General features: G+C 30.5%; 8 protein-coding genes across 9 annotated transcripts; 2 read left to right on the top strand and 6 right to left on the bottom strand.

The window, feature by feature from the left end:
* Positions 1 to 214: 214 nt before the first annotated feature.
* Positions 215 to 26,250, bottom strand: LOC118064510 (uncharacterized). Of its 2 annotated transcripts, XM_035079177.1 has the most exons (11): positions 26,127 to 26,250; positions 7,108 to 7,324; positions 6,712 to 7,016; positions 6,225 to 6,296; positions 5,060 to 5,283; positions 4,651 to 4,748; positions 4,207 to 4,518; positions 3,705 to 4,091; positions 3,026 to 3,545; positions 2,774 to 2,930; positions 215 to 2,554 (listed from the first exon to the last, which is right to left on the bottom strand). In XM_035079177.1, the coding sequence occupies exons 2-11, from the start codon at positions 7,219 to 7,221 to the stop codon at positions 922 to 924; spliced, it is 3,822 nt and encodes a 1,273-aa protein (XP_034935068.1). In that variant the 5' UTR covers positions 7,222 to 7,324; positions 26,127 to 26,250; the 3' UTR covers positions 215 to 921. The 2 variants fall into 2 exon arrangements, with proteins under 2 accessions (XP_034935068.1, XP_034935076.1); XM_035079185.1 differs by lacking the exon at positions 6,225 to 6,296.
* A 227-nt stretch (positions 26,251 to 26,477) lies between these two features.
* LOC118064626 (diphthine methyltransferase) lies at positions 26,478 to 27,743 on the bottom strand. Its single transcript, XM_035079344.1, has 3 exons — positions 27,126 to 27,743; positions 26,926 to 27,061; positions 26,478 to 26,844 (listed from the first exon to the last, which is right to left on the bottom strand). Exons 1-3 carry the CDS (start codon positions 27,730 to 27,732, stop codon positions 26,478 to 26,480), a joined length of 1,110 nt encoding a protein of 369 aa, XP_034935235.1. The 5' UTR covers positions 27,733 to 27,743.
* A 92-nt stretch (positions 27,744 to 27,835) lies between these two features.
* On the bottom strand, positions 27,836 to 29,663 carry LOC118064530 (cyclin-dependent kinase 2-associated protein 1-like). The gene is made up of 2 exons (XM_035079210.1): positions 29,527 to 29,663; positions 27,836 to 29,333 (listed from the first exon to the last, which is right to left on the bottom strand). Exon 2 carries the CDS (start codon positions 29,323 to 29,325, stop codon positions 29,032 to 29,034), a length of 294 nt encoding a protein of 97 aa, XP_034935101.1. The 5' UTR covers positions 29,326 to 29,333; positions 29,527 to 29,663; the 3' UTR covers positions 27,836 to 29,031.
* Positions 29,664 to 30,572: 909 nt separating this feature from the next.
* Vang (Strabismus domain-containing protein Vang) lies at positions 30,573 to 34,151 on the bottom strand. The gene is made up of 3 exons (XM_035079878.1): positions 33,611 to 34,151; positions 32,534 to 33,128; positions 30,573 to 32,459 (listed from the first exon to the last, which is right to left on the bottom strand). Exons 1-3 carry the CDS (start codon positions 33,742 to 33,744, stop codon positions 31,461 to 31,463), a joined length of 1,728 nt encoding a protein of 575 aa, XP_034935769.1. The 5' UTR covers positions 33,745 to 34,151; the 3' UTR covers positions 30,573 to 31,460.
* Positions 34,152 to 34,378: 227 nt separating this feature from the next.
* On the top strand, positions 34,379 to 36,808 carry LOC118064940 (lysosomal Pro-X carboxypeptidase-like). The gene is made up of 6 exons (XM_035079902.1): positions 34,379 to 34,645; positions 34,815 to 34,955; positions 35,020 to 35,300; positions 35,364 to 35,521; positions 35,633 to 35,805; positions 35,888 to 36,808. Exons 1-6 carry the CDS (start codon positions 34,493 to 34,495, stop codon positions 36,461 to 36,463), a joined length of 1,482 nt encoding a protein of 493 aa, XP_034935793.1. The 5' UTR covers positions 34,379 to 34,492; the 3' UTR covers positions 36,464 to 36,808.
* On the top strand, positions 36,535 to 39,964 carry TAF1C-like (TATA box-binding protein-associated factor RNA polymerase I subunit C-like). The gene is made up of 11 exons (XM_035079889.1): positions 36,535 to 37,129; positions 37,237 to 37,338; positions 37,394 to 37,524; positions 37,590 to 37,680; positions 37,754 to 37,870; positions 37,980 to 38,178; positions 38,246 to 38,381; positions 38,452 to 38,672; positions 38,759 to 39,018; positions 39,089 to 39,262; positions 39,350 to 39,964. The coding sequence occupies exons 1-11, from the start codon at positions 36,874 to 36,876 to the stop codon at positions 39,838 to 39,840; spliced, it is 2,178 nt and encodes a 725-aa protein (XP_034935780.1). The 5' UTR covers positions 36,535 to 36,873; the 3' UTR covers positions 39,841 to 39,964.
* Positions 39,965 to 42,722: 2,758 nt separating this feature from the next.
* Positions 42,723 to 45,383, bottom strand: LOC118064618 (ankyrin-1-like). The gene has a single exon (XM_035079331.1). The coding sequence runs from the start codon at positions 45,381 to 45,383 to the stop codon at positions 42,723 to 42,725; it is 2,661 nt and encodes an 886-aa protein (XP_034935222.1).
* Positions 45,384 to 48,756: 3,373 nt separating this feature from the next.
* Positions 48,757 to 50,848, bottom strand: LOC118064524 (mitochondrial import inner membrane translocase subunit TIM50-C-like). Its single transcript, XM_035079197.1, has 8 exons — positions 50,667 to 50,848; positions 50,207 to 50,550; positions 49,966 to 50,085; positions 49,772 to 49,879; positions 49,562 to 49,693; positions 49,326 to 49,449; positions 49,149 to 49,252; positions 48,757 to 49,079 (listed from the first exon to the last, which is right to left on the bottom strand). Exons 1-8 carry the CDS (start codon positions 50,806 to 50,808, stop codon positions 48,984 to 48,986), a joined length of 1,170 nt encoding a protein of 389 aa, XP_034935088.1. The 5' UTR covers positions 50,809 to 50,848; the 3' UTR covers positions 48,757 to 48,983.
* Positions 50,849 to 121,896: the final 71,048 nt, after the last annotated feature.

Below are 121,896 nucleotides of genomic sequence, written 5' to 3'. Positions count from 1 at the left end.
AGTGTCGATTTTCAAGACACACGTGCAAAAAATGGCCCAACGTTTTAATTGTCAAATCATTTAATAACATTCTCTATCCAGTATTTTATGAAAGTTTTCGGCGGAAAATTTACGAATGATTTTAAGAATTGATTAATTTATATTTTTTAGTACTTTAGCTATCTTTTTTTGTAAAGTATAACATTTAAAAATGATTTCAATGTTCTTTTTCTAATTCATTGTAATTATTATTTGAAGTATGATTTTGATTCTCTGCTAGTAATTTGTTTCCCAACATCTATGAGCATTTAAATATCATTCATCTTCATGTCAACTAAAAATTCCTAGTTTTGTGTGCGTTATCTATATATAATTGAAATGCGTCATTGTTTTTTTTTAACTTTAATTCGTTACTTAGTTGTGAAGAAAAATCGTCAATTGATTGAAAAATCACTATAAGAAAGACAATATTTGCAATTAAAAAATATAAAACAATAGAATTCACAAGAAATTTATAGTTATGAACGTAATTGTTTCATTAAAAAAATTTTTACTTCATTTATATTTATGTTATTGTTCTTTTTTATCATATTAAATACTTTCTACTTTCTAGTCCATACAGAAAAAATTATGGCAAGTGAAGTATTAAATAAATGAATTTTTTTACTAAATAAGTAAATAATAGCTATTAAAAAAATATTTCAATTACATCAAATATCCTCTTATCTCTTTTTTAAAACTTGTCAATGATTTACATTTTGTTTCTGTTTTTAAAGAGTCGTGGTCATATCGTATTTCTCTAATTAATCTAGATAATATCATGAATCTAAATAAATATTTTAACGATAAGAAATAAAAAAAATGCTTAAAGTTTGTATTACATAAAATCCAGAACTTTAACTAATTTACAATGTCAAATACTTGAGGAAGTAGAGTGATGATTCAGACCGTCGTGCCATATGTGCTGAACATCGCCCTAGTGGTATCAGTGTCTAAAGTAACATCTTCAGGAGATGCAAGATCAACCTTTATTGATCCGGAGTTATTTCTTCGTCTTGCCATACCACCACCCCAATTAGAAAGAGTCCAGTGGTATGTTTCTCCTTCTTTTTCTTCATTTACTACCTCTTCGGTATCGTTGTCTTTATCTAGGCCTGTTTCTATTGACACTGACGATTGAGAAGCTACTGAATCGAAGCTAGAATCAGCTCCACCACGATAACGACTTACACACTCAGTTGCCATTTCTCCTGGAGATTCTTCGATAGCTCTTAAAATATTTTGACACAACTCAGAGTCAAGAGGAATTGGATCTTCTGAATCTCGATTGTGAATTGTCACAGCAATATGTGCTGGATGAGGAATGGGAAGAGGAATCACCAATTTCTCTGCACTGTAAGGACGCATTTCTCGTTTCCAAGGTTGCCAACGACTTTCACTGGTTGAAGAACCCGAATTAGTTTTACGTCGAGTTCTCGGTGACGTCAAAAGACTAGAGTCGCATCGTTTCTCCGATTTTCTACTGTTACTAGTTTGTTTAGCTCTAGGATTAAAAGCAGACACTTCAAGATAAGGACTGTGTACTAGAATGTTTCCTCTTGGGGCATAAATGGCTCCTAATAAATCAGGTCCATTAACTCCTCCAAGTTCAGTGTTATGGAGCATTTCGCTGTACCTGCTTAAATCTACGCCTGGATGAGGTTCCAGCTTAAATTTAGTATCTGTATCGTCTAATGGTTGTAGAAAATCTAGACTGAATATGTCTGCATACATCAGACCGGCTAATCCCGCCCAGTCCCCGACTCCTAGTCCTTTATTTTCCCAAAAATCGTCTTCACTTCCATTAATCCTTGCAAAAACGTGTGAAGGATATAAACGCTCTAACATTAATGCTGCCTGCTGAATAGCTATTTTTAAATCATAAGTTGTAAGCTTTATTTTACTTCTTACAGCAACTCCAAGACCTGTTTGAAGATCTTTTCGACGTCGATCTAATTTTTCGTGGAGCACTGCCACTAGATCTCTTGCTTCCTTTTCTAAAGACTTGTAAGGATCACGTGTTTTTGCTAAACTTGTAGCAAAAGGACTAAAGCAAGCCTCAACGAATTGAGTGAAATCTCTTTGTGGTTGTGTTATCAGCCGTTCAGTTTCTTGTTGAAATGCTAAGAGTTCATCAAGTTCAAGTTTTGCTTCAAATGCTGCCAATGCTTGTTCCGGCCTTATCTGATAGTAATAATCTGATGCTAAGCCTGGACCTGCTATTCTTTTAACGACAAAGCTGTCACTAGCTGGAACTCTACCTCGACTTTTTATCACTAAGTGGAACATTGCCGTATCCCACATGACCCTTATCCAATAGCGTATCACAGCCACAGTGAGTATCAAAAACGAGATGATAGGACATATAAAGACGGCTACAATCAGTGCAGCTATTGGCTGTAAGCAACCTTGAATCCCTACGTTCCACACTAAAGCTTCCATTACTACGAAGTATCGATTTCGACTTGGCTCTGGACTGTCTAGGTCCATTATCAAACCCATAAATGCGTGGAGGATGAGAGTTAATATCGGCATCCTAAAAAAAGCAATTATTTATAATTAAATGGTTTACGTAGTAAAATTTGTTGTTTTCTTGTAAATGTCTGTAGTTAGCTATCAAAGTATTTCGTATAAATATTTTAATAAGCTATAAAAGTTTGATTTATGTATACTGATAAAAATTGAATTTTATTAAAGTTCTATTCTGTATTGTGTATTATGTTAACAAAGTAATAAAAACTAGAAAACAACAGACCATAAAAAAGCGGAGAACGCAATCAGGAGTGAACTGACACTGGCAACAATGCAGATTATGGGAAAAAGGAAGAGAATCCCTAGAGTTCCCAAGAGACCCTTAACTCCATAGTTCCATAGTCTGTTTATATGCCTCGTCATACCCTTGCCGATAAATCCTGTAAAAAAATAAATTAATCAAATAAGGAGTCATAAAATAAATTCATAATGGACAAGAGAGAAGGAAATAAAATACCGGTTGATTTATACATACCGGTATCAGGCTCAGTCTCAAAATGTGTCCGACTTTTGCTGATGTGTCGCCAAAGTGCTATTAATCGAGAACAAAGTGTCGGTGTTTGTGACGATTTTCGCGGGAAAAGAGTTCCGTTAAGTTGGCTGAGTTCCAGGTCTGGTGTAAACGGTTCTACAAGTAGTAGAGCTCGTAAAGATACACGACTACACCACGGCACAGCAACTCCGAACAAGAACATAGCATTCCACGTCCAACACCACGTGCGTGCAATATAATTTATCCAACGCCACATTGGCCATCTCGTCGTCGTCGTATGAATGATTTCCCGTTCCACAAGAAAAACTGGTTGGCTCGGGTCAGCCCGTGGAGTCGTTATAGATGTTGGTGTATTACTTAAAACTGTGGGAATTATTTCCGAAGTTCCTTGGAAATTACGTCGGACAATCCAATTCCGTGGCAGCCAAATTTGCGTTGGCCATTGAAAACTCCGTGTTGGAGTCTTGACTTTTCGAAGTTCTTTCAACAGAACAGGCTCTCTCTATAATTTTTTAATGAAATCATGAAAATACACCGTTTAATAATTATTTAACTAATTTGATAATTGTTTGTTTACGTAGCAAGATTTTTACTATTGTTAATTAAAAGTAAGTAAATTGATCAATCTTGTTAGTTATCTCAATATCATTAAAATACCCACCTCTCGCATAAATGTCAAATCCCGATTAAGGAAATAAACAGTTTGCTGTAAATTTTGTAAACTACAAAGAGACAGTGCTTCTTGATGTGCACTCCATTCACACTCCTCAATAAAATTCGCCTCCGCCTCTCTCATTCTATCACGCATCCATGGTCCTATTCTTGAAAGTACCGGATGTTCACTTTCCATTCGTTGACGAAGAGACTCTTTCATTTGTGACAACTTTCGCTGGACATTCTCTACAGCTCGATGCATCAAAACTACTGATTGTGCTTGCTGGACCAAAAGTTGTGCTATTCCATCTCCTAATGCCAAAATGTCTGGATGAGAGAGTATACTGGAATATACTCGTTGCAAATATTCGCGCATCACTGCTTCGTTTACTTGCTGAAATGAAAAATATTTTATTCCTTCTTAATTGTCGTTCGTCAGTAAATCAATTGATTTAAACTTCAAACTGTCACTGGTGTGCAAATAAATCAATTAACTGTATTTAATATACCTGTTCTATTTCTTCATCAGATTTTTTTTGCGCTCTTAATTCAGAAATTAGTCTTTCTCGAAAATGAAGAAACCATCCTCGAGTTTCTCTCTCTAAAATTGTAACTAATGTTGGCAGAGCCTTCCTAATGATGTCTCTGCTAAATAATCGTAGATCTACGGCTGAACCAGCAGGAGTGCCAAAGACAAAGGGCACAGATACTGGAAGCAATTGCGACGATTCTCTTTCTACTTCGAATTTCTCCATCGTCGCTCGTCTCAGTTGCTTGCGCACAAAACCACATAGTAATTCCAGTGAATCTTCGTATTCCGGCTGTCAACAATACACATATGTGTTTAAAACGATCATAAGCCACATTATACATAATTTAATAATTAAACTACGTAGAATACTCTGTACTTTTTTTAATGCGCATATTTAATAAAAATGAGTTTAGTCACATACCCTACAGACTAATTCAGCAACCAAATAACGACATCTTTCCTCTCTGATTTTCCCATCTAGATTTTGTGCTTGCAGAGACGGTATTCCAATGATTATATCTAGAAAATGTACAACCAAATTTTATTAAGATTTTATGTATTTACTCAACATGATATTTTATTTAATTAAAATAGAATTTAAAAAACTTTCTCATCTATTTTCTTCTAAATAAATATTTAACATTGAAATGTAATATTATGTTGAGAGGTTCTACAAAATTAATTAAAAGTACATGAAATCTTCGATATTATACAATATAATTAAAACTTTTCAACATTTTTAATGAACTTTTAAATCCTAATTAACTGGTATTACAGGTCAAGTTACATTCAATTGTTTTTTCAAATCATAGAAATGTCAATATACTTACCAAGAAGTCTAAGAAATCCAGTCAAAAGTGCCTTGAAAGCTTGTGAAATACTGAAGCAATGTGAAATAAGTCTTGCTCTAGCAGTAACCACAAGAAATCTTGTTGCTAAGGCTAGATCTTTCAACAATGTTTCCCTTCTTCTATCTCTTCCTCGCTGTAGCAACCCACTAAGTCGCCACCGGTGTGTTTGACCGGCAAAGTTTATCGAGTCCACCTCAAACTCCCTGTAAAATTTGTTCATTAAAGTTGTATTTATATAATTATGTTACTTTACTCATAACACAGGTGACATCAGGTGATTTATAAACAAGTTACGTGATGATTAGACTGTAAAGAAACAGCGAATTTAGATAATATGAGTATGTGAATAGAAAAATTATGAAACTCACTGTCGTATGTTTTTTCATTTAATACTTTTTATCATCTTTATGATAATTGATTATTTAGAAAGAAGCTATAATTACTAGTACATTATTATCTTATGTACAGCTATGATTATTCAATTAACTCAATAGGGCTAATATTTGATTTATTAGTTTAGAAATTAATTAGGTATTTAATTAAAGCTGATAAAAAGTAATACTTTCTACAAACCATTTAAAATACATCACCATTGTTCTAATATGAATAAAAAATAACTGAATGTAACTATGCTTATAAAGCTCTATGAAAAAATATATATATATATATAAATAAAAATCGATTGTTTACGTAAAAGTAAATGTATGTTTAATGTGTTTTTATATACTTTAATTATGTATAAGTGAAACGCGTGAGTACACAATCGTGATGCTATTTTCAGATTAATATAAAACCAACACCATTTTCTCAAAGATTTTTACGTGAACGTAAAATTGTAGCTATTGTATTTACATTCAAGTCATGCTAACAGTATTAAATTGTGTGAAAATTACATACAGACCAAATAAAAGCATAATTCAATAAGTAGTCATAAATAAATTTATTATTTATTGAAAATGGTAAAAGTAATATCGTAATACCATTGGATATTGGAAATAAACTTATAAACAATATTATAAAATATTTTTAGATTGTCTTGAAAATGTTTTATGTACAAAGTTATGTCTTTTTTTTTTTTTATTATTGATAGTCAATACAGTGAACATATCAACAACGTGGAGTGTCGGGATTGTAAATAACGTACCCGCATCTCCGAATGCTCTCCAACTGAGTGGCATTCAGCTTCTTCGGCTTTCCATACTTATCCTTGTGTAAGCTTTACAAAAATTGTTAACAATAAAATGATAGATAAAAAATATATCAAAAGTAATAATTATTTTTTTTTTAATTTTCCATTTATTTTTTTAATTTCTCCTTGTCACAATAAATTTTGAAGAATTTTATTAAAACTTTGGAAAACATAAAGCCTGTAAAATTTATAATATCAGTGGACTAATTTTTTTTTTTTTCAAAATGAAAGGGCATGTTTTATTGTAATAAAATATTAAAAATACTATTTCTAAATTATTCTATCTCTAAATTTAATTATCCAAAGCGTAAAGTGTCATCACTATATATCTCTAGCAAATGCGATAATTCTACTTAGTATAAGTATTTTATTTATAATAATGATAAGTAAAAATGGAAGAAAAATAATAATATAATTGAGTGAATAAACGATAGAGCCTCACCCTCTTTCTCTTATGCTTTCGAGTTGCTTATTAGTAAGCCGTCGTGGTTCACCTTTTATGTCAACTGCAACGGCATCTAGCTCATCGAAACTCGGTGGCACAAATAAGTCTCTCAAGTGATGCTTCTTCCGGGCCAACGTATCCTCACCATCTGTGCATGAAGACAAAGGTGGAGGCAAAACAATTGGAAATGTTCGCCAATGATACAGAAATTGCTGAGCAACTTCTTTGATGTTGTGTACCAATGCCTCCACCTCTGTGGGTGCTCCTCGGAGATGACTTGTATCAAACTCCACTGGTTCTTTCTATAAAAAGATTATTTTTCAATTAAACAACCATTCAAATAATCACTTATAAATCTATATAATATCTTTTGATAAATTAATATAAACCCACCTCCGGTTGAAGTCCATCGCCAATGTGATGATACGGCTGAGGAGGAGGGTAGGCCTGATGGTTAGGCCCGGAATTGGCAGAATTAGCAGACGTTGAATTTAAATTGTGGGGCATCTCGCGCGGAAATAAAGTGCGCGGGGGCTGAGGTCAGCTGCCCCGAACTCCCACAATCTCTTCATACACCATACTGCTTGTTGCCACCATTTATCATTACTTTCTGTAAACAAAAAACCAGCAAAATGAGTATCATATTAATGTTCAACACTTTATTACTATTTAACAAGTGCCACGGAATAATCCGAATAGAAAAGATTCTACTCAATATGAAATGATATATGACATCATAGACTGTATGGGACGTAGGTTACTTTAACAGTCATTCTGAAACAACTAGCTATCGATTGATGATCTGCTGTAGAATTGATCGTTTATTCTGTTTAGCACTTATCTTAACAACTTGTTGTTTACATCTGTTCAGTAATTAAATTTTATCTATTGTTTTTTATGCAAATTTTTTAGAACCAAGTTTCAAACAATAGAACACATTCATGTAATGTCTGAATATCAACCAGAAAGTATCAAGAAATGGGTGAAAGTATTTCATAAGTATTGATGATTAAAAATGTGTAAATAATGTAAGGGTATTTTGCACCTGACTTTAACAGAAATACGCAGTGTTTAATTTCACTTCCTGGGAGACATGAAAAGCCCAAGATCCGATTACAAACCCTAGGATGCCTGGCCTGAATTTACAAAAGCTTGTACTAAAAGTACATCGTTAGATACTCAAAGGTGAGTAATAGATGAGATTTTTAAAAAATGGGTCACACTATGTTAAAAGAAATGTGATATTTAGAGAAATTAATTGTTTCACGTTTTACAATGAACCTTTCGTTCTAGGTGAATGCAGGAAATAGCTGATGTATTAATAGATGTACAATCTTATTTTTGCTCATAGTAAAAGCGAGTGTGAAGTATAGGCCATCTGTATTTCTAGAATTAAAATTTCATTTTATTTGATTGGAAAGAATACATAATTACAAAAAAAGAAAGAGCTGTGTTGAATTTTTTATGGCATTTTCATCAGATCCAAAATAATCTGAGGATTTAATTACTATCGATAATAACGAAAGTTATCCTAGGATTAATCTTGAGGTCAAAGGAAACTGTGTAAATATTAACATTTATCGACAAAAGCATTTGAGAGAGACACGAGGGTGTACTCAAAGTGTCAGGATAATTACTCATAGGGGTTTAAAGTACACGTGGTATCTTTAACGGTCTAGTTAGTCGTGATCCTAATATATATGGATACATATGAAGCTATTACAACCTGTCATATCAAACGTTCGGGACATTAACATAGAATCTACGGTGCATTAAGTATGCAGTGAGAAGACAAATATGAGATTTATACATCCTGCTACCATTTAAATACTATGACTGGCATTTAAAAATTAATTTTAACAATTCTTGCGGTTGGTTTAAGAGCATCTGCTTGGGAAATAATGTTTTCCTTTATGAATTATTTTTAAGACTTGAGCTATAAAGATACTGTATGTATGCAGCACCAGTTATCATCATTATGCCAATAAAATTTCTAACATCTATAAATATATCAGGAAAAAAGGTACATTGATACTTCGATGTTTAATAATATATCATAAAAAATTATAACCAAAATTAATTTTTCCAGCTTTTCTATCATTTATGTGATTTATTGATAAACTCATTAGTGTACTTTCTAACCCACTGATGATTGTGAAGGAATAATTAAACTATGAAAGTAATGCCTAAATGTAATCATCAGCTGCCAAGAACAGCTTACAACAAAAATTCAATAATTGATGGAGTTTTATTTTATGAAGAATGAAATAAATAAAACAAGCAAAATGTACAGAATAAATAATTCAATCACGAAGAAAGAATACAGTTTTTTTTTATTTTTTATTATTATCTGCAAATAATTCTAATACGTAGATAACGAAATAAATATAGAAAACAATAGGACGAGTGACCTGTGTTCATATGGAAGGAAATCAATAAAAGCAAGCATTATGAATTTGTTGTCAATTCATATAAATCATTAAATAAATATTTTTTTATATTATTATAATAACATGACATTTTATTATTCTATTATTCATTCGTAGCCGGTAACACACGTGAATGAATTGAAAATAAATGAAGAAATAATCTGGATAAATTGATTAATAATAATTTCTTGTTGAATAAAATAAGTTATTATTATTATTATTGTTCTTATTGAGCTCGACTATATTTCAATTTAGTTTAATTAAATTTGAAGGTAAATGAAGTTACTTCGTTAGTTTAAATGAATGAGTTTAAATTATTTATTCTGAAAAGTTTCAATGAATTAACCAACAATTTGTTAATATTTATACACGATACGATCAAGTAAAAGAGTCATCGTAAATTACTTGGCAGATAACTAAAGCGAGTATGTAGAGTTTATACAAATAGGATAGCAATTGATTTTATTCTACCTAGCAATTTTGTTTCCAATAACATTTGTATTTTGTCTTCATGTAAAATTTTTCTATTTCCTCTGTTCCTAAATAAACCTGTTTATTTATTTATTCATGAAAGAAAAATTTTCTTTTTTGTTTATTTATTTATTTCACCTAAAATTTAAGCTCAGTTTGAAGTTTTAAATCATTTTTAGTGCTTTTTTTTAGAGAAGTAAAGAATAGACGACTGATTTCATTAATTAATCGATCGCCATTAATGAAGTTCAAGATGTTTTGTAGAGGTTTTTTTTGGACACAAATGTGGTAGTGGATCGATTCTTCTATTGTTCTGATGCTATTGCTGATGATCCACTTTAATTTTTGACTCAAGACTTTTTGTCTTAGTTACTATCATTCTTTTAAACGATCGTTACTCTAGGTACATGATGAAGAGAATTTAGTAATATGGGGTGTGGCTTTTTACCACGTATGTGACGCATTTTCTGTAATTTTTCTATTTTTCTCTACGAAACGTAACTGTATTAATCGATTGTTTGCGTGCTCAGGTTAATAGTGGTAATTATGCCGACGCAAACAGCTTATTCGGAGCACAAAGTTTGCAATGAGGCCAGTTTAATTATGTATATTAATTTTTCTTATCTTTCGTTTCTCTAATGAATTTTTTTTAATTTCAGTAATTTTTTTTTTATCTCAATAAAAATCGATAACAATTTTTCAAATTAATGTAACATAATTTTTTATAGAGACTTTATTACTTTATTATTTTCTTTTTAAATGCTTTAATGGTGAAAATTCTGATGTCAAAGTTTCGATTAATTGAGTTTTAAAAGCGGTTGTCAGACATTGGATCGACTTTTGACCCACTTGAAAGCATTCATTTGTACTTAGGGTCGGTCTCAAAAACTCACTATTACATTTTCACAAGACGCAACTCCAACTCCAGGTCGTGTATAAAAGCTTTTTAAAACTAGGTTCTATCGATGAGTTCAGTGAAAAACAAATAAACTTTTAGATTTTAATGTGTTTTTGAAAAAAAAAGTTATCTATTTCAAATAGTTCCTGTGGTGAATAAAAGTTCAATCATTTACTTTTTTATTCAATTTCCTAGATGTTTAAATACCAAAAAATTATTTAAATAGTATTATTATTTAGTACGTTTGAACTTTTGTCTTTACTTCTAAAAACATTCCATTTGAAAAACCATCAAACTTTTTCCAACATTTTATCATAACTACTTATAAATTATTCACAAAAAAAAAGTATTAAACTTTTAGACAGAATTTGCAGATGTTGGAAGACTTTATAGCTATCATAAATAAAGAATAAATTTCAAGTCGAGGCCTCATGAAAATTTTTTTGGATTTAAAATAGAAAAAGCCGTAAAAAAGACTACTGAAACTTACAAGATGATTTTTTTTTATTAAAAAAATATATGTTTATTTTAAAATGAGGTCAATCAAAGATAACTTCTAGTAGTAGTAGTCTAAAAAAAACAATAAACGTTTGCACGATAAATAATTTTTTTGATTTAAATAACATTGAAGCTGATAAAAATGTGATGTAAATGTAAAATTTTGAATAAACATATTTTTCATTGTTTAGTCTTTCTATCATAAATCTCCCTAAATTATACAATGAATATTTATAAAAAAAAAATTCGATAAATTACAGTTCAAAGCACGAAATTACAAAAAAATCTGTTCACGAGCTTTCAGTCTTTGAAAAAATCAATTTAAAAGTAATTCAATGACAGGAAAAATCGAAAGAAATTTTTTTTATTATCTTTTGATGTTTGATCGATTGTTATTTCATTTTTTCTAGATTCTTTTAAAATAATGAAATAAATAAAAGTACAATAGATCACGAATCCTTGGTGAATTGATTTCGCAACATGTATTACATCCGATCTACCATCAGGTCAACTTTCTCAACTAGTGTTACATATTATGAAAAGAGAGGCCAACGACCTTTGCTAAACGAAGAAGAAATGATAGCAAAAGAAGACGGAGATTAGTGATTCTCAGTGTGCCAAGACCAGACTAGTATATTGCAATTACTTCAACTACTACTATAGAACAATTTTCATGTTACAATCCTACAACTACAACTCCCATGGCGACAATCAACTGACTCAGGTTTCATGCACGTGTATCATCATCAGGTAGCAGTACAAGTATGAATGAAAAGCTTTCAAAACTTGATTCAACACATCCAAGCAACCCTATCCACCAAGATCAACATCCTTTATGTCTTTATTCTTTATATATTCATTATGATCTTATGATAAATTTGTCCTACGTGTATAAATGAAAGTTCAATTTATAACTGACCCCTACTTTATTCACTCATGTATTTCAGTCTGAACTTTAAACATCCTTCTCGTCCTATCTACTCGACAATTTCCGGTTGATGAAGAGATTCTGTAATTGTCGAAGAGGGTAAAGAAAATTAAATCGAAAGGAAAATTGAAAAAAAATTGATTGCTGGACCAGTAAGATAGAAAAAAGAAGAATAAAATGAATACAAATTACTTAAAACAATAAATAAAGAAGCGAATAAGATTGTGGAAAATAATTTATTTATTTCAATGGAAGATTGTAGAGTATTTGAATATTATTGAATACAAGTAATCAAATATTTTCCACTTAATGGTTTTAATACTCATTCTATTTAAACGCTTGAGTGACGTTCACTCGGAAATTGCACTCTTGATAGTTTTTTTTCCTGCTGCACAATTAATTGAGTGAACTTTAGTTTGTTCTAAACTGAATTGGTACCATAAATATTATTTTTTTCGGATAATTTATTCTGATAAAAATTACCTGAACTGCTTTTCTACTTTTAGTTCATTTATTGTTCATTGGTCCATTTGAAATGGAAGTTAAGATGACTAAAAAAAAAATCAGTTTTACTTCAGGGAAAATAACATTCATTAACGATCAACTAAAAATAGTTTTTGACCTTCAAGTGATTTACAATTACTGCTCAATTGGTAATTGATATGTCAATATATTGCGAACATATTGGCTATTACATAATTTCATCAATCAATCCATCTACTGCTTTGACTGTTAATATCATTTTCATTGATGACTAAGGGTGTTGTGTGTGACCAAATAATGCCATTTAACAAGCTCTTAGCTTAAGATCCTGAGACCTGTAATTTCCAGAGGGTTGGCCACCGTCAAAGGCTACTCCAATGTCTTTGAACGTTGTTATGTGTATGTTTTTGCCACACACACATTTGTGCCTACATACAGTACACATTGTACGACCTTCAGTGTAAAGTTTTAACGAAACTTGAAATGACAAAGCTGAATTCTCCAGGCTTGAATGTTGTTGTCACATCAGTAAAGAAAGTTCAAGTGACGAGTAATCACCATGGAAACTTGGACCTTATGTTTTTGCATATTGATGTACTTGTATAGCTATGAACTTCATATATAAATTCATCTTTTCTAACTCTATCACTCTCACTCTCACAAGAGACTATCATGAGAGAGAGATTGGAATAGAAGGAAGACAAGAGTTATGATAGAATATATTTCAGATAACTTAATGCTTTACTTGTAGATGAGAAAAGGAAATGAAAATTCAATTCAATCTCATTCAAGACTCAAGTAATTCAATTGCATTAGAATGTATACTACTAATATATTATGTCTTAAAATGATTGTTTAAATGATTATCATTGATATCATTCAATTTCAGTTGAACTATTTATGGATCCAATCAAATAATTCATATTAGTTTGTTATTTTTTATCATGGAACAAAAAGAGTAGCCTGCATTCTTGCTAGAAAAAAAAAATAAAACTTTATAACATTTTTTTTTTGTATGCCAGTGATTGTTTTTGTGTCAATAAAGTAGAAGACATTTCTCATGAAATATTTTTCATTTCTACACTCGTAGCTTTATCATTCGTGTCATATTTGCTACCTGGATTTGCGATTACAACGACCAGTAGTATTTATCGATGACAGAAGTCCCATTGAATTCAATCGATGAACTATCAAAGGGTAGGGTGTGGAAATTACCCTGAGCCATTGGTCTGTATGGGCGTGTTTGACCAACCTATCTTCATATATGTCTCTCTAGCTCTCCTTCTCTATCTATCTTTTCTATCAATCTCTTCTCTTCGTCCCTCTTTGTTTATTTATTGCACACATGCATACGTCTATGTTTTTGGTGACATTTGTTATAGCAAACAATGTCTCTTGTCCATAAACTACCCACATTCATAAATATACATTTTGCACGAATGAATATTACAATCGTATAAAAAAAGATTACAGTGATAATGGAGGATTAATGATGGGTTTGAATGACAGATAGAATTGGTTGAATTACTATTTGAATTTTGACTGATTAAATTCAATAATTTTAAATAATTTCTTTCGAGTGGTATAAATTATTCATGAAAATTATTATTGATTACAATTACTAAGCTTATTTACTTGAAGCCTTTTTGAATTTAAATAGTATTAACATTAATACCCATAGTAACATGAACTCTAGGTAATTATAATAATATTTACTTTTAAAATATGTAATTGTGTGTTAACTTTGGTGATGAAAAGTTTTTTCATAGAAGTTAAATAATATTTGTTTGCTTCTTTATATTTGGATAAACAATAAATTTGACTATTTTTACATTTAAAAGTAAATTGAAAAAACTTTTAGGATTTTATTCGTAAAAAATCATTTGAATCAAAGTGAAACTTACTTTAGCATTTGAAAAAAACATTTTTATTCAGAATAGAAAGGACTATTGTGCATGATTATTCCTTTTGAAACAAAAAGAAGCAAGGATCAGAGTGGAGAAATAACACAAATGGAATGGTCAAAAGAAAAAAAAAATAAAAGTGAAGTGACTTCAAAGGTTGTTTAGAATTTAATGGGGACGATTTCTTCTTCTATTAGACGTAATGTGTTATGTAAAAATGAAAGAAACATTTATTATCCAACATTACTTAGAAATCGTTTATTATAAAACAAATTAATGATGCAATTAAAACAAAATAACAGTAGTAAACAAATAAAACAGGCGAAATAAAATCACATAAAAATAAAATACATCACTAACAGGATATTGGATGCTTGAAAAAATCCACTAGAATGATACATGAAAATCTAAAATCTAAAGGGCACAGAGAGCACAGAAGAGAAAATAGGGTCATGGAGATTGTGAAGGAATCCAAAGCAAGTTCGCAAAAAACGAGAGATAAAGAATGAAAAGAGGATAAGAAAAAAAATAAATATGAGAGCAATCTCGATGGAAGGAGTAGAGAAACTTATCCAGTATTTTTCAGAGTCTCTTACAGAATGGATACTTTCGTGTATCGAATACGTGATCGTATCTATAATACTTTTTTACTGTCAGTTATATGTTTTCTACATTTAGATCCTTTGTAGAAGACTTCCTACTTTATGCCATGCTTAAAATATTAACTTCTCATTAAAACACGTCGGTAGAAATATATATGGATACCAAATTAATAAGAAAAAGCTCTCAAGGCAATCAAATTCAGGAAGAGACTTGCATAAAGAATTGGCTAAAAATAACACGTTCATGTCCATTATTTTTATTATATCTATAAAAAGAAAAAAGAAAAAGAAGAAAAATATTTAGTAGATATAGACAGTTATTTCAATTGGACTTTGACAAACAGAAACATTATTATCAAATGGAAGTATTTTTAGGAAATAAATAATACCTGTGATAGCTATATTTATTACTTAATAATTAGGATGAATAGTTCAGTGTACTTTGGAACCTTTGTTTTCCTCATAGGAAGTTCAATGAATGAATTTTAATCTTGTATTATTCTGCTACTTACAAAGTTTGTCAGAAACATCATGGGCACCTTTTGATTCTAAGAAAGTAGCTAAATAAAAATGTAGAATAAGTTTTGTGTAGTTGAATTACTAAACTTTTTAATTAAAATTACAATAGTAACGATTGGAGGCCAGCCTAAAAAGTTACTGACGTGATGAAAATTTTACTAGATTATTTAAAACTACAATTAATTATTCTTTTATGTTGGTATTATAAGATTATTTTTTCTAAACTTTTTAGGAAATATTTATCAATAGTTTACTCAAGTAGGTCAAGGAAAGAAGCAATCTAATAAAACCTCTCTCTCTCTCAGGTGTACTCCAGGAAAAGTTATTGGTTATTCCAAAATAATTTTCAATTATTTTGATATTTTTTTGTGGATATTAAACATTGGTTTTGTTGATGGTAATTCTGATGAAGATCAAATGGAAATGAACTTATAAATGAATTATTAAAATACTTAAGATAATGAAAGATTTGTCAATGATTTTCCAAGTAGGTCAACAGATACCAGGACCTCGTAATCCAGGACATGCGCGATAGGAAATGATGCACAGCAACTGGAACGGGGTAACTATGTAGGAATACAAGAAGAAATGATAAAACCAATTTTGATTGATGCCAATGAATTCCATTCAAATAACAATTTTGATTATATACGACTTTCTCTCTATCAACAATTGAAATTTCACTTGAATTAGTTTGAAAATTTAAAATATTTGATTCTGGTATTCGCGATCTCTGCAGGAAATAATATGATTACTGAGGTGAACCAACTAATTCCAATTGATAACAGAGGTACTCAGAGCTTTTCTGGTGGTCTGATCTAGGTCAACCACACTAAAGATGATGGTGGTCTGTATTCGTTTTCTGTTCAAACACCACGTGTTATTTTCGATTCAGCAGACTGTAATATCGCGTGATTAAAAATCTACAAGGCACTTCTTTATTCTTTTTAAATTTCAAAAAACTATAAGCCGCTTGAAAATAGTAGGTCGATATATTTTTTCCGAATTGATGGTTTTAATATTTTTCCAATGAACACAAACAGAATCAATTTTCCAATTTCCGAAAATCGGTCATTCTATTATAGAAATTTTCTATTCTAGAATACTTCTATAGACTCAAAAGATATATTCTGGTGTAAAAAAAGTACTAAAAGAAGTAAATTTTGCTTTTGAAATTGACTGTATAAATCTGATGTACCAGGTGGATTTATAAATGGTATGTGACTTAAGTGTAAAACCACTGTAAAGGACAATAAATATCCATTTCAACAATGCTCATCATTGTAAAAATTCTTCCTATTCAATCCTTTACTTTGAGAAGGAGGGAAAATGATGAAAGATAATTTTTTTCCACGACAAAGTAAAGAAGGGTGTATGAAGAGCATGCGTCAAGGAAAGTGCCATATGACGTAGACATTCCATAAAGGGTCTGAAATTCCAGTGGCTTCGCATCTTTCTTTGTTTCAAACCCTCGTTATACCATCTACCACATAAACCACACCAACAAAACTAGTATTATACAAATGTCTGCTGTCAAACACATATTTTAACACATTCTCATTCCCTCGTCATCAGTATGATTGTAAACTTGTAACACCAATGAAAACTGTAGGCGGTTAAACGATCAGGAAAATTACCTGGAGACTTTTTTTCTCATCTCCTCCCTTATTCACCTTTAGATATTGATAGTGGCACTTGATATGAGTCACTAGCCATAATAAAATTATTGGAAATTTCATTTTTTTTTTTTTTTTTCATTTAATTTTCTCCTCTATTCCATTAACTATTACTTAAATTTTTAATGAAGAAAAAAATCAATTTCCTCAAGGGGAAATTAATATAATCATATTTTTGTAATATCACTAAGTTATATTTTATAAAAAAAAAAAAATAGGCTTCCCGTAGTTTCTACCAAGTATTTTATATTCGATTTAAACCCCTTTCCGAAGCTACGAGAAGTGCAAGAACGTGACTAAGCAGAAGATTGTCGACTTTCTTCTGTCTCGACACAACTCTACTATCATCACTCAATTTAATCGCGTTCTACCATGAAGACATGTACGGTTCCTACAAGTCTTCTTCGTGTCCATAAAATTATAATATATAGAAGAGAAAATTTTAAAGTTTAAAAATTTTTATCAATACTTTTCTTTATCTATTTAATAAATATTCCATGAAGTATGTGTATTTAACCATGTCTAGTCTTTGTTTTTTTTTTTCTACTTTTATAGAAGCAATTTATGAATATGGTAATAATATTGAATATATATGAAAAAGATTTATTGCAAATACAAAAAAAGTGATTCTTAAAAAATAAAATTTAAATTTACAATTATGTAATTATAAAAAAATAAATATCATAATATTCTATAAAATAAGTTCTTAACATTGTATAATTATTTAAGTGAAATTAAAAAATTACTGGAAAATATTTTTGACCTTGGAATGATATGTCAAGATAGAGAGATAAAAGGAGACAAGAAAATTGCAAAAGTGGAGTAAATCTGACCATGACGATTTGACATGTTGAAAAAGGCATAACACCCTTTCCAATGTGCAAACCGACAGCTTATTTCTAAAGTTGAACGATCAGTCAAGAAGAATTATATGTACTCCAAAAGGCAACAAACATTCAATATTTTTACATTGTGATCACGTAAATGTCAAGGCAATTTTTCGAACTTTGAAATTTACCTAAATGTTACTTGCAATAAAATTAGAGCATTTAGAAGTTTAATATGACAAAAAACAATTCATCTTATTTCAGGCCAACTAATTAAAAAAATTTTACCTCAAGCTTGGATTAATTACCTCAGAAATACGAATGAATACAAAAAAGAGGAATTTTACAAAAGAAATTTTAATAACCGTAAGGCTTTTATGATTTATCTGTCAGTTTACCAGGTTGAAGTTTGATAGAAAATTGACAGTAGAACAGGAATAAATAATAGAAATTTTGATAGAAGCTTCAACTATGATGACATAAAGTTGATGGTGCACAGCTGGTTTGAATACATAATCATATTATGGTTTGATGATAACACTTATTCATGAGAAGCTTGAAAATTGAAGTAACTTTTATTTTTAAACAATTTTATATGCTTTTACAACTGTTATAAATAATGATGCTTAATTAACCATGTTAAATCAGTGTTATGAATTTAAAATTCAAATCACAGAAAGTGAATTATTTAAAATGTCATTACTACAAAGTATTTTAACTACAGTTATTAAAAGTCCATTTCAAAAATTAAACTGGAAAATTTCTATTGATGTTGGAATAATTATGAATTATTATTATTTTTTTTTCTATTATGATTATAGTAAAAATAAAAGAAAAACTAACAATGAACCAGGTCAGATGAGATAATTTCAATAAAGTATAATTCTCTTCCTTTTCTTCCTCTCTCTGACATTTCTAAAAGAGTTCACATTATTTGGCAGCCTCCCAAAGAAAACTTATGACGTCAACGAACGAATAACGATAGACTATACATACAGACACACACACACACACATATGTGTACATGGCCAAGCATGTATGTATATAGTTGAAAGAACCTGAGTGCTAGAGAAATGTAAAAAAATACTAAAAGTGCATTTTTCATCCTCTATCTATCAATTTTTTTTGCTTTTACTCTATCTCTAGTATCCAACTCTTCAACGTCAACTTCAAACTTCTTTTTCTCTATTACTTTTTTCTATACTTATCGACTCACCATGATGCTTCACAAAACAATTCAATTGGCTTCTTTTGCAAAATCTTTAACGTCATTGTCAATTACACTATGATGAAAGATAATCTGAAATAATTTCAGTTAATTAAAAAATTTATTTCGATTAGTTTCAAAAGCTTGGCTCATTAAAAAGGAAAGTCTAATTAATTTTATGATGATAACTATCAGAATAATTATTGATTACATGTTGACTTTTTAGTGGTAAATAAAATCTTGTTGATGACAAGAACTAATTGAAATATTCTAAACGTTAATGAAGCTTAGAAAAAAATATTCAAGTATGTATTATATTGGTATCAATGACGAAAGAAGTGGCCTATTCAGTTAACTCTTTTGTTCAGCTCAACACATCGTTAATCTCCAAACAGGAGTATACTTATATTAGTCGAATCAACAACAGTAGCCATTCTCGTTAGTTGATCGTAGTGGTGTCATTCAAGTATCAAACTCATGTCACGTACATTCCCGTGACCATAGCCAGCAGTCACTTGTAGCCACACGTGGCTACCATAAAAGCTTGGCTAAGCTTCACGTGCTTCAACGCATTTGGTTAATGCACTGAATATTATTCCACAGACTCTTTGATGAAAATGGACATTTTATGAGAGTAAGTTATGATTAAGAAATGCATGCATAACAAAATTGATAATTCAACGGTTGCATTTTATTATTATTTTTATCGACAGCATCTTTTCAACTGTACTTGGCAGATGTGAATAATCTTTTTTAAATAAATATGAGAAAATGTTTTATGATAAACTGCGGCTGGTATTGATTTGTCATAAGCACTATGTCATTGTATTTATTATGGAAATAAATAATAATCTGAATGTATTGAAATTTATTTAAGATATATCGACTGTAATGATGATAAATATTTTTTAGACAATTATTAATTAATGTGATAAAATTCATACCAATTAGTATGGGGAATTGAATACTGCAGATCAAATTAGTGCAGCTAACATCCAAGTTCTAGTCGATCTTTTAGTCATGCGAACTTGTTGAATACGCGAGAAAATCAGTCAAAGTAGTAACGAAAGCGTAATTATATGGTCTTTCGTCTGTAAGTTCTAGTTTCCGTAATATAATTTCTAATTAAGATTAAAACTCTCACGAGATATCATACCGGCAATGTTATTTAACATCTAGGAGTGAAAAGTTTCGAATTGTGGTGCAAGTTGGAGCTTTTAGTTAAAAACTAAAATTAAAAAGTGATTGATATTTTGTACCCCTTGAGATGCAAATAAAAAATAGAAACAGTGATAATACTGTTCTCCTTTATTGTATTTATTCTGTTTGTATTGCGAAGTATACTTCAAGCCGAGTGGGAATAATTTTTCTCTCTTAATAGAAAATATAGTCAATGCGGAATCTGCATGAGAGACCCGGGTCAATGCAAAATGTTGGAAGAATTCACGGTGCAGCCAGTAAAGTAGGTCAGACTGGTCTTGTTGTTAGCAATTTCTATCAATTAACACGAATGCAACAACGTGAATTAAAAACTGAAATCCGTCTCTTTTATAATCTGCTTCACTAAACATTTAAGAAATTCATTTCAATTTTTATTCCACTTTCTTATTTTAATATTTCTTCTTTTATTTAAATTTATTTCTCAGTTTTATGTATTTCTTCATTTATTGAAGAATACTCATTCAATTGCTCTAATAGAAAAAAACATAAATTGAATATTTTTAAACTTTTTTCCCCCATTTTAAATAAGTATATTTAAATTGATGAAATAATAGAGAATTTACAGGAAATATTCATGAGAAATTTCTAGATTTAAAAAAAAATTCTTGAAGTAAATTTATATGATAATTTTACGTTGGTGTTTATTTATTTACTACTAATGATTAAGCATTAAATACAGCAAAATAAAATTCTTAGAGAGTATTTTTTTATATAAAAGTATAATTAGAATTCATTAACAATTAAATATCCATGGGATTGTTCATATATATATATGTGGGAAAGAACCAATTATTTTTTCTACTTATTTTCTTCTTTTTTTTCTTATTCTTATAGAATACAATAAATAAATTATTAGAATTAACGGAACAAGTAAGAATAATTAAGTCATTTGTTAAAAACTCTTCCTAATGTATAATTATTATTTTTAATTAAATAAATATTTCAATGTAACTAGTATTTTTATTGTCTCTTTTGTGAAAGTTTTTTTTATCGATTGATTCCATAATTTTACAGTTAAGCAATTTTTTTCAATTAAATTAATTGAATATAAAGTTGGTATTAACATTAATCAAATAAAAAAAAAAAGTGACAAATTTTTATTAATAAAAAGTTCTATCAATTGGTCGGCTGACCTAAAACTTTTTTTTATTTTTTTTTTTGTGGTTTCATTCCATTTATTCTGTCTGATGGTCAAAATATCTCATTTCCGGTAGCGACATTGGATGTGAACTCAACTGAGTTGATAAGAAAATATACTCTTTTCACGAATTATAGAAAAAAAGAATTATTTTCTCTCAAAGTTTTTTCATACCACGTTAGAAAAATTCAAAAATGAGAATTAATTGCTTTTGATAAATAATTTGAGAAAAAAGTGACACAAAAGGGTGGAATTTAAAATTTGAAACATTCATAGCATTCGAATGAAAACGAATAATAGTATCTAGAACTAAAATAAAAAAAAAAAAAAACTTTGATGAAACTCTATTTTTACAGCTTTAAGTTAATTAAATTCCGAAATGGCTTTTATTGATTAAAATATTTTAAAAATATAATGCATACACAATTTATCATTCTATGCATTTTTAGTAGATCTGAGCTTTCGTTGATAAAAAAAAATATACTATAAAAGGAGACGTGAGAGAAGCCAGAAACATCTTTCATAAAAGCTGTTCACTGACTAACCATGCAAAAATATAACAGTGAGATTGATTTTACTCCTAAGCTAGAAATAAAGTTCTGAAATTAACGAACTCCATAGGAATAAAAATAATTGAAATAGAAGGAAATAAAATATGGGAAGTATTCCAACTTTTAGATGAACCAATATTTTTTTTTTTCTTTTATTTTACGTAAAAACGTATTATTATAAATCGATAAAAGTAAAGATTTTCTTTGCATCATAAAATAACGATAAAAAAGGATGAGTTTTTTGTTGAGCCAACTTTCAGTGTATCTCTTGAGAAAATTCGCATTATGTGTTCCTGACATCACACATGTTCTTGTGCTACCACATGCGTTATCGTAGCTGTGAAGTATCTTATACAATATGCGAATCCAAAAAATGAAAAAAAAAAATATATCTAAAAAAAAAAGATATGTATATATTATGTAGAAGTATCATACATCATATATGAGTGTTCAACATATGATACTAAGCTTTAGGATGCCATTCAGGATTTTCAAATATTATAGATTTTGCACATGCTCAACATCTTTTTATTATTAAGAAGCCTAAATTAGAATATCTATTGGAAATCGAAAATATTCCGATTTTTGTGAGATAACATTTTATTATCAACTAAAAATAATAAACAATGAATAAGTCATCGTTTAGTAATATTTATTTTAAGATACACTGATCTAAAATAATTAAAGATAATATGGAGCAGTTTAATCATTGTATTAAAGACTTTCAAAAATAGTGGAGCACAGAAAAGGTATACAATAATTAGTCATGCTCCAGATTTATTGAGCACCGAATTATTAGTTGTGGAGGGCGAAAATGTCAGTTTATAAACTATGCATCGAACGACCTATTTACATTCTATTACAGGTATTTCTATACATGCATAATATTATCAGTATGTACTCTTCGATATCAAAAAGTATCTTGTATGTATTGTTAAAGTAAACAAAATTTTTTCTACTTAAATATTAAATATACCTATATTTAGTAAAAGACTAACTTTCTTTGTCGATATCATTGAACGATAGAAGAATTAGAAAAGAAGTTATTTAACAAGTTTACTTTATATAGTATAGATAGTTTAAGAATTAAAATCCACGTCAATTGCAATGCAAACTTTCAGCTATTATGAGCATGCTCTATCATACTTTAATACCTTTTTTCCACAACCCTTCCATCCCTCGAATCCTTTTGATGTAAATTTTAATTTATACAACTAAAAAAAATTAGGTAGCTTTGAAAGCTTTTATGTAACATTTTATTCTTTTAATAATTCTATAGAAGACTACTAAACAAATATATGTTTAGGATTTATTAAAAAAAAAAAAAAATTTTTGGAGCATAAAGTGAGTTATTCTATTTTTTTTTTTTTTTTTGCTAGCAAATATATGAGCACCAAGTGAATATTGTGTATCATTAAATGTCATTCAATATGTCATTAAATGTTACATTGAAATCTAAACTGATATCTACAATCATATCACAAAACTGGCACAAACTCTGTTAAGAGATCGATTGACCTGATGACTAAACTGATTTGGTTTAGTCGTCTAGTATAGTGTTCTATTTTATTAAAAGCTAAAGCTACAAGTTTATTTTTAGCATTGTATTACTTGATAGTGATTACAAGAACAAGTAGTAATACCGAAATTATGAAGAATCTCGTTCATTCATCATTTCCTTCATAATTCTTATGATTAATTCATTCAATAAAATGACCTTCGTCTCACGTTAGAGTCGAACAAATGAATTATGCAATAGATTTCTTCAATTTTGTAATGTAAAATTGCCGATAGCTTAAGTTAGTATTTATTTCATGTATAATTCCATGATTTTATACTCATCATCATTAATATAAATAATAACTGAAAAATTTCCCATCAAATTTTATTTGTAAGAACAACAGAAATTTTATTCACGGTTGGAAAATGCAAGTAATTGGCGAATGCAATTTTAAAAGTGTAAATAGAGAAGTCTCATTTAAACATAACCAACTATCAGGTGTTGTTAACTTCAAGACTGATTAAAACTCACAGGATAATCAATTCAAGGGATAAAAGTACCGAGTGAAGTTATAAGTGAGATATAAGAAAATAATAAGACAAAGTATGAAGCAGGTGGCCGCAAAAAATGTGACGAGAAGTGTGGCAACTATAAATTGTTGCCGTTTTTTTACTTTGTTCATCTTATACATTTTCTTTTATTTGTTTCGCTTGGTAGAGAGAATACCTTGAGTGGATTTGTAGAAATCAACTTGTGTGTGTTTTAACGTTGAGTCTCTCGTTTATATCTTTCTGCATTATTTAAACATTTTTTCTCTTTATTTTCACATTGGTTAATTCAAAGTTTTATAAAATACTATTTTATAAAGCAAATTGAAAAAATATCAAGATAAATCAATATATTATTATAAATTAATTACAAAAAAAATTGATGCATATGTAATTAAAGATGTCTACAGATACTGTATGATACCTTTAAATAAGTTAAACAACCCAAAGGCATTTTGAGGTGTAGAGGAGGTAATATAAGATGTTTTTAAAAAAAGTGAAGACACCGAAGATCAAGAGACATAAAATAAGACGCCTTATAAACTCAACAAATCTTCCTGGATCAGGAATTCCTGTGGTTCCTAACTATTTAAGCAGTTCACGAGATCTTACTGTCTACATCAGTAGGAAGAATTTGTGGAATGGCGTTAAAAAGGATTAATAGCATTGGAAAATGAGTTCAAAAATTTTATCAAATATTTCTGTGAATGTTTGAGTAATTGAATTTTTGAATGAACATATGAAAACATTTATAAAAACTCTTTAATGAAATAATACAAATTTATGGCTTTATTTGAGATAAATAAAGTCTCATTGGTTGAGTTTAAGATTAGAGATCTAATTCATTGAAAAAGCAGAGAACAAACTCATAGGTATACATGCATGGGTGTATATATAGAGATATATAACTCGATTGGAATGCTACTGATGAGAGATGACGTCGTTCAACTCAAATTCAATAGTTTTTTGAAACTAAACTAAAATAGAAAATGCGGTAAAAAAAATTGGAGGATTTCGTCATTATATTGTAGAGAAACTGATAAATAAATCAGCTCAATGGCAAGTTCGACGCCCTTCAATATTAATCCCTGTAGCAGTTAATGAGCTTCGAATAACTAGAATGCTGAAGGATATGAAGCGTCTAGATCAGGAAAAGTCAATTAAGACCACTAGATCTTGATGAATTATAAAAGATGCTTTTTTAAATTACTAGAAATTTTTATTTAACCTGTTATGGAATTCTTGAAAATGATCAAGGTACAATGAAAATTCTATTTTTATTCTATTTCTCTCTACTTTCTAATCAAAATAATAACATTATGAATAAATTCTTTCTTCTCTATAATTAATTCTAGACGAAAGATTAGAAAAAAGTTTTTGTTGGTGTTGTGATTATTAATTATATTATAGTTTATCAATTTTCTCTTCAACATAATTATTAAATAATTAATGTTATTAAGGGGAAGATGAAAGACAGCTTATTAATAATATCTATTGATGAACGTTTTTAACTCCAAGTAGACAATATTTTAGTATTCACATATTTTTTCATGAGAATTAATCCATTTACTATTTTGTAACTTTGGAGTTACAATTTTTAATTTGACTTTCACTTGCTCTTCAACATTATTTATTATATCAATTGAAATGAGGGAACGAGTGGCGTTTTTGGAGCCGCGATACGATCAATTTGTTTAATTCGATCACATTATCAAGATCTTGGCAATAACCTTGGCCTTAGCAGAGCAATCGACCGTTTTTCTCAACTAGCGAAACTTGGCAGGTGCATCAGTAAGGGCAAACCGCTTGTCCCCACTGACAAACCTTATTCAATTGTTTTCTGGGTCATTCCAGTGTCAAGACGACTGCTAGATACAGCTGATTTTTACGGCAATTATGATAGATTACATTTAATTTATTCTACATGAGGTTATTGTCCTTCATACTTGATAACGTGAGGTTAATGTCGCATTTTATCTGTCATATTAACCATAATAACCATGCTACTTACCCTAATGTATCACTGACAGTCACAGCACTCACTATCGAACACTACTCACGAGCACTCAGTTCAGACCACGCCAAAACAGCTCCTCAACAACGACTGATTTTTATCGAACTCTCCGCGACAGCACCACGACGTCGCAGCTACCGCCATTTTATACCGTGGATTAATGCGCTATCTGAAGTGAAAGTAAACAAGCTTTGCTATCAATTAAGATTTGAAATTACGCGGTAAAGACAGATCAAATTTAGGAAATAAATTTATAAGATAAAAAATTCATTCTTACGATTTATATGAGTTATCAAATATTTTGATATTAATTATTCTTATATTAAACGTAATTAATATAATTTAATATTATTCTTCAAAATTAATAACAGATAATTTAAGTGTGTGATCGTAAAATGAACAAGTGGTAACAAGAACTGGTTTTTGATATTCTTCAAATTGTAGTTTCTTGATTATTTGATCACTAGGAAAGTAACACCAATCACATCCATATGCAATACTTTTATGTTCATTATACTCTTCAATTATTTTAGGATTTTCTTGATTTTGACAATCAATAAGTCGAAATCCTCCGTACATACAAGCTGCTAATAAATATCGATGAGGATTATAGAATGGATCCCACTTTAAACGCCATACACCACCTCCTAAAGTTATTTCTGAAACTGGTCGACGGAAGTTTCTTGTATCCCAAAGTCTTAATTTTTCATCATAACTATAAATGTTTTAATAAAAAATTAATCATCTAATACTATCTAATTAATTATCTAAAGATAACAATTTGATAGCTACATACCTTCCTGATGCTAGACAAAATTCTTGAGAAGAGTTAGAATGTAAACTTGTCACTCCAGCTTCATGAACTTGATTACATTTCATTAACGTCATTTCTTCTCTAATATCAAATCTTTTGAATTTACAATCATCTCCACCTTATTGAGAAAAAAAAATCAATAAATAAAAAAGTAAAATAAAATTACGTCAATTTATTTTTACCTGAATAAATGATATTTGAGTCCCAAGAGTCGAAAGCAGTAATCCAAGCTTCAAACTCATGAGCTTTTTGAGATCCTATGAAATTTAATTGACCTTGAATTAAATGAAAAATAGACACAAATCCTTTAGAATCACTAACAGAAATTTTCTCCTCCTTTACTCCTTCTCTTGGACTTTTTCCAGTATCCCAGTCCAAAGATAATGCCAAGATTTCACCCTCAACTTCTCTAACTTTTCTTTCTGTTAATAATTCAACTTTTAAATCATCATCAGTATGTAGTTTGTAGATTTGTAAGAATCCTACGGAATTTACGATGCCGAATAAAATGTTTTCTTGGCATCTTACGTGTGCCCATTTAATATCTAATACTCCTGAAACTTCAAGTTCTTGTAACAATTTTAATTTTCCTACTTTTATAACTTGGAATAAAAATATTTTTCCAAGACGAATCTGAGGCTTTGTGTCAATAACGGTTTCCGATTTTTCATTTTCAGGTGATAATTGATACGTGCCACAGATAAAAATATCTTGAAAACCTTCAATCGGACACCATTCAACAGAATCTGCTGAAAATTGAGTATCAAATGTCTCCAAAGTGATGAACATATTTAATTTTAGTCTGAAACAAAAAAAAAGGGATAAAAAATTCTCACAAGTTTATTAAAGACTCACGTAATTTGTTTATAAATATTTTTTATTAAGTGATTTTGGTACATTGAATATATTTAACTTTATCATTATTTAAATTATGAGCAATAGTATATTTTAACGGCACATTGGAACAGGCAATTGAAATGATACAGATATTATTATTTTTGGTCATAACAAACACATAACTGTGTTTCGATTCATCGATATTATTACTATTTGGTCATGGTAGTTCTTTGATATTTCACAATTTACTTCTAATTTCATAATTACATTTTAATTCTTCAATTCATTCATCAATTATTCAATTATTATAATATAAAACCATTCGATCAATTAATCTCATAAGATATTATTCACAATACTGCTATGAGGGCTACAAAGTAATCCTGAGCTTAATGTGCTTAAACACGTAGGAACAATAGAGTATATTTTTTTTTCGTGTTAACGAGGTAATTATTACATAAAAATATTTTTAATTATTATTTTTGGCAATGATAAAATGATGAATTATTGTTAGAAAATATTATCGTAATATTGATAGTAAAATAGATTATGAACATCGCCATGATTTTCTATTCTCATTATTCTCTAATGTTAGTTTCTGTAGACGAAGATAAAAAGTTATCGGTAATTATAAACATTATTTGTACTATTTATGCTGATAATAATAATTAGTAAAATGTTTAAGGCATTTTCTTATTTAGTATAAATTAAAATAAATTATCGCTGATTAAAAATCTTAGTCTAACTTATTTTCAATTATGTCTTATCATTAATGACATATATAAAAATATTAAGTCGTTATTTGGCGAAACTCGATCTCTTTTCGTACACAAAGTTCGTTAAAAATGAGATCAAATGTACTTTAAATAAAGCAAACACACAAAAAAGAAATCATTCAAAAATTCAATTACTTAAAAATCACTAGAATATTCAGATCTCCAGTAAAAATATTATTCAATACCACTAATCTCAATCAAACTATTATGCATACAAAACTAATTCCATTTCCAAAAAAAAAAATTAAACAATACATATAACTTTTTTCATCATTCATTCAACTTTGGCACCTGGAATAGTTTTTTTATTTAAAACTGTAAAATAATAAATCGATTGACTCTGAGGAAATCAATCTTTAAAATTTTTATCGAGTTCATATGATTCATGATCATCGTTGACTAATCAGTTAAATGTTAATTTGACATCTTTTTTAGAATCAATCAATCGATTATAACTTAAGTCTTCAAATGGTAATTATTGACGAGCACTTCTTTCAGTCTCTACGAGACATTCTCTGACTAGAATTCTTGCATGAACGATCCCACGTTTGATGCGTTCTGCTGAACTCCTACTTCCAGCATATGTAGGGCGAATATCTCTTCCAAGTTCTTCAAGAACATTGAGTAGTTGTACATATTTTGATTGTCCAGGTACAGAAGTAACTGTCACTTGAGCGACTGAAGCCTGAATATTTCTTGGATTCGGTACAGTTATTGGAGGCTCCACTATTTTTGGTACATTTCCAGTTTTTGTTTGCTCTCCCTCCATTGTTTACGCTATATAATTTTTAATAAAAATATTATCTCTAATACTTACAGTAAACTATATTTATTATTTATTTGCAATCCTTGTTTACTTCTTTATGAGTTTTTATTTACATCACGGCTTATAGATAATTTTTCATGATGAAATTGATTTTAAATAATCTATAATTACTTTATTTAGATTTATAAATTAAAATTATCTTACCTTTATGTGAACAATTATTGTTTTTAGTGATAATAATGACTAAAAAGATGATTAAACAAAATGTTAAACCAACAGAAATTTAACAGGATATTGAGGTTATGTTGAAGTTTGTATTTTTTTAAGGATATTTTCAATATTGTAAAAATGCCTTTGACTGACATCTTATTGGGGACGGATGTCACGCTCCCTATTTTCATGTGACAATTTCGTCCAGTAATGCCAGATGGCAATACGATACTTTGTCCTAGCGGGAATTTTATATACATAATAAAATTTTACAAATATTTTTTACTAAATAGATTTAATTTTCTAAGGATATTCAATAAATACGAATTATTTACATATAAAATTCGACTTTTATTCCACAATTAAATTATCTTTCATCCATTTATAATTTTTAGAAATGTGACTGTACAAACAGTTTAGCACGCCTATTATATTATTGTATTGCAATATGAGATTTAATTTTAATCTCATCAATTCTATCAATAATTTGCACCTATTCTTAACATTTCATCTTTGTTGCATTTAAATAAATTACTGTGTCATGAATTAGTGATATTATCTGTCATCATTTTCGTTAAAATTAAAGCTGACATCGATGAGCCATCATAGAGTTACATTGTCACGTTACTTTCACACATAAATAATCAACATAGAGTATAAATTGGCATAAAAAATTACATACTTATTCATATTACTAATTAATCTGATAAATGATATAAAAAGTAGTACAAAATTCTTAGTCAATAATAAATTAATGTAAAAATTTAATGAGTATCAATATTTAAAGAGAATCACTTCACTTTTTTTTATTATTTTAAAAAAGTAATAAAAAAAATTAACTACTATTTTCAAGATATTTCCTTTATAAGGTCAATTCATTATTCAAGTTATTCAACGATCTATCTTATTATTATGTTTCATCTAGAAATTGGCTTAATTCAAAAATAATAAAGACAATCAACTGTAGATGATATGTAGTTATAAACATAAAGTTATCTAAAGTTTATCAATGATTCTTATAAATTAGAATATTACTAAACTTGATATAGATCAATTAAATATATATGACAAATATTTGATACAACTGAATCTCATAATTCATTCATATTTCCAAAAATCACACTTTGGCAAGTTACAAATATAAGCGCTCTTTTGTGCTTGCAAATGCATCAAGATAATATTTTTAATGAAAAATCATTAAAAATTACCATTCAATTATTGTGAAAAATGCTTCATATATTGTTTATAGTAATGTCAATAGAAACAGTCTATCGTATTTTTTATTATTATCTTTGTGCCTGGCCTACAAATTGATTGAAGCGTCAATTAAATTATTTGAAAGCTATGACTAAATGGTTGTTTAAAAAATATCTTTTTTATGCCTTGATTTTCTCAAATGCAGAATTATAGCTACGTAATCTGATTGTACGTATAGAAAAGGCAGAGTACGGTATTTAGATATGATGTATAAACTACATCATATTATCAATTATTTGACCTCGCACACTTAAGTACTTGAATTAATAATTTTTCAAATCTATTATTAAAATCTTTTTTTTTTCACCTGAAAAAGTAAACTGTCCATTATTTTTCTTATGTATAAAAATACATACATAAAATTTATATTTTATCAATTCATAGCAACTCATAAAATTGACATTAATTATCTTATAAATTCTTTATCAATTTATAAAATACATAATCTCATAAAATTTTCGAATGTTGATTGTTAAATCTCTAAAATTATACATTAAAAAAAAATTTAATGGACAGTATATCCTATTTTATGGATATCTTTCGCAGTTGAATGCATAGTAATACTATTCTAAACCTGTTAACAGCAGGGGTTCTTCGTTATGACTTTTGTTTCTAAGTTTTTTTTCTATCTGACTCAACACTTGATCAAGATAATATCTATTAAACAGCTGTTAAACAGACGTTTCAGAGTTGAGTCTCAAAAGAAACTTATTCGATTTAGGATGTGCTAATTGTTCAGTAAGACTAAAGTGTGGTAGCCTGTAAACCGTGCACAATAAAGCTACTTCTCCTTGACGAAGTTGAAACTCACATCCTGATGATAAAGGCCTTGACGGTAATTCACCTTCACAAACGAGAGCCCAATTATGCGAATTTCTTTGCCTCTCTTTTTCGTTAGAAAGTACTGGAGTAGCAGTAAAAAATGGTTCCAAGAAGGCTTTAGGTGCTGCATCTTGAGCTAAACATCGTGCCAAACGACCTAAAATCGATTCCACTGAATGTCGAGGTTGCTGCCTGGTTACTCGTAAATATTTTTGTAAGGCCCGTGCCATTGATGGAAAGACTGCTTGAGCTGCTTCCATTGGGTCCATGGGACCAGGATTTGGTGCCAATTCTGCTTCAGAATGAAGTCTTTTGATGTGAGCAAATGCTTCTTCTGCTGCTGTAATTAATCGAGCTCTTCGTTTTCTTACTCGTCTTTCATACTCGTGTTCTTCATAAAATCTTTCATTGTGACTTGAATCTCTTCGACGAGCTTGAGCAGCTAGCATAGCTCGATCACCTCCAGATCTCTGTTGTTGAGTGATACTTGTATTTACTCCACCATCCACATCATAAAATTTAAAACTTGATTGTTTTCGACCTGATTTTGAAACCGGTAACCGGTCTAAATATGGATTATAAATAGGAAATTCTGTATAATATTTTTCTAAAACCCACACAGCAGCTCTTTGTATAGACAAATGACCAATAGCATATGAACGAGACTCGCCATCAGGTGATCGTACAACTTTTATGTAAAACATTGGCTGTAGATGACGAATTTCAATGAGTAGGATTGCTACGTAGTGGATAAAAAGAAGCGTGTCTGCGAACGTGCCAGCATAATTTACAAGACTTTTGTACTCTGTTATTTCTCCATTTGCTGCTGTTTTTGCACTTTCAGTGACCTATCAACAATTTCAAAAATTAGTTAAGTATTATGAAAAGAAAGAAAATTATTTAAACAGAAAAAGCATCTTACCTGTACAACATAAAATAGCCAATAAGTACAGATGCAAAGTAATGTTAAAACAAGTACTCCAGCTCTAAAGAAAAATATTCGAGGTAATGTAGCACCTCGTGGGCGTAAAAAAACAGCCCAACTTCCAATCGCCAATAATACCAGTTTGAATGCTAGTCCTAACAATTGTCCTTTACATTCTGCATTGCATGATAATAACTGTAATCTCTGTTGCATTGTTAGTACCGTTGAAGAATCGGGAAAAAATCCTAATTTGGGTAGAACTACCATCGCTATAGGACTTAAAAAGGCACCTATTCCCAGAGCCATTGCTATAATTGGTCCAAGATATCGATTGCATGTGAAATTAAAAGCTCCGTCTGTTTCACTAGGCCAGTGACTAACATCCTCTGTTGATTCTGATCTATCTGATGTATTTCCCGTAACAGCTGTTGTATTTTCACCCCAGTTTTCATCCTGAGGTAAAATTTCTACTTGTATCACTTCCGGGCCAACGTTATCCACACTGTTGCCTCGTACGTTCACTGTTGTTTGAAATGGAGCCATCTCTGTTATATCCAGATTAGGTCGGTCTTTTCTTTGACTTCTATTATTTCTGTAAGAAATCATGAATATATTATTATACACTAAATTTAAAAGTTTCAGCTTTTATTTTATTAAATTGTGAGTTCATATTGATAGAATTTTTAAAAAGTTTAAAAGTCAATTGCTATTTTAAATATCAGAATAATATCTTCTAAAATAAATAATCAATAACAAGAATTTTAATAAAGAAAGTAATGAATTTTGAATTTAGAAATCCAATTAGTAATACCAGTGATTTTTAATATAAAATTTAAATTAAAAGAAAATTATATATCTTTAAAATTGATAAAGACCGGTTTCGATATTAGTTAATTGAAAAGTTAATGTTTTGCTTGTCTATTAATTGAAAAACTATTAAAGAATAATCTTTTATATGTCATAAAGTTATTTTGAAATGATAAAATGATAATGTTCAGGTTGCAAAAGTTTTTTGTACAAATTTATTGCAAATAATTATGAGTTTATTGACGTGAATATGTGAATAATAATCACCTGGAGCTTCGGTGGGAATGTTGTCGATGATGTTGAGATTTGTTGGTGTGTGAACGATGATGTTTAGAAGAACTCCGGCTGTGGTGGCTATGGCTATGCTCACTAGCCCCCGACTTTATACTCTCTGTCTCCATACCACAGCATAGGGATAGGCCTTCGCCTTTATATCACCCCATATATTCATTCCCTAAACCTTTCTATCACCCTCTGTCTAAGTACACAGTCAAGTTAACGAGATCGTTCTCATACAAGTTTCATAATTGATTTCTATTATGTACAATTTAGTCAACTGTATCAGATCAAGCGTCCTGATACATTCTTATCAACTTCTCCGTTACTTTGAACATTTTTCACATTCCTGAGAAATATATCTTATACTGAAGTACTTGATGATGATTCGAAAATTACTCTAAAAACATTAAACAATCCACAAACAATTCGCAAAATAGACGCCGACACGCCTAACTTTTATGACCCTCACCCTCTATGCTTTCCTGTTTCGATTTACGGCATTCTTCTTATAATTTGTCGGGGAGACTAAAAAAACACGAAGCCTAGGGGATTCTTGGGACTATTGATCTCATTTTCATTCGGCTACTGAAACATGAAGCTCATTAAAAACTACTTCAGGTAGCTACGATTCAGCTTGGATCCTGTAGATGTCAGGAGAGGTAGTCATTTAAATTTAAAAAATTTCCTCAAGGGCAAAAAAAATAGATCTTTGAATCTTCATTTTTAAAATCAATTTGTGTCTGATCGTATTGCAAATAACAATAATAGATAAAAAGAAATAAAGAGAAAATAGACGAAAAATAATAATAATAATAATTTTTATCAGTAATTTTTAATGTGAACACTTTAGTAAACGTGTGTCTACGAAGCATGAATATTTTAAAGTTTTTGATATTTAATTTATTAATCATTTTTCAATGTGCTATTGAAGCATGTTCAATTGAATTAGAAAATAACACTGATGAAGAAATTGTTATCGATGGATTGAAATACAATTATGTCATTCGAAAATTTAAAGTACCTGTGAGTAAATTTAAGTTAAATACTTTCTCTAGGAGATCATGTTTCTCACCTTGCTTTATAATTAGTATTAAAAGAATTAAGCAAGATGAAATTATTTATATTCAATTTCATACATATACTCATTATTACAATGTGATATTAAAAGATTGGTTGGATCTTTTTTTTTTAGATAAATCATTTTAGCTTTGTAGATGATCGTAAATTTGAAATACGTTATCTTGTTAATAATACATGGCAAAAAGAAATAAATGCACCAATTTTTTTTCATCTTGGCAATGAAGGAAAAATTGAAATCTTTGCAAAAATTTCAGTATGTATCTAACTGCTTACTTTATCTCAGATTAATGCTTGATTAACATAAGTTTTAAATTTAGGGATTTTTGTGGGATATTGCACCAATATTTGGTGCCTTGATCATTTTTGCTGAACATCGTTATTATGGAGAATCTTTACCTTTTGGAAATAAAACATTTTCTAGTGTTAAAAATCTTGAGTATTTGAATACACAACAAGCTCTGTTGGATTATGTAAATCTCATAGAATTCCTTCGAACTGATAACAAATTGAAACATAGTCCAGTGATTGTTTTTGGTGGTTCTTATGCTGGTCAATTAGCTGCTTGGATGCGTCTTAAATATCCTCATATAGTACAAGGGTTTGTAGAAATACACTATTTTCAATTGTTATTAATTTCATCAAAGTGCTTTTATTTTTATAGAGCTATTGCAGCATCAGCTCCAATTTTGCAATTTTCTAATATCACAGACTGCCACTTGTTTACGCGCATTGTAACATCAGACTTTCGAAATACTAATCCTATTTGTTCAAAAGCCATTCGTCAATCTTGGGATGCCATAACGAATCTAACATCTACAGGTACTATAAATAATACAAATATATTAATTAAAAAATGGACAAACTTAAAGAATTTTTTAGTGAGTAGTTACTTGTTATTTTCAATTATTTTGTATATATTTTTACTTGTAGCAAGTGGCAAGCGATGGTTATTTATAATGTGGAATCTATGTAAACCACTTAGAAGTAAATCTGATGTACAAAAACTCAAAGATTGGCTAAGTAATATTTATATTACTTTAGCTATGGCTAATTATCCTTATCCAATTGATTTTCCTGCACCACTTCCAGCTTTTTCGATCAAGGTTAAAATATTTTCTGGATAAAATAATAATTATAGCATTAATATGATGATTGATATTAAACTAAATCAATAATTATTTTCAGCACTTTTGTAAACACTTTACTAAGAATGACTTACCTCATGAAAAACTTTTAATGATCTTGAAGAAAGGAATCGACGTTTATGCTAATTTCACTGGTCAAAATCCTTGCATAGATATAGAAAGTGGAATTCCTGAATTAGGAACAATTGGATGGGATTATCAAACTTGTACTGAATTGGTAATGCCTATATGTAGTGATGGCATTAATGATATGTTTGAACCACAATCTTGGAATTTAAAAGAGATTGCTGAATATTGTAAAAAAAATTATAAAGTTGTACCTAATGATCAAATTATTTGTAAACAATATGGATGTACGGATTTTGAAACAGCAACAAATATAGTATTTAGTAATGGATTAATGGATCCATGGTCTGCTGGTGGAGTTCTAAAAGATTTAACACGTTCAGCTATAGCAGTGGTTATTCCTAACGCTGCTCATGGTCTTGACTTGAGAGGTGCTAATTCTGCAGATCCTCATGGAGTTATCAGAGCTCGTGATATCCATCGAAATTTAATTAAAAAATGGATTAATGATTACGATGAATTAGTAAACCAAAAATATGAATCAAATTAATACATTCGTATTAAGACAATTGTTTAAATGTTAGGATAGTCTGTTGAAAAATATATTATCTACTAAAATTTCTTGTTAAAATATTATAAAGTAAGATTAACAACAACAACATTGTAATTTAAGTCTACAATACTTTGTAATTAACAATTTTCTTGTAATTAAATTTCGAAGGAAACTTACTTTGCGCTAAAAAATGGCGGATTGCGACAGTCGTTCACATGAAAAGATGACTTAAATGCACATGGTTTCCAAATGTGTAACTTAAGGTTTTTGTTTATGTTCATGTTGTGAGGATTTAAAAGAGTGTATTTGATTAATAAAAAAAATACTATGCAATTATAAAAAGTGTTAAATATTCGGTTTTGATTGGTATAAGTTTGATTTGTTGACTGTATGTAAGTAATATCAACATGCCTCCACGTCGAGCAGCCAAACCTAGAAGATCAGGATTTCCAAACAAAAAAAAAGAACTTAATTTACAAGAAAGATCAGCTGAAAATACTTTGTTCTATTATCCTCATTATTGTATTCCTGGAATAAATTTTAATAAAACACCTAGGGTGGAAAAATGGGATTTAGGAAATGTAATGGATATGTATAAAAGCTATCCTTACAGTTCTGATTTGCCAAAACCTTTATTACCACCTTCTAAGAACACTAAATGTCGTACGTAAAAATGTTATTTATCGTTTTTATTTGTATTAAAATTCAATTATTATATTTATTAAGATTTTACAAAAATCATTATCGTGATGGAAAAAATTTTTGTTCAGTTTTAACGATGAGTGATCCTGTGACAGATATTCTTTTCACTAAAAGTATTATCCAGGATGATATTGATAGAATATTGGACAATTATCAGAAACATCAAACTGGTAAGCAAATCTAAAAATATTTATTTTCATTCATTAATTCTTCCATCTTTTTCAGATCATCAGTTTATGATGAAGAAAGATCTACAGTGGACTACTGAAGGCGACAAAAAAGAAACTATCTTACCTCGATATCTTGCTGATTTATCAGATATTATACAAATGGATCCTGATCCACTCTTCCAAGGGGTATTTTAATGATTTTACTAATGAATAAAGAATAAAAACAATCAAAATCTTTCTATATATTACAGGAATATAATTGGTATTACACGGGCGGATCATTAACTGGACTTACATTGAACAACCAATTTATTTTGATTTTTCCATATATGAATGAACTTGGTATATGCATTAAAAGTGTTGAATGAAAATTATTTGAATTAGAAGTCATTATTAAATTTCATTTAACTTTCAGTGACAATGCCTCTAAGTTATGGAAATAATTTTATATGGAAACCTGATTATAAAAATGCTTCAAAATTGTCTTTGGACAATACAGTTTATGAGCTTAGATACAAAACATCATCTACCTGTACGTAAATAGTTTATACTCTGACTAAAAATTTAATAATTTATTTTCTTTTACAGATTTATACCAAAAAATATCGTAATAATAAAATATGCTTTGATTGAAATTTCAGGTCAAATTTTAGCCAGATTAAAAAATGAATGTACATTGCTTAGTCTTTCCGAAAATAATGGAAAATTACAATTAATACCATTCGATACTAAATCGTCAACCATTCCGTTCATCAGTGCTGATTTACCTCCAAATGATTCTAATCAATATTGTACTTTAGATGCTAATCAAACAATGGAAGTATGCGATATAACAACAGGGTATTTTAAATTTTTATAATTTGTTTTTATTTCTTTACACTTTTATTATTTCAACGTTTTTCAACAGGAAAGTTATAAGTAAAGGAGATATAAAATTGAATCAAAAATTAGATGATAATTGGGGAAGTGTAAAGTATAATTTATTGAATCCAGACTTACTTATTTACACTAACAGATGTTGTTTATATTACTTTGATACTAGAGTAAGATTAAATTTTTGTAAATTTATTCTACAACTTTTATCAGTTGAAAAATGATGTGAATTTTTTATAGGCAGAAATGGATGGACCAGTACTATCAATGTGCCCAAAATCATACCTAGAACATTGTGAACGTATTTCTCTACAGCTATTTAGTACTCGAGAATCTCGGCTTTATCTTGGAACATCTCATAGTATTTTGCTATGTGATGACCGGACACCTACTGAGTGTGTTCATCAAAAATGGACTCATCAATTAAAAAGTACTCCCCTTCAAGGATCTGTCGCTGATTAGTAATTATCTTAATTATTAGTAAAATTTACTACATAATTGTTGTATGAAAAATATTATTAATATTTATTTAAAATAATTTTAATAGTGGAGATCAGGAAATAGTTTTGATGTCTGGCCAAGTTTGTACAGATAAGTCAGTTATCATAAATAGTTGGAATGATTATCCTCATTCTTATTATCTACCTAAAGTGCCACCAAGTATTTCAGATACTTTGAAAAAATGTCAGAGTTTAGGCAAGTGCTTAGACCCTCTTTTAACCCCTCGATTTCAACTTAGTACAGCTGGTGTTCACCTAAAAGTGACGGAAGATAACAATGCGTTCATTTTCTCTCAAAATTCAATCGGTAACTAATTAATTAATTATGTCCATTTTTATTGAGCAGGTTTTAATAATATATTTTGTTTTATTAACAGGGGATATATTTTATCAATGTATTACTCATGATAAAAATTCTGAAAGGATGCCTTTTTATAATAGTCAGGCACAATATGCTTTAAATTGTTGGGAACGTCAAATTTTACTTCAAGATGATCCTTTATTACCTTTTGTACTTTGTGATCGAGTAAATATGGAAGATGCTCTAAATAGTAAGCAATTTTATTTAAAAATATAATTTATAATTCTTGAAAAAAAAATATTTTTATTAATGTTGGGCTAATCATCCATTTTCATAGCTTTTTCAAACGCAGAACTTAAATACTCAATAAAGCCTAAAGAAGAAAGTTATGTTCCCGAGTATTGGAGGCAACCGCTGGAAAAATTAAAATCTTATGTTGATTTATTAGCGCCAGAATTATTAGCAGTATGGGAAATGAAAGATGAACTTGAAGATGGAACATCTTCAAATCAACATGAAAAAGTTTTAAATTGGCTAGAAATGGCTGATGAAGAAGAAATACCAGAATCTCAACCAATATTTGATGATGACGATGAAGACTCTTTTCCATTTACACCTATAGAGTCTCAAGAGTTAGTGAGTGTTTCTCAACAACATTTTGAACGAAATGTTCCTATTGAAATTCCGAATGAAAATAAAGCCGAGTCAATTCAGGAAGTAACACAAAATGATTTTAATCCTGAAGATTTATATCTACCAGCTGTTAAAGTAAAAACGAAAACAAAAACAGTTCAGAGGAAGAGTGGGTTCATCGATGGATTTCAATAATAATTCAACGTTATATAATTCAATGAATGTCGTTTTATTCCGTTTTCGAATGTAATTTTACGAAATTAACACTTATTTTTCGAAAATAAATCACGATTTAGAAAATTTTTAAATAATAATAATATATTTTTAACATTGATTACTACTAATCATACAATGATCATTATTATAACGTAAATAATAATAATATTAGTATTATTTGTCATATTATCGTTTAATATTATACTAAAAATATATTAATAATCTCTCTAATATATTTAAGTTCTCTTAAATTTAACAACAAAATGAAATCCAAATTTCAATTGAATCGAGAAATTCTTTCCTTTCCATTGTTAATTTAAATGTTTATTGGCTATTAATGAAATAATTGAAAAATCAAGTTGGTAGAAAAAAATGACTTATTAATTGTAGTTTATGATAATAACTCAATAACAGTATCATTTGTGAAGATTTACATGATCATCCGTTTTAATGGTAATATCATCAGTTTTAGTATTTGGGATTATTTTATCAATTTTTCTCTTTGTATGAACTGCGCTATTTCGGTAACTTTTGGAGTAAAATAGTATACAATAAGGTACTTCAGAAAAATTTACTAAAATGAGTTATTTTTATGCTGATAGAATTTAATAAATAAAAAAAAAATCTCGTATTAGATAATTTCTTAAAGAACTTAAACTACTGTGTATCAGTGAATATTTTTCAGTTTTCACTGATTAAGTTTAAGAGAGTAGCAGTAAAATTAGACTAGTTTAAGGCGCCTCGAGCGGAAAAATATAGATATATAAAAGTATATGGAGCTTGCGCACTAGTTTTAGGCAAATAAATAGATATAATAAGAAAATATCTATAGGAAAAGATTCGCGCAACAACAATTTATGGAATGAAACGAGATGAGGACGATTGATTGAAGAATAAGCAAAATATCCGAAATTAAAAATCTACAGCGATTTGACAGATTGTTTTTTATATTTCTAACTCTTACTCGTTTACATATGGCCGACCAAAATCTGTAAAAACTGTAAACGCTCGTACATCCTTAAAGAAGTTAAACTACAGAGCGAGTAGTTATTCTGTTATAAATAAATGTTAGGGCAGTCTGTCTTACTCTTTCAGGATTCTATATTATTCTTATAGTATCGGCTACAATGTTACGCTACGTTGTACTGAAAACTACCGACCTATAGAGTAGAGCTGAACTTATACAATAATGTTTTAAATGTTCGTTCCCCACTACACAATGTTTTGTTCTGAGTCTGCGCAGTGGTTTAATTTTGTATTGTATGCTTGCGCGAAGTCTGCCTGACGAACACCTGGAGTGTTCTTCTCTCTGTTCGACTAGCTGGGAATCATTATTGACAGGAACTTATTCTAACTGAGTATACTTAGAATAATATTATGAGTGGCTTGTCCTCGAAAAAACACATGTTTCGTTAGGGTCTAAGTAATTTTGAAGGAAACGTGACTTTAGAGTAACTTTGATGGTGATTCCTATAAAAGTCGATGTACACAATTTTAATTACTAGAATCTCGAACAATGGCTTAAGCTGTTTCAAAATTATTAACATTCTTCATTGATATATATTTTACCGACTAACTGCCCTATTGATTAACTGACTATTCAACTGCTAGAATAGCAGCTAATGTAACGATTTGAAAATAACATTTATCAAAAGTAAAAATAAGTGCTAAAGACTATGAACTAGCTACTACTAGTCACTATAAGCAAAATCTAGAAAGTAGCGGAAATATACCCTTTACACGCGACTTTCTAGATCTTGCCTAGATCCATAGAAAACTACAATATATCATTAATTTAAAGCTGTTTTTTAATAATAAATATACGAATACGATTAAATTGCAAAATATCGTACGTTTATATAATAGTCCATTTTAATAATAATCACAGTATTCAAATTGAGTGGCACTATTTTCAGAAATTTTATTAAAATAAAATAATTGTAATTAGAGTCATATTTTTGTATTAGAAAAATTAGCATATGTGTATGTTATTTGATTAAAAAAAAACATCGATTTCCTTACGTTCATATGTTAATATATGTATCTAATGCTAACGAAAGTTATAAAATTACTACCCCAGAAATAGTTAATAAATATATATGCGTTAAAATTTAAATCAATTTGGAGATTTATAGTGAGTTTCACCACGTTTAATTGTAAGTAAGTAAGCTTGCACGCAGACGATTTTTCTGACTTTCGCTGGGGAGGAAATCGGTCGCTTTCGGAACTCAGAACCGGGACGAAACTATAAGTTTCGGGAGGGTTATGACAAAAGAATATTTTGTTTTTAAGAATTGAAAATTAGATTTTCAAAATGAAATTACTTACTATTTAGAGCATCATCCATATTTACTGGATCACAAAGTACAAAAGGTAATAAAGGATCATTTTGAAGTAAAATTTGACGTTCCCAACAATTTAAAGCATATTGTGCCTGACTATTATAAAAGAGTATCCTTTCAGAAATCAAAACCATTATTTATTTATATTTCTATTAATATTTTATAAGTGTAAAAACTTATTTATAGACATTTTGATTGTTTTCTATGTTTACAGTCCAATTATCTAAAGTTATCGTATTTCGATTCAAATTTTTTTTTAGTTTATGTATTAATTATTATATGCCTTGAATGATTCAAATGCAATATATATAAAAATTTAAGTTAAACAAATTTTCAGATAAAATTAACCATTACAATCTGTGGTCGTGAGGAAAAAGTAGAAAAGGCTGGTTGATCGATTGTAAAAAATTATTTATTAAAAGTATTTATAAATATCACAATGTTATTAAAGAAGTGTTTCTTATATTTACAATTGGAGCTACTTAATCTTACGTAATATTTTATAGATGAGACTGCTCGTCATCCAAGAGCATCCTGAAATGACTTGCCAAAGCATTTTAACTCACTAATACTTAAAGAAGCAAATATGCAGTCCAGAATTTCATTAGGTAATTGTTGATTAATATTAAACCTAAAATACTCTATGGCCTGATTTATCAAGTCATTTCGTGTGTATTGAATTATTGTTTCTCGGAATCGATTTTGAACAATGTTTATATATAATTGGAAATCTTTATTCAAGTATTTCTCATTTAGTTGTTGCTGGATTCCTTCATCAGTAACAAATTGACAAAGAAAAGAGATATTTTTTTCCAACACATTATATAACGTAATTTCATTATTAAGAATTTTTTTCTTTTTCATCCGTTCAATCTCAGCTGTCAAACTTGGTTTGGTTAAACAAATATCCTCCTCATGCTGATGTAGTATATTCAAATTATGATCATGTATTTTCAATCCAGCGACTTTCAATTTAACTACTTCAAATTTTAAAATGTCTCTTATATACCGAGAACAGCTCTCATCAAGAGACCACATCTTTACGGCTTTCTCGAACGGCGTTTGATTTTCTTTATCGAGAAGATTAATGTCAGCATTACATTCTATAAGACATTCAGTCGTTTTCACAGATTGCCGTTCAACAGCAATGTGAAGAGCAGTTGAATTATTTTTATCAGAATGATTTACGTTGGCATAATGATTGAAAAGACATCGAATTGCATCGCAATTGCCACGATTAGAAGCTACCATGAGTGGAGTCCAACCTTTTTTGTTCACAGCTTCGATATTTGCATAATGTTGTATCAGTAGTTCTATAAGCGTAACAGTCATATCATTCTTTCTATCGCAAACAAAGTGGAGAGATGTAAAACCATCATTATCAATAGCAAAAATATTAGCATGATTATCCAAGAAGAATTTAGCTGTTACGTAATTAGAATTATAACAAGCCATCAAAAACGGAGTTCGACCGTTATAACTTCTAGCTTCAATATTTGCATGATTTTGTAGCAGAAATTGTGCTATACTTAAAGCTATGTCATCACTATTACAGAAACAAATCCAGTGAAGAGGTGTATAACCCATCCGATCATTAGCATTGGGCTTAGCGAGATTTTCCAGAAGACATTTAACTGCTACATCATTATTATGTATGCAAGCTATAAAAAGTGGAGTCCAACCACATTCATTTTCAGCCGCTTCAATATTTGCGTTGTGTTTCAATAGTAGTTCGATTATTGTTACAGTCACGTCACTTTTCGATGTGCAAGCTCGATGAAGAGGAGTGAACATTTCATCGTCGATAGCATTTGGATTTTCGCCGTTTTCCAGCAAAATTTTAACAAGTTCTAGATCATTATTTTTGCATGCAAAGTGCAAAGGTGTTCTTGAACAGTTAGAAACGTAGTAATGCAAAATTTTGAATTTTCGATATTCTTCAAAATCTAGAAGTGGTTTAATCGCATTATGATGATTATTATTACAAGCTACCATAAATGGAGTCCAAACTGTTGAATCTACAGTTTCAATATTTGCACGATGTTCCAAAAGATATTTTATTGCAACGTGATTGTCGTCATTGAAAGCTATCATGAGTGGAGTCTTACCCTCTCGATCTACAGCTTCGATATTTGCATGATGATCCACTAGACATTTTATTGCATCATTATTTCTATTTCTACAAGCTGCAATAAGTGGAGTTGTTCCTTGTTCATCTACAGCTTCGATATTAGCATGATGATCCAATAGACATTTTATTGCATTATTATTCCCATTTCTACTCGCTGCAATAAGTGGAGTTGTTCCTTGTTCATCTACAGCTTCGATATTGGCATGATGATCTAATAGACATTTTATTGTATCATAATTGCATTCCCAACAAGCCAACATAAGTGGAGTTGTTCCTAGTTCATCGACAGCTTCGACATTGGCATGATGATCTAAGAGACATTTTACGGCATCGTGATTGGCACTCGTGCACGCTATCATGAGTGGAGTCTTATTCATATTGTCCACAGCTTCAATATTCGCATGGTGTTGTAGTAATAGTTCTATAAGCGGAACAGTCATATTTTTCGTTGAACTGTTGAAGGTATTTGCCGTGGAAACTAAGTGAAGAGATGTAGAACGATTATTATCAACAGCAAAAGGATCAGCATGATTATCTAATAAGTATTTAGCTGCTATGTAATTACAATTGTAACAAGCCAACAAAAGTGGAGTTCGGCTAATCAAACCTCTAGCTTCAATATTGGCATGATATTGTAACAATAATTGTATTAAACTTATACATGTGCCATTCCGGTTAACAAAGGCTGTCGATTGAAGAGGTGTATAACCCAGCAAATCCATGGTATTAGGGTTAGCATGATTTTCTAAAAGACATTTAACTGCTACATCATTTCCTTCGCGACAAGCTGTAAAAAGTGGAGTCCAACGACATTCATTCTCAGCCGCTTCAATATTTGCGTTGTGTTTCAATAGTAGTTCGATTATTGTTACAGTCACGTCACTTTTCGATGTGCAAGCTCGATGAAGAGGAGTGAACATTTCATCGTCGATAGCATTTGGATTTTCACCATTTTCCAGCAAAATTTTAACAAGTTCTAGATTTTGATTTTTGCAAGCTAAGTGCAAAGACATGCTTGAACAATTATCAATATGGATAATGGTTGCCATATCTGAAATTAGGATTCTCGGCAACTAAAAAAAAAAAATGTCATATTTAATATTTTGATATCTTTTTTTGATAAAAATAGTACATTTTTTACTTATGCTAAGAAGGAAAATTAGACTAGTTTAAATCACATATAAAGTCACCTCCTGAGCCGAAGACGGAGGTGGTAAACACGTAGAATAAAATAGTCTGATTGTCTTTTCTAGGGCTTGATATAATTTTTCAACATATCTGTGCAGTAAGTTCGACCTTTCTTAAATGAAAGAGTAAGCTTTTTACGCCGGTATGATGAAAAAAATCTTTGCTACAATAATAATTATAAAGTTGTGGATACTAACCTGACTTTTCTTATGGTATATTGGATATTTAAAATGTAGAACCTCATATACTTCACCACACTGTTTTTATATACTGCAATTGAATTTAATTATTTCACTAAATAATTTTGTGCTTATTAATTTCTGTTTTATGTAAATTTTTCATTGAGTTATTTTAAAACTACAGTAGACTGTTTAATGTAATATAGAACAATGGTTTCAACTTGTAATCACAGACGTTCAAAGAAGATTGAAAAAGTCAAACTACTGAGCGAGTAGTTACACTGTTATAAATAAATGTTAGGGCAGTCTGTCTTACTCTTTCAGGATTCTATATTATTTTTATAGTATCGGCTACAATGTTACGCTACGTTGTACTGAGAACTACCGACCTATAGAGCTGAACTTATACAATAATGTTTCAAATGTTCGTTCCCCACTACACAATGTTTTGTTCTGAGTCTGCGCAGTGGTTTAATTTTGTATTGTATGCTTGCCCGAAGAAATCTGCCTGACAAACACCTGGTGCAGAGAAGAGGGGCTGGTATAAAAGTCCAATCCCGGGTTAAAAATCTGGACGAAATTTCGGCTAACAGGTATACAATTGTTTACATAAAAGTTTGGCTAATACGTGTAAAAGGTCCGTCTTTAAGCGCCTATTAAGATTAGACCTCTGCATCCGTCTATCCTCTCTGTCTGGAGTGTTCTTTTCTCTGTTCGACTAACTGGAAATTACTGTTGACAGAAGCTTATTCTAGGTATTATTCTAGCATATTCTAAGCATACTTAGAAGAAGCATTCTAGCATATTCTAAGTATACTTAGAAGAATATTATGAGTGGCTTGCAGATGTTAAAGAAAGATTACAAGGAATGTTTTGTCCTCAAAAAAATATATGTTTCGTTACTATCTAAGAAATTCTGAAGAAAACGTGACTTTAGAGTAACTTTAATGGTGATTCCTATAAAAGCCAATGTACAAGAATCAATTTCAATCACTAGAATCTCGAACAATGGCTTAAGCTGTTTCAAAATTCTTTGTTTTTTTATAGTGATGTGATATTCCAATAAGGTTTTGACATTTGACATCTTGCCAGTAACTTTCCACTAAAATTTACAATTCACTTAAATTTACTGCAAATTTGTAGCACAATTGTTGACGACGAATCGAAGAAATTTTTTCGACGGCTCAGAAAGTGTGTGCAAATTCCTGTAACTCTGGAATGACCGGTAGCCACTTTTTTTCATTTTTAATCATCAAGAAAAGTGTAATAAAGATTCGGTGTAGGATAAAAAATCGTATCTCTTATAGTATCAACGCTTATAAGCATTAATTTAGATCAACTCAAAATATTTACAAAACTCAAATTGGAAATTACTTTCCAAAAACTGAACGATATCCTATACGATTAAATTCTATCCGAGTTACAGAATTTCACACAAGCAATTTGAAAAAGCGAATGTCATTACAGAATAGTCCATTTAATATTAAGAAAGCTGGAGCATCAAGTTTATCTTTGTCTGACGATTAGTCAACAAGTTTTTGCACGTGAGATACAAATTTGTAGTGGTGTCAGTTGTTTACTGTTAATTTTCGATGAATTCAACGATATCTGTAGCTATCTAAACTCTCGATAATGAATAGTTGACGCTCTTTTGAAAAGAGTTTTAGTGTTTTCCTTCGGGTTAATCCGGTCAAGAATGTCCGTTTCTCGGTTTAAAAGGTAAATTTTCGCTAATTTATAGGAACGGACATTCTTTATAGACATTTACTCATATAATAATATAATCCAATCTTTTTTAATGTCGTTTCATTATAAAGTCGTAACTTTACCAAATTTTTTAACTATTCATTATCGAAAGTTTAGATAGCAGCAGACTGTGTAATAGACAATTAACATAAAAGCTTGAGTTACAGTACTAAAAATGTTTATATATAAAGAATATAGAAAGCATATAAACTTTACACAACTTTTTATTTTGGGCTGCTTGCAAAAATTTTACAAAAATTTGATGAATATTAAAAAAAATATTTTTTATCATATAACATTATTTGTTATTAAGAATTCCTTATAGTTTGTTCGAGAAGCCGGCCTTTTCTCCAAATCTGGGCCTCCGCTGCCGCAATATTTGGATCTTGGGGATTGGCTATTATTAGCCATCTGTAAAAAAACCTCGAAAATTTTGTAATGAATGATATTTTGCTAGAAAAATGAGATTATAAATGATAAAAAATAATCGAAGCACTAACTGATGATTAGTTTTTCTTTAATATATTTTATAATTGTTTAATTAAAGATTAATGAATAATTGAATATAATCAATAATAATTCTTCTGAAGTACAGAATAAATATTGTAATAAAAAAAAAATTATTATACCTCGTAAGATCAATAATTTTTCACACTTTCACTTAAAAATTTCAGTCTGTTCACTCTTGAACGATTAATTCGAAAATGATTCATGTCAATTGATTGTTTTTTATATTTCTAACTTTTACTCGTTTACATATGGCCGACCGGAATCTGTCAAATCGCTGTAGATTTTTAATTTCGAATATTTTGCTTATTCTTCAATCAATCGTCTTCATCTCGTTTTTTTCCATAGATTGTTGTTGCGCGAATCTTTTCCTATAGATATTTTCTTATTATATCTATTTATTTGCCTAAAACTAGTGCGTAAAGGTCCATATACTTTTATATATCTATATTTTCCCGCTCGAGGCGCCTTAAATTTACTATCTATTTATGACCGACTGCCCATGTGCAACGATGCTTTAACTATCGAGAATATCGATCAAGTCATTATCTTTAATTCCTGTACCTATGGAAATTATCACATCCAATGATGTTCCTTTAATTAATTCAATTTTCATCTTACGTTATTCAATTTATCACAATTTTTTTATCAATATCAAACTGTTCAGAATTTAAATTTTAAATAAATAACACTTTAATCATAAAAATTTCAACGAATATTATCTCAGATCAACACAATAACATCTAATGTATAAAGAAATATTCCATATTGTAAAGTCTATAGGAAGTAATCAAAGTACTGATTGGAATTGTAAGTTTCTATATTTTATTTTCAAAATAAAATGTCTTATTGCCGGAATCCAACTATTACAGACAGCTACATAATTCATGATAAGATCCATATAAATTTTATCAGCTTTTTCAATGAATATAATAAAATATATAATATATAATAAAAAATTAATTAATTCAAAGTAATAACTATTACAAAATATGTACGCGTTATATTATATAACATATATATTTTTTATCAATGCGATCGCAAAAAAGACGGTGACCATTTAGATATTAAATTTTTGCTGCTTTCTCTTTGAGCTTTGTGAATTTCATCTTCTTGAATTTGAAGCTAGAAACACAATTATTTGTATAGTTAGGTATTTTTGAGCTGTATTTTATTACTCATCGTAACACTTACCAGTAATTTTCTCTGATTTTCTCTAAAAGCTTCCATTGGATTATCAAATTGTTTATAGTACGCCAAAGCATCTCGTACATCATCAAGATTAGATGTTAGAATGGCTGTATTGACAATAAAATTATTTATTAATTTCATTTTTTTTAATTGATAGAAATGTGATAAAAAATTAATTACTTTTTAAAAATACTGCTAAGTCATAAAGCGTTGTGTCATTGTCATTACCAGTCCATCGAGGAAGTATTAGTGTATTTTCTGGATGTAATTTAACACTATTTGGATTCCAATCTATCACTATTACCTTCGAAAAATAAAAACAGTTTACATTGAATCGTATGTTTTATAATATGTAGTTTTATAGTTTTTAACTCAGATGAAGTAAAATTAGCTGTTAATTATAAAATAATTCATACCCTCTTAAGATCTCGGTTGAGAGCGTCTAAATCTTTTACATGGTGTCCATCTACAAATCGAGTTGTATCTCTTGGCAAAATATACGAGACATGATCATTAGGGTCTAATGAATCTAATATAAACTTGACCGTCTGAAAATAATTATTTAACATTATTTTAAAGTTTGTCAACTTTGATACTTGAGAAGCAAAATTGACTGTTTATATTACCATTCCTTGCTCAGCTGTATATATAACAACTTCAAAATTAGGAGGAGCTACAGCCTCTAAAAATTGAGTTACTCCTGGACGTTTCTTGAACCTCCAACCAGTTTTATACTGTAATCAATCATTTTAGACAATAAATAGATAAAATAAATAGTCATATACTATTATTATAATGATTAAAAACTTTTTCAACATACTGTCCAGTCTGGATGTACCAGCACATCGGTTAATTCTAATACTAAAGTGTATGGAGGCTGGATGTAAGGATATTTCACCGGATCTGGTAATAATTTCTCTCGACTTGGCTCTTGGACAAGCTGTAAGCAGCAAGAAAGTATAAAAAAGATTTTTTAATTATCAACTTGCATAACAGAAATCAATTAAATATTTTTTATAAATTATTTAGTATATAATATCTTAATCTATCTAATAGTTTACCTTTTTATAATAGTTTATTGCTCGAAAGAATCTAAACCAAACTCGTTGAACAAAAGGCAAATGTGAGTATTCATCTTCTTGAATATTTCCATTTTCATCATAAGTTGGTTGTGATAATTCATAAATAAACATAGATCCAGCAATTCCTATAGAGGCTCCAAAAGCAATAAAGCTGTACTTCATCATCTTCCATGAATGTTCACGTTTCTTTTTCTCTTCTTCATCTTCTTGAGATGTGTTTTCTTGATTTTGATTTATTTTTTCAGATAAAGTTTGACTTGGAACTGGTGTTGATAATGATGCTTGAATATTTGTTAGACTACCTGTAATCTTGGGTGATTTACCTGAAATAAAAATCATTTTATCAGTATTCATTGTAACAGAACATTAAAAGATTATCGTGGTCTATTTCAAAACGATTTACGTTTATGAGTAAGGTTATAAGAAAGAATAAACTTACTTTCCGTAGAATATTGGCATTTTTGAGCCGCTTGTGAAAAATTTATTTTTGTAAATGGTTTTCGTAAAGTCGAGTATGTTGCGTTTGAATTGCCATTGTATACTTTACATAAAATTCGAAAACTACGTGCTGCAAATGCCATTATTTAGTCTATACAATGTGGACTGGATATGTATTCAGAGAGGCTCAAAGTTGTTGGTAAGCGTCATAATATCGATTACTGATAATGGAGTCACTAGTGATAAATTCTTTCTTTAAATTGAATCTTTTTTGTGACTTGGATCGTGAAAGAATAATTTACACAAAATTCGTAGTTTTATATCTTGAGTATGTTCAATATTAAAACATATTTTTTTCTGCATATTGCAGTTGTGGTAGTAAGTTTTTTTATGTATAAAAACTATAACGAAGTGAAGTTTAGTGTAATGCTAAAGTAATATTTTCGGAGTAAAGTGACATGTAGCAAGCAGTGACCTACATTCCGAAAATTTGATAATAATCTTTATTAAAAACCTCGCATTTTTTCCATTTAATCGATCAACACATCTGAAAATACAAAATATTACGTATAGTTTTCAAAACGAATTACAATGGTTATGTGCACGCGATTTTATGCGCGGTCGGTAACTCTATTTTCTTTCTATCATTAAGATGTTTGTTTTATCGATTGTAGTTAGAGTAGCGATTCTTATTATAAAATTTAAACATTTTAAATTATTCAATTGATTCTTCAATTATTTACATGCTATTGATACATAATTATATAATAATTTTCTCGATGGTATAAAGTACTAAACAAGAATATATTCTGTATTTTATTTTTTTCTTTATTGATATTGTATTTTGGCGCTGATAAAATATTCCATAACATAGCTTTAAATAATCATGTCATTTATCAATAAATCATAATTCATCATTGGTAATCTCCAATATTGTAAGGTAATTGATGCAAATTGTGTTGAGAATAAAAACGATAGAATTATATTTTCAACTAAAGTATTGAATAAATTTGTAACTGAATACGAGGAATGTTTTTGAAATGAGTTGATTTCAGTTCAATCCAATACACTATGCTATTTTCAATGAATAATGCCAATGGCCCTTGTAGAATTGGAATCTACCCTTAACTCTTTGACATTTTCAGCTGTCTAGCTTGTTAGTTTGCATCACCCTTTCTAAATCTGCACATGATTTCAGCTTCAATACTTGAAAGGGCTAGTGTGGGAAAACTGTACCTGTCAAACTCATTTCAGTTTTTTTTTTTTTTCATTTAACATGGTTTAAACGTGATCGTTTCAATTAAACTTATTTTAAAAAAATGACAAAAATAAATAAAGTTTTTTCTCAAACGTATATTATGAGTAGAACTTTAGTTGATAATAAAAGGAAATAAATTGTTTTGAAATTGTGGCAATTGATATTAAGGATAAATTTTCATTGTAGCATATAAAGTAAACTATAAAGAATTTATAGAGTATTTTCAATTTTTTGACAATAACAGTTTCAGCGATGAATCATTTATTACCAACAGACCGTCGAGTACAAGTGAAATAACATTTTCAAAAGCGTAGACTACTAGAGTAGATGGTCGTTGCATCGGTCGTATAATCGAAATATCGCGTGTAAAACGCGCCGCGCTAATTCCATTACGGACGAGAATAAATTTACGAACTACGTATTTTTATCCGCGAAATAATCTAACACTGCGCTTGTCACGTGTGTCTCGCACGTAAACAAACACTGAATTATATAATATATAAATATGTGTTCATGCAAATACACATACATACATGCCCAATGGGACAATAATAATGGTATGAAATGATATTAGAAAAAAATGAATGCAAAAAAAAGTGCACATGAAGTGTACAAATGTAATTTTGTTGAGGTCGTATTTATTGGTTGACACAATGTCAATGTAGACACATCACTTGTGTGATCTACGTGTATACAAATTATATTCACAGCACAAATTATATCTACTCTAATCTGGTAAAACTATTTGTAACCAGTTGTTGAGAGGGAAGAAAAAAGAACAGGTAAATTATTAGTCACTGAATTTTGTAAATTATGATTTATATTTCGAACAAAGTATTATTGATAAAAAAAAATTTTGTTACATAAAACTATGAAAAAAAAGTATGTCAGCAATTTTTAGAATAAGAAAAGAAATGTACATAATTTTTTTTGAAATCATAAATTAATGATACATTTTTTTTTATAATTTCATTATTTTACTAATAAGTTCTTATTTCTACTTATATTTAGCAATCAATTCTTTAAATAATTTCAAAGTAAATGAAATCGATAATTAATGAGTATCTTTATTAACAGTTAAAAATAAAATTATTCACAATTGATAGTTAAACATAAAAAAGACTAAATTCATTTTCGATTCAAATTGGATATAGATCTGAGTACGACATCAGGACTCTATATATTTATAAATATATCGTAAGAAATATCATCGGAGTTCACTTTGAATGATAACGATCCCAGAATAATTGTTTGTTTTCTATTAAGTTAATCCTTAGAAGAATGTCCGTTTCCCCGTTTGATAAATTAATTCTCCCCGATTTATATATAGGAACAGACATTTTTCTACACGCAGAGCAATGTATAGTAAAAATTACCCTGAATATTATGGTAATTTGGTGACACTGCAGGATGAGGGTAAAAATTTACTATACACATTGTAAAAATTACTAAACTGCATAGTAATTTTTACTCTAATTTTACCTTAAAAATTACTATGTAGTTTAGTAATTTTAACTATCACACTACAGTGCCACCAAATTACCATAAAATTCAGGGTAATTTTTACTATACATTTGTCTGCTTGCGGCTCGCACGATGTCTGATTTGATGGTAAGGTGCAATGCTAATGGTACTCTAGCATTAGACATCATGGCGCTAACCAGCAAACTAATAAAAAAAGATTTTTACCTTTTACGAATTTAATTTTTTATATCTTCTTTCTGTTTCTCGCTCGTATTCCAAATTTCTGTCTCGACTGCGACAATTTTTACGGCATCACCGAGATTTTGGCTTCTCTGTTGTGACAAGTCATTGAAGCTGTTCTACCAATTATCTACTATTTTTTTAATAAAATAAATTAAATTGAAGATGCATCAATGCTTGCTTTTATTCGAGATAGAGCAGCAGTTCCATATTTTAGTAATCTTGTATGGTTTATTGTTGATTATATCATTGAATTTGATACGTGTGTAAGAAATGATGCTGTAATAGTGGGTCCTACAAATTACTATACTAATCTCTGCGTGCAGTAGGACACTGAATGACAAAAAAAAATTTTGTGGTTAATATTTTTACCAATTACCTGAGTTTTTTATCTTATAAGACAATGCCACGTTTCACTAAAAGAAGTTGTGAGCAAGTATGTTTGTTTGTACAGTTAGTGATACGTGGCATTGTTACTGGATATTTTGTCTTAGTAATACGATTATTTCAACCCACTAACTACTGAGATCCATGTAGTAATAAACGGCAGGTGATGAATAATTTCTCACTTTCAACATGACAAATCACAAAGAATAATTTTCAAAGTAATTTTGGACTTTGCATGACTCTAGTGATATTTCTCAGTTTTCTAGTTATCTCTGGTTACCACCCTTGGCTATTTTGCGGTCGTTGCTTCGTCGTACCTTTTACGAGCATTCGAGAAAGACGGAAAGAAAGATAAAAGGATTTTTTTTTGCTTTTTTTTTCTCTGTAAAACATCCAAACGACGGAGTAGAGTAACCACTTGGTCGTAACGCGCAAATTAAATGTCCTGCGTGTTTACGAGCGGGCGCGAGAACGTTGTAGAAAAAGTCGTGACGGAAGCTCGTCGCTGGTGAATGTGAACGACAGAGTCCTGGACTTTGCTGTGGTCCTCTGTCGCATCGTTGCTTGGGGCTGACGTTCGCGAATAATGAACGACGTCGAAAGTACTAACGGAAAAGCTGCATAGATGATGTAGTCACGATGGAAAATCTCTGCAACTAGACCAAAAGGATTTTTTATGTCATTTTTATTACCGTGACGTCTGTCATGAGTAAAAACAAAACTACTTTTTCATGACAAATAAATTTAGACTTGTTATTTTTTATTTTTTTATTATTAAAAGTGCAAACGATTGTCTTCGAAATAATACCAATACTTTTTAAGCAAACTGAAAGACAAATCATAAGTTGTTATGAAAGTTTCAGAAATTTATCTGTTCTCTATTGACTGTGGAAGAAAAGTTATATTAACTTTATTTAATATTGTATATTATTTTAAAGACATAGTATTTATTCAATTAGACTTCACGAACATCAGCAACAATTTATAAAATATTATAGAAATTATCTGTTATTATAACAGAGAAATTATTAGTTTTGAAATTTTTGGCAAAAATAAAAGTAACTTTTGTGAAAAAAATTCGGTACATTATTTAACGAAGATATATGAATAAAAATCGTGGATGAAAATACATGTGCATGCACATACCTGCGGTCTTATACCACCCAGGTGTTGTGAAGTGTCGGTACGCTCGAGTGCTTTGCAACAGGACGAGAGTCTTCTCCTTCTCCTTCATAGCAATTCTACCCTCCATTTGAGGTAATTATGGTAGTGTGAAGTGAATAAATATGTATGTAAAGAGAATCGACCTCACACGTCTTTTTGAAAATACAATTGTCCCGCATATTTTTTTGGTTCTTGTTGAAATCAATTTTGTAATTAAGTTATATTACGTCTTCAATATAATAATTATTGCTCTATAATTTTCTCAATGCATTCTAGCCTTTCCTCAGTCATGATAGAGTTATTTTTATTGAATTTTAGTTGTATTTATATGGATATTAATTCCAATAAATTATTTAATAATAATAATAATTGTTTTTTTTTTATTTTAATAAAAATCAATGTAATTATTCAACATTCAATTAATTCTTTTCAGTCAATGAAAAGGATGGGGAGAGTTTTTATAGAGTATGATTGATGTTTTGAAATGAAAATGCAAATATAATAAAAATATCAAATAAAATATTCATCTTCAATTTTTCAATCTATCCATTTCAAAGGGCATTTAATTTATTCATTGCATTGAAATATGTGACTTTAATATCATGATATTAATTTATTTGAGTCTACCATTGATGGTAGTTTGAATGAAATTTTCAATAATACATGATTAATTCTTCGTCATAAAATACTGATGACGAGGATTATAACAAAGTATGTTGGCATATAAGGAGCTATGAATATTCCTTCGAGTTACAAGTTACTATTATTATTACAAACTCATTGCATTCTGCATAGTTCTAAGACTACTTAAACCTTCCAACTATTCTATCTTGTTCCCAACAGAGCTCCCTTGATACATGAGTTGTTCTAATATGATCTGGACCATGTGTCCAAGACCAATAAATTTAGATTAATTTTATGCATTAATCAATTTTCATTATTCAAAATTTGTCATCGATAAAATTATGAAGAGTAATTTCTCTCAAAAATTTACTCATAAAATGAATTAAAAAATGGGTTAGTAATGAATTTTAATAATAATTAAAACTTCTACTGCACTGAGAGAAATGTATGATGAAAATTATAGTTCTAGTGTAGTAAATGCCAGGCATTTTGTATGTCTCATTATTATTATTCTACTTTCTGAGAGGAAAAATAGAGGTAGAGTTAGTAAATTTTATCATACTTGCACAAAAATTTTTATGGTGTTAATATTAATAATTCTTAGGCTATCTAACATTGAAATTATTGTACAAAATTTCTCCCTTATGTACATGACAATTTATTAAAGCTGTTACAAAGTCTTTTATACACAAGGTTGAGATTATCATGGCTATTTCTATATTGAATTGAGAATAAAACGAATGAAATTACATAGGTTCGAGAATTTTCGTATAGTAATGTTAATAACACCACAGATGGTGACGATATTAAACGCTCTCTGAATTCATACAACATCTAACGAATTGGAGTAAAATCATTTGCATCTTATGCCAAGCGTTGTTCACGGTGTCTTGATTTCTTTGGAACTCACAACCCATGTCTGTCTCAACAAGTCTGCAAGCTGGTTGAGAATAGAAGAAAAGACGTTTTGCAATGTCGAGAGCTTTCGTCAAAAGTTCCAACATCATTTATCATCTGAGTATGCATTTCCAGAAAGCAAGGGTGAAATCTTTTTACTTCTTATAAATTTAACTCTAATGTTTATCATTTTTTATGAATTTTTATAGTTTTAATATAGTAAGTTATTTTTATAGTAATAGCACGAAAAAGCATTTTTCAGTTTTTAATCTCGATATGAAATTCTAAAATCCTTTTAATAGTTTTTGAGCAATTGATATTGATACAGAATCTATGATGGAAAGCTTTCATATCAATAAAACAGAAGTTTGATGCAAACAAAATTTATTCAAACTTTTTTTTTTATCATTCCTAAACCTTTTGAAAATAACTTTGCTTTATTTTTAGTGATGATGAAGATTTTAATTTGAATTCTGACTAGTAATGCATGAAAAATGTGATACAGAAGCCATAAAATAGATTAACTAAAAATAAAAATAAAAAATTAGAATTTATTTTAATAGAAAAAATAGATTTTCTTAATATCATTTTACCTATAAAATCGAATTATAAATACTAAGTGGAATAAATCTAATAATATTTTTGTCTGATTAGATAAATGAAATTTCATCATAAAAGCAGTTTAAATATAGTAGAAATTCTCACCAACGAAAATAATTCTGTCAAATAGCACCTTCATATATAAAAAGCAAATGGAATAGATAAAAATAAATGAATTGGCTAAAAACAAAAAGTATGTAGACCATAAACAGAGGAATTTCTTTTATTGCTTTAAAAGTATCTACTTAAAGTGCTTCTGACAAGGAGTATGCTCAGCTGCTGCTAGCAATAATAATCCTTCTCGCGTAATGTAATATGCGTGGCCATATCCAACGCGGCATATGGCTTAACATGCGGGCTCTTGCGAATATTGAGAGAACAATTTTGGTTAGAAAATATACTAGTTAACTACTTGACTAAACTTTTGCTAACTATAAGCCATACAATTGTGATAGAAAATACTTAAAACTTTGATTTCCCTAAAAGAATATATATATTTTATACCAGCTTAATTAAACTCTAGACTAAAACTTGTGTTGAATCTAAACTTCTGAGAGATGAACAGATTAATTGAAGATATCAACTGATAGTTGTGTAGTGTATTTGACGGTTAATCGAGTTGATACAGTGAAAACTTTTATTAATAATTCAAGAGAATTGTATGAAAAATTAAATGATCACTTAAGTGAAGGTGTTGAATGTAGCATACAAAAGCATTTGAATATTTGAATATGACATATCAAAGTATCAAAAATGACTGCGAGTTATTTTGATAAAGCTAATTAGTATTGATGATTTAATTAACGTTATATTACATTGTTCTCTCATATTCTATTAATGAATAATGCTGTAAATTCTATTTAGCCATTATAAAAGGGAATAATATTTATAGAGAATTGTATGATTTATTCAGAATGTAAGGATGAAATGGTTAGAATGATAATTAGAATATATTCAAATTAAAAGCTATTTTTCGTCATAAAAATAATAAAAGTCGATTTTAACGATGCTGTGAGGTCATAGAGATCTAAAGAGTAGCTTGTAACCTCTTGGAAAGTCGACAATATCGATTTGAGTATCGTCTTGGCGGCATAAAATTTCTTGGAAGCCGGATGCGATTGAATCGGTGAAATGGCACTTTAGTAATGAAGGCGAAGGGCAGCACGCTGTGGCACAAGTACATGTAATTAGATGTCCTATCTTTTGGCTAATTAAGTGACATTGCAGACTCTCTTCTGTCGCGCGCCCGCAAGTTCTGGTGAACGATCTCTTTCTCTTTTGATCGTGATAACGTCTCTCATTTGCCTGCTTGAGAACAACCCCTCTTGTATGTTCTCCAACGGATTCAAAAGATTAACCCCATATAAAGATGGAGCACGACCATCATTTTCGTGTTGTTGATTATCGATACAACTTGTATTTAATTCGAAAAAATAACTTGAACAAAAAAGAAGATGTTATAAATAAAGGATGATTGAGTTGGATATTTTTTAAAATGGAAAATTACTCCTTCTATTTTCTTGAATAATAGTTTAGAAACATGTTTATTACTTGTGGTGTTGGAGAATTCTGAAAGGATGTGGTATTCATTATTGATTTACTAATGAAAATAATGAAGTGGTTAAGCAACCGCAACTACCACTTCCGGATATACGTCAAGGCGATTGTGAGGAGGTATCCACTTGGCAATGTCGAAGACGTTAAAAATGCAAATTACAAGAGGAGTAAGATCAAACGAGTCAGCTTAATAGTAAAGAGGCAGTGCAATGTGTGCACTTATGTCTTGCCAAGTCGCTGCCTCGTTAGCAACACTTTTAATTCCACACTCGACATTAATACACTGACCTGAATACCATTAACTGATAAAGCGGCATCTTCATTTTCCTCTTGTATATTTCTCGCTATGTCAGCTTTATATTTAACAATTATAATGCCTCAGCTATTTTATGACTATTTTTCTAGTTTCTTCTTGGGGAGTACATTTACAATTTTCTTGTATCAGTAGTTCTTGCCCATGACATGGCGAGACGAGTAGTGTTGCTGGTGTGGTAAGAGAGCCGCGAGGTCTGTACGTGAGAGTCGTTCTTCTTCACAACATATAGTCGGTACTTCATCGTCGCTGCGGTCGTTACCCAGCTTTTTGCGGCAACTGAAATGAGCCGTCAAATGACTAGAACCGTGTGGCGTCCGAGGCAGACTTTACCCATTTGTTGCCACCAAGTTTCTTTACACGCTTCAATTGAGCAGGCTCAAACTCTCCTGTGATGTTTCTAGTCTAGACTCAAGAGAGAGAGAGAGAGAGAGAGAGAGAGAGAACCTTCAAGATTGGCGAATTTATATTTTTAGGCTTTCCGTATTTTTGACACTTCGATACTTCTTTAGAACTAACTTTTCACCGTTAGAACTTTCAACATTTTATGATTTTTTTAAACTTTTTCATTTATCGTAATAACTACATTAATTAACAACACGCTATATCAAGTTTTTCCCTTTTTTTTCTTTTTTTATTTCATCATAAAAAATTTATTTGAAATTTTATGAAGAAATCGTTCTTGTATTTTTTTTTATAAAAGCTAGAATATGAACTTGAAAGTACACTAAAAAGCATTCAGATATTTTATTCAGCTTCACTTGAACAAACAATGATAGTGGAAAATAAAAAATTGAGGTATAAGGAAAAATTACTTCACTTATTATTTATAAGTTGAAATTATGTTTTCTACTATTAAGCTATTTTTTATTTACTTTTAATAACAGTTGTTTATGTCGATATTTAACTCTTTTGTTTTTGAAACCATAACCCACATTCAAAGCTTCATTCAGTTGTTATCGTTTTATTTTGGTGTAAAAGCTTATACTGTTCTCTTAAAAAATATATTTATAACAATAAATAAATAAACTGTAAAATGCAACAAAATATTGATAGTAAATTTACCAATAATTTTGTACGAAAAGTTATTTCTTCATTTTATCAAGTTATTTTAACATACACTACAATCAAGCTTATATTTTCAATCATCTTGATTATTTATTACCATGTGTCTTTATTAATTATTTGTTCTCAATCTTGATGCTAAAATTAACATAAAGTAAGTAAAAAATTCAATTTCATCATCAATATTTTTTTTTTCAATTATCTATATGAGTTTTCCTTCATGAATAAAATTGTATGGTTTATTTTCAGTTACTTTAATGACAGTATTAACCTCAAAAGTGAACAAAAATCCCTGAGAGAGTTGACAATTGTAACAGGAAATAATGAAAAAATCATTGTTGGAATTTTGAATGATGTGAAAAAGCAAGTATATTCATCTAGACATAAAATGATCTGGGGAGGAGTTAATTGCTGAAGAAATTGATAAAAAAAGTGCATAGTTGTATACACATAGATTGTAAAGATGTATGATGATGCATGAGGGAAGTAATGAGTGAAGCACCGAATATAGGGTAACTGAGGATAATTATTTCCGTGGTCGCCCAGGCGTCCTATTTAGCCCATAAAATTTGCATACTCAACACAAGTTGCTTCCCACTAGTAGTATACCAAGTATCCTTGGTTTAGCGTGTTTAAAAAGACATTACCCGGTGCCTCGGCGTTTGCCTCGCTAAAATGACGCTCCTCATTCATCGTAAACTCGAGGGAACCTTTTCATTACATAATAGCAACACAAGTTGGTTAGTTACTTCATGACTTATATTTCTTTTTTTGTTCTCAATTTTTACCTTCTATTTATTTTCATTCTAAAAGCGAAAAAATGTTTTTTTTTGTTTCGTAATTAAAGAATAATTTACCAACTGTGAAGATAAAAAAGTTATTTATATTTTTACACGTTACTAATACCTTTTCTAATGTATTTGAATGAAAATATATTGTTAGTTGGGTTTATTGAAAAACTCAAGTCTCTAAAATATTGAAAACATTTATCAATAATTATGTATTAATAAATAAAGTGTTGTTGTTTATTAGTTGACTTTAATTAAATAGTGTATTTGTAATGTATCAAGGGTTAATTAACGTTAAACTTCTTACACACTATTGCTATTTGATCAATAGTGAACTAATGACAACATTTAGTTGATGTCAACACCAGAAAGATTAGGAACTTTCAACTAAGACGACTTCATCACTGAAAAACACTTGGTCGTTGCTTCCAACTTACTTTTCTACTCTTTGTGAACGTTGTTTGTCTTTTCTTCTATTCTTTTTTTCTCCCCTGTTTGTCCTCGTTCTTTTCTTCTATCTTCAAATTTCGATTCGACTTAAAAGCAAGAAAATTCAACAGTCATTGTGGTAACTCTAGACTAGATGTGAAGATATTGCTTCTCTGATTTCACGTATATACAAACATGTTTGAATCTGCGACTTTTTTTATTTTTAAAGTAACATTTTGCTTTGTTTCGATCTAGTTCGACACCGATTGCTCACGTATCCCTGCAAGCTATTGAGATTTGCACTTTGTATATTGCAAAAAAATTGTATGATTTGTTTTCATGATCAATTCTTGTGCATTTATTCAACTGGAATTTAAATGTAAGTTCCTCTTTTCTTGTAAATCTCAATATTAATATTGAGTTTTATTTACCAGAAGTAGAATAGATTTAAAAATTGCTTTATTTAAACGAAAAAAAATATATTTATTTTGGAGTTGAAAAAATTCTTAAAAATTTGATATCAATAATAAACGGAATGATAGTTAATATAGTCAATAAATAATTCAGTAAACATCTCGTCTTATTTTAAAATGTTCTTTTAAAGAATAATCTAAGAATAAAACAAATTTAAAAAAGTATGTAAATCAGAGATTGTAAAAACTTCTTTTGCTTGGCCCTAAAGAAACAAAAAAATCGATATATATATATTCCATCAGTTGTTATCAAAGTTCTTAAGGAATAAAAAGCAAGAGAAAAAAAAATGTAAAAGGAAGAGTAGTTATTTATCTAGAGTAAAACGACGACGAGGCAACGGTTGAAAATGTGCAGAATGGAGACACGGAATTACCAAGGTGCATCTGCAGCAGCTTAGAAAAGAGCTGCATGGCCACCTACTCCGTAGAGATGTGATTAGCATATGCATGAAAACACCCCTATATGTGTGCAATGTCGACCAACGACTGACCGGCCGCGTATATAAGCGAATCGACCAAGCGCATGTCAGTGTCAACATTTTACCGTCCCTCCGCGTCATTCTGCAGTCGTACATGGCCCTCTGAAACCTTCAATAATACCTACCAGCCGTCTCTCAATTATTCTCTATATTCAACGACAAGCCTTTATAATTAACGCTGATATCACGCCACTGACGTTTTCACCCCACTTGCAGTGTCCTTGTTTCAATATTGCTCCCTGAACCATTGTATTTCATTTGCCATATTTGTCACGTGCATTTTTATTTTTTTTTATAAAACAGTATTTTCATTCTTATATCATGCCTGTTGTAGTTATTTCAGTAAAACAATTACACCATTAATTTATTCGAAACAAGATACTCTTATCAATAAATGTGATATATATTTTTTTTAATTATTAAAAATTTTCCATGCAAATGCATTCACCCTTCATACAGTAATCCTCACGTACAGTGCATTTTAAAAAGGAATGAATGCATTAACTATTTCTGTTTAAAGTAAAGCCGAGATATCACCTCGATTTTCATTGGTTCTCGTTCTCGTATCTTGTCCTTTGGTCGTCAACTTTTGCTGCGGGTGCTGCGGATCGCTCGTTTGAATGCGTCTTGAATGCGAAGTGAACGTCAACGATTCTTTTGTTTCTCGACAAGGCCGTGCCGATTCAGGTCTTTCTAGTCAGTCAAGACTTGTGGACCAGAAAGAGAGCGAAAGATAAGGGTAAAGAGAGAAGCACTTGATTTAAAGCCACCACGATATCTCTGGCGAATCGCACCGGAGCTTAACGAGCGTTACCCCACGTGTACGCATGTCGTTCGTTACGGCTTCACTTTATTTCCTTCTTTCAAATGTGTTTCAAGTTTGTATATATGTATATATATAGGTATTATACCATTGCTGAGCTTTCCACCAAATGTCGGTCATCACTCCGATTCCGATATATCGACTGTGTCGTCATCTCCGTTGAGATCTCGCCGCATTTCGGCGTCATCTCCACCGTCTTCCCAGTGTGAAACCACAAGGGAATTGTCGATAATCCAGTTGACCCAAGAAGGAAGAAAATATCTCCTTGGTTTGTTCCCTTTTCGCTCTCACTTCCCAACATTTTCCCAACTGATTTTGCGGTGACATTTCGATTCGAGTATTTAACAACGAAAAATTAAGTTTGTTCTGCGGTTGATGGAATTTAGTTTAGTTTATTTGCCAATGTATCTCAGTGATATTCATATGTACACTGAACGATGGATTTATTTATAGTTAACATGTTATGTTTACAGTTAAAATTTTATATTAACTATTAGTACATCTTACTTTAATTAAACATAATTTTTTTCAGTATATATAGTCCAGTCATATTAGATTTTAAATCGGGAAATCTTGAAATGGATGAAATTTTAATAGAATATTTGTAGGGGATGTAGAATTAGTTTCCCCTAAAAAAAAGTGAGCTCCAACACCGGGCAAGGGTTGAAATCACCCTTTAAACGCTTTTTTATGCATTTTTTCATGTTTATTCTCATTTTTTTCGAGAACTATAACAGATATGGAAAAATATTTTAAACAAAAGTTGTAGCGGCTACAATTTTACATGAAAAAGTCCGCATCTTCGCAACCTTACCTGTAACAGGTAAAAAGTTATTGACCTCTAAAGGTTGGAAAAATTCAAAACAATGAAAATATTGAACACCCTTTGGGGTGTTTTATATAGTTTTATAGTTTTTTTTATATAGTATACGATAGTATACACTGCAAATTGTAGTGTTTTAAAATGACGTCACCCATTTGATTAAAATTGTAGTCATTATTAATGCACTTGGAAGTGTTTAAAAAGTGGCTACAATTTAATTAAATGGGTGACATCATTTTGAATTACTTACAAATTTGAGATTTGCAGTGATAGTCATGCTGAAACTCAGAACTTATTAAATTGTAAAAATACGTGTTTTGTACAGTTCTAAGGAAGTAACAGGATAGTTGGAGTGATGAAGTAGTGGCAGGATAGTTGGAGATCACGGCCATTTAGTAATTATTTGTGCAATTGGTAAATAGTAATAATTAGGTAGTAATGAAGTAATATTAAGGTAATAGTAGTAATCATTTTTAATTTTTCTATAAATAAGTAACTAACTAGTTTATGATTGTTGCATAAATTTCAAAGGTTATTTAATGTCAATTGATTCCAGTTTCATTTGTTTATTTGAATTTTAATCACCCTTCAAAAATATCTCACGTTGGTTGTAGCTTCTCTACAACTTTGTACCAGTTGAATGATGAAAAAGACAACTATGTGCTGAGGAGAAAAAAAAATTATAGAAACTGTGAGAGAAAAAAAGTTTAAGAGAAATAAAACGAAGATAAAAAAAACTTTAAACGCGAAGGGATGAAGTCGCGCTTCGCTACGGGGCTTAAACATATTTTCGCGGTTCGTTTATTATTCGGTCTGCGACAATCATGCGCTTGGAATATTCTAGCGAGATTGCTCAGATATCCTGGTGGAAAATGCGGTTAGTTACTGTGAAGAAAATTCTTTTTTTTTTTTATTTTTTAATAAAAATATATATGTGTTTATTTTTCAAACAAATGATCAGCAAAACTAACAAATATTATGCTGTCCATTTTATTTTTAATATTTCTAGCTAGAAAATTTTTATTTTAATCTTGAATTCTCTTGATATTTAATTCCGACCATTTTTAAAGAGTAAAACCACAATTATTCATAAATCATGCAGTTGTAAGAGGATTTTTTAATCACAACATTTTCTACGTAATTTTAATTTTTCTGTAATGTAATAATCTTGATGAATAATGAAAAACAATTCTTCATAATAAATAACTTTTTAGCTCTATTTGGTGATAATTTTTTCAGTAATTTTAAAAATATAAACCATCATTAATAAATTACATTGAGGAATGAATTTTTTATTGAAGAAAATTTCCAACGCAATCTAACTGCAATCTACAATCAAACACGCTCGCTACGAAAGCAAGGAAGAACGTTGAAAATGTGTTAGTTGTCTTGAGGGTTTGCTGGTCGATGAAACCCATCTCGTTCGTCTGTTGAAGAGAGGCTTGCTCTCGTCGTTTGACGGAAGCCGATGCATTCCGCGAGACATCACGACTGTCTCGCCGATCTCTGGTCACCCTTATTTATTGCCGCGAGAGTCAAGTAGCGACGAGCACCGATCCGACGACCAACGGCGGGAACCATGTGAGAGACGAGCGGATGAACCGGATCGATGAGCGTGTTTACTGTACGACGGCCCGCGCCAACATTTGGCATGTGCGTATTCAAATTCGTCTCTTCCATCGTTTCTTTCTGAATCTCTGGATGATATCGACAGAAGTACTCTTTCTCTCTTGCTCTCTCTTTTCTCTTTATCTCTCTTGCTGTGTTTGCTGAACGTTTGTTGAATAAAATTTATCTAAGGTAAATGTCCCAGTTATGGACTGCTGATGCAGTCTTAAAATATCTAGTTTTTTTATATTTTTTTTTCTAATTATAATAAAAAAAATGTCTCTTATACACACAGAGAAATGTATAGTAAAAATTACCCTGAATGTTATGGTAATTTGGTGACACTGCAGGGTGAGAGTAATAATTACTATACATTTTGTAAAAATTACTGTGCACATTGTAAAAATTTCTAAACTGCATAGTAATTTTTACTCTAATTTGGCCCTACAAATTATCATGCAGTTGAGTAATTTTTATAATTTGTATAGTGATTATTACCCTCACCTTGCAGTGTCACCAAATTACCATAATATTCAGGGTAATTTTTACTATACATTTCTCTGCGTGTAGAAAAATGTGTGTTCCCATAAATCGGGGAGAATTAATTTATCAAACGGGAAAAAGGACATTCTTCTAAGGATTAACTCAATGGAAAACAAACAATTATTCTGGGATCGTTATCGTTCAAAGTGAACTCCGACGATATTTATACATATATAAAGAGTTCTGAGACTCTTAAGATAATAATTTTAATAATCCAAAATAATTTTTGGATTTTGTTAAAGAGTAAACATAAAAGGGTATTAATAAACTTTGTAGGAGATGCTCCGATAATACCTTATTTAAATTTTCTATATTCAAGCATAAAATATCATTTATTGAAAATTCAAGATAATTTTTACTATACATTTCTCTGTGTGTATATTTATATGATGTAATCAGTTGAAAGTTGTAATGTCAAGAAAGAGATCTATAAATTAATGTGGAAAATATTTTCCAAGAACACCAGAAGAATTTCTTATTTCAAAAAGTTGATGAAGTCAAACGTAGTGGAAAGAAATTTTTGTATGAAAGTCTCTTGAATCACTGAAATATTTCAGTCACGTTGATTTTATTATAAGTTTTATTGTGAATCTGACGCCTTATCGCTAGTTAGATATTTAATTCAAAATACATTGAATTATTTAATGAATAATATTTAGTCATTTCAAAGGTATAGAATTGAGAGAAAATTGTAAGTTTTTTTTTGTTGAGGTAAAATCAACATTCTTGACTGGGAAAAGTAGTAAAAATACTTTCTGAGATAGAAGAAGATTTGCCAATGGACTCAGTAGTAGAAAAAGTCAAATGGCGCACGACAATGGTCTCCTGGGAGGACGAATCGACGAATGAGTATTTTTAGAAGGTGCTGAGGCATGGAAATCCCTAGAGAGAGTGGAGATGGAGTATTTTTTTCTTTGGGAAAGAATGGGAATGACAAGGAAGTTGGAAGAGTCAAGAGGATCGAAGATGGAACGAGAGTATAGGCATATATAAAGAGAGGAGAGAATAGAGACGATGTCGGCCAATAGTTCATATGCCGGGTGTCGTTTTGGCGTACGTGACCCGATCGACAATAGGACCCTTGCGTGCTCGAAAATTCGAAGGCGTGTGCATTTATTTCGCGGGCCACCTACGAGATTGCACCCTTCGAAATCCCTATTCTTCAGCAAGCTATATTGCTTCGACCTAGCATTGAGGTCGAGAATTCTTCCCATCTTCAATCGTATTCCATCAAATCCCTTGCAGAATGGCGCTTGGTAAATAAAAAAAATTTTTCCTACCAAAAATAGTTTTGAAATGAATTTTTAAAATTTTTTTCCTTTTCTCATCTTAAAATGCTTTATTTATAAGTAGATTAGGAGAGTGAATAATTTTTATAAATACTAATTTAATAAACTTTCGTAGTATATAAAGTTACCTAGAGTAACGAGATTAATTCTTGTTATGAATAGAAAAAAGAAAATTTCATGAAAGTTAATAAAATTTTTCAATCAAAAGATTCTTGGTAAAATGTGGTTAATCTTTATAATCCTATTACTAAGTAAGGTTGTGATTGAATTTATTCTTCTGATGACACTTGAATGCATTTTTAAATACAATTATGGTTTTGCAGTTAGTTAATAATGATTAAAAAATACTCTCCAATTGTAATTAATGATACTAAACAATATTTATTAAGTTATTCAATCACATTAATTTTTTAATAAATTTATTTTCAATGGTGCTGAGTTTATTTAAATATTAATTTGCTTGCTAACAAGTTAGTTTCGAAGGTAATGGAAAATTTTCGAGATAGTTGAACATGCGAATAGTCAAGCATATTCATATTGACAGAAATATGGAGAAACAAATCAACTACGATAAAAAAAATATGGTGTCAAAAAAAAATAGCCTGACCATCAATATTCTGAAAATAGATTCAAATCATTTCAAAAATGTCCCTCGTTTATTCCACCATGAAAATATCAATCTTCAATCCCTATCGTTGGGTTTGACATTCATTAAACACATCCACGGGTCACTAAGTTTTGGAAATAACTTTGTTCCATGATGAAAAGTCAAAAAAACCAAAACGTGATATTTTGAAAGATATTCGCAAAAAAATAATCATTCCAATTTTTATTAATAATTTTAAAAATTCATTTATTCATAAATGTGCTCATACATATGCTTATAAGACAGTAAACTCTGTCGATTTAAAATTTCCAACATCCCCCAGACACCGCTACGATGGTGACAAGTAAATAAGAAAGAAGAAATACAACCAATCTTTTTCCCTGCACATTTTTGATAGTATTCAAAACATACTATTCCGGATTGAATCCATCATCACCCTCTGTCCGGGTGTATATAACATTTCTATGAAAGATCACCCTTCTCTTGTGATGAAGAAATTCGATTAAAACTTAATTTGAGAATAGTACTTACTACGGAAATTACAGAAGCTCAGACGTCGAGAAAGGGCATCGTAAGGGTAGTGTATGTCGCGTAGCATGTTTGATAACCCAATAATGATCAGGAAAGAGGGAGCCTTTGATTTAGTAGTATTTCGCTGCTGTGACTCGACGACTACACGCGTCACAAGGTGAGTACTCAAGAGGCATCCAGCTCCTATTAATTTGCTCAAAACCATTAGTGAACTTGCGTGTGGCATGGTCCCCAATATATACAAACAAAATTGTCTACCACTGATGAAACTTTCAAAATATTACTCTTTCAAATCAACCATTTTCACGAGTTATTTTTTTTCTGTCGTAAACGTATTATTTGTGTCTAGTCTTTTATTAAAAAATAATCATTTAATTTCATATGCATTTGTTGATTATTAAAGTCCATTTAGACAGCACTTTTTTGCAGTTATATTGTAAATTGTTCAAATTTATCTCTATTTTTTTTTTAAACTTCAAACAAACATATTCCTTCTTTCATTAATTTAAAATCCATTAGTTTTTCAATTTGTTGAGTGATTTTTTAATATTATTTTCCTGTATATAAATATGAAAAAAAGATGAAAAATACGTTTAGCTAAATTAAAAATAAAAAGAAGCTATTACAGTGCTTGGTAATGTGAATTTCCTCAAAAGATAATTTCTTAAATGTTTTCATTTTTTAAATAATTGATTTAATAATTTTTTATTGGATTATAAAAACAAATAAATCACATTGTTTGTCGATGAATTCGGTAGAATTCAATAGAAAAAAATTAACGATTGAAAAAAAAAAGACAATTACAAATAGAAGAAAAAAGAGTCTAAAATGGAAGTTTTGATTATCAAATTGAAATAGACGGGTTAAAAAATAGGAACTGGCGAAAATGTTTTCTATTCAGAAAACATCGGGTCCCTTTTTTTTTGAAATTTTTTTCAATCAGTATACGATCATTCATGAGTAATGAAGCGCTAAAAGAAATACGAGAAGGCTCGGTGTTCACAAAAGCGTGATATCAAGAGACAAAGTGAGTCTCTATGAGGGGAATCGAATGAGAGGAAACGTTATTAAAGATCTGACTTTTCATAGACGCGTGTGACACCGTAGCTCGTTGTTATTCAGGTTGCATAGTTTATTAGGGCTGGGGGGATCGAGAACGCAAGATTATGAGATCGACTCGACCCTCATACCAACCTCCCTGATGGGTATGATGGGATAGTTAGAATGATAGTGCGACAGAGAAAATGGAAGATTCCTGGGTAAGGGATTTGTGAGAGTGTAGAGAAGAACAGAGTATGCACAATAGATGTACGAAGAGAACGAGCAAAAGCACCAGATAGCTGAGGGTAACTCGCGATACCTCGTGCAGATTTACAGCGTTTAACTTGTAATTGAATCGCGAATTCCAATAATGGTTGGCGGCAGATAGCACAGAAAGAGCTGCAGTTAAATCAGCTGTAAAAGCCAACTTACCAAATTATCATCCACTTTGTTAAGCAAATAAATATTTGAGATAAAAAATTAATGATTCGACAAATAAATACTTTTTTTAATTATCAATTCATTAAATAAATATTCTTTGTTTGATAAATGTTTGGATTTCTGTTGTTGAATGCTGTTTAATCAGCATTTTATTTGAATGTTAATTAAAAAATATTGCCAAGTTAAAAAGTATATATATATATGTATAGTTGAGTATCGAATCAATTTAACTTATAAATAGGGAATAGTACGAAAAGTTGGTGAGATTCATGGCATTCTCGTGGGGGATTGAAGGTATTTTTCCTCCCTTTTCTCGTAGAGCAAATGAGACTTACAAAAACTGGTTTTTCGCGTGCCACGAAATCGAGAGAGAGAATGACGGTATGTATGTTCCCAGAGGGGATTGGAATTGTATGACATTTTTCAACGTGCAATCGATATCATACCAACAGAGACCAATATTCGTTTTCTATAATTTAAAAAGTGTACTAACAACCATCAATTTTTGTCTGTGATAACGAAAAAAAAATGGTACAGTTTTTTTAATTGCTTTTTATTTAAACTACGCTTGTTTCTCTCTTTGTTGTATTGTTCTATTATGTAACACATCCTTGCTTTACAACTCTTATATTTACACATCCATCGTCCAGTGTTGTTGAATAGTCAATTCTGACAAATAAAATAAACTGGAATAAATACAATAAAAAATATTTTTTTTTTCATTTAAATCTGGGTCGAGTCTAGGAACAAACACATTAGTCAAAAATAATTAAATAGAGTAACGTCAATTAAATGGAATGGAAAATTTGTTGGAAAAAGTTTTTATTTTAAAGCAAAAATAAATACGTATATTGAAAAAAACGATATTATTGGATCAATAATTATTTTATTTTTTAATAAAACGATCAAGAAAATTTACTAATTTATCAAAATAAGCTTAAAAACACTTCTTGTGCTTTTCGATAATTAATCCTTTAATTTATTAATGCATTAAAAATTATTAAAATTTGTTTATATATATATATATATATTAATTGATTCGTTAATTTATTTTTTCGTTCGTGTTTCACATTACCCCTTTTTTCCTTCTAACATAAAACAAATGGTGTCATCATCATGCTATCATCCGTATTGTTTAGTAGATGTATTTATTCAAGGATATTACAATCAGGAATAAAGTTATCCTTGATCCAAGACTATGATTTTGTCAGTGTATTAGACTTGAAACATTTGGAGTATATTTTTATTACATAACATTTTTGAGTAAATGTAGATAATAAAAAATTTTTTATCTTGCAAAAAGACACTTTTTGCCACGTATTACGACAGGAATGTGATTTGAAAAAAATGTAGTGCAAATTACAAGAAAGTCTTTTTCATGTGATATTACTGTGTAATTTTTCCATAATAATGACGGTTTTAATGATAATGACATATCATTATGCGTATATGATAAAAAGTAATTTGTTTAAAAAAATTTGAGAAATTTTTTCGACAGCTGTTTCGAGTGTTTGAAAGTTGGCAATTGTGTTGTTGAAAATGAGGTATAAATGTATATCAATAAATCCAAGAGGCGGAAAGATCTCTGTAAATCAGATAATTTTTTGCAGTGTAGAACGGGTGTGGAACAGAATTGTGGATCTCGGGAGCGGCGACGAGTTATACCTTTCGAGTTTGCTCGGTTGGCACGTAAATCAGTGCGACGCCTGGTCGCGTTCCCTTCTGCAAGCCAGAAAAAACTATTGGTGAAACTAATCCGCTTTAGGTGCTTGCGTCCATCAACAGCTCTACACAAACGATATGAGAGGGTGGGTGAGAGAAAGAGGGAAAGATAGAAATTGGTATCAGCAGTGGAAAAAGTTCTTTCTATTTTCACCGCAATGGCAATAACGATATCGTGTCATTGTACTGTGTTGTAACAACTCCACGAGCGTAACATTTCGATAACGAAGGTTCGAATGATCCGTGAGGGAGGATCGCATTGTCGTACAGTTCTAACAGAGAAAAGAGAACGAGGGTCGGACAGTCAAAAGCACCGTGACAAAGTGTGACAAGTGAAAGCCGGTAGCAGCGATAAACGCGCGGCGAAAACCAGGAAATAGGATATCGTTATGGCGTGACATCGTTATAGTACCATCTACGGTTACTATGCGAATTGTCGCAATATATGTGTGAACATTATTGAAAGGGTAGCTTTTTATGGTTATCGAAATCACCAAATTCTTTCGATGACTTTCAAGATATTATTGTATTCTACAAATATGAAATCTCATTTATTTTTGTATACTAGGAAGACAAGCTGAGCAACAAATCAGCATCTCACTAGGCCATTTCAATAAAACGTCTGCAAAAATAATGAAATATTCTTTATTAATGGTTGTAAAAGATTTATGTCTGCATTATTGGTCCATTAACATGAATTGAAGCTAATAATTACAGTTTAACGATTAAAAATACGTGTGAAATATTTTTTACAGGCGTCTTTTTATGGGAAACAAAATTGCTAAAATTTTATTTTAATGGTCCTGGTGAAATGATTGGATTTAAAAATATTGGTAAACTAAGGGTACACTTTGGATTGTGGGTGCTATTATGTAGGCATTAGTTTGTAAAATGTATAAAATATTTTTTTTCACTGTGACGATACTAAAGTTTTTAATGTTGACTTAAGTGTATGATTATGAACAGTTTGTCAGGAGCAATTTGTTGGTAAATGGTAGACTTTCAATATTTATAAAGTAAGATAAAACAGAAAATGATTATTAAAGTAATGCTTCATGCTGGCTTGTACCAAAGATCACGAATATATTGAGGTTTTTAAGAAAGCCTTTACAAATCTTTGTTTCGTCCCGCCCAAGTTGCGCACGTAAACTCATCGAATGGGATTGTGTGTTTCTCAAGGAAACATCAATATATACCTACTGAAGAATCTTTTGTCGCACCTGAACCCAGCGATTTCGCGTTGAAAACTGATCATTATGCTGACCTCTCGATCAAAGCCAATTCACCGCGCATGAGATAGAGGTAATTTTTATCTGTACAGATATACACTCGATGAAGCAACGAAATTAAATAGTGGATGAGTTTACTGGTGGCATATTCGTATGTTAAATTTGCGAGCATCAGGGATTTACAACAACAGCCTTTTTATTGTATTAAGGCTTTACTGCTCACACAAATTCAACCAACTGAATGGTATATTTTATTAGTAATAAAAGAAAATCCGCGTCAAGCCTGTGAATTATATATTTCTGCACTAAACGTCTGCTCCTCTATATGGTATCATACATACACGGAGTGTAGAACGAAAAAGGATATCTCGTCCCTCAACTTTTCCTCCCTTTCTTTCTCTCTGTTATTTTTTTTTATTCCATTTCATGCCTCATTTTTATTTTATTTATTTTTCTTTTCTTTTCAAACCGCAGGCATTAACGGAGATATTTGTTGCCAAGCGCATCTCGTAAATTGCAGTGCAAATTTTTGGTCCTCCTGTTACGTAGAGTATAAGGCCATTCGTGAGGTCTCTTCGCAAGAATGATTTTTACTAGATGACCGAATAAAGAGACTTATAAAAAAGAGTAAACTCAAATTATTACTGAAGATAAGTTAACTGAAGCTGTTCAAAATGGAATTATATTGAAATCCGGTAAAATGTTGGTGGAAATGTACGGAATTAAATGAAAAATTTCCTGAGGTAATTAATTGGAAAAGAGCTAACTATGTTTGAATAATTGGATTCAGTTTACATATATTGAAACAAAGATTTTTTTTTACAATATTTCAAATTATTTGTTATATCAAATTGCTATAAAAATCAACTGATTTCAAGAAATAAAATGGAATTTTTTCATTTAAAATGAATGAAAAATTTTTCATTTATAATAAAAATTAAATAATTAAATTGAATAGAAATAATAATTTCCCAGTAAATTATTAAATTCTAAAGATTAATAAAAAAATATTTCTATTAAATAAAAATATTTAATTTTGTTTATTAAATACACTAAAATCATAAAAACAAAGTTGATCAGTAATATATTACGTTTATTTTAAATATTTCAAACATTTCACTTGTTTATTAAAATGAAATACCATATCTAGCTCTTTGATGTCATGCTTCGGGTCTGCAGATTCCCAACATAATCAAACTTCTGTAATGAAGTGATAGAATGTGAAAAATTTGTTGGCTCGACAAGTTTATGCGTTCGTATTTTCGATGAAATTGTACAAAAAAAAACTGATGAGGTGGGGAAGAAGTAGAATTGTTAAAATAAAAAGTAGAAAGTGGAATGGTAGAAAGAAGATGAAAGAGAAGACGAAGAAAGAAGCCAAAGTATGAAAGTTATATGTACAAAAAACGAATAAAATAAAATAGACACAAATACATATATAATATATCCATGTAAATGAATCATCTTTGAGTGATTTTATTTATCGTCAAAAATATTGGAAAGCGGAACTAATTTAAATTAAAAAAAAAAAAAAATTTAAACAAATCCATACATTCATAAGAGTTGAAGTAATCAATTATTATTCTGATAGATTCAAATTTTTTTTCAACACACTTGACAACAAAACAATTTCCAGAATAATAATAAAGAGAAAATAAAAGGAAAAAAGTGAGAGGAAGATGAAAAAGGGCCCAAAGAATGAGAAGAAGATAAAGAGAAGGAAGAAGAAAGATGAAACATTCATAGAAGACGATTTGCAGACTGGGCTCTCTGAATCTTTGGGATCTTTTTGCCCTTTTCGTTAGGTTGGCCGTCGGCAAATGTTCGGAGAGAGAAGGGAGTGTTATTAGCGAAGTTGGGCCTGGCGGCTGCCACGATGGACCACACACATCGTCGAGTACAAGAGATTCTACCAGTGAACCAATGAATTCCCTTTACCCTTCTTTGTCTCTCTTCTTCTCTTATATCTATATACTCTCTTCATCTTTACTTCCTCACTTCTACTTCTTCATTTCCTTCTCGTTCTATTCCCTCTAACACATCCGTTACATTTTATGTCTTTATCCGCTCTTCCAGCCGAGATGAAAATATCGCGTCGTCATGGATGTGAATCTAATGAAGCGCGTCTTGCTGCGATCGATGCTAAGCATCCCCAAACGCTAGACTTGAATTTCCAACCAATTGGACTTGCCGTTTGAAATTCACGTCTACTATTACCGATACTTTTGTGAAATATTCATGTCTGAACTCACATGAAGTTTGATATAATTAGATGCCTAATTAGTATGTTTATTAATAATAACTATTTATCACTGCTGATCAACATTGAGAATAATTTAATTTTATTCCATCTGTCAATCAATTAACTTTTTATCTCTTTTTAATGGATTTCCCATGTACTCTGTAGAGTTTTTCATCGCTTAAATATAATTATTCTACAACTAAATTCATTTTAAAGCTTTATTTATGTAGACTGTTCCTCCATTTTTTAAATAGCACATGTTTTTCGATCAATTAATGAATTTCGATTATTTATCATTTTATTAATTAACAGATTTCAATTTATAGAATGATTATTTCGTGTCTAAAAAATTAGAAATAATTATTATTATTTTCATTTCATCTTTATAATTTATTGATTTTTATCTTTTAAATAGTAGAGTGTTTTCTAAAGCAAATGATGTCAAATAAATATGAAATGATGATGATGATTGTGACTGGTCGATTTTTTACAAAGAAATATCATAGCTCTTATAGTTTATTCGATTGCCATTCTTATCCACATATTTATCTGCATATATTGTTGAAAGACAGAAATATATATATAAAGGTGACTATAGCCAAGATTCTAGACATTTTCAATGGTATAAAGCTCATGCATTCCTCTGATATGATCGAAGACCTGTAATAACTGTCGCACAAGTATTGGCAAAGGTATTTACGTGAATATCCACGTAAATATAGCACGAAAGAAGACCGCAGCATTGAAAAAGGTTGCGTGATATGTTCAAACGTACCGACGTGCTTCAGAATATCTTGGTATAAGGAACCGAGTCTAAGAGGTTGCAACGGGTGAGCATATCATTCTTACAGTTCGCATAGGCTTTGAATATTCCTGACGTTAAAGTGCGAAACACAATTTAATGTGAATGGAATTGTGAATCGAATCCTTTTGGTGGAATTGAAGTTGTCACCATTGAACAAAATGACGCTTGGATACTGCTTTTATTTATTTATTTTATTTGTGTTTGGTAATTTTTTCTCGCATCATACTCTCAAAGAGGAATTATGTTACACACACGACAGATGGAATATTTGTGTGTAGACTTCTTGGTAAAAGCATTGAAGTATCTCTAGTTCGGGGCCATGATGGAGGTCAAAAGCAAGTCACTTGTATACTGACACATGGCACAGCGATATTTTATAATTAGCCCCAAGTATTGCTATGGTGCGTTCCGGTACACATCTTCCGATGTTGTGCCTACACATCTGCGATTAAATGCCGTATTAACTTTGGCCTCAGTGTGAACAACTTCTATACATATGGATCTTGCGTCATTTTTTAAAGGCTTTTTTTCTGTCATATTTCAAACTGGCGTCCACTTCGCGGGCCCCCGAATCTCGCGCGTGAACGAAAAACGTACGAGGGAGAGTCGGAGAATGGCCAGAAGAGGAGGAGGAGGAAAATAAAATAAAGTGAAGAGGAGCAAGTGGAGAATCGGCATGGTCGAGTGATTTACGCGCACGAACGTGGCGTATAGGTACGGTAATTAAGCGAGTCGAGAGCAGGATCCATAGGTTCTTTGGTCCTGCGGCCAGGTTTACTTTCTCTCTCTTTCTCCTTTTAACTTACACCCTCACTTCACCAAATTTCCTCCTCTCCGTTGTGGGCGGTCTTCGGACTACGTCTGAATTTGACATGCGTATCACGACCCTTCCGACTTGGCGGCAACATTCATCCGTATCATAAAGGGTTATTAAAGAACTGCTCAAATTCTTCAGTCATTACTTCTTTCAATTGTTTACATCAAAAGAAAACATCCATTTAGCTCTTCATGAGCATCATACTACCACTCTTCCCTGTCTACGTTCAATCAAAGTCTTCATGCAAAAAGTTGCTTTGATCATTTTGTATAATTCTTTTAAACTTTTAAGTACTGAAATCAAAATCAATTCAACTCTTTACTAATGGATGTTCCTAATTCATTCCATTTATGACATATCATTAATAAATTAATCGTAATGAAGCTTTTTTTATTTTTAAATCTTCTATATAATTCATTACCAATAATAATTTAATTATTTTTAATACAGAATCATTCGAATAATAATCATGAGAGATAAAATATTTTTGGAAAGGTAAATTTGAATTAAATAATGAATGATTTTATTTTAAAAATTTTATCCACATGTTCTTCAATAATTATATTACATTAACATATTTATTATTCAAGAAGCTAAAAAAAGAGAATAGTTGACGTATTGAGGCCAACATATTTTTCTTTTGATGCAATCATTTTGAATTGCTCGAATTTTTTTAATTGGAGTGGATTACGTAGAAATATGAAATTTTTGCGTGGGAATAGTTCAGATTTGATAAATGTCCTTGAGTTGTTTTTGCAGCAATGACTAGAAGTTTTTCAAGTATACAGTTGTTGAAATGGAATTGAAACACGTGGGGTGGTCCTGGATCGAGTGAATCTCATACTTTTTGTAGGTGTCGTCAGCAACTAAGAGTGGATCAAGAGCAGTTGACGTGAGGACCGATACAAGGGCTAGGAATTCACGAAATTCGAATGCAACTGGCAAATTGTTCGACAGGAATCCGGCAACGGAATTCCATTCGGCAAGATGCCACCGGCCTGTTCTTACTTGTCGCAAGGAATGGCCGACCAAAGTTTCCTTGATCCTCTTTATCCTTTCCTTCCTTTGTTAAATATATCTCATCTCTTTCTTACTTTATTCCTTAGCCAGTTGATTCGTTCTCAGGATTGTACGTTAGAGAATTGAAGCTCATGGAGATTCGGAGAGAACGTTTGTCCTCTTGTCAGACACGTTCTTCCTGCACCTGTCCAATGTCCTCGAGACCCTCAGTGCTTTTTTTTTTTTCATTCCTATGTTTGCTAACCAGTTCGATAACGACATGGACATCACTGAGAACAATAGAAAGTTAGACGTGGACAATGCTTGAACGATATTCTGCCCGAAATCCTATCGAGCCTCATAAGGACTTTTCGTATTCGGCGTGAAATTCTCCACTCGAAAACTCGAAATGCCTGAGCGAAAGTGCTCGAAACATCTGACGAGCTGTCGCGGAAATTCCGTAAGTACTCGAGGTCGACCGGAAACGAGGGAAATAGTTGAGACTCACCGAGATCCTTCGGCTTAAATTGGAGTGGTGATTAAACAAATTCATTAATGGACCATCAATTTCTCAGATCGTCGAGCACTTGTGAGAAGCTTCTGATGGCTTCTCTATTTTCTCTTCATTTCTTAACGATTGATTTAACTCCAAGTTTTCTTTTATTTTCTTCCTATTTCCAACTAAACTTTAATTTAACTTGGATTTCATTTTTTCTTTTCTCGTTTGTTTACAGTCTTGGAGATACTATTTTATTTCCATTCTTAAATGAGATTTTAATTGACGTAAACCCTTTGATTTAATTTAAATTTGATTTTTCAATTTATTTTACAGAAGTGTGGAGAAAAAATTATTTCTTTATCCTTGAATTTAATTTCAATTGACATAAATTCTCATCCTTAACTTCACACTTTGAAAAGGGAGTGGAGCTTTTTTGTACAATGGTCATTCGCGTTTCAAGCACGTTTTTCATTTCTCGTGCAAGCGGCATATTATGTGCGTGACCTACGAGTTCCTTTTGAAATGTCATGTAAAACTTGGTGCCTGTAAAAGAGCTGAGCCAGAAGGTAAAGAAATCATAAAATCCATATGAGAGGTCGCAAATATTTTTATCTAGTATTATAAATAACAATAAACCATTCAAGAAACTGTGTTTCACTTCACCCTTCCAGTTGAAACAAAAAATATATATTTATTTTATTATAAAACATTAATTTCACTAAAAGCCAATAAACTTGTGATCAGCAAGAGTATTTTATTTTTAAAAACATTCTATATCATAATATTATTTGACAACAAATAAATTTTATATCTAATCGTCGCTGTCTGTTACCACTTACATCATGTCTGTCTCAACCTACGTGCTACTTCCTTTTCCACTTATTTCTCTTCTGGATAGATTTTTCAAGTTATTAAAAATTTTTATTACAATGACAAATGATGTATCCTGCAATAGAACAATACTATTCTTCACTTAAGCTTTCAGTTTCCAGTGGATTGAGACGATTCAAATGATATTCATATCTACAATCGTCATCAGTAATAAATTTTCACCCACAGGAGTGATGGTTCTCTGAGCAATCAATCCTGTTAAAGGTTGTAGTTTTGTGACGATTTATTATCTTTTATTTGATAATAAATTAAATTTTTCTACTTATCAATATGAAGAATGAGGAATAAAAAATATTTTTAAATACTTATTTACAATTATAATGGAAATCAATTCAATATCGTATCAATTGTATTAATTGGAAATGAATAAAAAAAAAATATATAGTTGGCATAACTGTATGTTTTTATTTATTAACAATGTGAAAGTGAACAGGGAAATTCAATATTGAAGACTAAAAATTGCTGTAGAGATGTCTATATATTTCGTTTCTCTCTTTTATACCAGAAAAAAATTCAACGAGGTATTACATTTTCCAGGATGTTTTATATCAGGTTTGAGTCAAACTCTTACTATATACTGTGTACACAAAAAATAATCCAACAAAACAGTATGGATTCATTGAACTTAAAACAATGGTTATTGTGTAAATTGTCAATATTGTTTTTATATTTGAAAAATGTGACATTTACTAAAGTTTACAAAGTAGAGTAAAGGAGGAAAGAGCCAATTGTAAACCTTACCAATCGTAAGTGACTAATGCACGATATAAATATAATAAGGTTCTAAAAAAAAATTATTTAATCAACATATTTTAACTTATAATATATGAGCATAAAGAAATATTTACCATCAAAATATTATTTAATGTTAAACAATTTAAAATAAAATTCAATAAAATCCTTCCTTCATTGTATTTTGGAATTTTTTAAAGTTTCAATCAAATTAAATGAAACAGTGTTTTCATGGCAACAAAATAACATTTTGATTCAACATCATTTATCGTTAAAAATCGAAATTTTTTCAACCATTGTATCACAATGTGACGTGATATTTTTGAAAGTTTATTTAAATATCAACATGTTATGATTTATATCATTCCTCATTACGATAATTTATGAATCATGGAAAAAAACAAACAAAAAAAAGTTTCTCGTTAAAATAATACTGGTTAAAGTGTACAATTGTACAATTGGAATGACTGCAATACATATTCTAAAAAGTTGACAGTATTAAAAATTTATTTTAAGTGGAAGTTGTAGAGTTAAATAAATTTAAATAGAAAAGTACAGAGAGACATTTCAAGTCATTGTCCAAGTATCTAGTTCTACCCATGGATTCCGTTGGCTTTAGTGGCGCCTGGTCTATAAATCAGCGTTGTCCTTGTTGTCCAGACATTCGCGTGGTCGGCACATCGTCCATGTTCCGCACCTGTTACCTTTTTCAGAGGACATGCCGGGCGGTGCTTTAACGCGAGAAGTGAGGCTGCTGACGTTGGGGAAGCAAAGAAGAAGTGGTGATACAGAGTGCGCCGTCTGGTGATGGGGAAGAGAGAAGTAAGTAACAGAGAATCAGCTCAACACTACTACTATATACACTCGTGGTGACTTAATCCAAAGGCTGCAATGGGGTAAGCCAGTGCCTGACCACACAATGCCAACCGGCCACCCGGCTTCCGCTCTAGTTAATGCGTAGAACCCGTAAACAGAATGACAGGCTTTGCCAGCTTCGTTCGGCTACGCTACTGTTGCATATACTCGTTAGCTGCTCTCGACTACTCACATTGCCCGCAGGCCAAACCGCCCACTTCCCTCCTCTTTCAACTACACATTGCAGCTTGCCTCGTTTGCCTAAAGCACAAACTCTCTACAAAAGTCTCATCAATACATAAAGAGTTGGGGTAAGCCGCTAATTTCTATTTTCCCCATATAATCATTTTCCTAAACTATATTGTTTATTTTTTGCTTTTTTCTACATCCTTTCGACCATAAGTGCTTTTTATGTCTACGTAACAACAAGTATAATAGTTATAACCACGTTAAATTATTTTATAACATTTCTCCGTCAACTAATTCGTGTTCTACGAGAGAGAAAATAGATTCAATAACTCTACCACTAATTAAATATTTTTAGTATCAAGTCCAGGTGGTTTAATTACCATTTATGCTACTTTTTGTTGAATCTAAAACTGACTAATAAATTGGTCCAACTGTACAAGATTAGTGTTAGTTGAAGCTTCAATTGTTACTTTTTTTCAATCCCTTTTTTTTTTCGTGCTTATACTCCTATTTTCAACTCTTTTGTTTTGAAGATTGTTTCATTTTCTTTGTAACCTCGTTTCCTCTGATGGCAATTGTGATTTCCACTGAATTCATGTAGACCAGGTGCCACCGATTTTGGCCAATTGGCCGGCTGCCATACCTTACAAAGTCGTATAGTTTCGATAAAATATTGTGCCTGTAACAGCTTTCTGCTTTGTTTTTGGTATTTTTATTTTATACCTTTTACGTTTTTATTTCTTCTGTATGGTTTTTTTTCTTTTTTTCCAATACTCATTGATTTTTTCCTTCTTTGAACATTGTAAACTCGACACTCTTACGTGGAAGGTAAAAAGAGGATTAAAAAAATGACTGTATTACTTTATTATCATTCAACTGATCTCACACATTAACGTTTTTTTTTCTCACAAGAATTTCTACTTTCTTGTCATACAATTCCAATGGATTCTTTTACTCACGTTGTGAAGTTTATATAAGGCAGGAAGCATGGAGTCACGTCTTCTAGCCTAATAGACAGTGCAAAGTGCTGAGAATCATTCCCAGAGAGAAGACATAAAGAAGTAAAAAGAATGAAAATAAGAACAAGAAGGGAATAAAGACTAAAGCGTAAGAATGAGAAATACCAAGTACTATTTAATAAACCTATACTTTGTAGATTCATAAATAAATCTTGTGACGGATACATGTACTATTAAACACTGATTGCTATGTAATTTGTAATCAATAAATCTACAAGAATAAACGTCTTACAGGAAATTTCATCTTGATCATGTAGAAAAAAAATTTCATCGCCGAGTAATAGAAGTTTGATTCCTATATTACTGTTTTCATAATTACATTACCAACATAAAAATAAAATTGTACCATTGACTTTTTTTCTTTCTTATATTTATTACTTCATTTCGAATAAATCCTGTTCAACATTCATTCATTTGGTTATTTTTTTTTTGCATTCGTTTAAAAAAAATTCGATGTTTAATTATTGTCAAATTTACTGCTTTTATTGAATTTTTGTATTTATTTGAATTTCAAGTGCTCCTGCAAACAAATTTTAATTCAAATCTGAACGTTTTTATATTAGTTTACTGCCAATTGAAAAGTGTAGAGACATCTCAATAGTTTAATCCAAAATACAATTGATTTGTTAACACTGTTAATTTGTCAGTTTACTAATAATAGTGTTCTTGAAAAAATAGCAGTGAATTTATCAGAGTTATTTCAACGTTTTCAATAAAACTATAATCCATAATATCGATAGTAATATTTATCAATCAGAATAAATAGTAAAGTGATGTAAAAATGAATTCATTGATACCTAGAATGTAATTGAAATAGATATTTCTATGAATAGTATTCGATTATCATCATCAACAAATGTGGTCATCCTATTGATTTGATTGAATGTATGAAGGTTTATATAAGTTCAGTGAACTAAAAAAGCTTTTCTCTACAGACTATAATATTACAGGTTCGATGTGAAAATTGTCAATGATTATATCATAATCGATTCCCTCAGCTACATTGAAACTCAGTTCAGGTATTAATGTCATTCGATTGGTTTATTTTCTCTTTCATCATATTGAAGACTTGAATTGTATTATTAAAGCTGGTTATATCTCGTGAATCTAAGTCATTTTTTGTGCCAATTTTTTTTCTAAGAATTCAAGTTAACTGCTAAAATATGGATGGAAAAAAGAAACGACTATTCCTAGGCTAATAACTGGCACAGAAAATAGTCGACGATAAGATTTAGAGATCGGATAATTTATAGAATTTGATTAAAAATGATTGGCCATGTCCAAACGGCAAGAGTCACGTAAGGGCGCGGTGTACACATTATATAAAGGAGTAGAGTAGATTTCTCGCAGTAAGGTCGATACTCACGAACTCGCATATACACGCCAGGGAAGAGAGACCATCGTATTCAAGTCGTGAGCAACCTAGAGGCTCCGACACGGCACTGGAATTTCTCGACAAATAGGAGAGTATGCACATAAATACATAACAAAAGGTCCAGCACAGGAGAAATGTTTCCGCAACATTTTGCAGGATGGTACAAACCGCAAAAGAGAAGTACCCTATCGTCAGATTTCTCAGATATAGATGATGCCCACAAAGTTAAACACGTTACACCACAAGATAATTCATTTTATTGCTCGACACGTCGTTCAGACGAATTATCATGGTATTCTGACCCGATATGCTTTGAGAGGGAGGAGAGAAACAGAGAAGCATTAAGGCATTTATGGTATAACCATTACGATGGGTCATTAAATCTGACCGCGCTGCACCTATGATCTTTCTTCATGATTCATATCGACGAGTCGTCTACAAATTTACCTTTTTATCTCACCAACCTATTTTTAGTTTTCTATCATTTTTCGGTAACAGGCCAAGGCAACTGTGATAAGTTCAAACGTCCAACGAAAATTCTAGGCAAAAAGTTCGAAAACTCAACAATGCTCAAGCCATTTTAATTCATTATTTCACCAAGGGCGAATGGAAAATTGACAAAATATTTCACGAATAATTAAAATGAACTTTTATTGTATTATTCAGACATTCGGTAAATTAACCCAATAAAGCTCCAAACACGATGTAGAGGAAGAGTTAAAAAAAAATGGGTTTTTTTGATAATAAAATATTTCAAATTTATTGAAAAAAAGTTTTGATGCTTAGGGAAATTTTTGCGGTCATTCAAAACAAGAGACGAATGTGCGACTTGTGCGACCAGAACGTATTACGATCGCGATTATTATTCTTTTCTAAAGTACACATGGCTAGCGGTGGTCAGGCCAGGTTATTAATACCGAAGAAAGCATGGACACCCTGCTGAGGTCCTCACGATGCCTTAGACACGGACTCGACCCCGGCGCCCCTCGCACATTCGCGATATACGTAGGTCCTCGCAAAACATGAATCGATCAAATAGATTATCTTTTTGATGACGTTTATTATCAATTCTTATTTTTTTTAACGTAGCATAATCATCTAAACAAGTACTAAATTGTTGTCTATCGTGTATAAATAATATTTATGTTGACTTTGAAGATTTATCAAGAGTCTTGTTCTAAAATTTAATATTCAGTGGAGAAATTATTTTAATATGAAGAATTAAGTATTTGCCTGTATAAGAAAATTTCGTTTTTCAAATGTTCTCTAAATATTCCCCAGTGGAACTATAGGGGGAAAATTTTTTTTTTTTATTTTTTTGTCTTTACTCCAAACGTACTTTAAATGTTATCTATTTGCAAAAACAGTATAGATAATGAAATACTGATATATTGGCGAAAAGCTGTAAGACATGAAAATGTGAATAACTTCTATGCTAATGATGCCAGGGGGTTGATCGAGGGCTCATATGAAAGATCTGGACAAAAGGGAAGCAGTCGATATAGTTGAAATCAGAATTGGAGCATAATTTATGCTAAAATTGAAGCAAGTTCCCGTTTTACCCCATTGTAGCGGTGAAGTGATTAACTTTTCATATGTTTGACCTGATTCCGCATTTCTAGGCATTGAGACGAAGAGAATGAGTGGTCAAACTTGGAAATCGGACAACTTTGATTTTTCGACCCGAAAAAATGGCAAGTGGTACCCCTTTCCATTTTTTTCAGCCAAAAAATAAAATTACTCCGATTTTCAAGTTTGACCACTCATTCTCTTCGTCTTAATGCGTAGAAATACGGAATCGGGGCACAGCCTGGAAAAATTCACTTTAACACCCTCAAAAAGGGCGAAAACTGGATACATATTAAAAATCATCATCCCCTTGACTTTGAACCCCTATAATTCATGGACGGATGGTCCAATGACCGTTTTTAGGGAAGTTTTAGAAACTTTAAAATCTAAGCTAAACATACATATCTATAAAAAACATTTAAAAAATTTCTTTTACCCTTAAAATCGCTAAAATATAAAAAAAATCACATTTTTCCGGAATTTGCCAAGTATTTTAGCAATTTTAAGGGTGAAATAAATTTTTTAATCATTTATCATTGATATCTATCTTTAGCTTAAATTCGAAAGTTCCCAAATACACCTTAAAAATCATTATTAGATTACTTGTATGAGAGGTATAGAGGTCCAAAGTCGAAGTACGGTAAAAAAATCATCTACTCTTCAACTTTGGATCTCTATAACTTTTAGAAAAATTATCAGATGATGATGATGTGTTTAGCTTAGATCTTAAAGTTTCTAAAACTTCCCTAAAAACGGTTATTGGACCGTCTGTTCACGAATTATAGGGGTTCAAAGTCAAGGGGATGATGATTTTTAATATGTATCCAGTTTTCGCCCTTTTTGAGGGTGTTAAAGTGAATTTTTCCAGGCTGTGCCCCGATTCCGTATTTCTACGCATCAAGACGAAGAGAATGAGTGGTCAAACTTGAAAATCGAAGTACTTTTATTTTTTGGCCTAAAAAAATGGAAAGGGGTACCACTTGCCATTTTTTCGGGTCGAAAAATCAAAGTTGTCCGATTTCCAAGTTTGACCACTCATTCTCTTCGTCTCAATGCCTAGAAATGCGGAATCAGGTCAAACATATGAAAAGTTAATCACTTCACCCCTACAATGGGGTAAAACGGGAACTTGCTTCAATTTTAGCATAAATTATGCTCCAATTCTGATTTCAACTATATCGACTGCTTCCCTTTTGTCCAGATCTTTCATATGAGCCCTCGATCAACCCCCTGGCATCATTAGCATAGAAGTTATTCACATTTTCATGTCTTACAGCTTTTCGCCAATATATCAGTATTTCATTATCTATACTGTTTTTGCAAATAGATAACATTTAAAGTACGTTTGGAGTAAAGACGAAAAATTTTTAATTTTAATTATAATAAGCTTTTGGATAATGAGTAGGATATAATTTGATACAGTGAAAGTGATATTGCAGAAAATTTTCAATTCAATAAATTGGATACAAAATTGCTGGTATCGTAAAAGTGACACATGGACAGTATAGTGGCAGTTTCAAATCACAAGTAAGCACGCATTCGGGACAATTGCCATGGCAAGAGAGAAAGAAGTTCAGATAGCGATTTCACACTAACTGAAAACGATAACAATAAAATTTTTTTTATACAAGTCTATTTGTTTACTGCAATTTCTAAATTGAAAACGTATTGCTTTGAGCTTTTTTCCTGATGGATGAAAAAAAGAAGTTGAATCTATTTTACAAGTTTGTTATTGTACTCTAGTTTTTCTATTTTTATTGTTATTTATAACTAATCCGTTAATTCATTCAGTTGAGAATAAAGGTAAAAAGGATATTGATGTTTGTTTGTTATTTCTATCTGTTTTTTGGGATTTCACGCAAGAAAAGTCCAACGTTGGATAGCCAACTTGGTATAAAAGTGATGCGAATATGTATGTAGAGTAAGAGGGAGAGAGGGTGTATGAAGTAAAAGATCCAAGCTTTGTTTATCGCGACGAAGGCAGCGGTTTATACGAGAGCTTTTGCCATTTCGTGGGCAATTTTTCAAACTCACAGGAGCATAGTGGCTTGTCATAAAGTCAGGAGTTTTCTCGCTTGCTTATGCTCCAAGCAAATAGCATACGCGACAAGGATATTTTATCTGGATCGTTGAATTACTCCGATAAACTATTCCTTTTTATATAATATTTTTCTCATAATAAATATAAGAGAAATAAAATAAAAGATAAGTTGTACTCATTAATTATATTAACGTACTAATTAGGAATTTAGTACTGAATAAATAAAAAATTTTAATTACTTTAAATTGTTTAGTCTGCTTGCATACTTAAATAGAATTTTCATAAAAATTTTCATAACAATTTTTCAACAAAGTAAAGAACAACATTTTTTCTGTTTGTGATTTGATAATTAGTACGTTTGTTAATTACTCTAGGCAACTGTGTTTTATTCTCATTGCAATTAATTTAAACTGTGGGGGTGTATAAATGAGAGGTAGAGACAAAGAAAAGCTGAAAGAAAGGTAACGAAATGTTTTATCCGTCCAAGAGTTAAAGAAGAGAATAAGGGTTAGACGTGGTAACGAACGACAGTGGTAGCGTTAGGTGCACTGGCGCAATTTATAAAACCCAGCATTATTTCCCATCCCCCTCCCTCCCTCCCTCCCTCCTTCTCTCATTCGGGGAGTAGGCAAATAACTCGGCAACGAACGAAAAATAGAGTCATATTTTTAAAGGACCAGATGTTTTTCCACCCCCGCAGAGATTCTAATAAGAACCACGTAAAGCTTAGAAATTAATGTTCCTCTTTCTTATACAATCTACTTTTTACTCTTTTTTCCTGCTTTTTCTTCTAAGATCATTTTTATATTCTAACATTATTCAGTTGTACCTCATTTATTATAATGTTCTGTGAGAATTCCTTAAGTTCAACCACTCTTCTCTACAACGATAAATCAAAGATAACAAAATATAACCACTATAATGGTCGTCACAGATTTTTAAAAGTGTCATCAAGTATTGAATTTCATGTCATTTTATTGAAATATTTTAACTCATACCGGTACTAAGCTCTTAATAAACTACTCTGTGACACGACATATTTTTTTATTACCCTATCAAATATTTTTTCATCAAAAAAAAAACTGTTATTCTTGAAAATTGATAAAAATCATTTAATTATTTATCTTTCCTTTGCATATATATTTTTTTTTTTCAAAAATTAAAACTAATGAATAAAATAACTCTTTTTTCATTTTAAAATTCATAACAACTGTTATTAGTTTTTATACTAACAAATTTATATTTGAAGATAGTTTATACATTATTTAGAATAAATTAAAATTGATTTCAAAAATTTTATTATAAAAAAAGAAAAACATTGATGAAACTTTTGGAATAATAAAAAAAAGAAGAACTTTTTATGCATTTATTCAAAATAAAAATTTCACAAGATAAAATTTAATGTAAATTGATTTTGATTTGAAAATTTATTGCGGCATCAAAAATAGTAGTTGATATTACGGTATATCCAGTAAAAGCTCTACATTAAACATTAATATAATGTATAATACGAACATACTTGGAAAGTGTCAGAATTTTCAGTAGTGTGGCAGTAACATTCTGCAGAACTATTACGGACGCTTTCAGTTTTATGGAGGACGTCATATGAAATACTATATGTGTTCAAGTTCGTCGGAAGAAATGAAATCCATAAAATGTCTTTGTATTTCAGGTCATGTATTATTGCTCTACTTTACTCCACTTTATTTCATCAAAAGTTTGTTTTAATAGCCTGTAGTGCACATTAATCAAGCATTTGATAGCTCATTTCTATCATCAAGACATTGTCCACTATTCTAAAATACTAACAAAACACTTTCAGGTATTTCCAACATAATTATTCCTTCAAAGTCATTGAACAATTTCGAAATGTATTCCTTATTGTACTGGAAATGATGAGATGAAAGCGTAGCCATAATATCATTGATCGATTCAAATTATTAGAGTATTATATCAAAGAAAGGAAGTGACAGGATCAGATGTCTGCATTAAACAGTTTATCATATCAAAGGATATTGTCTATTATATTCATGTTTCAATCGATCGGCTCTAATATCATTTGGAACCGTCATTCACTAGCAGAGTTAGGAACCATAGTGATTGTGAATAGACTCCTCAGGTAGTTGATGAGATACTGCTAAACAGAAGGCATATTACTAAGCTTTCATAAGGTAAAGCAGATTAAGGTGGAGAATATCATATTCAGTAATCAAATAATTTATAATTGATGAATTTAGTAAAACAAGATACAGTTCTCTGAATTCTGTCTGCAACAATGTACAGTGAATCATTTAATGAATCATAAACCTAAATTACAGTTGCAGGCTTTGTATTATAATTGCTGATGTAGTAATGCTGATGTTTCATATTCAATGCCAGAATCTTTACTTTTTGTGTGGTATCTTTATAGGCAATTGTTTCCAACGCTTATTATGACTATAAAGTCTCTGCAGTATAAACACTTTTGGTTATTGCAACAAAATTTTATATGTCATTTTGTACCACACGTTTATGATGCAAATTATGGATGGATAGAAAAAAAAAAAGGTTATTTACTTGTTAAAGATTAAAAGTTAAATTTTAATTTTTCATCAGTCAGTTTACTGTGGATGGTTTGTTTTTTTATTCTAGTTTTTCACTTCATGATAGAAAACTGTATTGATAAAAAAAAAAAAAAAAAAAAAAAGTATGTAGCTAAAATGTTCAATATAGTAGGATATACAGAGGTATTTTACTTTGTTACTTTTTCTACATTTTAAGTTTCATTCAAGTGACATGCTCGTGGGTGTACAGAAATTTTATTATATAGCAAAAACAGTGATTAAATCTCTTTTATCTAACAAAACAATCGACTGAGAAAATACGCATTGGACACTTTTATACTGTGTTGAGGTCATAAAAAGAACCCACTTTCTGTTTAATCTATAGCATGTTTGAAAATTTTATTATATCGTATTTTTTTCAGTTTATAAAATTTACTAGACTTATATTGGAGAATTATCACTGTCATAGAATAATAAATTATTTAACAGCTACATTATTGAAGGAAAAAATCTTTAAGTTAATTTATTAAATTGAATAAATTAAAAATCATTTATAGAAACATTTAAACAGTGCTTTAATCAATAGACAGAAAACAATAAAACAAATTTATTGCAATTAATTAAATTAATTTATTCTATACTTTTAAACATGTCTTCACCATACCCACTGGCTGCTAAGCTAAAAAATGAGGTCAATTTTTTTACAGTAAATTATTTCCAACAAGTTTTTATTTCTTCAAAAAACGGAATTTCTTAGCAAAGTAGATTTCAGTGAATGCTACTTGAAGAGCCATTTAACAAACTATTGAAGTAACTATTCTTGCTTGGGTATAGCCCTTTACAAATAACTCATTCGGAAATCTTGTTTTTTTGTACAAGAAGGACTCTTGACGAAAAAAATACCTCGACCCTTCGTGACGTTTCTCTCGTATCTCTTCTTGTTTGCACGTATCGTCCTACTATGCTCCAATACTTTCACATCGGCTTTTATTTCTATTCGTCACGTTATTTTCGTCCTCGCGTTTGCCTGGGTTAATTGCTTCAATTAAATCTTTGTTACGAACAATTTGGGATGAAAACGTTAAGACCTGATTGTGATTGGGATGCTAGGGGTTAGAGATTCAATCACGTATTCCAATTCTTTCATTATATCTCCTTTTTTTTCGTTCATTTTTCTTCCTTTTTTTTTTTGTTCTTTACTGAACAACCCCAGATAGATCGTTTATCGTAGTAGACACGATTCGAATTGTCCATGGAAATTAGGCAAGATTAACGGGAGTACGATAAAATTAAAATTCTTTCGTAAATTTCCCGTGTAATTTTGTGTTTTATTTATCAGACGTAAAGTTAGGAAGTTTCTTTTCGAGATGTAAAGTAAAGTAAAAAACAAAATATTTCAGGTGGAAAGAAAAAATTAATTTTTAATTCTCAATCAACAAATTGAAAATCTCATTAAGTTCATGGCGACATTTAAGATCGATTAATCATCTAAAGAAGAACAACGACCACAGGACGTATATTGCACTATGATTAACGTACTCGGGAGACCTAAATTACGTGGCTTAATCGTGCGCGAATTAAAACGAGATTGCGCAACACGCAAAACATTTTGTGCACCACTGAGCAGGTGATTCTGAATATGAACACTTAATCACAATTGTGTGAGTAAAGTCAGTAGTAAATTTACATAAATAATGTCAAAATGATGATTAATATATGTCGCATTATTTTCAAATTATATGCTTGTATAAATATTTTGTTTCAAGAGTTTATTTTCAGTAGCACTTTTTTATTTTTTTTACTTTATCGCAAGTACGATACACTGGTAAACATCACATTTTGATTAATTATATGTTTACTGATAGGATATTAAACATATTCTAGTATTGTGCATGTAATTTTAATAAATAATATAAAATATTTGACTCAATGTAATTTCAAATAAATCAAGGGCTCACTGAACTAAAATACTGGAAATTCAATTATTTTCAGAATATTAAAATATTTATATGAGAGCTCGATTATTTCATCAAGTTCTCTTTGAATTCATTTTGATTAGATTAAATATTATATTGAATGTAAAGATTTTAAATTATTAGATAAAAATAGTTGTAAATTTAAATCTTCATAGATCTTCCTATTTACAACTTTAGCAACATATTTTCATGATAGAAATGAAAATAAAAATAATTATATAAGTTTTGTGAATGAATCAGTAGCTCTTTGTGAATGTTAACTTCAGGTACACTCTGTTAGGATGTTTATTTCATGGTCTACTTACACGTGCCACTACGTCTCTGTGAAAAGCTCGATGACTGGCGGAGGCTATTAAAAACTCACTCACATGTGCCAGTGAATGCTGGGGGAAAGCACCAAAATACAGCTGCATTGGACAGTATGTTGTATGTATGTATTTGTTAAACTATATTTTATAATTTCTACCACCATACCAAATTAAAATATCATTTTTAATGGTTCATCTTTGTTTAATTTCCAATTGATTTAGGTTAATTGGCAATTGATGATTGAATTTTCGGGTGAAAGGTAATTTATAAAAATTCGGAATCATTGAATGTGCATTGAGTTTGCTTCTTCTTAATTGATGATTAATATATCACACAAATAATAATTAAATTAATTTTTTTTAAGAATATTTTAATTAATAAAAAATAAGGAAATCATTTTTTTTTTCTCAACAAAAAATTAGACAGTTTTTTTTTTACTGTTTGTAATACTAATTTTAGTTATAATAAATGATGCACTTTTATCAGATTTGTAAATTTGTGTCAGCATTTTCTAGCCGTATGAAAATCATGATCAAACGTGCTGACCAAAGCATGAAAAGATTTTGTTAGGATAAACTTATAAAGTGATTCATTTGTAAAAGTCGACTGTACATTCAATCACATTAGAAAAGTCAAAAGATTTTTTTTTAATAGAAGTGTTTGAATTTAATTAAAAGAAGAGTATAAGATTGATAGAATGTAAAAGAATTAGAAATTTTTTGCTGATCACAAGATGAATTTAATTAGAATGAACAATAGGATATTTTTATTATATTTTGAGATTTCTTTAAAATCATATGAGTAATAATAAAAAATTAGAAATTTAAAAAAATGACAGAGTAGAAAATATGGTCCAATTTCATTAGGAATGACTATGTGGAATTTTAATTAAACCTTCTGCTAATTACTGTTCTGGTAGTTCTACTGGGTAGGGCGTGGTTGAGTTTAGGTGCTTATAACAATAAAAAAATAAAGGATGAAAGAATCGAAATAATTAAATAGAGAAAAAATTAAATTGATCAACGTAATGGACAAATTATATTTTATAATTTTTTAATTAACTAATTAATATTCCTTGTCATCCGGAAATTGTGAATTTTTTGACAAAAATATGCATATCAGGGTATAATGACAATCAAGAATGTATTAATTAACAAAACCTGACTTTAAAATTAATAAAGATGTTAAACAAAAAGATAAAACGATAAATCTGAAAATGTTTTGATGAATGTACTGAGAAATATTTAGCAAGATCTTGATGCAACACTGTCGCAAAATTAGCTGTAAAGAATGCAGAAGTAATTTTTTTTATGTTATTAAAAAAGAAGTGGGGCAAGTGTGAGAAGGGCGGAGCAATAATAAGTGGTGGTGGGGAAAATGGCGATGGGCAGGAATGAAGCATCAGAAGCGAAAGGGTTCGGAGGGATACGTGAAATAATAATGGTATATATAAAGTGTAATTTACCTAAACGTATGCAGCGTCGTATTGAAGCTTGGCTTCAGCTGCAGTAACGTACTTAGTTGCAGCGAATAGCTTTAAAATCATGAAACATTTTTCATTTCGTTATGTTGTTGGCTTACCTAACACAAGCCTCTGTTATCACATTTGACATTTTATCTCCATATTTTATAGAGATATCAGGGTAATAAATTTTTGATAATCGACTGAGGATTTTTTTAAAGCGACACTAAGATCCAAGTGGCCCGGTTCCAGAGACAGAATATTCGAATTTCGATGAACACATCCCTGAGTTATGCCACGGGATAGATGGCCTGGGGCTCGCGGTGAGTAAATTACAAGGTAAGACGGAACGCCGACTCCCTCTTCCCACCATCATCATTCTCTCCATCTCATTCTCTCGATGTTGTTGGTCAGCCCTTGTCTCGCATTCACTCCCTTTTTCTCCTGATTCTCAGCAGCAGCACTCTTGCTTTTCATACGCAGCCTTTGTCCCACAATGTAACGTCAGATCATCAGCAAGTCAAGCTTCTCTTTCTATCGAGCATCTCATGGGCGTTTATAAGACTTTGAATTCTGCTAAGATCCTAACATCTTGTGTATACTCCTTCCTCACTCACTTGGCTTGCTTCCTCTTCATCCAACTTGCTACTGTATAAGTTGCCCAGAATACTCGTCGACCTCCAGTCGACAACGATCCAGAACTACTTTCTTTTATTTTCACAACGATGAGATGCTGATCCTATGATCCATGAGAGTCTTGTCATATCTTGTTGCGCTTATCTAGCTTCTTTTTCATTATACATCCCATTCTTACGTGAGTCTATTCAGAAAATGCTTCTATTCTTTGTTGCATGAAATATTGCCACTAAAATTGATCAAATGCTCTTATTTTCTTATCGGGTTATAATCTCGTTTCATTAAGTTTAATGTTTATTGATCGGATGGACATATTGGATAACCGCGATGGACATTTTTATGAGCAAATTGGTCTTATACTGATGCACGATAAATATGCACTTATATCAGAATGTAAAATTTGACAAAATGTTTGTTGCTGCTATACAATAGCTGTCTAAAAGTATATATTTTTATTGTTATTATTTATCATTTTTTTCATAAAGTTATTTATTGTCAAAGCAAAACATGTTCTACTTTCTTTGAAACGTTCATAACAAGTGAGCAAATCAGAGGAGAAACATTTAGAAAAAATTCAATAAAAAACTAAAAGACTACACCGACAGAAGCATTCACTGTTTTCTGTTTTATTTACGTTTCGTGCTGTTATTATATTATATGTTGAATTTAATAAAAGAAATATCAATAATACAATTTTTTATTTCAGTTATTATTAAATAAAGATCTTAAAAATATAATTAAAAACGATTTAAAAATTTTTTACTCCAAAATCTATTAAATTTAATGATAAAATTGCTATAATTCACTCTTCCTCTATAGATGATTTAATAAAATGCGAAAAATAATATAAGCTATTATTCAGTATCATTACAATTGTTAATAAAATTTTAATCATCACATAAACTATATATAATGCAAATAAAAAGCTAAAGAATAAAATGACAATTTTATTTTCAACAGGATATTAAGTTTCAAATGTTAACTTGAATAAATAAATTCATGAATATATACATAGATAGAGAATAATGAGTCTTTAGATCTCAATTGATGTTCTCTCATAATAAAATCGTGATACAGATCATTGAGTATATAGTTGATGATGTAGAAAGTCTAGAAATGACGATTTTTGATCAAATATTGATAAAAGTATCAACTAAATTGATCATCCTTTTCAAAAGTAAAAACAGATCGATGTGGTTGTCAAAATTACTGAGTATATTGAGAGGGTCTATGTGAACAAAGAAATTTAATTGATTGCAGATATGTACGACGATTGGCACTTGATATGTGTCAATACATTGCATATCCATGTGTTTATGTCAACACATATGCGTAGAAAATCGTCTAGAAATGGAAAATAACATCTGTCAGCAAATTCAATCCATCGATTATTCAGTTTTGACAATCGTATAGAAACATCTCTTTTTTCTTCTTTTGTTATTTCTAGTATAATGTTTTTTTTTTCACTTTTTACTTCTTTATTTTCTCACTCATTGATATTAGCGTGTTAAATATCATCCCCTTGTGATTTATTCTCCCCTAAGAATAGACCAGCACAAAAATAAGTAATTGGTATTAATAATAATTAATAATATTGACAGGATGTAATGTTTTTTTTTTATAAATAATCTAATTGTTTTTATTAATGTTAGATTGTTATGTCTATCAACTGCAATCTCTTAATAAAATAGTCGATCGAACTGCGAGGAAGAAAAAAAATAACAAATTCTACTTATAGAAAATGTCGATAAGCACCGTTCCCGGTAACTGTTTCCGTCACGATCACCTTCCGCAGGAAATCATCCGGAGATGTATCAAAGGAAAAAAGAAAATGACGTCTTGCATTTCTGACATCTCTATATACACTTACTTCCTGAAAAATTGTCTGCTGTTTTGATAAGGATAGCAATAACCGGTGTTTCTTAAACTGTTGCTTGCGGAATAAATGCATTTATTTGTGCTGGTTGACAATAAAAATTGCTATATGAAGGTAGAAGAAGCTTGAAAGCTGTGAAGAAGGTCATTCAGGCTGCTTTTAAAAGCATTATGATGAAAAATAGTAAATGGAGCTGAACTTAACTGTTTCTTTTTTTGCTTATTATACGAAAAAAAAAAAAAAAATAATTTCAATGAATAAAAAATATATATTTTTATTGGAGAGTTGTAAGGAAAATGATTTAGTTGACAGTAGAACATATAAAAGGAAGATCTAAATATTTACATAGACAGTGTTTTTAATATTTTTATATAAAAATATTGATAATCTTGGATAATTTATATTTATAATGCTGTAATAAAAAAATTTAAATAGATATTTATTTGAATTAGCTAAATTTACATCACACCAACGAAAGTTATTACAATCTGAAACATTCCATCAGAATATTGATGACAATTTCGAGCTTAACTGTAAGAGGCAATAATTTAGTTATGGTGATGGATAATATTGAATAAGATAAAAGGTAAAAGATAAGTAAAAGTATCATAATCTTTGTTGACGGTTTCGAAATGACATTTGGTTGTAGCCAGTCCGGGTTCAGGGACAAGAGTCGGGTTGTATCGTAAATTCATCAGTATTACAACCGATTAGCATACCAACTGGACTCACGAGTACACTGTCACACTGGTACGCCTATCATCCCTTCTACAGAAATTTACTGATCTTTGTTTGAATCCCATCGAGGCCTTCGGTGGTCGTATGGTCAAGTGACTGGCACTAGTACGGTTTAGTATATTAACGTACAAAGAATACCTCATAAAGTTTGAGCTTGAAATGTTTAAGTATGATAAATTGCGTATTTAATAAATTGACCACGACGTAGTTTAATGTGGCTTAACACAGACATTTTCAAATCTCCAAGTCTAGTATTATTTCATTTCGTAATCAGAAGTTAATCAAAGATATCAACATATGATATTATGCCTATAGGGAGATTTTATTAAGTCCCTTTAATCCTCAAATAAATTGAAACAAAAAAAAATACTTTAAATTTCTTATATAATCTCTGTTCAATTGCCATTCACTGACTAGCATTTTTTAGATAAATTTTTTATAATCAATCGATTTATGCATTTCATAATATATATATTTTTTTTGTCCTCTGAATAATTTTGATTATATTAATTCTTCATTACACATATGTTACATTTAAATATTAATCTTAAACTGGAATATGAACCATTTGTATAATTTAATTACATTAACTGGGCCCTTGAAATTATTTAGCTCCATTAGTGGAAATATATTAACTTAGTAAAGCTAGCCAACTTGAAAATCATTAGAGAATATTACATTTAGATCAGTAATTAAAATTAAAAAATTAAAGTAAAATATTTAATAATCTTAATTTTCAAGTAAACAGTTAAGATGTTGAGATTATTTTTATTTTTCTTCAATGTGTAATGATAATAAAAAAATTACTATCAGATTTTTTATTTAAATTAAAAATTTTCCATACATACTTGTATTTTAAATTATCAATTGATATAAAAGTCTTAAAGGAAGATTTTTCTTCGTTTTCCTATGATTTTTATTATCATTATTTTTATTACCATCATTATTAACCTCTTGCTCATTCTGCAGCGTTATATAAATCCTTATAATGAGGATACTTATATTTCAAAAAAAGTTCTGTTATTATCTTCCACAACTATTCCATTTAATTCAAGTGTAATAATTACGCGAAATAACAATGAAGCAATTGTTAGTCAATATGGTTACGAGTCAAAATATAATGTTGACTTTTCGAGTATTTTGAGTGGCGGAACTATCAGAGAACGATTCAGTATAAACTATAGAATCGTCGCAAGAAGTAACACGAATAGTTTGAAGAACAACACACAGATAAAGCAAAGGAGAATAAGATGAAGTAAAAGAGGATGAGGAAAATGTGAGTTTGGTTGAGGTTGAAAAGGCAACGACTGGAGGATAGATATAGTCAAAAGGGTGCTTACGGTGGGTTTGTCGAGCTTCCCATTATCGGGAAATTAAAGGCACTAACTCATCTCAACTCGACTTCTATTAGACTTTCCCTCGGTTGTGTTCGCTCGATATTACTTTCGATATGAAGCAGCCACTAAATTAATATCCACAATGCACTGGCAATTATGGACGGCCTTTATTCTACTAAAGTCGTTCGACCTACCCAAATCGCCCTTGCATCTGTGATATTAAGGGGAACGTCACTGTAATGGCATTGAAATTGAAAATCGTTATAGGATTTTTCTTTGTTTAGAAAAAAAATTGCTTTTCCATCATCAATTTGTTGATTAGAAAAGGATTTCTTGCCAAATTAATAAGCTGATTAAATTTATATTACTTCAGAGTTGACACTTATTTTATAAATTTAAGATTAATTTTTTTATTTAAATTAAAAGGAATGCTTTTGAAGAATCCTTTTAAAAGAATTATCAATGGGGGAGTGGGAAATTTCTTCCAAGATAAAAATGTGAGTTACATTGTGTGGTTGGAGAATTTATTATTTCAAAAAGAATTTTTGTAACGATAGAACAAAATGACAAGGGCTCTTTTAAAGTTACTTTCATCAAAGTTTTCACCTTATCCACAGCTCATATATGCATTCAAAGCTCAATGATGTTTGTATGTACTCCATACATTTTAGCTTGATATTAACGAAAGCCTAGCGTGCGTCTTTGTAATAGTCTACGAACTGTGCGTGACTTTCCATTTGTCCTAACTCCGCAGGGAGAACAATGCAAACCCGGTGGTCGCAAGTCGCACCCTCTCATACATCTCTCACATTTTTCATATCGTATAATCACTTTGAATGCCCAACCAGCTTTCTCAAGTTTGAATTGTAATCACAAGATAACCTTTGATGCGCTGCTTTTATGCGGAAGTTTCGCCAAGCAAAAGTTTTATTTATTTTTTCCTTTTTTCTTCATCACGAAATACTCTCAAGAGTGCTATTACATACTCGCTCTGGTGAGTTTCTATGCAAATCATTGCAAAGCGGTGCAAGGTTGTATATTTTCAATTTCACGTCTAACCATAAAGATTGATAGATAGATATAATGTTACTAAAAGTAAGTGTATTCCACTTGAAATGACTTTTGCTTTATACAATTTTATCATATCCATTCTCTTAATACATATTATTCGAGAATTATTATTGATAATGATATTATATTATGATCATTATCAGCGTGAGATAATCAAGCAAATACTTAATCTATGCAAATTCAGCGTTAATACATTTTGAAAAGCTTTCAAACAATGTTGTTGCAATTGGATAGACTTGAGTATTAATTATCCAGCTTAAGTTAATGGATATTTTCAGCCCGAGAATATCCAATTGGCGAAAATATATTTTCGAATTGTGCGACAAGCCAATTATGCATAATTTAATTTTATGGAGTTGCCACGAGAGCATCCAAGTTTTCTCTTTGCTACACACTCTAAGCCAACTCTCTTAATCGTTTTATACATTGTGCAACCCCTACAAATTGCGAAAATCAACTGAAAGAGAGTAAGAGAAAAGAGAAATGCTCGTTTACTTGTGCCCGTCTGCACGCTACTGTCGTTTGCTCTGGAATCCATTAAACTGAGTGTCGAGTCGTTAATTTTCGCTGTCCGAAACTCTTAATTCCCTACAAGTTCGTTGTTGTCTCTGGTAAACTCTGACTGTAGACCTGAAATCCGTTTTTATCAAAAGCAAATAGAAAAATTAACAAAATAAAAATACATGAAGGAAATATGTAGACAACGGTACAGAAAAAATATAAGACATTTGTAAAATTTATTTTCCCCAAATTAATTAATATTATTTATTTGTAAACTATTACAATTATTAGAATTGGTGATTAATAGAAAATTATGATGTGTTTACGAGCAATTTATTATTTTTTTATTGCCAGCTGAGATGATTGTAAAGCCAGTAGTTGAAGTAATGCATGAGAAAAGCCGAATGCACATGACAAATATTAATGAGAATAGCTATTATATGATATAGTTAATTTGATTCAGTGGAGGTATTGAAAATCAAATATTATCGGGTCTTCTTCATGCTCCTAGAAACACGAATAATATTCTATAACCATCAGGATATTTTATAATGATGTATTTCTAGGGTGTTTGAGTTCACACGGATGCATATGGTTGATCTCAACGATTTGTCATAGGTTGGGAGAGAGGGTGACTGCACAGCCAAGTATTGATATTGATACAGATGATCCATTATAGAGGAAGTAAAAAAAAATATATATATAGATAAAGTAAAAAAAATGGATAATTTGAGAGGAAATTTTTAAAAAATTATTTTCTATTTTTTTGTTTTATAACAAGTAATTGAATCTGTTTCATAATAAAAAATGTAACAAAGGAAATATCGTACTCTTTGTGAGTTAAAAAAAAAGAGTGCATCGTTTTAAACTGTACTCAATTGCAATTTGTAATAAAGGAAAGATACATTTGTGAGGAGAATTGAATTTTTTATGCTTTATGTTGGCGATGGATGTTATAGTTGAAAGAGATGAAAATCTAATCGTATAACTGGAAAAACTGTGGAATTAATTACATTGTGGTATGATAAAAAGACATTCATCCTGCATTGGTCTCAAAGAAATGTAAAAAGAAAATTGCAATAATGGAAACAATTTACATTCATACCAAATGATTGTTTAGTGTAAAGAAAAGAGAAAAAATGTTTTTATCTTGCAACATACATAAGGTTATGGATGGATAAAAATAATAATGCATTTCTGTTGAATGATACATAAAGCAATGATTCACAGTGTAAGCAACAGTTGAAGCTGAGAAGTAATTTAATGCGATTATAATTTCTTGGAGAATTCATGCTTTCTATTTATCTAATAAGAAGCATACATTTGAATGTAATAGAATGCAGGATAGTGAAAAGGATGTTCGTATACGTATACAGTAGTATTGAGATAGTGGACGTGCTTGATATGTTAGAAAATGATTCATCCACAGCAATACAATTCCTGACTGGAATGGCATGGCTTCACTTTGAGGTCAAGGAAGCCTTAGATAGCAAATTGTTACATTGTGGCTTGGGGCTGAACTAGATACTCACTGATACAATTGCAATTGTAGCCATCACGTTCTCGAAACAATGCATACGTAAATACTATTGAGACAGCATTCTATACATTCTAAACATTCTGGTCTGTGTATACGAGTGCAATTGTAACTCAATAAATAACCAGCCTAACCATTTATTCAATTCCTCATCATTTTTTCAAATTTTTAATCAACTATTGTAGCTAAAAATTTACTCCATCACTCATATGAGGTATATTTTTCAATAATTTTATAATAAAAAATTTATTTGTTTTACTTGGAGTATTTATTAACTGTTTATATCGACAGAAACTCAATTGACAATATTTTTCACTGATATTTATAATAAGATTAATTTGTGAAATGGAATGAATGAAAAGAAATAAGTCAATTTGAAATATTTATTCCATCAACTTTGTTTCAGTAATGAATGAATGAAACAAAACAAAAAATAGAAACGAGAGCTTCCAGAAATTTCTTTCGGTGTAGAGAAGGTGTTATAAAAGAGAAAATTATCCCAACAAATTTATTGTTTCCTTATGATAATATTTTAGCATTCGGATCGATCAACTTCTGCATGTATTTATCCCCTTCATAGTAACAACGAAGGGGATACAGATAATACTGAAGAACAATGCATCAAGCCTGACAGATAATTCTAAATCACTCTGTACACACCTGCGGCTCAGTGATCCGACAATATTTAAAGTAGGTGTATTCGAGTCGATCAGTTGCAGAACGAGATATGTTTTTCATTAAAACGAAATTAATTACAAGAGAAAGTTCTATAGGATTTACGTGGAGAATAATTAAAGGAATTGTAATTAGCGTAGACGTGGATGGGAATCAATCAATCCTTAGTTTGTTGAAAAGGGAAACTTGGAATATATCCTAGCTACGCAATCCTGCATTTGCCAGAGAGATATGTAGTCTTAGTTGGAATTTCCTCACTTGCCTTCCAGCTACGCATGCAATTATCGTCTCTGATCGGATTAGACACTGCGTTGATTTGAATGGTATGTATCAGGAACGTCTCCTCGAATTCAAATGTTAAAGCAACTTAACTCTGAATTTCCACAATGTTAACCAAAGGTATTAATGTGATCTATCAAAACAATCTGTTTGACGCGATAACGAAACAATCGAAATTCAATCAACAACCATTTTCTAGTTGTCGTATTAATTTAATTAGAATAATTAATAATTATTTTCTGTTTGAAGAAAGAATAATTGCAGCTACGTTGAAAACCATTAAATGTTTATTAATTGACAGGGACCAATATTTCCCCAGTTTAATTTTCTATTTCTCGATTTAATAATAATAATAATAACAATAATAATAATAATAAAATACAAAAAAAAAAACCGAAGGAATTTTTTAATAAAGTATAAATTAACTGTCGCAGCCGTGAACAATTTATAGGAAAGCATTTTTCAAAGAATTTTTTGCTGGAGCAAAAAATAATAAAACTGTAGTTAATGAACAAAGTTGTTTTGAATAGGATGGCTTGTGAATAAAAATCGAGAGAAATAAAAAAAAAAAAAGGAACGTGTTTTGTATGGAAATGTTGAGGATTGAAGGTCTGTCATATGAGTATAAAAGTATCGGAGAATAAAGATGTTTATTTAAATATTAGTTTTACGGTGAATTATTCGATTCAGATGGTTCAAGTATAGAATTGCAGAATTTCAAGCCAAAGTATCCTAGCAACCATTGGGGTTTAGTTATACCTGTACGCGAATCAATGAAAGCTTGCTGACCTGGAAAACAGTTTGTATAAGAACCAGATACCGATTGTTCTTGAAACAAAAATGACAGAAACAATAAACTTTCCTCTTTGTTTGTCTTCTGTTTAACTTGTTTTGTATTTTTTCTTCTTTTATTCAGTTTTATTTTTCATTCAGTTAATAACGGTGACGATTTTAGATCATTTTGTTTTTTTTTTTTTATCATAAAACAAAATACAATAAAACTTATTATTATTTTTTAATTTCACATTTATTTTATACCTCACTTTTTCATCAACTTAATAGAGAAAAATATTTATAAATAAATGAATGAATATTTTTGTAAATAAAAATATATCTATTTTTTAATCTTTTATTTTTATTAAAATTAACTTTTATAAAATATGAATTCAAGACTTTTAAATGATGATGAACGTATTGAATGCCATCAATATTGCTGTGATTCCTTTAATAATGCTAAGTAATAAAATATGTAAATCGGATTGAACTGAACATCATATGATAAAGTTTTAATCTGTTTTTAATGCAAAAATGTATCATCGAATAATAAAATCACTCAATATTGTATACATCTAGAGTTCATATGTTGAATTTTTTTTTGCAAGGTTTATTTTAATATTTATAATGAAAAATTTTAGTATAATTTTTAATATAAAACTGTTCAAATATTGATTTACTTTATCACCAAATAGTAATTAACTCTATTAATACTTCATCCTCTGTTTTCCATTGTTCCATTTTCTTGATTAAATACAAAAAGTTTTAAAATACTCAGCTTATCTTATATTAACTTTTACGAAGAAATGAGTATTTCTAATAAATCCTAGAGCAAAATGAAAATCTTAGTAAAAGTAGAGAAGCATACGCTTGGGAGTGTCTAGTTATTATCATAAAATAATGAAAAAGCTCTGAATCGAGAGCTGCGGACTCATTCTGAGGCTTTTTATAGTCTGGCAACACGACTGTCGCACTTGCTGGACAGGACAGACGGATGGTTCAGTGATGACGAAGCAATCCCCAGCCTTTTCTCCAACCTCTCAAGGGACTTAAGTGTCAGAGAACTAGCTCTTGGCGCATATGTGGTTCAGAATGAGCATCAAACTTGTCCGAGGGGTTGAGACTTTAGGAAAGAGACAGTCGACACATCTTGTTTGTAACAAGTATGTTCAACTAATCCAATGAATAGTTACATGAAGCATCTGAGATCACTACCTAGTGACGTGACAAAATACTTTTGATATTAAATAGCAGATGTTAGTGAAAATGAGATTGTGCCATTTGTTTCCAAATCTTTTATCTTATATGAGTCAATCCAATTTCATTTGTGATAATCACATGGTTCAGATCATTATTTTAATTAGGATTGAATGAATATTTAATAATATACATTACTACTAATGATCCTCACTGTCATAGATATAATTTTAAAATTAATGCTATCTGGTGATTTATTAAAGTAATGTTGATCATCAACTTGCTAATATACAGAGGAAAAAAATTCTTTTGTATTAGAGAAAAAGGACATGTCCTATCATATATAAACATAATAATAAAATGAGCATTTTTTTTCTTTGGTGTGACAAATATGAAACAAAGTGCAGTGCAAAATTAAATGCCAGATGGTGTAGAATTAAATTGCACCATGCACATTGTCTCGTCCCTAATACTATTATTTTCTTTTGAACAAAATGCCTTTCTTGCTTTTTAACTCAATTTTTTCTAGCTTCTTTTTGTTTAATGTACTCTTGGCTAACTTGTGCATCTTCAGGTCGATAATTCTCTTTCTATATAGCCCACCTAGTTTGAGAAAGAAGTTAGTATTAGCGGAAACTTGGGAAAAGCAAGTACCTAATGTCCGGAAACTCGGGCGAACAGACTCTGTTTTCAACGTCTGGAATACTTCTCAATGAATTCTCATCGTTAAACTATAGAAGTTGGTTGTAAATAGACAAAAAAGATAGAGGACTTATCTTTTAAGTATCGGACTGGAGGGAGTTGCTTGACTCAATTGAAAGATGCTAATTTTTGAGCACGTAAAGTAGAGTGGAAAAGTGAAGACTATTGTAGTAGTTGACATAAAAGCGTGTTTTAAAAGGAGGAATTTTTTTTTCTGAAGAAAAAAACAGAATCGATTGAGGAAAATTTTTTTATCCAACTACTTTTCACTTTATCGACATTATTATACTAATTTATCGCATTATTGATATGTAAAAGCTAATTACGAATAAAAAAATCGTTAATAATAGTTTATAAGTGATATTCTTTGACGTCGGAAAATTTGATCACATCGATTAAAGTGATCACGTGATGTCAATCATTGAAATATGTATATTATTAAAGAAATAAATAAATATTTGTAAACGATTTAATTAAGTAATATGCGTGTTTTTTTAAGTTATATTTTCCTTCTTCTTCTTCTTCTTGCGTGATAAACAACACTCATGAAAAAATGTTTATATATACATATATAAATATATACGTATCTGCAGGATATTTTAGTCACACGCAATAACAAAATGCCCAATGTCTAGTTTTTACATGCAGTGTATTTTTTTTTTTTTTTATACTAAAAATTTTTTTTGCGTGCTCTGTCGCAGTCTAGAATTATAAACTTTTGTATGAAGGATGAGTATAGAAAAGAGCGGTATTGCAAGAGAGAACATGGGATGAAGGACGTTGAAGGTAAGATACCAAACTTCTCATCACGAAGGATTAAAGTGTTATTGCAAAGCCGTGCACGCTGGGTGGCATAGCGTGTTCTTCACCGCCGTCATATTGAACGCTTCACTGAAATAAAAATATAGGAGGCAAGTTTGCACGTGGGATAACGCGCGCGCTCTTGCGTCGATATTGAAATTTAAAAACCACCGGTGCGAGCCAACGTCGAGATTACTCCTTTTTTTTTTTTTTATTCTTTCAATTTTTTCCCCTTTTATCTCTCCAATGTCCAAGTTTCCAATGACAATGTTTCAATATCCCCGTCTCGGATGGCTAATCAGCTCGATTATTCGGTAGTCGATACCCGAAGCTTAATAAAGGTGTCTTCGATCAGGCCGATTGAAGTCGAGGATAAAAAGTATAAAGAAAGAAGAAAAAGAATAAGAAAAAGGGCAGCTGAGTCAATGGCAAACTGGCTGGAGGGAAGGAGGAATAAAAGAATTGGCGAGTAACTCGACTCACTTGAAGTAAAGTTCTAGTGCGCTTCGATGGATTCGGCTAATGGAAGGTGCCGAAGGGGTCGAAAGGTCGTACGGAAGTTTGCATTGAGGGTACTGATATCTATGAAAAACGGTTAAGTGTCATGCTACTCTCTTGGAATCCACTTGCAGCACCGAAAAGTTCTTTTTGTCTTCAATGTTTTACGAATGATTCTCAGCAGCGTTAGTACATATTTATGTATGAGGCTGAATCCTTCGACCTCGATGGAAAATGGCGTTCATCCGTAAATCTAAACGGAAGTGCGGCGCGCGTGGCCGAACAAGAATCGAAGAGAAGAGAATGGAAGCTTTGGATGGACCCTCTGTTTACGTATGCAAATGGAGTTGGATCAATGCCGTTAATTAGGATTCGCTTTTCTTCTCTACGCTGACGTTGACACTGGCATCACATCGCGACTATCACCAACAGCATCACCAGCATGCATCAGAATTGTTCACGAGCCCTCAATCGGTTCTTTCTCTTTCTCGCTCTCTCCTGTTTATCCACTACTGTCTCACTTACTCATTGCTTGCTCTTGTGCCTTCAATTCTGATTACACGGCCTCGTGTGGCCGTCTGACGCCCACGATAAGCTCGTAATGTGGCATCTTCAGGCCGCCACGGTTCGCGCGCCATAATCGTACGCGATGGCGTATAATCATATACGTTCTGCCAAGCCCTGTCTACGCCTCCGTCTCTCTTTCCTCAAGTCTTTTCCCTTTTCTCGCGGACTATGCGACTTGTTTTTTTATAATCCAGACTTCTCTTGTCTCTTGACAGCTACGACTACCCACGGTTTTCAAACAAAGACATTATGTACCTCGCACTTTCCCGATTACCGTCATTAAACCTTCTTCCCATCCCTACATCTATTTTATCTTTTTTACCAAGTTAATCAAAAACTTTGTATTGTGAAATTATTCGTTGATAAAAAAAAATTTATTACTAAATTTTAGTAGAATAACATTTCAATATAAAACCAAATCTCTCATAAGTTTATTAGAAGCTATAAAAAATTTTATATAAGATTTTGCACATACATAAAGTTTATATAGTTTCTATTTATAAATCATCATGTAAAGATATAAATGTCATGTGGATTACACTGATATAACGTTGATATAACCTCTGATAGGTTGTTGTATAAGCTAAAGAAAATAGAGTTCTCTTTTAGAATTAAATGATGTCTGTGATAATCAATAATTAACTTATAACAGTTTTATAATTATAATATAGAATAATTAATTAGCACAGTCGTTGAAGATAAATGTTATTACTGACATCTTCATTGTACTGACATTTTGAAGTTTTAATATCAGTCATAATTATTTAATCATTAATAATACGTTTATATATACTACAGAGATTCATTACATATTCAATCATGTTTTTTTTACATTAATTTAAAAAATAATCTAATAATATAGCTTAATAATTAATAACTTGAAGCTCACGACTTTTTGGAGTAATGATGGAACTCTGACCTGTTTGTTTAAAAATAAGACGTCAATATAGCATGAATTTGAGAGGAAAATTTTCAAAACATTTATTAAGATCATTATTTCTTAAATGAATTTCAAAATTAATGACATGGGATTTGTGATGATTATTTCTCTTATTATCAGATGCATTGTGATGTAGGTGAAGCCGAGGTTTCCATCATTATGGTATACCTCTTCATTACGAGTGTACATCAAAGTATGCGTCCAAGCTATGAAAGAAAAAAATGAGGTCAAGCTAACAGAGATTTAGTCTCCACATTTTTTCGATGTTTTTTTTACTTCCTAAATTGAACGCGTCTATTGTTTTTCAGTTATTTACTCTAGACGACAAAAGTTTCGTGACATGCATCTTTCGTTCATCTACAGCAGTCTCACATCCACTCAACGGTTAGAAAAGCTGTCCCATAGAGAATTAAGAAATTAAAAAGGGGAAAGACGAGGTGAAAACAAGACAGAGGAAACCAAATAAAAGTGAATAGACAAAAACTACTACTTGTACGTAATGCGATACGACATATTCATCATAAAACATAACGTTAAATATCTATGACACTGACGGCATATCAAAAAATTTATGAAAGAAAATTCTTATAAAAAATCCATCTCCACGGAAGTAAGTTCAAAAGCACATTGCCCAGTAGGATTTCTTCGGTTATTATTATACATATATGGGATGTATGTCCGTGAGGCTTCACCATCGTCAGTCTATATAATATCCATCGAAATTTCAGATGATGCCTTGAAATTATGTACAAAGGTATGTAAAGACCGGATATCGTTTCAAAGGAAATTTAATACGCGGGAACGATTTTTTTTCTTCATCCATTTCTATAGTTATACCTAGGTGGTACAGAAAAAATTACCCCGACAATTTTAAACAATCTTTTTATTAGGATATTATTAGGAAGCTAAAAGTCTGTTCTTTTCAACACATCGTGCTCCATAGTCTTTTTAATTTTCTGGTGCGATATCCTGTCGACGATCTAATTAATAAAAATTATAGACAGAAAGAAATATATCAATTATTTAACAATTATTGATTTATCAAAAGTTTTTTGAAAATTAAAAATAATCAATTATTAGTTTACGATTAAATTATTAATTAATTATTTACTATAAACTAGTATTATTTTTTTCAATTAATGAAATCAAAATTTTTAATAAACATAATAGAATATTTTTTTGGAATTGACATGGTAATAATAGAATATTTTTATTGGATACTTAAACTAATAATAATCAAAAAATAATTCATTGAACAAAATATATTTTTATTGGGCTCGATTATTTTGAATAGAATTATCTAGGCATTGGTCCTTATTTTAGGGAGGAGGAAGTTAAGATTATGGTCTATTTGTTTATTTCGTTTATCATTTTTTATTTATTCTTGGCAATAAACAAAATCTTCAAAAAGTGATAATTGATCTTTCTTCCTATCTATTAAAACTCATGACTTACTGTCAGGCAAAGAGATACAATTACAAAAACCGTTCGTGTGAACATAATTAAATATTTATAATATTTTTTTTTATAAAATCACGGAGATTACAGTTCAATAATGATAATAACAAAAAAAAATTTCAACATTACCGCAACGAATACCAAAAAACAATAATTAAATAATACAAAGTTAAATCGACCAATCAGAAAAGCGTAATTTTTTCATTCGTGCGCTGATTGGTCAGTTTTATTTTCAAATTTTCGAAATGAATAAAAATAAAAATTAAATAATTTTTTACGTTGTCGACTTTAGACAGCGCGCTCGAAGAGAGTGCAGTGTATTTCTAGTGATAATTTAGCAGAATAAAATGTAATTGAGTAAAAACAAAAAGTGACCCATAATCCTACCTTTTTCTCTGATGTTTCTTTGAATTAATTATTTTTCTCTAAGATCTATGGTACCTCAGACAATAAAAATTATTATCTAATGTCACTTGTATTTAAACTTATCACAATTTTGAACCAAATATCAAAACATATTTTTCAAGCAACATTTCGTTAAATTTAATTTTCGTTAATATTGAAACAAAAATTTTTATCTCAGTGTATCTAAACCATTGCTGAAATATTTTATAACAATTTTAGAACAATTAAATCGGTCTACTTATTTTTGTAAAAAATTAAAGAAAAATTCAATTCGAAGTTTTTTTATTTTTTACATAAAGTTTCTATAAATGAATTGAATATCAATGAAATTTATTGATCAGGTAGCGATCATTTGCATGTATTGACAAGTACAATTTAGTTAAGACATATTACACAAAGCAAATTAATGAACATTTCCAATATCTATTACGAGATTCGTTCTTGAACATTCGGCGCCGGCGGCAATCTCCAGCTTAGCAATTTCTCGCCAAAACGGATCTCAAGTAGTTGGGAGTGAGGTTAACGCAATTTCAGATTCTCCAACGGAATGATAGCGTGTATGTTCGTACACCTCAGACGACTTAATCGGCCATCCGAGAAATCCGGGAGGACCCCGTTTGTTTACGTGACTCTCTAGTTTCTAAGTGAGATTTCTGACGGGTACAAATTGGTTAATTAAATCTACGACATTACAAATCCTACACTTGACTGTGCAGTAACTCACCAAGTTATACGAATACACACATTTAACATTTATCCATATGACTTATTTCACTAGCAAGATACTCATTTTATGACATCACTGTGTTATAACTCCAGTTCAATAAATGACAGCAAACAAAACTCTATTCTACACCATTAGAATTCTGTTATAATCAACTTTGCTAATGAAAGTTGATCCATTAGCATAACTCTTCTAACTGAAGAATAAAAATCTCATGTTTTTTTTTCAAACTTAATTCTTCAACAAAGAGGGTCTACAGACATTTATGAATATTTCCTTCACAATATTTTATCATGATAATAATAAAAACTACTCGACATATGTTGTGGAAAATATTCATATTGTTTTGAATTTAATATATGGGAAACCGTTGACTACTGTGCTGACACTGAACAGAAAAGTGGCGTAATCACTTGATATGTTTTATGTTCCGTAGCGTCAGTTATGTCGGGGAATAATCAGAGTTTGAGACGGTATCTTTAATATGATAAATACGAGAATGAAGAATGTTAAATGAAGTTAAATTGCCGATGAATTAAATAGGATGAAACGGGAGAATATGGAAAGATGTATCTTGACAACTGATGCAATAAATCAAACAATCCACTTCTTTTATTTTTTTTTCTTTTTTCATTCGGATTCTGGTGTGGTTCTCATGGCTTGCATGTAGATGCACTAGCCGCGAAACCAAAATTATTCCAAAAGAATGAAATTTATCGTCTTTAAATGTAAGTGCCAGGGGCAGTTGTGTTTTCCAGGCGGCGGCGATGCAATTAGATGCAGCTTGGAAGCGGAGTAAGTGTAAGCGAGCAAGAGATAGCCACAGGGCGAACGGTTTCACGTTATAGAGGCTGGCTCTCACACACTTTGGCGCGCGGCTGCAAGATCGCACTGCAGATTCGAGGGATAGATAAGACGTCGCGCCGGATAAGTCGCATTACCGTAACCATCGGTTTTGTATAGGCCTTGCGGCCAAACCAGCGATACTATCCGCTCTTGGGAAGGATCGATCTGTAAAATAGAATTCCATTTCGATTCTCGTTGTTGCCATTTGAATTTTCACACTCGACTATTACTCTACAAGATTGCTATGAATCTGTCATTGTTGAAATATATTCAGTCCATTCATTACAAATCCTACAAGACAAATTGAAATATATCTTTTTTTTTAAACAACACTCATTAAGCTTGATTATTTTTCATAAATTTGCATTCCTAATTAGAAGAATAAAATTAGAATCTTAAGGATATATATATGTCTTTTTTATGCTTCATAAAAGCGTTTTAAAAAATATTTTCTGACTCAATAATTCTCGTTGAAGTCAATAAAAAAATTGAAATCATAATAATTCATTTGTCTGGAGGGAAAAATGTTAATACAATGCTTCTATACACTGAAAAGTATATTACTGCTGTGATGTATAAAAATTTTATTACTCAATATAATTAACTATAAATAGGGCTCCATAAATATCGTGCGTTAAAAAGAAAAAAAATAGGAATATCAGGCTTCATTTAGTGTTGATGATTAATTGCATGTCAAAAATTTTTTTAATTATTATGACGTAATTTCTTGGCTATTAAAAGAATGGAAATAAATTGAATAGACTTCATGGCATCTCCGTAAGGAGAGAATACCTAACATGGTCATTTTTTCTCAATAAACAACTTTCTCACGGTTATACAATATACCCCTTTTCTTATATGGATCCATATTGATCTTTCATTTTTGCAATGTGTAAATGCGTATTTATATGTCACGTAATCGGATGTGTAGCTTAACGGCTTAACGAGCTCTGTATGTCCTTTTGTCCATAGAGTATCGGACCCAAAACCTCGTTCGATTAATTTCTAATTACTAGCTTTAATTATTCCCATCTGACGCGCATCGAACTCAAATTAGCTTAATTATGAACGAATCACTGAAATTCATCGTGTCTATAGCGCGTGATACCGATGCCAGTTGTCACGTGAGACCTTCATGAGCTTTATTATACCCACTAGCCAATATGCTTTCTATTACGTGTATTTGTATTTTTTAAATTTACTCCAATATAATTAATTGAATCCCATCTGCAATAATCATTCCAAACAAACACTAAATCATTACTCTGATACTCGTGTAAATTTCCAAATGAATTATGAAAAAGTTTTCGTCTGTTTCCAATTCATAAATCAATTTTAATTTCCAACTTTATTGCCATTTTAATATCGAGATATAGATAGTGTGATTTTTCTTCAAAAAGTAACTCATAAATTGGGAAAAAATTCTATACTATAATTTCACATTTATTCCGGAGATTTATTTGAGTTCAAGATATATTATATTCTCAGTACATTAGATTACAATAATTCAATGCTATTTGTTATACCAAAGCAATTATTTTCAATTAAAAATTTCAGTCATATATATTAGTAGTGTGATATTTATATAATTTATTTTAGACAAGTTAGATGAATTGTTATGATTAAATGGTTGAATTATAGATGTGTTGCGTAATACAGTAAGTGTGAGACTTAATTATTTTCACTTTAAATGATCGGTTATAATTGATTCCGTGGCGAATGACTCATCAGATAATCTCCAGTGTTGTTGAATAGCAGCACAATTAAATTTATAAAGAGATACGTTGATGATGTCTGTGTGATAGTTTTATTAAATAATAAGTTGAAAGTGACAGAGAAGTGCAATAGAGACTTATATGCTGCAATAATAGCTGAGACGAATCACGCGATTGTTGACCTGATTGACCGAATGATCCTTCATAGCGATTAGATAATCGATAATTCTGAGAGAAACTCTCTTGTCTGTGCTCCTACATCTACAAGGGTCAACGGTTTTGCATTCGCGTGTGTACAAAAGATTTTCTTCTTGCTTTCACTTTCTGTAATACTTACCTCCTCACAAGAGCGCGTATATATGCGATCATCAGACATTCAGTATGAGATTTGCATCGATCAGTGATCGTTGTTTCTCTTCCGGGAAATTCGAAAAAATCTATGAAAGCTTATACGTGAGCGTGACAGGAGAAAGGAAGAATTATAATAATCAAATAATGCATTATGTTTATTTAATAATGCGTGCCTCTTATTAAGGTGTCTTGAAATCTATTATAATATAACTCATTCTTCGAAGAAGATCCTCCATCGAAAGTGGGTCATTCAACTACATTCAACTTATTGGAATGGTGGAATTTTTATTTTATGAGCTAAAATAACTTTCTAATTAACTTGTACTTAAATGGTACACATTTATTATTAGGGAATCATTCAAAAATCAATTATAAGATATGTAAGTGTGTTTTAAAGAAATAATTAAACAATTATGTAACCCTTTTTTGATAATTGCCAATATTTTACGGGTCTATGTCCTTTCAAGTTGTGTAAAAATAAATAAATAATAAAAATTGTCGTGATTAATAAAAACACAATTGCTTCAATTATTGTGACAGTATTTTTTTTTTTTTTTATAACAACAAGTCAATGTTATTGGTAAAAAAATAATGCATAAACATGGAGATTTACTCAAGTAAATATTTAAAAATTTTGATTAAAAATACGTAGAGTATACATTGGAAATAATTAAAAAAAAAAAAAACATCTCTTTTGCTTTCTCATTACGTATCACAAGTAAAATCCAATGCCAGACAGTTTTATTTTTGTTTTATCTTTATTATGCAGGATAGCAGTATATCAATAAGTATGAGTACATGTAAGCATTTCGATTCATAGCATTTTTTCCAATTAGTCATTTCTTTTTATATTTTATTTGTCGACTTTTTTTAATTTTCCATTTTCGAGATGAAAAATTATTTACATAATATCAATTACAATCTTTGTTTTCTATTACTATGAAAATAAGGATATTACTGTATGTATACATGAAGACAAATGTTTAAGCAAAAGTTTATATTGACGAAGGTGGGTGATTATACGATTAGAAACACTATGCTAAGGTGTAATAAGCCATGTCACTGCAGTTATTTATGATCATTTGATCAAATGGATAATGAAAAAAAAGATGTTTAATAAAAGGTGTAATAAAATCTGTTATAAACATGCAGTTAAATAGTGAAGCTATGGATAATTAACTCCATCGAACTCTTTTATCATTTATGTCCTAGATATGATTTATAATGCTATCTATTTTTCACATAATAATGTTATTAACTCCATTAGATTTATAATTAATCAGTTTTACAATTATATTTACTTGCATTTGAATTTTTTTTGGTTGTTTAAGTAACTACCATGTGTTGGGTGTGAAGGATAATTTCCTATCAATAAATTAATATAAATCATGATTAATTAGTAATTTCCCGAATATCGGATATAATTAGATTGCATAATAAAATCTTGCCAATATTGCATATGTTGTTAGACAAACCTTGTTTTAATGTTTTTACCAATTAAAAATCAAGTCAATATTTCACTTTCCATTTTACAATCATTGAATGGAAATCAGGATAATAGTCAATGCGTTAATCTTTTTATGGAGATCACATTGCTTCAGCTTCCCCATTACATGATGTAATAAGACAAAAAAAGAGTCTTTATATATGTGATTGATAAAATTGTAGAACTCTTGAAAGTTTAACTCGATTGTTACTAGTTCCATGAGATCACGTTTCCCACTCACTGATGGCAAAGTCACCAAACGAGTATACTCTCTGCTGTTGTATCTAAGGAATGAATCGTTGAATGTTTTTCACCTAAAGCCTTCTAAATCGAAGAATAGCAAATTCAGAGATACGAGAAATAAATAAACCAACAATATAGATTGAAAACATTGTAAGAAAATTTTGATACAAGTTGTTCTAATATGTATATTATATATAGAGTTTATAGTACAAACTTTCATGGCCCAAGTTTAACTGTATGATCCATAAATTTCGCGATATATATCTTGATAACCCAGTACTCTGCGTAACTTTACCCGAGATCATTCTGTAAGTATTATTTATTTTTACATCGCGAACTGATACTTACCATTTTGTACAACCACCCACACGATCTTTGACATTCTCGTAAATATTATCATATCGCTCGATATTATTATTGTAATAAATTCATCTTATTATAATTCAGTGAAGGTGCACTGTGAACGAAAGAGAATTTTAATGAGAAAACAAAATGAAAAGATTTTCATTGAAGGGAACAAAAAGTATTTCTGATTATATTCATTACAAAGATTATTATTTTTTTGAAATAAAATAATATTATTAAGAAAATGGTGTATTCATATCTTGTCCATAAATTCTGAATGCATTAAGTGAAGAGAAATGAATTTTTTACTGACTAAAATGAAGTGATTAGCCATTATATAGTATCCATACTCCTTCTAATTTCCAGAACTAATGATAAATTAACTTAGATGTTAATTACTTTTCCTTGTGCAAAGCTAATGGCTCTTGATGCTAAACGAATTTGAGAAACGCACAAGATATTCTCAGCTATTCATAAATCAAGTGGATTTACTTGCTTCGCTTTCCGTCGAGATAAGTTCGACCCACGTATGTTTTAACTGCATATACATACATATACCGTCTTATTCAATAAATAATTGAGCTTGCTCCTCCTTGGAGCACATGAACACGACCTTATGTAACCACTGAAAGTCTGTTAAAACATCCAAGACTGCATGTTTCTATAGCATCCAATCAAATTATATATGTCTTATCTCTCCAACCAATGATCTCTTGATTCTTCTATTGAACTGTCTCATTTCCAAATCATTGGTCGTTTAGTTGAGATTAGATCGAAAAGATAAGAAGACTAAACTAAAATGTAGTATTTCAGCTTGAGTACGATGTCGTGAATTTCGATTCTTGTTTTAGAGTGTAAAAATGACTACTTCGTGTCTACAATTACGAGTATTGAAGTCAAGACATCTAGACTTATAAAGTCGTGCTGTTCATTCCTTGGTCTTCTATTTATTTTAGTCATTACTCTTTTTTACAGTTGTATTGCAAAAACAGGAATTACTTGAAAGATGAGAAAAATCAGTGATAAATAATTACGGAATGTGGTTATTATTAAGACTAAAGAATATATTTTAAACGAGTCATCAGTTGATAAGGGATGTCGAACTTAAATTTGATTCAAATGAACTGAAGCTTTGAACAAAAAGAAATAAAAGTGATTTAATTATTCATGATTGGTATTCATTGTAGATCTTTACAGTTTGACATGTAAAAATAGCTATTTCGTGTCTCCACTTATAAGAAGCACAATACCAAAGTGAAGATCTTTCTTACCCCTTTTCTTTTCCTTTATATCTTTTATTTTTTACTTTCTTTTTATTTTATTTCTTTTTCTGTCTTATTCTTACTTCTGGTTATACTAAAGAGCACTTTAACGTTCGACTATTCTAGTATACCGATGGAACAATCGAAGAAAAAAGTTAGAGCACTGTTCACAGCCTCCCATAAAGGTCCGAGGTCTTCGTTTCAACGTTGTATTGTACCCCCATAGCAACGTGATGTTCCTTTTATCGTTTTTCTTCATGGCAGACCTTCGGTCCCGTACGTGGAAGAACGATATAGAGTCCAGTGTAAAACACATTAAGAAAGCTTTTGTAAACTATAAACCTAAAATTAGCTACAAGAACTTGGTACATTACTTCTGTTCTCTTTTAGTAAATGGACAAATTTTTCTTGTCAGTTGTTCTTTTTTTCTCTTAGATAAATGTTATGCCATTAGGATGTGAACTGAATTAATGATATTGATGAGAATGCATTTTTGATGAATGTTAAAGACATTTAAGAGGTTTTAATGAATAATCCGATGAAGTGCAAGAGTCAAGATAGTAAACCAAGTCATAGGTTAACACTGAGATGAACGCGAAATGCTTTCACTAATTCCAATATGCTATGTAATATTCAACTACTCGACTTCCTGGAACGCCCGTTCCACGTTCATTCAAAGAGAACATGAGGAAGGGTTCCATATTGTACACTACAACTAATCATATTATTTTTTCCAATAAAGATAATCATGTAGAATGATTGAAATTAGTCAAAAATATAAACCTTTATGATGTTAATGTAAACATCATTTATATAATTACTATTATATTTTTTTCATTTGATTAAAATCTTTTTAAGTATAACATGAAATCCACTCTACACTCTTTCTCTATTACATTTATTTATTTAGATAAAAAGTGTGTAATTACAGAGTGGATACTGGACATCAAAATTGAGGAAACGAATTAAAATAATGGTATGTAATTTTCATTTTAATTACTGATATGAAAATGTGATAATTATTTACATATGAAGATTTAGCAAAAAAGTAAATTTTTTATAGCTAGATAAAAAGCGTAAACCGTTAAATGATTGAATGTTTTATTTATCTAAACTATTCTTAGGACGAAAAAGGATTGTTTGACGGTTGAGTAAACGTCATTGCGTGAATTACTAGCGCGTAAAGTTCAATTGAATGTGAATAATGAGAATAAGTAAATGCCACTGAGATCAGACAATTGCTAAACTTCCTTACAAGCTAGGAAACCGTTTGTGGAAGCGTTGAGATGCATTTTGCACGAGGCGTCAATCTCATATAGCAGTAGGATACACACCAAGTTGCTGCGACGAAGATGCCAGAGAAAACAGCACGGCCGTGACAGCCGCTGGAAAACAGCGATCGTGAAGGTGGATGTCGAGAAGTATAGAAGAAAGGAAGAGCAAGCATGTGAAAGCAGTGGATTGCAAAGACGAACGAGAAGAAGATGGTAAGGATAGAAAGAGTGAGAGGGATAAAAGGAATGGATACGATGGGCATGCACGATGCACGTAGTGAGATAACTGGTTTCGCGGAGCCTGCTATCATGGCACTCTAATTACCAGGCATTACACTCAGTGTACGAACGAATCCTCGCTGAATTGTTGCTCCCTCTGTACTAATACCGACCAAACAAAATACACCAACAGCCACCGTGACCACAAATCTAAATGCGAAATTAATATACTACCATCAGACACTCATCATCTCTTTGGGTATACAGAGCTCATAGATGCCAAGAATTCACATCTAGCAGTAAATTGGAATGATTGGAGCAAAACAAACATCTTAAATGATCATTGTGGTAACTATCATTTATTTTAATACATGATTTCTAAATTTTGCATCACAGTTGGTATAAAAGTTTCATTGTAAGGAGGAAAGAAAAATTTTTTTAACTCATTATACATTGGTTAAATATTTCTTATCGATTTAATGATTTAACAAATAATGTTTTAAATATTTTCTCTCGATTTCTTTCAATTCAATATCACGAAATACCAATTTAACGTCATTTCAAATATTTTCGACGTAGTTTTATATGTTTTAAATGTTCTTTAATTGATTCTTTTTATGATTTTTTTTATCTCAGGCAACAAAAACGTGGAAAAAGGAATAAAAAATAAGCGATAAGAATTTGAGGATTGAATTGAATTAATTACTTAAAGTAATTTGAATAAGTATAAATATCTTTTGAGTGGACAAAAGTAAAGGTATCACCGATTTGTGTGAACATTCCGGTGTATCCTAATGGAATGTGGGTATCTACGTTGACTTTATCTAGGCAAACAAATTATTGACTACATTCCACAAAACGAACGTTTAGCAAACGCACTCGATTACGCCAGCTAGATAAATGTCGACAAGGATTAAACGTAATTAGTATTTGCAATTGCTATATCACCATTGCAGTAAGCAAGTATATGTACGCATCATTCTAGTAAAATTCATCTTGTGTGACGCACTGTAGCAACACACTGCTACTTGTATTCAAAGCATTTGAAACGTGCTCTCTAGATCATGATGCCTGGAGATTGGCAGGTAAATGCATAAGAATGTGCCGTTAATTGTATCGGCAAGCCAATTGGTTATTTAATTGGCTAGTTCAGTGTATAAGCATGAATTTAACTACATCAACCAGAAAGGAGGGATTGAATTAAGGGGATAGACTCGTTGAAAAATTTATCTGTCAAATCAATTTATTCCATTTCTGATTGAAACTTTCAAAAAATCAACATTCCTAACTGATTTTTATATTTATTACTTTGATATAATTAATTTAGATTTTATTCTTCAAAAAAAAGTATGCAGGTGTAATTTAATCATGAAATTTTTATTCAAAATTGTATTCTGAATGAATTTAAGCTAGACGTTGTTGCATTAATGAAGTCAGTCGTAGCATTAGATGCTAATGTATGAGATAATTTATTTAAAAATCCATTTTTTATTTCGCCTGGAGAACGCTATATCCCTTTAAAGAATTAGATAGGTTTATGCACCCACGTGTGTTTGATTGCATACGTTAATAAAGTGCCGTGGGTTCGACTTTCACATGCCGAGTATACATGCACAGATTGGCAGCACTCATCGAGATCCCGCTGCTAATGCCAGTCGCATTTATCTCTCCATTTCTCGATTACCAATCGATCGATCTATCGTGAAGCACAGGAAATAAAAATGGCTAGGATTGTGCAGCCGAGTTACGACTTTCTTATTGGTGGTTTTGCGCATTGGTAGTAGAAAGTGTATACGCATCGAGTGAGATCGCTAATTCACAGGAGCCATTCCTCAGACACGTCAATGCGGAACTCTGAAGAACATTAACGTGTTTAGACTCAGGGATATTCAGTATGGTAGGTTCGTAAAACTATTCAATGCTGATCTGTTAGCTGAGAAAGGTCATTAATAATGTTTAGTCAGCAACGAATCATCGTACTTGAGAAATCTTACCACGACAATCATAAGTCAGGAATTTTATTAAGAGTGGGAAGATAAATCAACGTTCCTACAATGTCTTCAATTAATATTTTTATTCACTTGCATGCATCAAGTTAAATGAACTTGTGTTTATTCAATATTATTACTATTTCAACATCATAAATTATTATAATAAAATTATTAGATCATATTATATTGCAAATCAAAGTACTTTGTTGGCAATGTTTTATTCCACTTTATGACTAAGAGGTTTGTAAATGCTTGCCTTAAATTCAATAAAATCTGTGAAATATCTGAACGATGAATAAATGAAAGAATATTTTGTTTTAAGTGAAAAATAGACAATAAATTAAATGGTTAAAATTGATTTTAGATTGGCAATTAAATAGTATTACTGAAGAATTCGTTCAATTGCATAAACTTTTATAAATTATCAGTTTGATCATATATATTCATTGACTTTCATCGCATGGGTAATTTTATTGGATTGCTTGATAGAATAGAAGCAATATAGGAACATGTCGATTGTTGGAGAAGCATGAAGGACATCAATGAGAGAGGTTAGTGAAGAGAACAAACGTTCGACATTTGATAGGAGAATGGCTGTCGATAATCTGTTGAAAAATACATAGTCACAGAAGAACAATTCTAATACTGAGTTTCTGTAATATTCAACCTATTGATCAAGGATTTATGGTTGAGAATAGACAAATGCTTTTATATTTATAATTGATTATAGCTATATCCACTTTTACTTCAAATTTACTATCAATGTCTTGGATTAAATAGTGACATTTATTATTCTAAACATGAAATATTTTAAAACTAACCTTTTAAATGATTTTCAAACTCTAAAACTAACGGAAAAGCTTTTACTCATAACTTGTAAAATATAACATATATAAAACCCATTGAAAAGCTATTTTTTCTAGCATTAGTGAAAAATTTGTTCATGAAGTATAAATGTTTGCAGTTGAAAGTATGTTTGTTTAGCCACTAAAAACGATGTTGAAAAAAGACAAAAAATATAGTTTTAAACTTGAAAATGTGGAGTTCAATTAAATGCAACTTTTAGTAAATTTTTATAACTGTTATGAGTAATAGAAAATAGTAAAAAGAGGTTCAAGAAGATGAATTTCCTGAATAATATAGTTAATATAGCTGTAGATGATACAAATATGATTACTTTCGATAAAGATGAGTGATTATTCAAGATAGAACAAGTTCATTTGCGCGCTTCAACGCTGCTATTGATAGGAGAATATCGCGCAAGCCAAATTGATTTTCCACAGCCACTGCATCGTGGTGTGCCTCGTGTGGCACGCGGTTGCACTCGACTGTTGCAACTGCGACCCCAGCAAACATACAGTAAACCGACGTACGTTTCGATATCGAGAATATATACGATTCTACAAGAGCGCACATCAACGATTGGCATGCGCCTACACGCTTTATAATAGCAAACAATTTACTGATCGCAAAAAGTCTGATTGTAGCAAGCCGCTATCTGATTTGCGTCGGTCGATCGACTCCCTCGTGCGACTCGAGGGAGTGCCTCCGTATATGCTGTACGGCATGGGAAACTAACGCACTTGAATATTCGTATATTCACGCATTCAGATATTTAATGACTTTTCGCATTGCGATTTGCCAATGATTAAGAACCTATTTATCGTTTTGTGGACCTTACAATATTCAACTTTTATAAATAATCACTTCATAGTCCAACTCACAGCGACAAGTTTGAGCACGCAGTCAATTATTATTAACTTTCCATTAGGAAGTTATTGTATAATGGGGGGAGGGGGGATTTTTAAAATTCGTACATTGAGAAAAAAATTTACTTCATACAAAAAATATTTCATTCGATCATTAACATCGAAATTTCAAATAGTCGCAATAAAATATTCCTTCGAAATTATGAATATTTCATTGAAATCATTTTACTTACTCAAATGAATAAAATGTTATTTGTTTTCATTCTTGTCGTAACCTTGAAAATTTGTTTTCAAACTTGTCGCAACATTGAAACAAAAGACAAAATGTGTTTTTGATAACACTACTATTAGTCTGA

The sequence above is a fragment of the Chelonus insularis genome, unplaced genomic scaffold, assembly GCF_013357705.1.
Source record: "Chelonus insularis isolate UGA/USDA-ARS -01 unplaced genomic scaffold, ASM1335770v1 contig_117_pilon, whole genome shotgun sequence".
Classification (NCBI taxonomy): Eukaryota; Metazoa; Arthropoda; class Insecta; order Hymenoptera; family Braconidae; genus Chelonus; species Chelonus insularis.
Note: the sequence above shows the minus strand (reverse complement) of the source record. Positions and strands in the feature narration are given on the sequence as shown.

Coding starts and splice junctions, on each gene's coding strand:
- LOC118064510 (XM_035079177.1), bottom strand. CDS start 7,221: ATGCCCCACAATTTAAATTCAACGTCTGCTAATTCTGCCAATTCCGGG. Junction 5,284..6,224: donor GAGAGCATTCGGAGATGCGG/GTACGTTATTTA, acceptor CAAATTTTACAG/GGAGTTTGAGGTGGACTCGA. Junction 4,092..4,206: donor CTGATGAAGAAATAGAACAG/GTATATTAAATA, acceptor TTTTCATTTCAG/CAAGTAAACGAAGCAGTGAT.
- LOC118064626 (XM_035079344.1), bottom strand. CDS start 27,732: ATGTTCATCACTTTGGAGACATTTGATACTCAATTTTCAGCAGATTCT. Junction 27,062..27,125: donor CTCAAATATCATTTATTCAG/GTAAAAATAAAT, acceptor TTTCTCAATAAG/GTGGAGATGATTGTAAATTC. Junction 26,845..26,925: donor TTTTGTCTAGCATCAGGAAG/GTATGTAGCTAT, acceptor AAACATTTATAG/TTATGATGAAAAATTAAGAC.
- LOC118064530 (XM_035079210.1), bottom strand. CDS start 29,325: ATGGAGGGAGAGCAAACAAAAACTGGAAATGTACCAAAAATAGTGGAG.
- Vang (XM_035079878.1), bottom strand. CDS start 33,744: ATGGAGACAGAGAGTATAAAGTCGGGGGCTAGTGAGCATAGCCATAGC. Junction 33,129..33,610: donor CATTCCCACCGAAGCTCCAG/GTGATTATTATT, acceptor GATTTCTTACAG/AAATAATAGAAGTCAAAGAA. Junction 32,460..32,533: donor GGCTATTTTATGTTGTACAG/GTAAGATGCTTT, acceptor AATTGTTGATAG/GTCACTGAAAGTGCAAAAAC.
- LOC118064940 (XM_035079902.1), top strand. CDS start 34,493: ATGAATATTTTAAAGTTTTTGATATTTAATTTATTAATCATTTTTCAA. Junction 34,646..34,814: donor TTCGAAAATTTAAAGTACCT/GTGAGTAAATTT, acceptor TTTTTTTTTTAG/ATAAATCATTTTAGCTTTGT. Junction 34,956..35,019: donor AAATCTTTGCAAAAATTTCA/GTATGTATCTAA, acceptor TTTTAAATTTAG/GGATTTTTGTGGGATATTGC.
- TAF1C-like (XM_035079889.1), top strand. CDS start 36,874: ATGCCTCCACGTCGAGCAGCCAAACCTAGAAGATCAGGATTTCCAAAC. Junction 37,130..37,236: donor TTCTAAGAACACTAAATGTC/GTACGTAAAAAT, acceptor ATTTTTGTTCAG/TTTTAACGATGAGTGATCCT. Junction 37,681..37,753: donor TCCATATATGAATGAACTTG/GTATATGCATTA, acceptor TTTAACTTTCAG/TGACAATGCCTCTAAGTTAT.
- LOC118064618 (XM_035079331.1), bottom strand. CDS start 45,383: ATGGCAACCATTATCCATATTGATAATTGTTCAAGCATGTCTTTGCAC.
- LOC118064524 (XM_035079197.1), bottom strand. CDS start 50,808: ATGGCATTTGCAGCACGTAGTTTTCGAATTTTATGTAAAGTATACAAT. Junction 49,880..49,965: donor TGGTACATCCAGACTGGACA/GTATGTTGAAAA, acceptor GATTGATTACAG/TATAAAACTGGTTGGAGGTT. Junction 49,080..49,148: donor AAAATCAGAGAAAATTACTG/GTAAGTGTTACG, acceptor TTGTGTTTCTAG/CTTCAAATTCAAGAAGATGA.